Source organism: Pongo abelii, chromosome 9 (genome assembly GCF_028885655.2).
Source record: "Pongo abelii isolate AG06213 chromosome 9, NHGRI_mPonAbe1-v2.0_pri, whole genome shotgun sequence".
Taxonomy (NCBI): domain Eukaryota; kingdom Metazoa; phylum Chordata; class Mammalia; order Primates; family Hominidae; genus Pongo; species Pongo abelii.
This window is the reverse complement of record NC_071994.2, coordinates 17,659,740-17,799,399: the sequence shown is the minus strand read 5'-3', so window position 1 is coordinate 17,799,399 and position 139,660 is coordinate 17,659,740. Positions and strand designations below refer to the sequence as shown.

General features: G+C 46.2%; 8 protein-coding genes and 1 pseudogene across 15 annotated transcripts; 5 read left to right on the top strand and 4 right to left on the bottom strand.

Annotated features, from left to right (window-relative positions):
• Positions 1–15,773: 15,773 nt before the first annotated feature.
• CLP1 (cleavage factor polyribonucleotide kinase subunit 1) lies at positions 15,774–38,745 on the top strand. 3 transcript variants are annotated; one of them, XM_054524354.2, is made up of 5 exons: positions 15,774–16,071; positions 27,768–29,274; positions 34,268–34,763; positions 36,334–36,961; positions 37,644–38,745. In XM_054524354.2, the coding sequence occupies exons 4-5, from the start codon at positions 36,356–36,358 to the stop codon at positions 38,313–38,315; spliced, it is 1,278 nt and encodes a 425-aa protein (XP_054380329.1). In that variant the 5' UTR covers positions 15,774–16,071; positions 27,768–29,274; positions 34,268–34,763; positions 36,334–36,355; the 3' UTR covers positions 38,316–38,745. The 3 variants fall into 3 exon arrangements, with proteins under 3 accessions (XP_054380329.1, XP_054380327.1, XP_024111470.1); XM_054524352.2 differs by lacking the exon at positions 15,774–16,071 and adding an exon at positions 24,748–26,307; XM_024255702.3 differs by lacking the exon at positions 15,774–16,071 and adding an exon at positions 24,748–26,727.
• Positions 21,359–27,386, bottom strand: YPEL4 (yippee like 4). Its single transcript, XM_054524355.2, has 5 exons — positions 27,155–27,386; positions 24,426–24,750; positions 24,210–24,253; positions 23,755–23,863; positions 21,359–23,532 (listed from the first exon to the last, which is right to left on the bottom strand). The coding sequence occupies exons 2-5, from the start codon at positions 24,564–24,566 to the stop codon at positions 23,443–23,445; spliced, it is 384 nt and encodes a 127-aa protein (XP_054380330.1). The 5' UTR covers positions 24,567–24,750; positions 27,155–27,386; the 3' UTR covers positions 21,359–23,442.
• Positions 38,746–42,139: 3,394 nt separating the features above from the next.
• On the top strand, positions 42,140–42,539 carry LOC134762146 (transcription and mRNA export factor ENY2-like; annotated as a pseudogene).
• A 3,367-nt stretch (positions 42,540–45,906) lies between these two features.
• Positions 45,907–79,256, top strand: ZDHHC5 (zinc finger DHHC-type palmitoyltransferase 5). 4 transcript variants are annotated; one of them, XM_054523783.2, is made up of 13 exons: positions 45,907–46,211; positions 49,499–49,678; positions 50,091–51,270; positions 60,483–60,604; positions 66,593–66,750; positions 68,128–68,300; positions 68,432–68,534; positions 70,680–70,771; positions 71,817–71,949; positions 73,965–74,088; positions 74,809–74,921; positions 76,639–77,498; positions 77,939–79,256. In XM_054523783.2, exons 3-13 carry the CDS (start codon positions 51,167–51,169, stop codon positions 78,102–78,104), a joined length of 2,148 nt encoding a protein of 715 aa, XP_054379758.1. In that variant the 5' UTR covers positions 45,907–46,211; positions 49,499–49,678; positions 50,091–51,166; the 3' UTR covers positions 78,105–79,256.
• A 2,569-nt stretch (positions 79,257–81,825) lies between these two features.
• MED19 (mediator complex subunit 19) lies at positions 81,826–90,295 on the bottom strand. The gene is made up of 5 exons (XM_002821777.4): positions 90,028–90,295; positions 83,083–83,339; positions 82,833–82,929; positions 82,419–82,513; positions 81,826–82,220 (listed from the first exon to the last, which is right to left on the bottom strand). Exons 1-5 carry the CDS (start codon positions 90,293–90,295, stop codon positions 82,152–82,154), a joined length of 786 nt encoding a protein of 261 aa, XP_002821823.1. The 3' UTR covers positions 81,826–82,151.
• Positions 90,296–90,618: 323 nt separating this feature from the next.
• On the top strand, positions 90,619–115,998 carry TMX2 (thioredoxin related transmembrane protein 2). 3 transcript variants are annotated; one of them, NM_001133702.2, is given in 8 exon segments: positions 90,647–90,870; positions 112,643–112,703; positions 112,948–113,061; positions 113,393–113,469; positions 113,703–113,809; positions 114,016–114,081; positions 114,172–114,301; positions 115,141–115,996. In NM_001133702.2, coding segments are annotated over 8 exon segments (891 nt in total). In that variant the 5' UTR covers positions 90,647–90,681; the 3' UTR covers positions 115,288–115,996.
• LOC100435188 (peptidyl-prolyl cis-trans isomerase A-like) lies at positions 93,900–94,400 on the bottom strand. The gene has a single exon (XM_054523991.1). The coding sequence runs from the start codon at positions 94,386–94,388 to the stop codon at positions 93,900–93,902; it is 489 nt and encodes a 162-aa protein (XP_054379966.1). The 5' UTR covers positions 94,389–94,400.
• A 276-nt stretch (positions 115,999–116,274) lies between the features above and the next one.
• Positions 116,275–118,440, top strand: SELENOH (selenoprotein H). The gene is given in 4 exon segments (NM_001199985.2): positions 116,275–116,740; positions 116,830–116,975; positions 117,138–117,268; positions 117,891–118,440. Coding segments are annotated over 3 exon segments (369 nt in total). The 5' UTR covers positions 116,275–116,618; the 3' UTR covers positions 117,239–117,268; positions 117,891–118,440.
• A 102-nt stretch (positions 118,441–118,542) lies between these two features.
• Positions 118,543–126,193, bottom strand: BTBD18 (BTB domain containing 18). The gene is made up of 2 exons (XM_002821775.3): positions 126,070–126,193; positions 118,543–121,169 (listed from the first exon to the last, which is right to left on the bottom strand). Exons 1-2 carry the CDS (start codon positions 126,191–126,193, stop codon positions 119,152–119,154), a joined length of 2,142 nt encoding a protein of 713 aa, XP_002821821.2. The 3' UTR covers positions 118,543–119,151.
• Between the last annotated feature and the right edge of the window lie 13,467 nt (positions 126,194–139,660).

The following is a 139,660-nucleotide window of genomic DNA, read 5'->3' as shown; positions in this document are numbered from 1 at the left end:
TCCTTGAGTGACTGCAGATCTGAAAAGTATTTTGGCCAAATATTCAATCCTCTCCAAAAACATAAATATAGGCATGCCCAGGCTCAGCTGGACACCTTCTGCTCATCTCTCTACACACCCTGAGAGCTCCTGTGAAGCTCCCCAATAGCCTCCACCCATGTGTGAGCCCACTTTCAGCTGGTTTTTACATGTGCCCCATTCTAGCCTTTATTTTCAGTATTTCATTGAAACTTTGCAATAATCTCATTATTGATATTGTTTTGCCAGATTCGCAAATGAAGAAAAGGAGCTTCTAAGAAATAATTTGGGCTGGGGACAGTGGCTCATGCCTGTAATCCCAACATTTTTAGAGGCTAAGGCAGAAGGATTGCTCAAGCCCAGGAGTTTGAGACCAGCCTGGGCAACATGACAAAACCCTGTTTCTACCAAAATAATACAAAAATTAGCTGGGTGTAGTGGCACATGCTTGTGGGCCCAACTACTCAGGAGGCTCAGTTGGGAGGATCACCTGAGCCTGGGAGGTCAAGGCTGCAGTTAGCTGTGTTCATACCACTGCACTCCAGCCTGGATGACAAAGAAAGACCCTGTCTCAAAAAAAGAAAGAAAGAGAGAGAGAAAGAGAGAGAGAGAGAAGGAAGGATGGAAGGAACGAAGGAAGGGAGGAAGGAAAGAAGGAAGGAAGGAAAGAAGGAAGGAAGGAAGGAAAGAAGGAAGGAAGGAAGGGAAGAAGGAAGGAAGGAAGGAAAGAAGGAAGGAAGGAAGGAAAGAAGGAAGGAAGGAAAGAATTTGCCCAGGATGACTCAGCTGGGAAGGGCAGAGGTGACATTCAAACCAAGGTCTGCTAATTGCATACACCACCCTGGGTCTTCTCCCGTCCTTCTCCTACCCCAGGATGCCCCAATTCACTATCTTAGGTTTAAAGGGCCTGCTCTGTGACTGGGCATTTCCTCTTGGAAGTCCCACAAGTACCTCTTCCTCATCTTGTCTCCTAAGTCAACTTAAAAGTCAAAGTCTTTCAAAACCTTCTTGCTGATCAGCAGCAGGATTGTGCCTAAGAATAGCTACTGCACTCCAGCCTGGGCAACAAAGGCAGAACACGTCTGCTTATAATAGTAATTTTTTTAAAAGCCAAAGTTGGCCAGGTGTGGTGGCTCACACCTGTAATCCCAGCACTTCAGGAGGCTGAGGTGGGCAGATTGCTTGAGCCCAGGAGTTCGAGACCAGCCTGGGCAACATGGCAAAAACCCATCTCCACAGAAAGTACAAAAATTAGATGGGTGTGGTCGTGCAAGCCTGTGGTACCAGCTACTCTGTGGTCCCAGGTACTCAGGAGGCTGAGGTGGGAGGATCACCTGAGTCTCGGGAGGTGGAGATTGCAGTGAGCCGAGATCACACCACTGCACTCCAGCCTGGGCGACAGAGTGAGACCCTGTTTCCAAAAATAAATAAATAAAAAGAACCAAAGTCTGTATTAGTCCCAGAGTAGACTAATAGTAGACCAAATACCATTCCCAAGGGCTATAGGTCAGGGGATGAGCAGAAAATGCAAGGCAACAGGACTACCAGGGTGAGGATGGTTCCTGTCCATGGACCACGATGGTGTGATCATGGTCACGGTGAGCCTGTCTGCCGGCTGGCTTCAGGGAGCAGCATCAGAGCTGATTCCTACTCTGCTGCTACAGCCAGACTATCAGGCTTGGAACCCCAGTCCCTGGCCATCTAGCTCTGCTTCATCAGAACTGAGTTTCCTGGAGATTCCTCTGGGGCCCAGAGTGAACCTCACTAGAACACTTGCCCTCTTGCTGAAATAATTTTAAAAATCTCCTAGAAGGCAGGGACTGTATCTTTTTGTCATCATCCTCTGTTCTGAGCATGGAGCCTGGAACCTACAGAGTTGGCACTCAGTACATATTAGCTAAAATAAAACGAAGCAAAACAAAACGGAACAAAAATGCATTTCCAGATCTTATTTATTTATTTATTTATTTATTGAGACAGAGTTTTGCTCTGTTGCCCAGACTGGAGTGCAGTGGCACGATCTTAGCTCACTGCAACCTCTGGCCTCCTGGGTTCAAGTGATTCTCTTGCCTCAGCCTCCCAAGTAGCTGGGATTAGAGGCACACGCCACCACGCCCGACTAATTTTTTCATTTTTAGTAGAGACAGGGTTTCACCACGTTGGCCAGGTTGGTCTCGAACTCCCGACCTCAAGTGATCTGCCTGCCTTGGCTTCCCAAAGTGCTGGGATTACAGATGTGAGCCACCAGCCCGGTCTCTATAGATCCTGTTCATTTAAATGCTGCCATTCTTCTAAGTCCAGTGCAATTTTCCAACAGTGTTTTCTGCTTTTCCCAGCCAACAGCACCTCCTCCATCTTTAGACATAGTGCTGAACTTACACTGCCATGTAAAATCAGTAGCATGTACACAAATATTTGGCTTTCCACTCCAACCACTAGGAAACTCCTTGTGAATCTGATTCAGGACATCTCTGGTCCCTCCTATGCCTATAAATGGTCAGCAAACACTTTTGATTCAAAGTGTGCAGTGTCTATATTTGAGCAAAGTTTTGTTTTGTTTTGTTTCATTTTGTTTTGTTTTGTTTAGAGACAAAGTTTTGCACTTGTTGCCCAGGCTGGAGTTGGCACGATCTTGGCTCACTGCAAGCTCCGCCTCCTGGGTTCAAGCAATTCTCCTGCCTCAGCCTCCCAAGTAGCTGGGATTACAGGCACCTGCCACCATGCCCAGCTAACTTTTTGTATTTTTAGTAGAGACGAGGTTTCACTATGTTGGCCAGGCTGCTCTCAAACTCCTGACCTCAGATGATCCACCTGCCTCAGCCTCCCAAAGTGCTGGGATTACAAGCACTTTGTGAGCCACCACACATGGTCAAGCAAAGTTTTTATTTTACAATGATGACATTAATGTTATTCTTATTTTATGCATCTCCTCCGGAGACCGGTGGAGCTAGGAATACCAAAGCATAGCTTCTCATAGTCATTATCAGCTAGGGTTTTGCCTTAGAAATTATCTTTCAACTGGAGGAATTATACCTCTGTGTTTGGATGGTCTTTCTTCCTCCTTGTTGCCCCGTGTCTTTGATTCTTGGGATCAGGACTCCATGGCTTTAGTCAGAAGGGGTAAAGATGATTCTTACCCTTTAAGTAAGCACCTGGAGTCTGGAATTGGTCTAGGATTAAACAATGCCACAGCCCTGTGAATTGCCTTATCTACCCAAATAGGCCGTCTAAAGAGAATTTATACTTTGTTATCGTCCTAGAGGCCTTCTTGCTTTCTGCTAATTTATACATATTATCTACTGGCCAGGTGCGGTGGCTCACGCCTGTAATCCCAGAACTTTGGGAGGCCAAGGCGGGTGGATCATCTGAGATCATGTGTTCAAGACCAGCCTGGCCAACATGGAGAAAGCCCATCCCTACTAAAAATACAAATATTAGCCAGGTGTGGTGGTGCACACCTGTAATCCCAGCTACTCAAGAGGCTGAAGCCGGAGAATCGCTAGAACCTGGGAGGCCAAGGTTGCAGTGAGCCGAGCTTTCCATTGGTTACTTGGTGTACGCCTTATGTAAATGAAGAGGATGAAGGAAAGTTACAAAGTCATTTACTCTGTGTACACCCTATGTAAAGAGGATATTTCCTGTCACAGCTGAAGTGTTTCCATTTGATTTAGTTCTAGAAAGTCCTTAGGTTCTCTGCCTCCAGGCCCTATTCTCCTTCCTCAATCACAGATCACTGCAGCCTTGAGGTCCTGGGCTCAAGCTCAGGTCCCACCTCAGCTTCCTGAGTAGCTGGGACCACAGGCCCGCACCACCATGCCCAGCTATTTTAATTTTTTTTTTTTTTTTGAGCTGGAGTCTTGCTCTGTCACCCAGGTTGGAGTGCAGTGGTGTGATCTCGGCTCACTGCAACCTCTGCCTCCTGGATTCAAGCAATTCTCTTGCCTCAGCCTCCTGAATAGCTGGGACTACAGGCGCCCACCACCACACCCAGCTAATTTTCACATTTTTAGTAGAGACGGGGTTTCACCATATTGGCCAGGCTGGTCTTGAACTCCTAACCTTATGATCCGCATGCCTCAGCCTCCTAAAATCCTATTTTTTTTAAGAGGCCAGGTGTGGTGGCTCACACCTGTAATCCCAGCACTTTGGGAGGCCAAGGCGGGTGGATCCTCTGAGGTCAGGACTTCTCCCATTTTCCCATTCATTTATTCAAGTTTTAATTGAGTATTTACTTGTGCTAGGCACTGTTGTGGCAGTGGACAAACTGTTCAACAAGACAGAGCTCTTGTTCTCCGAACTTTAATGGACTGGTAATGTCTCCCTTCACTTCTCTCCATGTGATATGAAGTGTCCCAGTGTGTGTAGGGGATGTGGGAAAACAATTGAAATGTGGGGAAAATTTTGAAATGTGGCCATGGAAGAGTGATTTTCTCTTGCCTAAGATTCCCTTAGAATGTCCACTTTGGAGTAATGTGGGGGGCAGTCCCGCCCTGGCTTGTCTTGGGGTTTGGGATTAGGTCAGGGCTACATTATGAAATCAGTAAATTCTCCTAAGAATCCACAAACCAGACTAGTTCTTTCAGTTTCTCCAGGGTCCAAAGAGCTGTAGCTACCAAAAAGAGATCCCTGGCCACTAATTAACTGGCAAATGTGGTAAGTTCACCACCGAGGACCTATATTTTCTAAACTAAAATCATGGCACGAGGTCTGAGAAGTCTCCATATTTATGGGATCCACTAAAACTGAGAAGTTTGAATCAAAGCTCTCCCCAAATATATTTGGAGAATAGAACATTGTAGTTATATTCACTAGGCTCACGACCCTAAAACCCTTTGGCTGGCTGGAAATTAGTAATGTCTAGCAGTCAATCAATGATTTTTCTAGCTAGGCCAAGGGTTCAGATTACTCCTCCTGAGAAACTTTCATTCGATCTGGGGAAATGTAAAAAGGAAAAATGAAAGGGCACAATCTCTGCTCCCAGGGAGCATCTTGGTCTGATGAGGAATTAGACATGAAATAACCATAACAGCACAGGTGGTAGGTGCAGCTAGACAGGCAACTTGGAATAAGTTTGGAAGTCCCTGAGTTCCATGCTAAGAAGTTTGGAATGTATCCTCTTGAAGAAGTTCTGACCTGGAGGAGATTAGAGTGTGTGTTGGAGGGAGTGGTATGTGAATGAACTTCAGAGGGTTCACAATCCCCTTGAGATATATACCTGTATTAGTCCATTCTCACATTGCCATAAAGAACTACATAAGACTCGGTAATTTATGAAGAAAAGAGGTTTAATTGACTCACAGTTTCACAGGCTTAACAGGAAGCATGACCATGAGGCCTTAGTTAATGTACAATGATGGCAGAAGTCGCAGGGGAAACAAGCTCCTTCTTCACATGGTGGCAGGAGAGAGAGAGAGAGAGAGCGAGGGGAGAAATGCTACACACGTTTAAACCATCAGATCTTGTGAGAACTCAATCACTATCACTAGAACAGCAAGGGGGAAATCCACCCCCATGATCCAATCGCCTCCCACCAGGTTCCTCCCCCAACACTGGGAATTACAATTCAACATGAGATTTCAGTGGGGACGTGGAGCCAAACCATATCAATACCACAATACAAAAAAACAGATTTTTCTAGAAAGAGTCACCCATAGGTTTCATCAGCTTTTCTTTTTTTTAAGTGTCCGTGGTCCAATAATGTTTAGGAAGCATTATCTAAATACTAGGGGCCAGGCACAGTGGCTCACACCTGTAATCCCAGCACTTTGGGAGGCCGAGGCGGCAGATCACCTGAGGCCAGGAGTTTGAGACCAACCTGGCCAACATGGTGAAACCCCGTCTCTACTAAAAAAAATACAAAAATTAGGCCAGGTGCCGTCGCTCACGCCTGTAATCTCAGCACTTCGGGAGGCCGAAGCGGGCAGATCACTTGAGGTCAGGAGTTGGAGACCAGCCTGGCCAACATGGGGAAATCCCATCTCTACTAAAAATACAAAAATTAGCTGGGTGTGGTGGCAAGCGCCTATAGTCCCAGCTACTCTGGAGGCTGAGGCAGGAGAATCGCTTGAACCCGGGAGGCAGAAGTTGCAGTGAGCCGAGATTGCATCACTGCACTCCAGCCTGGGCAACAGAGTGAGACCCTGTCTCAAAAAATAAAATAAATTAAAATAAATAAATATGAGAGAGCCATCATAATTCGGGACACACGAATGATCTGAGGTTTGTGTTTTAGACTTACACTCTGATGGAATGGGAGTTGAAAGGAAAGTTATTCAGAGGATGACACAAACCCTCAAGGGACAGGAGAATGGAGAGAAAAGAAGTCATCTAACAGGTAGAATGCACAGGATTTAGGGCAATTTGGGTGAAGGTGGCAGAGAGTAAGAAAAGTAAGGATTAGAATTATGATTGCAACCCTAAGATAAAAGATGTAAAAGAAATTATGATTGACTTTGAAACACAAATTCTTTAATTTGCCTGGAGATAGAAAGAATAGTTTCACAAATCAAACCCCAGGTGTCTTCTGATCCACAAGGTCATTAGGCAGTTTGTCAGAATTTCATTTTAGTACATGGTGTGTTCAGATAGGAGAGTCAGATACACTATTATCCTCTAAATCATGTGACTCACAGCCAGAAATTCTGTAAGATTCTAACAGCCTAGAGTAACTTGTTTATCAGTATTTAAGATCATGTTTCATGGGACTCTCCAATCTGCAACCCATGTTGCATGGGCTACTCCTCCTTATTGGCGCAGCCAATGAGGAAGGGTAAAGATGATCCTGTGATGGTTTTCAGCCTAAACAACTGTGTTATGCTTTTAACTGTGAAATAGAATCTAAGAAGAAAAGCAGGTTTGTGGGGAAGGTGAAGGTAAGACAATGAAACTGGGTTTGGGCAAACTGCATCCAAGACATCTCTGTGACATTTTATCAGTCAGGAATTTTTTTGGTTATGAGTGACAGAAGCCAACTGAGACTAACATAAGGAGAAGAGGAAATGTTGTGGCTTACATAATTAAAAACTCAAGAGGGCCGGGCACACTGGCTCATGCCTGTAATCCCAGCACTTTGGGAGGCCGAGGTAGGCGGATCATGAGGTCAGGAGATTGAGACCATCTGGCTAACACAGTGAAACCCTGTCTCTACTAAAAATACAAAAAAAATAGCTGGGGGTGGTGGCGGGCGCCTGTAGTCCCAGCTACTCAGGAGGCTGAGGCAGGAGAATGGCATGAACCCGGGAGGCGGAGCTTGCAGTGAGCCGAGATCACACCACTATACTCCAGCCTGGGCGACAAGAGCAAAACTCTGTCTCAAAAATAAAAAATAAAATAAAATAAATAAAAACTCAAGAGGTTGACCTGTAGACATGGCTCTATCAAGTTCCCAGGCACCTGTCTCTCTCCACCTCTTGCCTCTGCTTTGCTCTGTTATGTTGGCATTTTAGGCAGATCTCCCCCCATTTGGCAGCAGTTATGGCCATCAGCAGTTTCAAGCTTTGTCTACCAGCGTAACAGGGATGGCAATACTAGTTTCCCAAAGATTACAGCAAACATCTTAGGCCTAATTGTGATTGACTCTGATTGGATATCCATCCTTGATCCAATTATTATGACTTAATTGGCTAAGTCTGGTGTGGGTGATAGCCTCTAAGACAGCCCCCAGTGACCCTACCTCCTAGTAATCATGCCTTTGTATAATCCTCTCCTCTTGAGTAACTTACTTCTAACCAGTAGAATATGGCAATGTGGAGAGGTTGTCACTTCTGTGATTAAGTTACAAAATATTGTGACTTCATCCTGCTAGTGGACTCTCTTTCTCTTGCTGGCTTTGACAATGCAAGCTTTCATGTTGGAGAGGCTGACATTGCAAGGAAACTAGCATGGCCTCCAGCCAACAGCAAACAAAGAACCGAGGTCCACAGTCCAACAGCCCTTGAGGAACTGGATCTTCCCAAAAACTATGAAACTGAGCTTGGAAGTAGATCTGATCCCCATTGAACCTTCAGATTAGACCCCAACCCCTGGATGACACTTTGATTGCAGCCTCATGAGAGACCATGATCAGGGGACCCAGCTAACCTCTGCCCAGATTCCTGATCCACAGAAACAGAGAAAATAAATGTGTGTTGTTTTAAGCTACTACGTTTTGGACTAATTTGTTATGCAGCAATAGACAACTAATATATCTGGATTGTATGACTGTCCCTGAAGGGGCAGATGAGGCCAGTCTCATGTGAACCATGTGATCTGAGGTCAGAGAATAGGTGTCTTCCCAAAGGAAAATTAAGGTGTAGTTACCAGAAGCGGGATGGAATATCTGGGCAGGCAAAAGCACCAGCTGCTCACCTCACACATCTATTTGGGAATGTAAGGAGCTGGCAATACAACTAGAGATATAGATTTGGCAGTGATTCATATATGGGTGATTGTTAAAACTGTAAGAATGGATGAAATTTCCCCCAAAGAGAGGAGAGTCAAGGACAGATCTCTCAGGAATGGCAACAATTAAGGGGCAGATGGAAAAAGAGACAAAGGTGATTAGGTGAAGGCAGAGGTGTAGGAAGACAAATGTTTGATGTTGCCCAAATTCAGCTTAGTTGGCTGGTAAGACATACATCTGAGGAATTGCAACCAGACATACATCTGAGGAATTGCAACCTTCTGTTAGAAATCTGGGTCTATGTGAGTGACTGTTGAAATCAGGCATGTGGATGATTTTGTTCACCGAGAGAGTATAGATGGAAAAGAAGACCAAGGACTAATCCACACAGAATCTGTATATTTAGGCAACAAGGGAGTAAAGAGGACTCACAGGAAGGGAGCTGAGAAGGAAGAGTTGGAGAGGTAGGAGGGAATCCAGGAGAGGCCAGTCTGCCAGAAGCCATGGGCATTTCAAGACTGATATAGTCAGTAGTGGCAAGTGCTAAAGAGAGGATGCATGTGATGAGAATTGAGAGGAGAATGGTGGATCAGTAATAAGGAAGTCATTGGCATCCTAGTAGGAACCATTTTGGTGGAAATTGGGGGGCAGAAGTCAGATTGAGCAGATTTAAGAATGAGAGAGACATGGGCTGGATGTGATGGCTCACACCTGTAATCCCAGCACTTTGGGAGGCAGAGGTGGGAGGATCACTTTAGGTCAGGAGTTTAAGAGCAGCCTGGCCAACATGGTGAAACCCCATCTCTACTAAAAATACAAAAATTAGCTGGGCGTAATGGTGGGCACCTATAATCCCAGCTACTCAGGAGGCTGAGGCAGGAGAATCACTTGAATCCAGGAGGCAGAGGTTGCAGTGAGCCGAGATCACACCACTGCACTCCAGCCTGGAGTAAGACTCTGTCTCAAAAAAAAAAAAAAAAAAGAATGAACGAGTGGGCTGTGAAGGAGAGATAGAAAGCTGACTAGCATTTCGAGAAGCTTCACTACAGGTTGAGGGAAGACTTGAGCATATGTATAGACTGAGATGAAAAGTTTGGGCTTCGCCCTTCCACTCCCATCTCGGAGTAATTTCAGTTGCATTTCTTGAGTTCTATTACATCTTTCTGAAATGGCAAGGTCTAAAACTGCCCATAAATTTAGGAGTTGGCAAACGTCTATTGTAAAGAGCTGGGCAGTAAATATGCCAGGCTTTTGTTGGTCGTATGGTATCTGTCGCGACCACTCAACTCTGCCATTGTCGTGGTTGTAGAAAGCAGCCATAGACAATGTGTAAACAAGTGAGCATGGCTGTTTTCCAATAAACTTTATTTACCAAAAAAACAGGCAGAGGCAAGATTTAGCCCTGTGGGCTGTAGTCGGCTGACCCTTGCCCTAGGTTTATGGAAAGGGATTAGAGATGCAATAAATGGGGCAATTGATGGAGTGAAGGATGAGAGCTAGACCTCAAGGAAAGAGGTTGACCTCAGAAAGAAGGTACTTACGTCTACCTGGGCACCTGTTACAGCGTGACTTTCTCTCTCTTTTTTTTTTTTTTCTGAGACAGAGTTTCGTTCTTGTTGCCTAGGCTGGAGAGCAATGGTGCGATCTTGACTCGCCGCAACCTCCACCTCCCAGGTTCAAGCGATTAATTATCAGGAGTAGCTGGGATTATAGGCACGTGCCACCAGGCCCAGCTAATTTTTGTATTTTTAGTAGAGATGGGGTTTCACCATGTTGGTCAGTCTGGTCTTGAACTCCTAACCTCAGGTGATCCTCGGCTTCCCAAAGTGCTGGGATTACAGGCATGAGCCACTGCAGTCGGCCGTGACTTCCTCTTTTATGTGTCTGCCTTGCACTCTCCTCAACTGTGAGCACTTTCTGGGCCGGCAGTGTTTCCCAGCAGTGGTTCCAGAGCCTTCCATACAGGCAGTGCTCAGACACAGCAGCATTTGAGAGAAGCAGGATGGTAAAGGTGAAGAGGCACCTTACTGTGGAAGGAGGGGAAATGAAAGAGGCTCACATGGAAAAGCCTCTATCATTATCTCAAGTGAACTAGGAGCTGTGTTAGCCAGACACGGTGGCTCACACCTATAATCCCAGCACTTTGGGAGCCTGAGGCAGGAGGATGGCTTGAGCCTAGGGGTTTGAGACCAGCCTGGGCAACATAAGGAGACCCTGTCTCTACAAAAACTACAAAAATTAGCTAGGTGTGGTAGCATGTGCCTGTGGTCCCATCTAGTTGGCTGCGGCAGGAGTATGCTTGATCTCTGGAGGTCAAGGCTGCAGTGAGCCATGATGGCACCACTGCACTTCAGCCTGGGTGACAGAGCAGGACTCTGTCTCAAAAAAAAAAAAAAAAAAAGCCATGTGTTATTAGCAATTGAGTTACCTACCTCCACTGATGTTTAAGCAAGGAGGCAACTCTCTCCAGTGTTTCAGATTCAGTCCTTCCAAGAGGCAAAGGTTTAGGGCAGACGGTCTCCCTGTCTCACATTTATAGTATTCTATGTGATACTTTCTATTCTTCAAGACTCAGATGCTGCTTCCTCCAGGAAGCCTTCTTGGATTCCATTCTCCATTGGGAGCAATCCTTTTTTTCTACGCGATTTACCCAAATAGGCATGGAGGGACCCATATCTGTATATGACAATGGAGGTTAGGGAAGAAGGCAAAGGAAGCACCTCCAGAATAGTCTTGGATTGCTGTGCGGGTGGTGGGAAAGGGAGGTTCCTGCAAAGCCCAGGTGCATTCTGAAACTCCCATAAGAGGAGTGAAGAATGTGGAGGTGGGGTAGGGTGGCTAGGAGCCAAGTAGCTCCTGGGTGCATTTTTTACACTCCTGTAACAGGTTGGACCATGTCTAGCTGTTCCTGGCCTCCATTTTTGACTCTCCTGAGAAGGGGTGGGGCCATGCAGGGGTTTGGAAGGTGGTGAGTGAAAAAGGAGGGTCCTTCACGCAGCTCATACTTACACACTGGGAATCCAGAGATAGGAGACTGAACTGAGAGGTACCAATGAGAGTCCATTCTCTACTGAGCAACTGGAGCCCATTTTGCCCAGGGAAGGATGTTTGTGGAACACAGACGGGCCCATAGACTAAGGCAGAAGAGGCAGAGAGCTGAGCGTGGAGGCCCTGGGGCAGCTGAATGAATAGTTGAGGGGTGTGTCTTGGTGAAGAAAAAGATAAAAGTATGTTCAAGGAAAATGATGTCTTTGGAGCAGAGTAGAGGCTGGAGAGATGTGTCCAAGCCCTCCACGATCTGTCCCAGCTGCCTTTTCTTCCTTTCTATTCCCCTTCAGACACCCTAGGTTCCCACTGAATCTCCAGCCAATCGCATCATTTCCCCACCTCTCAGCCTTTGTGTTGTTCTCTCTCCTTGGCATTTCCTTGTCTTCCTTTCTCCCATCTTCTTGTGTCTAAATACTTTCTATTCTTCAAGTCTCAGATGCTGCTTCCTCCAGGAAGACTTCTTGGATTCCATTCCCCATTGGGAGCAATCCTTCTTTTCTCTGAACTCCTTATATCTCTCGCCAGAGCAGTCATTTAGCAATGTCTCCTAGTAGTAAGGAAATATTCAAGATAGCAGTCATTTCCCAGGAAGCTCTGTGTTTCCCCTCATGCACATTACCCAGGCAAAGGCTCTTCAGAAGCAAGATTGGACAAACACTGTATAAGCTCAGGCCAGTGCAGCCATCTCCTTTATCAACTCCCTGCAGCGGTTCTCTCTCTGTTAGGTTAGGGCCCTATATGCACAAGTCATAGCCTGTAGCTACCAAAATCCTGGGCACCCTGCCCTCCTCATCCTCCAAAAACCCCAGCTAATTCTGTTTCTTGGTTAGTCCAAGGATAAAGTCAGAGTCCTTCTTCTCCAGCCCCTCAGCTTCCTCTTCTCATGGTGGCAATGCCACAAGGGGGTCCCTCAACCATATTCAGGGAGTGGGCTCTGGGCTGTCCATCTTCTTGTAATCCTGGCATACCCAGGAGCTCTGGATTTCCACATGCCAGTTGGAGGACCCATCTGGCCCTTAAATCTCGGCTCTCGTCTGGCTAAGGTCAGAGAAGCACATTTCTTGAATGAACTTAATGATGTACATGTATGTGTGTGCTCCCACAGGAGCCCCAAAGAGATGGACTAAGTTTACAGGTGCATGTTAACTCATGAGCGAACACATCAACCTGCTGTCCTGACTGTCCTTGGGCAAGTGACAGCCCCTATCCCCACCCCTGTCAACGTCTTGGTTTCTATTTTTGAAAAAACAAGAAGGTTGGACAAACCTGCGAATTCCCTTTTAGCCACAATCTTTCATTGTGTAGTGGGGTGGGTGTATCTCAGCTCCCTTCTCAGAAAAGTGGTTGACATTCATAAGGAAAGGATTCCTGACAAAGGTGACAGGAATTTGAACCTCATTTCCTGGGAATTGACGCCCTTTATGATTTGTGATTTGGACCTGGAGGAGTTCATGCCTGAAGATGAAAAGAAAGGATTTTTTTTTCCCCAGCAAGAATCATAGAATGAGCCGGGCGCGGTGTCTCATGGCCGGGCGCGGTGGCTCACGCCTGTAATCCCAGCATTTTGGGAGACCAAGGTGGTCAGATCACGAGATCAGTAGTTTAAGACCAGCCTGACCAACATGGTGAAACCCCATCTCTACTAAAAATACAAAAATTAGCCAGGCATGGTGGTGTGCACCTGCAATCCCAGCTACTCAGGAGGCTGAGGCAGGAGAATCACTTGAACCCAGGTGGCGGAGGTTGCAGATCGCGCCACTGCTCTCCAGCCTGGGCAACAAAGCCAGACTCTGTCTCAAAAAAAAAAAAAAAGGATCATAAAATGGGCCAGTAGGTGCGGTGGCTCATGCCTGTAATCCCAGCACTTTGGGAGGCCAAAGTGGGAGGATTGCTTGAGCCCAGGAGTTCAACACCAGCCTGGGCAACATAGCAAGTCTTTCTTAAAAAAAAAAAAAAAAATTAGTTGGATGTGGTGGCACGTACCTGTAGTCTCAGCTACTTGGGAGACTGAGGCAGGAAAAACACTTGAGCCCAAGAGATCTAGACTGCAGTGAGCTGTGATGGCGCCACTGAACTCCAGCTTGGGCAACACATCAAGACCCTGTCTCCAAAAAAAAAAAAGGTCATAGAATTTTATTCTTATTAGCAATACCACAAAGATTTTCTAGACCGTTCAATATAGTAGCCACTAGCCTCATGTGGCTGTATGAAAGTAATTAAAATGAAATAAAATTAAAAAGCCACTTCCTCAGTCACTGTAGCACATTTAAGTGCTCAACAGTCACATGTAGCTAGTGGCTACCATATTGTTTGATGACTGAGAGAAACATGCTCACCCATCTAAACCCAAAGAATGGACCTAGAGGCACGAGGAACAGCAAAAGTGAGACTTTTAATGACAGTCTCGCAAGATCGGTTGTCTGGTAGGCAGGCACACCCAGGACAGTTACAACAAGCAATTTATCCCCTAGTGCACAAGTCCCTCCCCTCGTTCCTCATAGGCTGAGTACTATGGGGGTCACAATCTTCCCCAGCGTCACCTATTGGTCGTTGGGTTGGGGCTTTAGGTGTTTTCTTTAGGGTTGCCCTGTTGCATTTTGTTGCAGCCCATAATGCATTGCAGCCATCTTGGGGGTCCTTCAACTATTTGACTTATGACCCAGGTAGTTAAGGCAAGCTGATAAAGTTAGCTATCTTTCAAGCTAAACTAAACTCTTTGGTTCGGGTGAGGGCAGCTAAGGGGCCCCAACCAGCAGATGCCAGCTATTAAGGTAGGGGCTTAGTGGATCTTGTTCTCCTGTGGTTTGTGGACCCAAGCCTATCTGAGGCATTTTATTTTGAAAAGGGACCACAATACATGTAATTTTCTACAGTGATGCAGATATAGAACATTTCCATCTTCTCACAGAAACGTCTATCACGACTGCGCTGTCGTAGACCAACGTTTTGCAAATGAGGAAACTGAAGCTAAAAAGGAAACATGACCTCCCCAAGCTTTTTTTTTTTTTGAGATAGAGTTTCACTCTTTTCACCCAGACTGGAGTACAATGATTTAATCTCGGTTCACTGTAACTTCTGCCTCCTGGGTTTAAGCGATTCTCCTGCCTCAGCCTCCCACGTAACTGGGATTATAGACAAGCACCACCACGCCCAGATAATTTTGGTATTTTTAGTAGAGACGGGGTTTCACCAAGTTGGCCAGGCTGGTCTTTAACTCCTGAACTCAGGTGATCCACCCGCCTCGGCCTCCCAAAATGCTGGGATTACAGGCATGAGCCACCGAGCCCTATCATAGCTCACTGCAACCTGGAACTCCTAGGCTTCAGCGATCCTCCCATCTCAGCCTCCCTAGCAGCTGGGACCATAGGTCACACCACGACGCCCAGCTAATTTTTTTATTTTTCGTAAAGATAGAGTCTCAGTGTGTTGCCCAGGCTGGTCTGGAACTCCTGGGCTCAAGCAATCCTCCCACCTCAGCCTCTCAAAGTGCTTGGATTATAGGCGTCAGCCACCGCGCCCAGCCTCGCCGAACATCTTAATGGCAGATCTAGGCCTAAAACCCCGGACCTTACTCCAAGGCCTGACATATCGCCCTCGTCCTTGCTGCCGCCTTCCTCTCTGGGCTCCCCCACCTCAGAGCCCCTTGTGGGCGCACAGCACGTTGGCCCAGGCGGGGCAGGGCTGGTCTGAGGGGATGTTTTTGACTGAGCGGAGCTCCAGATGCTGCACATTCCTGATCGGGTCAGGCCTGCCCTGCGGCACTCGGGGAATTAGCTTCGGTGAAGAGCCCCAGATCTTCTTTCTAGAGCTGCCCTCTTCCTGGCCAGCCCAAGAGGCGCGGGCGTTCAGGAACGCTCTCCCACCGCCTTGGGTGAGGCTGAAAGGCTGAGTGGATCCCCTGTTGGAGAAGTACTTCTGGTCAAGGAGGGGTTGGAGACGGGCAGGAAATTGCACTCCTTGTATCTTCCAAGGTCTCCAAATCCGGCACGAGGGGCATCTGGGAACAGGGTTTCTGCCAGCCCCACCTTGGGGCCGCATTTGGCGGGAACTGGATCTGCCTTCACCTGCAGCCCTGTTGGGGGCGTGACGGAAAGAGCGGGGAGAGGGGCGTCCTGGTGCGGGGGTTGTGGAGGTCAGACGCCAGGGGAGGGGGCTCCGGGAGCGCCCTGACCTCGCGGACTGTTGGGAGGCGGAGGGGATGGGGGTTGGGGGAGAAGAGGGGAGCCTGGCAGCCAATGGGAGGGAGGATCTCGTTTCAAAAGGGTTAACCCACAGCCAATGGGAGCCTGGGGGAGCGGATCCTGCTCACTCCATTCAAGAATCCCAAGTATTCAAGATGGACGGCAGGGAGTGTGGAAGGAGAAAGGGGGCGAGGGGGGAAGAGCGAGATCGGCAGAGGAGAGGGTCTCCGCGGCCCACCGTCCTCGCAACCTCGGTCCCGGCCGGCGGGTGGCGGGGCGGCCGCTGGGGATGCAAGCCAGGCCGGAGAGAGGGGCTGGCGGGGTGCGAGAGGGCGTGAGCGAGGGAGAGCGAGGCCGGGGAGGGGAGCCAAGAGGGAGGGAAGGCAGAGAAAGAGCCCGGGAAGAAGGAGGTGGCAGGCAGAGGATCCTATCGAAGAGCAATGTGTAGGTATCGAGAGCTTCCCGAAGGGTAACGACACCGATTTTCGGTTTTATTCTCTCTTGGGGAAGGGAGGGGGGACGGTCTGGGCTCTTTCTCTCGTCTTCCTTTTTCCCTCCTCATTCTCCACTCGTGGGCATCTTTTCTATTTTTTCCTTTGGAAACACTGTAACTGGGAAGCACCAGGCGTGTCTTTCTGAGGTGGCCTCACTGTCATTTTCCAGTGGGGGGCGTGGTGGGGCAGGGATGGGGGGCTCCGCTGGGCACGGCCGAGCTGGGCCATCTGTCTCCACCTGGGCTGTGTGCGAGGGCGTGGAGTGTTCCGAGGGGGACCGGGGGCCGAAGGGCTGGAGCAGGGCAGGGAGTTCTGCACCTCCAGAAGTTGTAGGGTGAGCCAGGGTCGGTGTGGGGGTGTGAGGCTGGTTTTCGAGCTGATAGTTGTGGGGTGTTGAGGGGTACGGGGATGTGTGTGGGGGGGGGCGTGCGCTCACACTCTAGTTCTTGTTTGGGTGTGTAGTGAGGGCTGAGTTGTGCAGCAAGTATGGCTGAGAGTTTGTGTGCGTGTGTGTGTGTGTGGTGTATACGTGTGCCTGTGTGGTCCAGCCTCGAGGTGTGTGTGTTGGGGGGGAGCACAGTTGGGTGTTGAAGGAGAGCGCCCCTCACCCCCCACTTCCCAGCTGCCTCTCTCATCCCATTCACAGAACATGGCTTTCAGGACCCTCCTGGTCTCCTCCTCCCGTCGCCATGGCTGCGAGGAGGGGGTGGGAGGAGACAGTTGGGGCCAGCCCCCTGCCCCTGCTGCTCCAGCTAACCCCCCACCTGCCCTTTCTCTCCCTTCCACAGGCTGGGCCCCATCCCCTGCTGCTCTGGGGGCAGGGGCCGGAAGATGGTGGCCAATGAGGAGGGGGAGAGGAGAGAACTTGAGCCGGGGCCTCCCCTCCCCCATTTCCTCCTCGGTCTCTACACTCGCTTCTGGAAGGAGCTGGGGGCTGGCTCCTGGGCCCAAGGTGGGGGAGGGGTCCTGCTGGCTGGTGAGTCGCTGGGCCTGCTCCTCAGGAATGAGTTGGGTGTGTGAGAGCTGAGGGGCTCTTGGCCCTTTCTCCCTGCACTCCCTAAGGAGAGACCTGGAAACTTCTTGGGGAAGAATCTTCTCCTGGCCTCCCTGAAGCTTGCTGTGCAGCCTTATCTTTGCCCCTCTGCCCCCTGTTGGTGTGATCCAGTTCCCAGCTGGGCCTGGTTTGCCCAACCCCAGAGCAGAGAGGCCTGGTGACTGACCCTCGAGGGGTCTTGGTCTCCGCCCATTAAGACTGTGGGGCAGGGCCCCATGTTTGCAGATTACGGGAACAAACTCTGCCGGGGAGAGCGGGAGGGAACGTCTCCTGCTTCCTGAGGGGGTGGGACTAGGCTAGAGGGGAAGCCCAGAGGAAGAGCTCCCAACTGGAATTCTGTCCTCTCTTCCTTATGGTGGCTGTGGATTAGGGAAGAAGGCATCTCCCAGAGGCCACACCGTCGCCTGGGAGGCCTTTGTTGATCAGGGCACTGGAGGAATCACCCTCCAGCCTCTGTTTCTCTGGGCTGCACAAAGTTCACTGGGTCAGAACTGGAGCTGGGCTCCGGGGCTGTGGCCCTAGCTGGAATGTGCCACAATAGAGCCTGCCTGGGTCTGAGCCTCCAGATATCCAGGTGTCCTTCCAGGGCAGCTTTCTGGCTTTGGGTGTTAATCTTCCAGGGACTGTTTGCCCTGGATTTAAGCCCCCTTAGGGTTGGATAGGATGGGGAAGTGCTAGGATGAGCTTGAAGACTCCCCCAACCAAGGGTCCCTGGATAAGACAGGAAATAACTCAGATTTGAATCCCACTGCCAGTGAAAGCCTATCACGAACTCTCAGTAACTGTGAGCGAATCACCCTCACCATTTTAATGCTGAATCTGCAAAGTGCTTTCGGGACCTCCAAAAGGAGATGCAGGGGTGGGGCTTCACCAGTAGCTTTCACCTCCCCGCCTGGAAGCTTCTCTCTACTGCGTGGGGAGCTGTGACTACAGGCTGCCACCTCTCTGATCCTGGAAGGTCATCTGAGAGTGTTGCCTTGAGGCCTAGAGCTCCGCTTTATCTAAATTTAAAAGGAAATGGAAACTAGAGAAGAGTAGAAGTTTCTGTAGTCTTGGGCAGCAAGCTCCTCTCTAGAAGGGAAGCTAGCAGAAATGCAAATCCAAATGAACACAGCCTCATACGAGTGACCTCCAGACTTTGGGGATTGCTAATAGCCGTTTTCTTTGAGGACTCAGCATCAAGCCCGAAGTATCCCTGCAGCTGCTTTAGTGGGTCCTGTCCTCCCATGCCAGAACCTCCAAGAAAAAGGTGGTCTCTGTGCTGGGGGTCGGGGGGTTGGTGAAGAAGAAGGCAATAGGAAGAGTGGTGAAAAAATAGAATGAACACTAAGAATGGAATAAAAGGGAAAAAAGCTGTATTGAAGCAAAGAAGGGGCAGAGGGAGCCCGTGAGCTGAGTGGGCCAGGGACTGGGAGAAGGAGTGAGGAGGCAGGGCCGGCATGCCTCTGCTGCTGGCCAGAGCTCTTTTCACATTGTGCTACTGTCTGCACCTGTCACTAGCAGTGCAATGTTAAAAGGGCATTGGCCGTGTAGTGCTACCCAGCGCTGGCTGCCTCCTCAGCATTGCAATTTCCTCTCCCATCTGGGCACCAGTCAGCTACCCTGGTGGGAATCTGGGAAGCCTCACTTGGTAGTTACACTAATAGCTCACATTTATGGAACTACTTCTGTATGCAGTGCTTGTGATAGACACTGCCTCCGTTACTGTGAAACCTAATAACTTCTTGGGAGGTAACAGCCCCATTTTATGGATGAAAAAACTGAGGGTCAGAAAGGTTTAAACAGTTTAGCTAAGATTGTGTAGCTCTTAGGTTGCAAAGCCTAGATACAACCCTGTGTTAAGTCTTGACAGCTCACTCATCTTTTTGTAGACCCATCTGGAGAGATCTGAATAGGTTCTTTAAACTGGGAGATTTCCTGAGCTGAGGGGTGGAAGGTTTTGATGCCATCTGCTGGTTGTATGAGGGTATCTTCCAAAGCCTCAAGCCCTTAAGGACCAGAAGTGGTGGCAACTCCTAGGCTAAGAAGGATAAGCATTCCCAGACTCAGCCCGGAATGGAGAATGAGTGGGAAGAGATTAGGAGAATCACTATTAGGTACAGAACAGGCCTCCTTGAGAAAAAAAGGAATGCACCAGAAAGGAAAAGGGGTTAACTCGAGAGGATTGCTCCCCAAGGAAAAGGACCTGTGTGCTCCTGGCATCCCATACCTGCAGCTCCTTCCCTGGCACATGAGGCATGGAAAGACCTCACTCCTTCCCTGAATCCACTTGCCTTTCTCAGCACCACTCCGTCTTCGTCACGGGGTGTTTGATAATAATGCTGCTTGAGGGCACACCTGTCTGGGCATCCAAGATTTGGACAGCATTGCCCATGACTTAATCTTAAAGATTAATAGGATCCCTTGAATCAACCCACAGAATGATTCTTCCAGGACCAATTACAAGGAAATTGAGGCCGGGTGCGTTGGCTCACACCTGTAATCCCAACACTTTGGGAGGCCGAGGCGGGCAGATCACCTGAGGTCAGGGGTTCAAGACCAGCCTGGCCAACATGGTGAAACCTCGTCTCTACTAAAAATACAAAAATTAGCCAGGCGTGGTGATGCACGCCTGTAGTGTAGTCTCAGCTACTTGGGTGGCTGAGGCAGGAGAATCTCCTGAATGAATCTTGGAGGCGGAGGTTGCAGTGAGCTGAGATTGCACCACTGCACTCCAGCCTGGGCAACAGAGCAAGACTCCATCTCAAAAAAAGAAAGAAAGAAAGAAAGAAATTTGAGAGCAACGACTCGGCCATTTATTTCTCTGTCTCCCACAGCGCCTAGTAGGCTTAATTAAAACTTGTTAAAATAAATTGAATGAGAGGAATATTTGGGGAGCTTCTTTAAGAAGGCAGCTAGTATTACTTCCTGGTCTTTTGGCTAAGATCAAGTGAAGAAGGCAGCTAGTTTGTGCCTGGTTTTCAACGGCAGAGTTTGGGACTTGAGAAATCTTCCCTAAATTTTGGTGCAAGAAATGGGTCCAAGAGGAATAGGGTTTTGAGGTCCTCTGCTGGACCCTGAGAGGGATCTTGGCGTCACAAGGCATGTAGAAACTGAAAGATGGGTCAGACTCCCCTGAGGCCTTAGTTGAGGGATGTTGGACATTTCTCTGTGGCTTGCCTTTTTCCCTTGCCCTTTTACTTCTGTGCCTTCCAGTTCTAGTCCTCCTTTCTCCTGCCCAGACAGCCTCTCCGTTCTGATCACAACAACAGTATTTGAGATAGTACAGTTAGCTTTATTTCCCTTACTTTTTTTTTAAGGCAGAATCTCACTCTGTCGCCCAGGCTGGAGTGCAGTCGCGTGATCTCGGCCCACTGCAACGTCTGCCTACCAGGTTCAAGTGATTCTCCTGCCTCAAACTCCTGAGTAGCTGGGATTACAGGCGTGCGCCACCACGCCTGGCTAATTTTTGTTGCCCAAGCTGATCTGAAACTCTTGGCCTCAAGTGATCGCCCACCTCAGCTTCCCAAAGTGCTGGGATTACGGGTGTGAGCCACCGCACTCTGCCGTATGTTCCTTACTTTCTCCAGTCTATTAAAACTTCTATTTGAGCCTCTTGTCTGAGCACAAATAGCCATATGATACTGCCACTCCACTCTAAAACACAATAATTTTTCCATATTTCCCTAATACCATTGGGATTAAATCTAGATTCCCTAAATAGTTTATGGCTCCTGCTTGTCTTTCCTTTAATCTCATCTCTCACCCACTTACTGCCTATACTCCAGCCACAGGAAACTTTTTTTTAAGGAGACAAAGTTTTGCTCTGTAGCCCAGGCTGGAGTGCAGTGGCGTGATCATGGCTCACTGCAAGCTCGGCCTCCTGAGTAGTCGAGACTACAGGTGCAGGTATGGCTTTTTTTTTTTTTTTTTTTTTTTTTGAGACAAAATCTTGCTATATTGCTCAGGCTAACCTCAAACTTTGGCCTCAAGCAAACCTCCAGCCTTGGCTTCCTAAAGTGCTGGAATTAAGGCGTGAGCCACTGCTTTCAGCCCGCAAGCAACTTTTATTTCCTTCAACTAACTAAACTGAAGTTACTTGACACATAGTTTCCTCTGTCTGAAATACTTCCATCACTTTTGCCTTTGCTTACCTAACTTCTTATCTTTCAAATGCCATTGTAGTCATTACTTTTGTGAAGCCTTCCTTGACTCCTTAAATCTAGGCTGAGTTCCTTTCCTATGAGCTCCCAAGCTTCCTCTACGTCCCTGCTTAGATCCCTTATTATCATCTTCTACTGGAATTTCCTGGTTATTGCATCTCCTACTGGACAGAAATCTCCAGGAAGTCAGGCCACAGCTGCCTTGTCTTCACCATGTGCTTAACATCTAGTGCTTAACACAATGCCTGGCAAGTAATAGGTGCTTTATAAATATTTGGAATATTAATGAATGAATCTGGAAAGAATATTATAGCTTACCAAAAAATGATCTTTATGATGTATATGGTTTCCCCATACATCATAACCGTTGGGCACCCAACAACAGTAGGGATTTCATATCACTGCCAATAAAATGTCCCTTGGGCCATATGGTGGCATTGATGTTGCGATTTTGTGTTTTTTTGTTTTTTTGAGACGGAGTCTTGCCCCGTCGCCAGGCTGGAGTGCAGCAGCACGATCTTGGCTCACTGCAACCTCTGCCTCTTGGGTTCAAGCGATTCTCCTGCCTCAGCCTCCCAAGTAGCTGGGATTACAGGCACGTGCCATCATGCCTGGCTAATTTTTGAATTTTTAGTAGAGACGGGGTTTTGCCATGTTGGTCAGGCTGGTCTCAAACTCCTCACGTCAGGTGATCCACCAGCCTCGGCCTCTCAAAGTGCTGGAACTGCAGGCGTGAGCCATCGCCCCCGGCCTAATTTTTGAGCTATTTTTTTTTCACTTCCCATCAACTGCCAGGGCAGCACTTTGGCTGATTGATTTTCCTTTTAGCCTTAAGTGTGCCCATGAACTGACCAGAGCATTACAGAACCAGGCTGAAAAGCCATGGGACTCAAGCAAATCCTTATTCTGAGATGAGCCTCTTTCAGTTGCCCGATCCTGGATCTAGGCAAAATGGACTTACTGTCAGGGGTGCCAGCGGACAAGCGGTTTTGGATGCTCTCGCCGAATAGCTCACAAAACCCACCCCTCTTACTAAGGCAAAACCTCACCTGAACGCTTATTCCCCGGTAAAAGCTCAAGCAGTGGTCTTGCCATAGACAAGGCAACTGCTGCCCCCTAGTGGTCTAAAGGGACAGGCCCGGGTGGGGGGGGGGGCGGGTGTGTGTGACGGGGACGGTTTATGGGTACATGCACAGGGAAAGAAAGTCAGAGGACAGGTTGCCTCAAGTTGCTTTTTCCCTTTTTATTAAAAATAGACTCAAGCACTTTATGTATCATACAAAAGTTTCATTCGCTGGTGGCAGCCACGGGAAAGACTGGCCCCGTAGCACTGATTTTCCACCTCCCCTCCAGGGGACTGGGTCCCAGGAGCAGTGACTGGGCCTCAGAGAAAGCCCATAAAGACTGCTTACTCTGGAAGCAGCCGACTAGGGGTGGGGGCTGTTCCGCGAGCAGCTGTCCCCACCCCACCCAATGGCAAAAGTTAGATACTCGAAAGTGCCTCTTCAGTGCCAAGATAAACTAACAAGTGGAGTGAAATGGAAAACCCTTTGATTATTTTACTATTTCCCAGGGCCTGGGATTTGAGTTTTCCCTGCACCCAAGTCCTTTTCCCTACAAATAGGGGTGGGAAACTTCATCCTCAGAGACTGTGGTCTCTCCTGGTGTCTGAGACCAAAATTTCACTCCAACCCAAGCCTTTTCTCATCTGCTGTTCTGTGGTCCACGATCTACTAGCCCTGTGACCCAAGGTTTGTCCTCTGTTCACTCAAAAAGAGGTGGAGCAAAAACGGATTCCTCCCACAATCCTCTCTGCCTGAGTCTACGCCCTGCCATCGCCTCCATGTTCAGGATCTTGGGAACAGAAAGACCCACAGCCATCCCTTTCCCCCAGTTCTGTGTCTCCCTGACTGCTGCCCACTCCTGAGCCTTAACACCCCTGGGGTACCCCCAGACCCCTGTTCCAAAGGGTGCCTGGTAGTGGATATGGTGGAGGCAGGGGAGGGGTTGGTTGGAGCCAGGTTTCCCCCAGGGGTGGGGCAGTACTCATGCTGGTATAGACTGCTTGGCAGGGCTGTGGGGAGGGAGGGGCATGCGGAGGAAGGGCACAGCCTGCCTGAGCCCCTCAGTCCCAGCCGTTGTCCTTCACCATGTGTGACATTTCAATGATGTATTTCCCTTCCTTGTACTTCTGGCTCGTCTCAAAAGCTTGTTCCTGGTGAAGGAGAAAGCAGTGATTGTAGGACAAAGCAGTTTCCTTCCAGGCCCCACTGTCACCTGTATGGCCCTCACCCCAAGGGTCATCCACCTAGCCCAACCCAGTGACTAGTTCTTTCTTTTCTCTTTAGACCATGCAAGGACCTGATATGGTCACTGGGGCTTGAAGGGCCATGGGGACTGCCACTTTAGAGGGTGACCCTCTTCCTCAGGTACTTACATATTTCCAGCCCAGTGTGGTTTTGCAGCTCTCACAGAAAATGTCAGCTACCGAGTGGAGCCCCGTGAGCAAGAGGCGCTGTTCAGCTGGCCCGCAACCCACGTTGACCCTGTCTCAGGAAACAGGAAGGACCCAGCACCCAGTGGGGTTGCACTGTCAGTCCAATCCCCAGACAGCCCAAGGGAACTTCCATCTGGAGAGAACTGGACAGCCCCTGCCTTTGATAATCCACCCCTTTAAGACTAGAGCCTGGGCCTTCTTTTTCCAACGTTATGATTTCAATTCTCCCCGGGGTTCCCCATGTGAGAACTTCAGACTGAGACCCCCTTTGCAAAAGGGGAGGCAAAGACTGAAGGCACAAGATCACCTGATGGATTCCCCCCTTTCTCCACAGAGGAAAATTACTCACTCACACATAAGCACAAGCACACGCACAAGGAAAGAGGTAGACTCACACGGAGTTAAACAGGTAGGCTCGGCCATGGCTCCCTTGGAAGGACTGTGGAGACATAGGACAGACAGTGACTACCAAGCAGCCCTCAGCCCCACTGCCTGAATCCCCGCAGGGCTGTGTGGGAGAGTGGAAGAACTTTGCTGCCTCACCCCTGGGTGATGTTCAGGCTAGCCTGATGCGCGAGAGGAGGGGAATGGCAGATCCCCGCTTCGCGTACCTTGGAAATAAGCTCATCATGTTTGGCCAGGTGTGCACGGCAGTGGACACAGCTGTAAGTGCGGTGACAGCGGGGCAGGTAGCTGCGGAAAGTCTTGGTGGGGAGGCAGGCAGGGCCCGGACCGGGGTCACAGCTGGGCATGACGGGCTGGAGGACAATGCCCTGGCGGGCTGGCGGGGCTGGCGCCGTGCAGCCCCCGCAGAGACGGTCGCAGGTGAAGCAGCGGAGCAGGTTGGCTAGAGCCGTGTTTCAGGGCAGGAGAAGTGTTGGGGGGCTGCCCGGCCAGGGCCCCCCAAGACGAGAACCAGATAGAAATATAAGTCACCTGGGAAGAGGGGAAAGGACATCAGGGGAGCTGCGACCTCAGGAGGACCCCTCCTGAGGGAATGGAGGAAAAGGGGCTCAGCTCACCCATACCTCTACTTCCCCATCACCATCGACCCCCCCACAGCATCCAGTTGCATTGTCGCCCTGTCCCCTAGATCCCCATTCTGCTCTGGCAAACCTGGCAGCCGATCCAGGCTTCTGGCGCCAAAGCCAGGGAGTCGGTGTTTCTCCCTCCTGGGGCAGAAGCAGCCTCCACCATTTTCCACAGAGAGAAGCCCACGGGCACAGACGCTGCCATGGGAGCAACGTCATCTGCAAGTGCCCTCTCCTTGGTTTTCAGTTCTTCGCGAGGCTCTGCATCGCACAGGCATTGGTAGGCACTGTGTCTCAGGGGATCAGAGCCTTTTAAGAGTTAGGGATGCCTGAAGGCCTTTCTTTTACATGGTCTTTGTTTGCAATACAATTGGTCCTTTATACATTTTGGGGAGGGGGGCAGGAGGTATAAGGGGAGGGGAGGGAGAGCGTGCAGGCAGGTATACAAACCCTGATTCAGTTCTCTCCTGAGGTCAGGGTCCTGCGCTCTGGGACTCTTCACTAGAACTTTATAGATGTTTCCAACAGTGCCAAAGCCCTCACATGTGGCGGCCCATTCCCGCACCTTGGTTCACTCATTCTGGCCCAGAATAAGCACCTGCCTGTCTTCCCAGCCTCTGGGCCCCTTGGTCTTTCTCTCTCCTAGTCTTTACTAACTGTTGCCTTAGCCCTTGGTTAAAGACTTAGTCAGAAAATACATTTTCTTCAGGCAATCTGACAGCTGGAGCCAATGGGAAATGGGTAGCATGTCAGAGGAGACTGATTCCTGGACTGGGCAGGGCTGTGTGGTAGGGTGACAGCAACGGCCACAACGAACAGCAGAAGGGGGACTCTTATTTTTAACAGCTGTGCTTTGGGGCACAAGGCAGAAAATGTTTCTTTCTACCTTCTCCCAGGGGCAGGGACAAACAGCAGTGACTCTGTGGATGACTGAAGATGAAGTAATTGCTGGGTTCTGATTAGGAATAGAGGAAGATTGCCTTCTGCCCACGCGCCAGCCTCCGAGTGGCTGAAGGTGCTGGAGGCAGAGGATAAGAAGGGAGGTGGCCCCTGTGGGCTCCGATAAGCAGGTGAGCTGCTGCTTTCTCCTTCATAGGGCTTCCCAGCCCACTGTGGGTGGTTAGCCTAAGTCTGGTTCAGAGATGCCAGCTGGGCACTCTGGCAATGCTAGAGCACTAAGCAGAGAAGAGGCAGTGTTGGCTCCGGTTAGCCAGAGCATACAGGCTCTCCTCGTCCTGTCCTCCGCAGTGGCCACGAGCACCCAGCTGTTCCACTCTCTCTGAAGGCCGCCAGGCAGTCTCTCCGCAAAACCTCCATAGAGACTATCTTCAGTTTCAGGTCCTCTCCTCCTGGCTGGGCCCCAGGAAGACACCTTGGGCTGAGTTCAGGGTGACATTGGGCTCCGGCTGCAGGAAACGGGCCCTCCTCGCCAAGAGACCACCTTTCAGTCTCTGCTTCACAGGTTTGCCTTCAACTTTGCCTGCGAGTTCCCCTCTGACATGCACCACCTTGAAACATCTTCTTCAAGGGGCATGGGGAATGGGGCAGCTTGGGTCCCCAATCCTGAGCTCCTTCTCCAGCCTCCGGCTGTCACGCCTCCCTCCCTCTTCCCTAATTCCCAGTCAAGCCAAGGAGAGGCTGCACAGAAGGCCAGTGAATCACAAAGGGGAGTAGGGGTCATTTTTTCACCCATCTCGGATCACAGGGAGAAGCAAGTTGGGCAAATGACTGGAGAAAAAACAAAGGCAAGCCGAGTGCTGGGGAGAGATGTTCCCCTGAAGTGAGACGGGGCTGGACCGTAGGAGGAAGGGGAGAGGGAGGGCTGGCGGGGGCAACTGACAGCTGACAGCAGAGGCGCCGAGGCGGAGGCTGGAGGAACCAGGTGCGAATCTCGTGCTTCTCGGGGGAAAAGAAAAGGGAGGGGGACACCTGCTCACAATGGATTTTCTCATCTGCTCTGAGGTTTTGGCACCCCCCCCAGGCTGGTATTCTCAGTATGGTATGGTCCAAATAATTAGCAGCACCGCCAGCTCCCAGGGCAGGCTTTGGGGGTCTGCACCAGCAGCAAAACAATAAACAGTGATGCCTGATGCTGCAGCCAAAGTTGCCGGGAAATAAGTGCGGGAATCGTCAGAGCTTGGAGAGGGATGGAGGAACCGAGAGAGAGGAGCGGAGGCAGCGGGGAGGGGGAAGGGAGGACAAAGGGTGGATGAATAATGCTTTTGCAAAGGGGAGAAAGCAACACGCAGCAGGAGGAGGAAATTTGCAAAGAGAAAAAAAATTCATTTGGAGAAGGGCTGCCCCCTCACCTTGAGGTCTGCTCCAGAGATCTCCGTCTATCTCTCTCTCTCTCTCTCAATCTCTCAATCTCTCTGCTCACTCTTCTCTCTTCTCTTTCCGCTCCTTCAATTGGGAAGGGGATGGGGGTGGGTGGGGGGAGGGTCGTTGGGGGCTCAAGACTGGGGCTGCAAAGCTGGCCAGCTGCTGGGGGGGCAGAGGTTGTCTCTCGTTCTGTACCTCGGTCTGTGGGTGAATGTGGCTGTGTGTTGTGGAACTGCATCATAACACTGTGAGTCATCCATCCCCCCCACCCCCCCTCACCTCCCACGTCAGAGCAGGGCTGGGAGACACAGGAGGCGGGTCGGAAGGAAGGGAGGGGGTAGGCATCAAGGGACGGGGCTAGAGGAGTGGGGGCCGAGGGACAAGGCGGCGATGGTGGGCAAGGGGAGAGGCACGTTGTTAAGGAGGAAGGCAGTGTGGCCAAGGAGATAGGAAGAACCTGGGGGAAGGATAGGGGTGGGCAAGGATGCAGTGAGGGTGGCAGGGCTGGAGGAAAGGAGGTGGCAAGGCTGGTGAAGGAAGAGATGGATGCAGAGTGAGGGAGCACACACACATTTAAGATGATACACTTTCCCATTTCAGCTTGGACACCAGCCCTGAAGCAGGGAAAAGACAGATGTACTAATTGTCATGGATGGCAAACTGTGCCCCCAAACTTGTACCAAGCCTCAAAGACTCGGTTTAATACTCCTGAAGGAGTAATAGACCCAATATGACATTTTGCATGCAGGAACCCCTTAACAGCTACTTCCAAATTATGCGTGCTTCATGAATGGAGACACCTACATTATATGAAGTTCTCTATTGGGCTGTAAACTTCCTGAGACAGGCCTTCTGGGAAGTTCCTCTCTACATCCCAGGACTGCAATGCCCAGTGCAGACCCGTGCATTTAGATGTTTCCAAAATAGCAGTTGTTTCCTCGGCATTATGTTCTGCTGGTCTAGAGGTCTTAGTTCCAGAGGGAGGAACGCTGCCACCAAGAGACACAACAATGATTCCATTAAACTGGAAGTTAAGATTGCCACCCGGCCACTTTGGGCTCTTCTTACCTTTAAGTCAACTGGCTAAGAAGGGAGTTACAGTGTTTGACCCAGACTATCAAGATGAAATCAGTCTACTACTCCATAATGGAGGTAAGGAAGTATGCGTGGAATACAGGAGATCCCGTAGGGTGTCTCTTAATATTACCGTGCCCTGTGATTAAGGTCAATGGGAAACTATAACAGCCCAATCCAGGCAGGATTACAAATGGCCCAGACCCTTCAGGAATGAAGGTTTGGGTCACTCCACCAGGTAAAAAAACATAATCTGCTGAGGTGCTTGCTGAAGGCAAACGGAATACAGAATGGGTAGTCGAAGAAGGTAGTCATCAATACGAACTATGACCATGTGACCAGTTGCAGAAATGAGGACTGTAATTGTCTATTTCCTCCTCCTTTTGTTAGGAACGTATTTGTGCATATATACACTTGTATTAAGAAAATGTCTTCATTTTATTTCCTTTCTTTTGCCTTTATCATGTGACATAAGACTTACTGACTTGATATCAGCATTTAAGTGTTGTTAACTCTATGTAATAGCATTTGGGTTGGGGATTGGTGCGTTTCCGGTTGTATGAAGGATAGCTGTATTATGTTAAGCGTAATTATGACCTTATTGTCTTTATTTGAAGATCATGTATGATTTCAGGAGATGTGTATGGGTTCAAGTTGACAAGGGGTGGACTTGTGATGGTTAATATTGTCAACTAGATTGGACTGAAAGATGCAAAGTATTGTTCCTGGGTGTGTCTGTGAGGGTATTGCCAAAGGCGATTAACATTTGAGTCAATGGACTAGGAAAGGCAGACCCACCCTCAATCTGGATGGGCACAATGTAATCAGCTGTCAGCTAGGCCAGAATAAAAGCAGACAGAAGAACGTGGAAAGACCAGACTGGTTTAGCCTCCGAGCCTACATCTTTCTCCCATGCTGAACGCTTCCTGCCCTCGAATATTGAACTCCAAGGTCTTCAACTTTGGGATTCGGACTGGCTTCCTTGCTCCTCATCTTGCAGACAGCCTATTATGGGACCTCATCTTGTGATCATGTGAGTCAATATTCCTTAATAATTCCGATTTACATATACATCTATCCTATTAGTTCTATCCCGCTAGAGAACCCTGATTAATAGAGCAGTTGACTTGCATCTTCAGACGTGAACCAAGTGTCTGGCTTTGGTCTCAAAGAGACTGAATTAGACTCTTAGCTCTGCTAATTACTCGGCAGGAACCACTAGGCAAATTGCTGATACTCTTTGTGCCTTAGTCTTACTCTTCTGCTAAATGAAACTAATAATATTTATTATTATTAGCTCATGGAGATGCAAAATAAAGTGAGATAACATTTAAATGCCTGAAAAGTGCCTGGCACATGATAGGCAGTAAACAGTAGTGTCATTTCAAAACAACATTCTCGCCAGGTGCGGTGGTTCACGCCTGTAATCCCAGCACTTTGGGAGGCCGAGGCAGGCAGATCACAAGGTCAGGAGATCGAGACCATCCTGGCCAACATGGTGAAACCCCATCCCTAATAAATAACAAAAATTAGCTGGACATGGTGGCACGTGCCTGTAATCCCAGCTACTCGAGAGCCTGAGGCAGGAGAATCGCTTGAACAGGAAGTCAGAGGTTGCAGTAAGCCGAGATCGCGCCACTGTACTCACAGAGGTTGCAGTGAGCTGAGATCACGCCAGCCTGGTGACAGAGTGAGACTCTGTTTCAAAAAAAAAAAAAAAAAGCATTCTTGGCTGGGTGAGGTGGCTCACACCTTGTAATCCCAGCACTTTGGGAGGCCGAGGTAGGCGAATCACCTGAGGTTGGGTGTTTGAGACCAGCCTGGACAACATGGTGAAACCCCCCTCTCTACTAAAAATACAAAAAATTAGCCAGGTGTGGTGGCATGTGCCTGTAATCACAGCTACTTGGGAGGCTGAGGCAGAAGAATCGCTTGAACCCAGGAGGCGGAGGTTGCAGTGAGCCAAGATGGGACCACTGCACTCCAGCCTGGGCAACAAAGGTAGACTCCGTCTCAAAAAAAACAAAACCAAAAAAACAAAAGTGAAACCAAAACAGCATTCTCAATGTATGACCCCCAAAACCCGGGGAGGATTTATTATTCAATTCTGATATCTCAAGAGACATATGCCAAATTTTTGTCTTATGAAGAAATTACATCTTTTGTTGCTATTTTTCTAGCAGCTTCCAGTTAAATTTCATTTGACTCAGAATTCATTTCTCATGGGGTGCTGTCCTGTGCATGTTACTAAAGTATGTGAACACAGAACATATCCACTAAGACAAAAACCCTGATTTCTAACAGAGGCTAGCATTTAGCAAATGAAGTACGACAAAGATAGGGACTTCTAGAAAGCAGTGCTTATGGGTGGTTTGTTTTTCTTCTCACACGTAAAGAGGGAAAAAAAGTTAAGGCAGGGAAATGTGGGTAATGGGAGACATTGCTAGTTGAGCATGAAAATAAAAAGGAATTCTAAATATTTAATCAGGGAAGATTCTGGGGTTTAAAGTAAATTCTGAAAAGACAACGTGGGTGTCTTGAGGGATAGTACTAGAGATTTGGAATTGAGAGAAAAAGCTAGGTAAAGAAGAGAGAAGTGCTCTTGTTTGGGCAGCAGAAGAGAGGGGAAATAAAAAAGTAGTAAAAGAATTTGAAAAGCAATTGTTGAGAACAATGAGAAGTGGGAAAAGGCAGATGATTAGTTTTCAGGTCATGGATCGAAAGTTCTTTTGTTTTGTTTGTTTGTTTGTTTTTTGAAATGGAATCTCGCTCTGTTTCCCAGGCTGGAGAGCAATGCCGTGATCCGAGAATCACTGCAACCTCCGGCTCTCGGGTTCAAGTGATTCTCCCACCTCAGCTTCCTGAGTAGCTGGGATTACAGGCATGTGCCACCATGCCTGGCTAATTTTTGAATTTTTAGTAGAGACGGGATTTCGCCATGTTGGTCATGCCAGTCTCGAACTCCTGACCTCAAGTGATCCACCCACCCTGGCCTCCTGAGGTGCTGGGATTACAGGCGTGAGTCAATGGGCCCAGCTCGGATTGAAAGTTTGGAAGCAGGCCAGGCACAGTGGCTCATGCCTGTAATTCCAGCACTTTGGGAGGCTGAGGCGGGCAGATGACCTAAGGTCAGGGGTTCAAGACCATCCTGGCTAACATGACAAAACTTCTTCTCTACTAAAAATACAAAAATTAGCTGGGCATGGTGGCGGGCGCCTGTAATCTCAGCTACTTGGGAAGCTGAGGTGGGAGAATTGCTTGAACCCGGGAGGTGCAGGCTGCAGTGAGCCGAGATTGTGCCACTTCACTCCAGCCTGGGCAACAAGAGCTAAACTATCTCTCAAGAAAAACAAAGAAAGAAAAAGAGAGAGAGAAAGAAAGAAAGTTTGGAAGCAAAAAGAAAATGATCAAGGATCTAGCTGGAGAGGAGAATAAGAACATATGATGACAGTATTGTTTGGGGGTGGGGTCGAGATGGCAGGAGTGCTTGGTGAAAGATTTAAACTGAGAAAAGAGCCGGGCACCGTGGCTCACACTTGTAATCCCGACACTTTGGGAGACCGAGGCAGGTGGATCACCTGAAGTCAGGAGTTCGAGACCAGCCTGACCAACATGGTGAAACCCTGTCTCTACTAAAAATAGAAAAATTAGCCAGGCGTGGTGGTGGAAACCTGTAATCCCAGCTACTTGGGAGGCTGAGGCAGGAGAACCGCTTGAACCCGGGAGATGGAGGTTGCAGTTAGCTGAGATCGCACCACTGCAATCCAGTCTGGGAGATAGAGTAAGACTCCATCTAAAAAAAAAAAAAAAGTGAGAGAAGAGAGTGTAGTCAAGCACAGATGCTTTAAATGTTGTGTCCTGACTCTTTCTGTATTTTAGAAGCAAAATGGAGACCAGTCCAAAGGAAAGGAGGGGTTCTTTTCCCTAAGTTCAGCTTGAGATGGTTATACAATATCCAAATAAAAATAACTTTCAGGTAACTGGGAGAAACTGCCTCAAGGGAGATAGCAGAGGCGAAGAAACAGTTCTGGGAGATAGACTGCATGGAAAAAGGTGAGGATAAGCCCACTCAGGGAGAAAATTTGCAAATGGAAGACTGGAACAGAATTTTTAAAGAAAAGTAGATTAGGGGACACTCAATAGTTAATTGAAAAACCAATGCATAGGCCGGGCATGGTGGCTCACGCCTGTGTTCTCAGTACTTTGGGAGGCCGAGGCGGGCAGATCACTTGAGGTCAGAAGTTTAAGGTCAGCCTGACCAACATGGTGAAAACCCCATCTCTAAAAAAAATACAAAAATTACCTGGGCGTGGTGACAAGCGCCTGTAATCCAAGCTACTTGGGAGGCTGAGGCAGGAGAATCGCTTGAACCCGGGAGGCAGAGGTTGCAGTGAGCTGAAATTGCACCACTTCACTCCAGCCTGGGCAACAGAGCAAAACCTCATCTCAAAAAAAAAAAAAAAAAAAAAAAGCTAATGCATATATGCTGAATGAATGAAATAATTAAAGCAAACCATCAAAGAAAAACTCAGAAGTGATAAGTGAGGATGGCACTGCTTGAGGAGTGCTGCTAAGTAGGGCCAGCAGGAGAAAATCTTTCTGGCAAACCAGAAAATCTTCCCTGTCTCCTCAATATGAATTAACTACGTGAGCTGGACTGAAAAAAGTACTCACCTGTAAAGTGGAGATGACAATTATAGTACCTACTGCATAGGATTCTAGCTACGATTAAATGAATTTACACCTGAAAAGTCCATAGACCAATATCTGGCATATAACAGTATATAAATGTGTTTTCTTTTTTTTGAGACAGAGTGTCACTCTGTTGCCTAGGCTGGTGTGCAGTGGTGTGATCTCGGCTCACTGCACCCTCCGCCTCCCCGATTCAAGAGATTCTCCTGCCTCAGCCTCCCAAGTAGCCGGGATTACAGGCGCCCGCCACCAAGCCTAGCTAATTTTTGTATTTTTAGTATAGATGGGGTTTCACCATGTTGGTCAGGCTGGTCTCGAACTCCTGACCTCAGGTGATCCGCCCGTCTCGGCCTCCCAAAGTGCTGAGATTGCAGGCGTGAGCCACCGCGCCCGGCCTAAATGTTTACTATTATTATAACTGGACTCAGACTCAGAAACTCTGGGTTTGAGTCCTAGCTCTACCAATGGCTGTTAATGTTTGGGCAAACCTCTGCACCTATCTTAGTCTCCTCCCCCATCTGAAATTGGATATAATAAAGCTGTCTTTACAGGGTGGCTGTGAAAGAAGATGCCTGAAAGGGATCTGAAAAATGTTAAGTATTGCACGAATGAATGGTATTATAGCCCCTTCCCCCCAGCCTATAATAAAAACGTAAAAGCTGACATCAGATTTTTTTCTATATTACAGGCATTGTACTTAGTACTTTACAGGCACATTCCTGCAATCGTCAAAACAACTTTAGGAGGTTGGGCACTGTTATTATCCCCACTTTGCTGACAAAAAACGATGTCACGCTTGAGCCCAGGAGGTCGAGGCTGCAGTGAGCCATGTTCGCGGCACTGTACTCCAACCTGGGCGAGAGAGTGAGACCTTGTCTCAAAAACAAAAAGAAAAAAAACGACCTCAGAGAGATGAAGCCTGTGATTTGCTCAAAGTCACACAGTGATGTAAGCAGTATAGCAAATAATATAAGATTCCAAAGCCCAAGTTAGTAAAAAGAGGATTATAGACGTGGTGGAACCTGTTGGCTGCGGTGCAAATGACTGACCTGTAACTGTCAGGGATTTATGGAGGGAAATGAGTGCCTAACAAAAATCCTCGTTTAGTGGGAGAGAGGTTGTTGGGTAATGACTGACTTGTAGCTGGAAGAAATCATCGGATTTTTATTCTTTTATTAAAGAAAAAAATTTGAAATGCCTTCCATGTGCCAAGCACTGCGTCAGGTGGGAGATGACAGCTCTGTGCAACCTCTCTCGGACTGTCTTCCTCCGCTTTCTCTACCCCTAAGTTTCCCCCTGCCTAAACAGGATTTTATGCTTTGTGGCTTGTCCAGGCAAGCAGGCCGTCGCGGGACTTAGACCGAGACAGGGAGTCTCCTTCTCTTCCGGGCCTCCCTTCTCTTTCCTGGGCTGCAGGGGAGCAGGAAATCTGGGGCGAGATTCCCGCCGCGGACGCGCACGGCCGAAGACTGGTCCCTCGACATGTCCCTGCCCAGCGCGGGGGCGCAACCGCCACGCCTCCTCACCCCTCCCTCCGGCTGCACGAATAATGACAACCGCAGCCCCTCCCACCTTTGGCGTCACGTTCAAAACAATCCTTTGACTACAACTCCCAGAAGGCCGAGCGGCTTAGCGAGTGCACCCGCTCTTGGCTGCTCCGGCAAACTACACATCCCAAAGGGCAGCGCGCGACCGCGTGTCCTTTCACAGCGCAAGTGCGGAACTGCGTTTGTTTCCGGCGTGGGTCCCGGCAAGCACCGCTTGTAGTTTGATTTAAGTTCTGCACGGGAGGACCTTCTGGGTTTACCTGTTGGGCTCCTGGCTACGCAGGTGAGTTAAAAAAGGGCAGGAACGCAACTGTCGCCTCCTTGGGATCTGGGGAGATTTTGGTGTCTGGGGAGGTTGGGACAAATGCTGAACCTAGAGCGGCAGTCCAGGATCAGAAATAATTCATGTCGTTTCCTTGCCATTTTCTAGTTTACGAAGTGCTTTTCTTTCCTCCCACAATTCCTATAAACCCCAAGAACAACACTGTATTTGAGGAAGTGTAAGTGCTTCCAGTCGACAGCTTCAAAGGTTCAGAGAAGTTAAGTGATTGTCTAAAGACACTACTAGTAGTTACAGAGCCGAGGATTAGGCTGTTTTCTGAGTTCAAACCCGGTGTCCTCTGCTTTGCATCCTTATTGCAGACGCCCTTTCCTGTTGACTAAGATGATTGGGGTCTGGGCATCTGTTACCTTCTCAAGTTTGGAGTTTACCAATAGAGTGATGGAGGGTGATATAATTAAATCTTCTGTCAGTCTGTAGGTATGGCTTTTCTTTGATGTCTGAGACATTAATTTACTCAATGTATTGAGGTGCCTACAGTCTGTCAAGCTCTATTCTAAGCAGTATACAGTATCAAACAAAAATGCCTAAGTCTTACATTTTGGGGTGGGGGAGGCGGGGAAGACACAATATATAGTGAGACAGATGGTGATAAGAAATATGGAGAGAATTAAAGCAAGGTAAGGGGAAACATTCATTGTATGTTTTTATTATTTATTTATTTATTTATTTGTTTATTTTATTTTATTTTATTTTGAGACAGAGCCTCGCTCTGTCACCCAGGCAGGAGTACAGTGGCATGATCTCGCCTCACTGCAACCCCGCAACCTCCGCCTCCTGGGTTCAAGCGATTCTCCTGACTCAGTCTCCTGGGTAGCTGGGACTACTGGCGCCCACCAGTATGCCTGGCTAATTTTTGTATTTTTTAGTAAATACAGGATTTCACCATGTTGGCCAAGCTGGTCTTGAACTCCTGACCTCAGGTGATCCGCCCGCCTTGGCCTCCCAAAGTGCTGGGATTACAGGCGTGAGCCACCAGGCCTGGCCAATATTTACATTTTTTGTAAGACAGGGTTTCACCATGTTGCCCAGGCTGGTCTTGTACTCCTGAGCTCAGGGGATCTGCCCAACTCAGCGCCCCAAAGTGCTGGAATTACAGGCCTAAGCCACTGTGCCTGGCCCATTGGATGATTTTTTTTTTTTTTTTTTTTGAGATGGAGTCTTGCTCTGTTGCCCAGGCTGGCATGCAGTGGCGCAATCTCGGGTCACTGCAGCCTCTGCCACCTGGGTTCAAGCGATTCTCCTGCCTTGGCCTCCCAAAGAGCTGGGATTACAGGCACCCTCCACCATGCCCGGCCAATTTTTTTTTTTTTTTTTTTGTATGTTTAGTAGAGATGGGGTTTCACCATGTTGGCCAGGCTAGTCTTGAACTCCCGACCTCAAGTGATCCAGCCACCTCGGCTTCCCAAAGTGCTGGGATTACAGGCGTGAGCCACTATGCCTGGCCCCATTGGATGTTTTTGTAACAGAAGACTGACTTATAATTAGGTCTGATATTTAATTTGTGTTCTAGGCACAGCAGCTACACAGAAGAGATGGGAGAAGAGGCTAATGATGACAAGAAGCCAACCACTAAATTTGAACTAGAGCGAGAAACAGAACTTCGCTTTGAGGTGGAGGCATCTCAGTCAGTTCAGTTGGAGTTGTTGACTGGCATGGCAGAGATCTTTGGCACAGAGCTGACCCGAAACAAGAAATTCACCTTTGATGCTGGTGCCAAGGTGGCTGTTTTCACTTGGCATGGCTGTTCTGTGCAACTGAGTGGCCGCACTGAGGTGGCTTATGTCTCCAAGGACACTCCTATGTTGCTTTACCTCAACACTCACACAGCCTTGGAACAGATGCGGAGGCAAGCGGAAAAGGAAGAAGAGCGAGGTCCCCGAGTGATGGTAGTGGGCCCCACTGATGTGGGCAAGTCTACAGTGTGTCGCCTTCTGCTCAACTATGCAGTGCGTTTGGGCCGCCGTCCCACTTACGTGGAGCTGGATGTGGGCCAGGGTTCTGTGTCCATCCCTGGTACCATGGGGGCCCTCTACATTGAGCGGCCTGCAGACGTCGAAGAGGGTTTCTCTATCCAGGCCCCTCTGGTGTATCATTTTGGTTCCACCACTCCTGGCACTAACATCAAGCTTTATAATAAGGTCAGAGCCAGAGAAAAGTGGGGTGGAGGGAAGGGTTGCTATCAGGGTAGGTAACTGGGGAAGTTTACTAGTTAACACTGCATTTTCTCAGCTGGTATTTCTGCTGCATTACTTTAGAAAGGCAATTCCAAATTAAGTCAGTCTCAGATTGTTAAACATTTCTGTGGATCTGTTCTTAGTAATTTGTTAGATTTTCACTTAGGGCATAAAACAGGAGGCAGAAGCAGCAACATAAAAATGAAATCCATGTTATGGTGTCAAAATTACAGCCATTAAAAATGTCATTTTTTCAGGCTGGGTGCAGTGGCCCATGCCTGTAATCCCACAACTTGGGAGGCTGAGGCAGTTCGATCATCTGAGGTCAGGAGTTGGAGAGCAGCCTGGCCAGCATGGTGAAACCTCGTCTCTACTAAAAATACAAAAATTAGCCAGGCGTGGTGGCTGGTGCCTGTAATCCCAGCTGTTCAGAGACTGAGGCAGGAGAATCACTTGAACCTGGGAGGTGGAGGTTGCAGTGAGCTGAGATTGCGCCACTGCACTCCAGCCTGGGCAACAGAGTAAGACTCCATTTCAAAAAAAAGTCATTTTTCTTATATCTAATAGCACTTATTCTAAAGAGGAACAAAGTAGCCATGGGTTTGTCTGGTTGTTTTTGTTCTTACCTCGATCCTCTCTTTTGCAGATTACATCTCGTTTAGCAGATGTGTTCAACCAAAGGTGTGAGGTGAACCGAAGGGCATCTGTGAGTGGCTGTGTCATTAACACCTGTGGCTGGGTCAAGGGCTCTGGTTACCAGGCTCTGGTGCATGCAGCCTCAGCTTTTGAGGTGGATGTCGTTGTGGTTCTGGATCAAGAACGACTGTACAATGAACTGAAACGGGACCTCCCCCACTTTGTACGCACTGTGCTGCTCCCTAAATCTGGGGGTGTGGTGGAGCGGTCCAAGGACTTCCGGCGGGAATGTAGGGATGAGCGTATCCGTGAGTATTTTTATGGATTCCGAGGCTGTTTCTATCCCCATGCCTTCAATGTCAAATTTTCAGATGTGAAAATCTACAAAGTTGGGGCACCCACCATCCCAGACTCCTGTTTACCTTTGGGCATGTCTCAAGAGGATAATCAGCTCAAGCTAGTACCTGTCACTCCTGGGCGAGATATGGTGCACCACCTACTGAGTGTTAGCACTGCCGAGGGTACAGAGGAGAACCTGTCCGAGACAAGTGTAGCTGGCTTCATTGTAGTGACCAGTGTGGACCTGGAGCATCAGGTGTTTACTGTTCTGTCTCCAGCCCCCCGCCCACTGCCTAAGAACTTCCTTCTCATCATGGATATCCGGTTCATGGATCTGAAGTAGAGATCAGCAGGAAGCCTTGCTGCCTGGGACATAGAGATCTTCTGGCTACCCCTAGAGGCAGATGGGCTGAGATAAGAGACTCTGTTGGGGCCACCTGACCAGTAAACTGTGGACTAGTAGAAAGTTCATATTCTACCTCTAAAAACAGGTAGTGGTAACCTGACTCTTCTAATCTTGAACCAAAAGGAAAACCATGAGACTGTAATTGGTTTCTTAGACCACCTAAGATGCCACTTTGAATTCTCTAAGACCCTGGAGAATTGCATTTCTTTCACTGTGCTACTATGTGGTTTTTAAAAATCAATGCTTTATATTCCATATATGGTTCTTACCCATTTATCTAGGATGAAAGTGTGAATTAGAGGGACTCCTTCCAATAAAGTTTAAACTTAAAAAAAATCATTTTAATAAATATTTTTGCCATATCATAGAAGTTGGTATAATTTATTTTTTTTCCCCTAAGCCTTATAGAAACATCATTGGAATGATTTATTGCTAAAATGCTTAGAGGAGGGGAAAACCAAGAAACCTATCTGTGAGCCATGTGAGGTTTTTTTTTTGGTGGTGGTTGTTTTTTTTTGTAAGAGTCTCACACTGTCATCTGGGCTGGAGTGCAGTGGCGCGATCTTGGCTCACTGCAACCTCTGCCTCCCAGGTTCAAGCGATTCTCCTGCCTCAGCCTCCCAAATAGCTGGGGTTACAGGTGCCCGCCACCACGCCCAGCTAATTTTTTGTATTTTTTTTTAGCAGAGACAGGGTTTCACTATGTTGGCCAGGCTGGTTTCAAACTCCTGACCTCATGATCTGCCTGCCTCGGCCTCCCAAAATGCTGGAATTACAGGTGTGAGACGCTGTGCCCGGCCGTGAGTTCTTATGATAGTTCCCCTTTCCTTTGCACTTAGGTAAATAGATGGTAAATCTGCTGTCAGTGCTGGATTTACTGTGGGGAGTTAGAGGCTGGTGATAATCTTGGAATGAGATTTCATATCTAATCATTTTCCAGAGATAGCTCATTTTCCTTCCAGTACAGCTATCCTTCTTGTCTATTTGATTGGAACTAGGCCCTAAGTCAAAGTGTAACTTGAGCTTTCAGGTGGTAAGAAGCTGGGAAAGCCCATTCTTTTTCATCTCTTGCAAATGACTTTGGTGCTCCAGTTTGTACTTGGATTACTTAAGTATCTGATGCCATTCATCCATTCCTTCTTTCCATAAATGTTTACTGAGGACCGACTGTTTGTCAGGAGCCATTCTAGATAGGGAACAAGATAGACAAAAGTTTTATGGAGTTTACATTATAGAATAAACAGATTTAAAAAGGCAAATGCTATGCAGAGACTTAAATTTGGGGGATATGAGACAGCGTGACTGGAGGCTACTTTCGATTGGGTGGTCATGAAAGGCCCTTCCTGAGCATACATTTTGGGCTAAGACTTGAATGGCTGTGTGAAGTCTGGGGCAAAACCTTCCGGTTGAAAAAAAAACTGCAAAACCCTAATAAAGGAACAAGCTTGATGAATTTGGTGAAGAGAAAAGCCAGTGTGGTTGAAGCCTAGTGAACCAAGAGAGACTGTACAAGATGAGGCTGGAGGGGGCAGCAAAGACCAGATAATGTAGGGCTTTTGTAAACCAGGGTGAATAATGGATTTTTTGGCCCAGGTGCCGTGGGTGGTGGCCATGCCTTTAACCCCAGCCACTCGGGAGGCTGAGAAGCCCTTGAACCCGAGAGGTGGAGGTGCAGGAAGCCGAGATTGCATCACTGCATTCCAGGATTTTTTATTTCTTTTTAAGAGATAGGGATCTCAGCCAGGTGTGGTGGCTCATGCCTGTAATCCCAGCACTTTGGGAGGCTGATGTGGGTGGATCACTTGGGGTCAGGAGTTCGAGACCAGCCTGACCAACATGGTGAAACCCCATCTCTACTAAAAATACAACTAAAAATACAAAAAAAATTTAGCCGAGCATGGTGGCACATGCTTGTAATCCCAGTTACTTGGGAGGTTGAGGCAGGAGAATTGCTTGAACCCGGGAGGTGGAGGTTGCCGTGAGCCAAGATCACGCCACTGCACTCCAGCCTAGGCAATAAGAGCGAAACTCCGACTCAAAAAAAAAAAAGAGATGGGGGGGGTGTCTCACTATGTTGCCCAAGCTGGCTTTGAACTTCTGGGCTTAAGTGATCCGCCCACCTTAGTCTCCTGAGTAGCTGGGACTACAGGCTCGTGCCACAGCGCCTGGTTTAAGAATGGATTTTACTCTTAAGAGCAATGGGAACCAGTGGGGAGGGGTATTTAAATAGAGTAATTATTTGATCTCTTTTTTTTTTTTTGGGGACAGAGTTTCATTCTTGTTGCCCAGGCTGGAGTGCAATGGTGCAATCTGGCTCACTGCAACCTCCGCCTCCCAGGTTCAAGCGAGTCTCCTGCCTCAGCCTCCCGAGTAGCTGGGATTACAGGCATGCGCCACCATGCCTGGCTAATTTTGTGTTTTTAGTATAGATGGGGTTTCTCCGTGTTGGTCAGGCTTGTCTCCAACTCCCGACTTCAGGTGATCCGCCCGCCTCAGCCTCCCAAAGTGTGGGATTACAGGCGTGAGCCAGCACGCCCGGCTGATCTCCTCCCTCCCTTCCCTCTTTCTTTCTTCCTTTCCTTACTTTTCCTTTCCTTTTTCCTTTCCTTTCCTCTTTCTCTCTCCCTCCTTCCTGCTCTCTTTTTCTTCTCTTTCCTTCTTTTTTCTTCTCTTTCTTTTCATTCCTTCCCCTTCCTTCCTATTCCTTCCTTTCCTTTCCTTTCCTCACCTCCTCTCCTCTCTCCTCCCCTTCCCTCCCCTCTTCCTTCCCTCCTTCTGAGTTTTGCTATGTTGCCCAGGCTGGAGTGCTGTGGCATGACCTGGGTGCACTGCAACCTCTGCCTCCCGAGTTCAAGTTATTCTCCTGCCTCAACCTCCTGAGTAGCTGAGTAGCATGCGCCACCATGCCTGGCGAATTTTTGTATTTTTAGTAGAGATGGGGTTTCGCCATGTTGGCCAGGCTGGTCTCGAACTCCTGACCTCAAGTGATCCATCCGCCTCGGCCTCCCAAAGTCCTGGGATTAGCCTGGCTGATTACTTTAAATTTTGAAAAGATCACTGCTTTGCGGAGAGTGGGTTATAGGGCAAGTGTAAAAGCAAGGACAGTAATTAGGAGAGTTTTGTAAGAGTGCGAATGTGAGAACTGGTGGGGGATGAAATACTAGGGCAGCAGAGGTAGAGCTGGTGAGAGGATATTCTTCGTAATGGAGTGGTGAGGAAAACGATGGAATCAAGGATGCATCCTGGATTTTTTTTAACATGACACACTAGGTTAGACATGAGATTGGGAAAACTCAGGAAGTTGTCCCCCTGAGGGACAAGGGAAACTCGAGGTTTTTGGCAGTGTTAAATATGAGCTATTAATTGTCCATGGGTGGCAGAGGTTGCAGTGAGCTGAGATCGCGTCACTGCACTCTAGCCTGGGTGACAGAGCAAGACTCCATCCCCCAGCACCAGACAAAATGCAGGAGCGAAGGAGATGGGATCCACAGCACAAAGGGAAGAACTACCCTTTAACACATACAGAGACATTTCACAAGGACAGGAGGAAAGATAGCAGTATTTAAACACAAAGAGGTTGACCAGGAGCAGTGGCTCAGACCTGTAATCCCAGCACTTTGGGAGGTCGAGGCAGGCGGATCACTTGAGCTCAGCAGTTGGAGACTACCCTGACCAACATGGTGAAACCCTAAAAACACAAAAATTGGGAAATGCATGTTCTAGCTTTCTGTGTGCTTAGGTGCCCATGCTACTGAGGGTCTAAGTCCGGGCAGCCGAAGAGTGTGGTTAGCAAGATGAACAAAGATGCGCAGATGAGAGAAGCCATTAACCAAAAGTTGATAGAAACTGGAGAAAGAGAATGCTTCAAAGAGTTGCTGAGGGCTAAATTAATTGAATGTGGCTGGAAGGATCAGTTGAAGGCACACTGTAAACAGGTAATTAAATAAAAAGGACTAGAACACATTACTGTTGATGACTTGGTGGCTGAAATCACTCCAAAAGGCAGAGCCCTGGTACCTGACAGTGTAAAGAAGGAGCTCCTACAAAGAATAAGAACGTTCCTTGCTCAGCATGCCAGCCTTGAAGATTGAATTAGATTGTGTTGTTCTGTGGTTTTATTTATGAAAGTAAAACTTGCCATAAATTAGAAAACAGTTTCTCCAAATAAAATCTTTTTTGTATGATGGTATACAGTTTTCAGTAATGATGTACACATTGTATTGATTTTTTCCCTAAATGTGTTATTTTAATAAATAGCTCATGAATTTAAAAAAAAAAAAAAAACACAAAAATTAGCTGGGTGAGGCGGCATGTGCCTGCAGTCCCAGCTACTTTGGAGGCTGAGGCAGGAGAATCACTTGAGCCTGGGAGATGGAGGTTGCAGTGATCCTAGATCACACCACTGTACTCCAGCCTGGGTGACAGGAGTGAAACCCTGTCTCAACAAAACAAACAAACAAACATAAAGAGGTTGTTGGTTTGTTTGGTGCTGAAAGGCAGGGCATTCCTCTCTGATTGCTTCTAACCCCCAGGGCAGCATTTTGTTCTTGTTTGCATGTTTATTTACTAGTGAGTTGAACTAAAAATGACCCAGTGGTCTGCCGTCTACAGGCATGAGAAAATGCAACTGAAGACAATTTGAAAAAGTGTAGATAAGCTTACACTAGAAAAACTGTAAAGGACCTGGTGCAGTGGCTCATGCCTGTAATCTCAGCACTTTGGGAGGCTGAGGTAGGAGGATCACTTGAGCCTAGGAGTTCGAGACCAGCCTGGGCAATATATAGTGAGACCTCATCTATACAAATCTTAAAAAATTAGCCAAGCATGGTGGCACACATCTGTAGTCCCAGCTACTCAGGAAGCTGAGGTGGGAGGATTGCTTGAGAATGGAAGGGGGAGGTTGTAGTCAGCTGAGAGCTCCACTGCACTCCAGCTGGGTGACAGAGCCAGACCCTGTCTCAAAAAAGAAAAACAAAAACCTATAGGGTATTAATCGATAAACATATTAAAGTAATTTAAAGTTTGGGTGGGCTGGATATCCCACTGTTTTAGCCTAGATTTTACTTTGGATACTTTTCAGAAGTAGCTGGCACTTTAAACCTTATGTTCTATTAAACGTTCTTTCCAAGAAATACCTTGAGTGATCCCAAGGAAAACTGGACAAGTGGAATCTCTGTCTTTCAACTTTGGGATAGTGATTATACCTCTGTTAGTGCTCATCCGCCTAACAAAGCTTGGCAATCCAAGCTAGTATCCCAGGGGAGTTTAGTTTGGTTGGATGGTGGAAGACTGATTTTTTTTTTTCCATTTAGCACTGCCTACCCAAGAGACACCACTATTTACAAGTTCTTAGCTGAAAGGAAAATAAAAATGCCTAGTTTGTGAAGTGGAGGAAATCAGGAAGTCTAAAAATCCAAGAAAAATACTGCAACAGAAAAATGAAAGCTGACTTCATCTTAAAGAAACATGGCTTACAGGTAGAAAATGCCAATATCAGGCCGGGTGCTGTGGCTCACGCCTGTAATCCCAGCACTTTGGGAGGCCGAGGTGGGAGGATCATTTGAGGTCAGGAGTTCCAGACCAGTGTGGCCAACATGGTGAAACCCCATCTCTACTAAAAATACAAATATTAGCCAGGTGTGGTGGCACATGCCTGTGATCCCAGCTACTCGGGAGGCTGAGGCATGAGAATTGCTTGAACCCGGGAGGTGGAGGTTGCCATGAGCTGAGATCGCGCCACTGCACTCCAGCCTGGGTGACAGTGTGAGACTCCCTCTCAAAAAGTAAAAAATAAAATATCAATATTGTATCTTCAATAATTTACCTTTCATATGGTCTAAACAGGTTTTTGTTTTGTTTTGAGACGGAGTCTTGCTCTGTTGTCCAGGCTGGAGTGAAGCTGTGTGATCTCGGCTCACTGCAACCTCTGCCTCCCGGGTTGAAGCAATTCTCCTGCCTCAGCCTCCCGAGTAGCTGGGATTACAGGCTCCCCCGACCATGCCCGACTAATTTTTGTATTTTTAGTAGAGGGAGTTTCACTATGTTGGCCAGGCTGGTCTCGAGCTGACCAGCGTGATCCGCCTGCCTTGGCCTCCCAAAGTGCTGGGATTACAGGCATGAAACACCACGCCAAGCCAGGTCTAAAGAGTTTTAAAAATATAAAGTCGTTATAAAGAACTCTCAAGTGTGTTGCAATAAATGCTGGATTGACGCTGTTAACAAGAATAAACTAGAACTGATAATATATGCCATGTCAGAGAAGGAACTAGACTCCAGAAAACAGGAGAAGGTAGTTCTCCTTTACCTTGCTGCCTAATGCTAAAGTGTCAGAACCACAGTAAAGCCAGCAACATTTGAGACCAAACCCGAGGACAGTCCTCAGGATTTTACAGGTGAGGGGCCTCGGCTTCAGGGAAGTGGCTTGTGAAACACCTTTTGAGGGGCCATTATGTAATAGCCAGAGTTGCTTTCCAAAAAAGAAATAGCCTCGAGCTGAATGGGGAGAGAACACGGGGCATTGCTATTGGGTTCACAGCTGTCTTGGGCTAATCAGGGCAAAGTGTAGCACTATGACCTATGCAGAGTTAGCTCGCCAGGGACAGCAGCTATTCTAGAGAACCTTTTGCTTTTAGCTTTGTATTCTAGGATTGGGTGAGGTGAGGGATGCGGGCGCCCATCCCACGTGTGGCAGTGGGAAACTAATGGAATTAAGGGAGTTCACTTCCCGGCTCGCACTCCGGGGGCGGGAGGGTGCTGCCACCGCCTCAGGTCGCGCGCTCCTTAGGCTTCCCTCTCACGGTTAGCGCTACGGCTCCAAGGCTGGCGCCTGCTCTTCTTCATCTCCCTCCCCGGCCCTTGGCAGGAGCCTCGCCCTACATTGGCTCTTCAAGTCCGGGCGTCCCCTTCATGTGGGAGACACAGCCCAGACCATTCCATCACCCTGGATTCTGCCCGGACCAGCGACCTCGCCGAAGATTTCTCCAGCAAGATTGTTTTAAATAAAGTTTTTGCCATCAAAAAAAAAAAAAAAAAAAAAAAGGAGGTGGGAAGAAGAGGGAGGCCTAGTCACCAAATGGTTGGCCAATCCACCGCGAAGGGGCTGAAGCAGGAAGCAGCGATAGTCATCGGTAATTGGCTGCGCTGGAAGCCTGTCTGGACTGTACCACCTCAGTAGGAGAGGGGTTGCTGAATTCGAGAAGGTAGCTGTTTGCTTTTGAGTACTTCTAGTACACACACATAATTCTTTTCTTATTTCCGGGGGTTTTTGCTTGGATTCAGTGGGAATACAACAGGACGCAGGAGAAGGGAAGACTCTCCTGGCCATTTCCTCATTCCTGACTCCTGTGCATTAGGCCAATCCTTGTCTCTTAGTTGTCCCCGCAACCCCACGGCCTTACGTGCGCGCTCTCGTTTTCTCGCGTGCGTACGACGCTATGTTGCTGCAGCCAATCAGGCCGCGAGGTCGCCGCGGTCGCCAGGGTTCGCGCGCACGCCCCAGATCGGAGTCGGGGTGGGGGCTATGGGTGAATGGGAGAGTGAGCGGGGGTGGGCGCGGCAGCGCGAGCCGCATGAATGAGACAAACGTGCGCCGCGCGAGACGTCGCGCGAGCCCGGACCAGGGAGCCAATGGGAAAGCTGGAAGGGTTCGAGACCCGGCACTGAGGGCAACGGCCGCGCGCCGGCTCCTAGACGAGCGACGCCTGGCGGGAGCGCGCGGCAGCGGGGCGGGCGTGGAGCGTGCGGGGGCCGCGCGCTGCTTCTCTGAGGCAGGACGGCACTGCCGGGAGGCGGCGGTGACAACGACGGCGGTGGTGACGGGCACCGGGCTCGGGGGTGAGTGCGGAGGACACCGGTCCCTGCGGAACCGGAAGTGCCGGACCAGCGAGGTGGGAGGGGAGGGTGACCTCTAGGGAAGGGGGACCGACGACGGTGAGGGGGTTAAGGCCCCATTTCTCCTCTGGGCTGGGTCTTCCAACCGCGGCGGGACCCGTGGGCCCTGGAAACGGACGACGAGTAGAGGCCGGGGATCCATGACCGCCAGGGTTCGGAACGGGTTAGAGACGGCCACTCAGCTCGAGACCGCGGTCCCCGGTGCCTGGCGCCCAGCCGCCGCCCCTTCCGCCCCCGGCCCTGCGCCCTCGGGCTCTGCGGTCCCCGCAGACCGTCTCTCAACCTCGGTGGGCCTGGCCGCCGTGGATTCCTTCTTCTCGGTTTCAGCGGTCGTCAGCCTTGCCCCAACGGGTGATTCTCCTTGCCCCAGTCCCGTGGTGGGGACCGGGTGCTGTTTCCCTTTTACCGCTCTGCGGTTCGTGTCCCTCACTCCACTCTGCTGATACTTATTTTGGCTCAAGCTTCATCCTGTTACCTGTTCTCTCTCACCCGTCCGCTTCCTCCTCCTACCGCCAGCCAGCCGAATGCTCCATGCGTTTAGTACTTTGTACTTTTTAAAGTGGAGCTCGAATGCGTTTGTCAATATTTTACCTATATAAATTGCTTTTTGGGGCAGGCAGATGGAAAGTGTTTTACCCACTTGGCCAAATGAAACACTGAAATAAGAAGTAAGAAAGTTGCTAAAAGTTATGAAGGCAGTTGTAGGATCACATATACGTTGTACGCTAGACTATTTTTCTGCCTTGGATTCTTCACTTCCTGGTTAATGCCATCTTGACCAAGTGGATCTAACATTTGCATATCATCCTTCCTTCTATCTCAGTATCCCTCTGTCCTGGATCAGATATCTTCGGAATGCTCATTATCACCCATTGTATAAACTTAATGTTTACAAAATTATATTGCCATGTATTTTGCTACCTCGGTATATAATGATAACACCCACATTAAACTTCTTGGCCACCCACATTAAACTTCTTGGCTCTTTCTCCCATACCTTGACATGTGAATTATTCCATGGTACCTCCATTACTGTGCATTTAGATTTACTCTATTGTACTGTTAACACCGCTTATTTCAACAAAAAATAGTTGTGTTGTCCTTGGTACTGCTGGTGTCCACCTATTTAAGGAAATACCTGTATTAAACCTTATTAAAGCCTTCAAACCACATATCCTGTATTGTTTGTTTTACATATACATATTTCCATTTCATAGTTTACTCTGTGCCTCAATATGGCATACATATTACTTTTTTTCTTATTTTTGAGACAGAGTCTGGCTCTGTCGCCCAGGCTGGAGTGCAGTGGCTGCTATCTTGGCTCACTGCAACTTCCACCTCCCGGGTTCAAGCGATTCTCGTGTCTCAGCCTCCCTAGTCGCTGGGATTTCAGGCATGCCCCATCACGCCCTGCTCATTTGTTTGTATTTTTAGTAGAGACAGGGTTTTGGTATGTTGGCCAGGCTGGTCTCGAACTCCTGACCTCAAATGATCCGCCCGCCTCGGCCTCCCAAAGTGCTGGGATTACAGGCGTGAGCCCCCGCGCCCGGCTGGCATACATATTCTTGTATACTTTTTTGATACTAGTATGGATTCAAACTATTGACTCTGATGAACCATACTCACCCTTGTGGTTTCATCCTACTATCTGCAGCACATCCTTCTGCTAAGAATTGGTTCATCTTTATTTACACCCAATAAATTCTTAGGTTTTATGATTTCCCTTCTATTGTGTAGCCCCCAAGCATCTCAGATGCTGATCTCTTTTGTATTCCCAGTATTATACTCCCAAAATTGCATGGCCTTTCATGACTCTGTATTACTATGTCAATATTAGTCCATGTGACTTTTTTCCTGTGGAAAATATATGAAATAATATATAGTATCTAAATGATATTCTACTCTAGATAAAATTTAAGTAGTATGATTTTCCATCTTTTCTAGTCTTTGGGATTTTGAGGGAAAAGTTTGCTTTAATAGTACATATTGGCTGGGCAGGGTGTCTCACACCTGTAATCCCAGCACTTTGGGTGAGGAGGCAGATCACCTGGAGGTCAGGAGTTCGAGACCAGCCTGGGCAACATGGTGAAACCCCATCTCTACTAAAAATACAAAATTAGCTGGGCGTGGTGGTGCCCTCCTGTAATCCCAGCTGCTCGGGAGGTGAGACAGGAGAATTGCTTGAATCCGGGAGGCGGAGGTTGCAGTGAGCTGAGATCACACCATGCACTTCAGCCTGGGTGACAGAGGGAAACTGTGTTTCAAAAAAAAAAAAAAAAAAGTACATATTGTCTACAAATCAAGAATTTGCTTTTGTTAACAAAGTTACTGAGGCCTACATTCCAAATGTTAGGCTTCCATTCCTGTAGGAAACTGAGAGTTAAATAATCATTAAATCAGGGACTAGAGAGGATTTATGTTTTCTAGGACTATAACAGTTTCTTAGAATCTTTGGGCGCTCTCTGTGTTCTAATACTGCTGTTTGGCCCTCTGAAACCCTAATTTTAAAGAGAGAAATGAATCATAAGGGAAGGCACCTTTGCCTTCCATGCCATAGGTGAGAGAGGAAGTGGTACATTATAGGGCACATTTATATTTTGTTATCTGAATCTTCGGATTTTTTTTTTTTTTTTTTTTTTTTGAGACAGAGTCTTGCTCTGTTGCCCAGGCTGGAGTGCAGTGGTTCACTGCAACCTCCGCCTCCTGGGTTCAAGTGATTCTCCTGCCTCAGCCTCCTGAGTAGCTGGGACTACAGGCGCCCACCCGGCTAATTTTTGTATTTTTAGTAGAGAAGGGAATAAAACTACTTTCTTTTAAAATTCTAACTTAAAATTTTTGGCTTGCAGATTCCAAGTTATCATCTCTGGGCAGGTGGTGGATGAAAAGGTAGAAAGGGTTTGTGTCACCAGAGGGGCATGTGACCTCTTGAGTTCTGAACCTGAGGTGATTCAGTGGAATGTCCTCGGGCATTCTGTAGCCTTCAATTTTAAAGAGTGGGATAAGGGACTGCGTCACCAGATAATGTGAGTAAAGTGCTTTTAGATCACCAGATGAAAAGCATCTTATAAAATCCCAAGGTGCTGGTGTTAGTTTGTTACTGTCATCAACAGAAATAATTGTTACTTTTAATCATATTGGGGCAGGTGGGGCTCGGTTACCTTAGGCCAATATAGGAATAATAAACTGTTGAATTGGGAAAAAAGGACCAACCCTATGCTATGCTTATTCAGTTTCTCATAGAGGGCATCATGCCTTTCTCTGCAAGAACATTTCTTACCCAGCGTTCTAATGGGTGATTCCAGAAGACCAAAAATTCAGCTTCTGCCTCTTCAGGATTGTAACTAAAAAGCATAGAGGAGCAAGAGAAACACACAGAGAAAGAAAATGAGACTTGCTGTCCTAATTTTGAGGTTAATTTTTTTCTTTTTTCACTATAACAATAAACACTCTTCTTGTCCAAAGAGAAATCTTTGTTCTAGGACTGCCCTTCACTGCTGTGCCCTTGTTTGTGATTTTGATATTCTTGGTATTTGTTACTACCATCTATGTCAGGTGAGAAGGGCCCCTTACAAGAGCTAGTCCTTTGATGTCCTTTGGCCAGGTGAAGCCATGTTCTGCTTCCAATCTGAACAGAGCAAAGGATTCTCAAATCAGTTTTCCTCTGAATTCAGAGTCCTTTCTTACCTACATACATGTAAGTGAAATGGAAAACAGTCTTTCTTTCAGAAAGTACTTTTTAACAGCAGCCTGTGGAATTTTAGCCTTGGTGTCTAAGAAATACCCTGAAAGAATTCTCTGATAAAGATACTTGTTTTTCTCCAGGTGAGACACAGTAACCCGGTTGAACTCTGCATCTGGAAAGCTGAAGACTGAAGAAAGATAAGAGACATTGACTAGTCTGGAAACAGGGACATCTTTGGAACTTCGTTTTCATCCACAGTAAACTTTTGAAGTGTCATCAATTGGAATTGATTTCTTCATCTTATTCTGCCTATTGGGAAGAACATGGCTTCAAGGATTTTAAGTTTCCCTTTAGTTTTACATGAACTCTATAGGAAACAGAGCCCTTAAAGGGCTTGGGAATAACAAGAAGAGATTGAAGACAGACAAGCTTGCCCTGTTTTCCTTGCCCCTTCAAAGAAAAGGATTTACAGCTCAAACTTACAACAGCTGTTGTCCAGCTTTAGCCATCAAGAGAGAAATAAATTAAACCACCATTGCCAGACTACAAGCCCTGGTGAAGTCAGGGTGTGGGAGTGGTGGCATTGAGAAGACTACCTAAAAGAGACAAAGACTGCAGTAAACACAGCTCCTCTTTAAAGTTGGAAGGGGCCTCAGGTTCTTTCTTGGATTGAAATAGAAATAGAAACACAGGGCACACCTCTTTTAGGTGCAGCTCACATTTTATGGAACTGTAGTCGTGGAGGTACTGTAGTATCTCCTCAGAAGAATTTTTCTTTGCCCAAAGTTTTTTTGCCATACCCTGATATTCTCTCCTTCTTTTGAAGACCTGCCTCCATCCATGAGCTGTATCTTGATCTGTCTGACTGCCCATGTTTTCCGCCTGCAACCACTTGCATGTGTACAGCCTACTGTTTGTCTCCAGTTTTTAAACTGTACAAGTTGTGTTTCTTAATCTTCCCTTCTGCCTTGTTCTGGGGAGGTGGTTATTCATCATTTGGAATCACCTTTCCCCCTCCCATGTGCTTTCCTTCATTTGAGATCTTTTGACCTTTGGCTTTATTTGGGAGGGGGAAGGGTGATAAAGTTTTCTGTTTCCCTGGTTTTCTTTTGTACTCCTCTCTGTTGCTTCCCCCCTCCTCCCATTTTCTTGTCTGTTCTGCCGCTGTGTGGGCCTGGGCTATGCGGCAGGGCAGATTTCCCATCAGAGCTCCAACATGCCCGCAGAGTCTGGAAAGAGATTCAAACCCAGCAAGTATGTCCCGGTCTCTGCAGCCGCCATCTTCCTAGTGGGAGCTACGACACTCTTCTTTGCCTTTACGTGAGTTTTCTCCCATCAGGGATGTTTGGTGGGTGGATACTCCATGGGAAGTGAGGAGATACGCTTTCTCTTGAGTTTTGCAAAGCCCAGTGACTGAGAGGGCTCAGTGTCTGGTACAGGTAAATCCAAATCCCAGAGACATGTAAGAAAAATGAGATCAGGCTTGTTATCAATTTTACTTTGCTGAATCTTCTACCTACCCTTTCCTCCTTTATTTTGGAATCATAGATGTCTTCATATTTTTCTACCCAGCTCCATCATTAGATGATCCTAAACTAGGAAGGAAGTGGGAGGAAACCACCAGAGAGGCTTAAAGCAGTTTAAGCAGTCAATTCTATGAGAAAGAGAACTAGACTAGACTAAAGGCTTTTTTTTTTTTTTTTTGGAAGACAGCATCTTGCTCTGTCACTCAGGCTGGAGTGCAATGTCGCGGTCTTGGCTCACTGCAACCTCCGCCTCCCGAGTTCAAGTGATTCTCCTGCCTCAGCCTCCTTAGTAGCTAGGATTAAAAGTGCCAGCCACCACATCTGGCTAATTTTTTAATTTTCAGTAGAGATGGGGTTTCACCATATTGGCCGGGCTGGTCTCAAACTCCTGACCTCAAGTGATCCATCCACCTTGGCCTCCCAAAGTGCTGGGATTACAGGTGTGAGCCACCATGCTGGGCCGACTAAAGGCTTTTTAAATGCTAATGGCTTTTTTCCAGGATGTCTGAAGCTTAGGTGTGAGATTGTGGAAACTGAGAGTACTGGAAAATTTCAGAATTGATTTATAAGATACACCAATGAGAGAGTTTTGGCTTTTAGTGCTACCCAGATGGTTTTCTTTGTACTCTTAAGAGCAGAAGCCTGGAGAAGTGAAGGCCACTGAGAAAGGAAAGGGTAAGTTGTATTTGGGAAGAGAGTCCTAAAAGAGTCCCTTTATGTTAGTTTCTGCCGAGGGAATGTCAGTAATTTTCCCATTACTTGGTTCTGTTGGGAAAAGCAGTTGGTATGAAAAAATTTCCCATTTGGGATCTAGGATCTGCATCATTCTCACTTTGATCTTCAGACTTTGTTCATTTACTTGTTATTGGAAGAGACTGAGTGATTTAACCCTTCCCTTTTTCCTCAGGTTTTTTTTTTTTTTTTTAAGCTCTTGACCATCTGGAAGGCATCCTTGCTGTCACTTGTTTATAAATTAACATGTACCAGGCTTCTGAGCCTTATACTGTTGAGTCATTGATTTAGCGCTCTAGTTGCAGCTCTTGGAATCATCAGAGCATGCTGGATCTTCTGGGAAGTTACTTTGTCATGGTTCAGGCTCAAACCTAGTTGTGAAGTGTTATTCAGAGCAACATGAGGATGCTGGAAAGAGGAAGAAGTGAATTGAAGTGGTAGGGAATAAAAACACTTGGGCTCATTGAAGTAGAGATTGTTGGGGTGGAGGCAATTATACACAGAAGTTAAATCTGAGGTAGGAGGGAAGGAAAACTCCCCATATTTAGCTTTAGAAGCCAAAAGATATTCTGAAAAATGTGGGTCACATTGTCTAAAGAGTCAGCAAAGTAATACTGATGTATTTCTCTAGTTTTTAAAGAAGAGAAAGAATCACTATCTAAGGCATGAACACCATCCTACTTCTCACCTCCTCTGAAGCAGAGAAGTTGTAGATTTTTTGGCCCCCAGCTCTGAGCTTGAGCATACCTGCTGGAGTCTCTCAAAGATCTAGAGACAGTGCTGCTTTTCTCTGACTTAATATTTTCTTCATAATCTTTTCCTCTTGCTTAAACTCAACATGTTCAGTGTTCTGTCCTTCTTCATGCATTTACTACCAGAAAGAGGGGTGAGTCTTTGGTGTCAGAACTTGTTTTGGTTTTTGCTAATATGGCCAGTAAGTAGAATCAAAATTTTAACCAAGGGACATTTATATTATATCTTAGTATCCTGTAACAATTTTGGTTCTGGGTCAAGAGGGGTATGTGCAAGACCAGTTTGACACCCTTAGCTCTGCTCAATTGGGGAGGGTCTATTTTCCTTTAAGAGGCAAAGCCTTTGGAGAAGGAAATTGAGGGGACTAAGTGATTTCTGTCTTTCAAGCTCCCTCTTCTTGAGATAGGGCAAGCAGAATCCTTGTTTTTAATTTGCTAATCTGGAACCATTGAAGTGTTTGACTGGTTATACCAGTTTGCCTACAAAGAGTTGTCCTGACATAGGCATTTTCTCAACTGATAGTTGAAGCTGTTTAACCTACTTTCTCATTCCCTGGTGCCAGTAAAGTAGGAGCCCTCCTTATTCCATGGTCTCTTAGCTCTAGGAAAAAGGATTTTGGAGGACAATATTGACCCTATTTGGAATTATTGCCTCTCATCCAAAGTTAGAAGAACCCTAAGTCATAGCTGGAGTTCCTTCCCCCTGGTGCTAGTTTCCACAGGACCAATTTCTGGACTCCGTCTTTTCCTAAGCATCTCCCCTATTCACCTTGTGGGGGCATAAACACCTTGTTTATCTTACTCTAGCACCTAGCTTGGGTAATTCTGAAATTCTCATCTCCTCTTCTCCATCTGACTAGAGTATTTCCTCTATAAGCATATATCTGGGCTGAGGCACCACTGTTCTTAAAAACTATCCTCTCATGTATTTTACCTCTTTCGAGGTTCAGTTCCTTGGAGAATCCCCTGTTTAAAACCATACAACCTAAAAAAGAGTTCAGGGTTTCAGATGGAGAGGCAAGAGGAAAGCTCTCTGAACTAGCTCCTATGTGGGGCTGTAAATCTGTAACTACTCTATCATCCTCCTATTCTCTTCACTAGACTACAACTAGCTACATTATTAGAAGCCCCAGGTGAGAATTACTTTGGGATATAGAGGACTGTGAGTAGGAGGGAGAGTCCCTTTCAGGTAACAGACATAATTAGTGGAGGCATGTAGACTTCAACTAATTAGGAACAATTTACCTTCCTTGTTTCTTTGTTAAGCTGGGGAAAGCTATGAGCAGAAATTACTAGTTGAGTTTGCATCAAAGAAATAGTGATCTGCCCCAGAGAATCTTGAACGGAACAGTTGAGGCCTTCCTCCCGGAACCCTAATCCCTCTCATTCCCTGAATTTGTCCAGCACTAAAACTAAGGAATGGTGGGGATCCTGTCTTAATTCTTTTCTGTTTTCACTATTTGGGAGGGAGAGTGTCTGCTGAAGTAACTTCTACCTCCCAGTTAGTAACTAGACTTCATTTAGGATAACTACTTGGATGCTTATCTATCTTAGTTTAATCTTGTTTTTTGACTGGCAGAGGGGCAGTCCTAGGTAAGTGGGATAAGCACTCTTTGGGGGAGGTCAGGAGATTGATTCTGGTGAAGTCTGTTAACCTTTGTGGACCTAAGTTCTTCCTGTCTATAATGAGAACGTTGACCTACAGCAGTTTGTTTAAGCAACATGACCCTTTTTCAAATGAAATCTTATATACGAAAAAAAACAACATAAAAATTAGGGCTGCTCTGGTTCAAGTGAGGCTGGCACGTATAGGCCCAGCCCCTTGGTATTGCCTCTTTACCCTGTAGGATCCCCTGAGACCTTCTAGTGCTCCTGGTAACACATTTCGAATCACTTTGAATTGTATCTTGTTTAAAGTCTCATCAAACTGTGAATTAGTCCAGTTAAGGTCTTATTTTATCCATTTCTAAAGCTGGTAGGAGGGGGCAGGATAAGATCTCTGCTTCACGTGATTTTTTTTTTTTTGGAGATGGAGTCTTACTCTGTCGCCCAGGCTGGAGTACAGTGGCACGATCTTGGCTCGCTGCAAGCTCCGCCTCCTGGGTTCATGCTGTTCTCCTGCCTCAGCCTCCTGAGTAGCTGGGACTACAGGCGTCCGCCACCACACCCGGCTAATTTTTTATATTTTTAGTAGAGAGGGGGGTTTCACCATGTTAGCCAGGATGGTCTTGATCTCCTGGCCTCGTGATCCGCCCGCCTCGGCCTCCCAAAATGCTGGGATTACAGGCGTGAGCCACCACGCCCGGCCCCTATTTTATCCATTTCTAAAGCTGGTGGGGAGGGGGCAGGATAAGATCTCTGCTTCACGTGATTTTTTTTTTTTTTTTTTTTTTTTTTGGGATGGAGTCTTACTCTGTTGCCCAGGCCGGAGTGTGGTGGTGTGATCTCGGCTCACTGCAACCTCCACCTCCTGGGTTTAAACGATTCTCCTGCCTCAGCCTCCTGAGTAGCTGGAATTACAGGTGCCTGCCACTACGCTCAGCTAATTTTTGTATTTTTAGTAGAGATGGGGTTTCACCATAATGGCCAGGCTGGCCTCAAACTCCTGACTTCACGTGATCCACCCACCTCGGCCTCTCAAAGTGCTGGGATTACAGTCGTGAGCCACCGCACCTGCCTACTTCACATGATCTTCTAAGGGAAGGAGAAAGTCAGAGTTGTATGGAAATCCATGATGGTCTTTTCAGGCTCCCATCCATGATATAGTTTGCGGCTTTTCAGTTTCTGCCTCAGTCCTCTTCCAACCCTTTTACCCACAGGAAGTTGGCCAACCTCTGTGGAGTTCTCTCTGGTCCCCCCTCCCCCGTAACTGCAGAGGTATTAGCATCTGATTTGAGTGGGAGCAGCCTTGTGATTTAGCACATTAATGGAGCAGTGGTTGTGCCTTTTCCTTCTCACATTGTTTTCTTATCCAGGAATAAGTGCCCAGGTCCTCCGTCTCACATTCAGCTAGTTGAAAGTCTGGGTACCATAAATCAGGTGTTTTCAGAGAAACTGGGTTGCCCACCTGTAAAGGGAGAAATTGTTTTCTCATGGAATCTTGAGGAAAGCATTTCTAAATGAGGATCCCCATGGACAGGAAGTGGAACATTCATTTCAGCCTTTTCTCATCAACAAGGAACACTAGTCATATGCTCAAGCAATATGCTAGGCATGGGCGGAATGCATAGACCTATTCTTTAGGAGCTTAGTGTCTCTGTTTTAAGTGTCCTTGAATTCCTAGTATTTCAGATAGGGGAAGGTACAGCTGGAATAATTGATGATGATGATAATGATGGTGTTAGTTAATAATGTTTTCTTTTGTCTTCTGTCCATTGAATGCTCAGTATCAAGCCAGCTAGTTTAAAAAGAATTCTAGCACTTTGGGAGGCTGAGACGGGCAGATCAGGAGGTCAGGAGATCGAGACCATCCTGGCTAACACGGTGAAACCCCTTCTCTACTAAAAATACAAAAAAATTAGCCAGGCGTGGTGGCGGGCGCCTGTCGTCCCAGCTACTCGGGAGGCTGAGGCAGGAGAATGGCGTGAACCCGGGAGGCGGAGCTTGCAGTGAGCCGAGATCGTGTCACTGCACTCCAGCCTGGGCGACAGAGCGAAACTCCGTCTCAAAAAAAAAAAAAAGAATTCTAGAGGTTGGGAGCAGTGGCTCACACCTGTACTCCTAGTACTTCGGGAGGCCGAGGCGGGAGGATCGCTGAGCCCAGGAGTTCGAGACCAGCCTGGCCAACATAGTGAGACCTGTCTCTACAAAAAATAAGCAAAGTCAGCTGGTCATGGTGGCATGCACCTGTAGTCCCAGCTACTTGGGAGGGTAAGGCTGAAGGGTTGCTTGAGTCTGGGAGGCAATTTTAGTGAGCCAAGCGTGGGTGACAGAGCGAGACCCTGTCTCAAAAAAAATGAATTCTAATATCTTTTGAATGAAGATCTTTCTCCTTCATTCTCATATTTGTACTATGTAGCTGAAGTAACAAGGTTGGACAGTTTCATGTGGATTACCTAAGGCCTTGCATACAGAAGTATTAATTGAGGCAGGATTAAAATCCAATGATTCTTGACTCCTACTTTGTGTTTCTTTCTAAGAACTTAACCATTTTTTTGTAATAGGATGCATTAGGGAGTGCTCTGAAACAGGGTTTCAGGAGTGTGGATATTGGAATCCATTCTCCCAATTTTATTTATTTTTATTTTTTATTTTATTTTATATGTGTATTTTGAGACGGAGTTTGGCTCTTACGCCCAGGCTGGTGTGAAGTGGCGCGATCTTGGCTCACTGCAACCTCTGCCCCCCGGGTTCAAGTGATTCTCTTGCCTCAGCCTCCCGAGTAGCTGGGATTACTGGTGCCCACCACCACGCCCGGATAATTTTTGTATTTTTAGTAGAGACGGGGTTTCACCGTGTTGGCCAGGCTGGACTCGAACTCCTGACCTCAGGTGATCCACTTACCTTGGTATCCCAAAGTGCTAGGGTTACAGGCGTGAGCCACCATACCTGGCCCCACTCTCGCAATTTTATTTGGCCTTGAAAACAAGAGTGCTGAATGGATGGGCAGAAGAACCCGTTCTACCTGAGATGGTATAGGTCTGGTAGTCCTGTCAATGAGTCAGCCAGCCTTCTGGGCTGTGGCCACTCCCTAGGCTTTTAGAGCTTTATGATTATTGCCATAGTCTAAGGACGAGCCCCAACAACTCCTGTTCTGAGCTCTGGCCTCATCTTTCATCAAAGGCAACAGATTCAGACAGGCCACTTGGAGTGGTCACCTAGGAATCTGGCAAAGTACCATAGCAACAGAAAGCCTCTCCTTAAATCAAGCAGAATTTGGGATATGGCAAGAACAGGCTCTGCTCACACATGCCTCTCCTTGGTGGGGTGTTCCCTTATAGTGCTGATTGGAAGCAATGGTTCTGTGAATCTAGGAGCAAATATTGTCCATGAAGTTGTTATTTGCATCATTTCTAGATTCTGGCACTGTGGGGGCAGACTTTATTTTGGCAACAGATACTGGAATTCCATTCCAGGATTACACACTTTATCTGGACCAAGTTGATATCCAGAAGGTTGTAGGGTAAAGTTCATCATCCAGGGGTAGGTTGGCAGGATCCCCAAGAAATTGAGTTGCTTTGCTTAAAAATGAAACTGGCTGGGCATGGTGGCTCATGTCTGTAATCCCAGCACTTTGGGAGGCTGAGGTGGGCAAATCGCTTTGAGCTCAGAAGTTGAGTGCAGCCTGGGCAACATGGTGAAACCCTGTCTCTACAAAAAATTAGCTGGGCGTGGTGGTGTGCATCTGTAGTCCCAGCTACCCAGGAGGCTGGGGTGGGAGGATCACTTGAGCTCAGGAGTTTGAGGCTGCAGCGAGCTGTGATCTTGCCACTACACTCCAGCCTGGGCAAGAGAGCGAGACCCTGTCTCAAAAAACAAAACTGAAGAAAGAGTCGAGTCAGAAAGATTGACATGGGCCTGCAAGAGGTTTCATATCTTGTTCTTATTCTCATTACTTTCTCTCAGAGATGGAAACTGAGGTGAATATTTCTTTCATAAGCTCAAGAGGCCACAGTGGCCAGTTGTAGGAATGAGACTTTTAAATCATGGGCACCTCAGTGTTCTAAGGATTTAATTTCTTTTTCCCTTCTAATTATCTTCCCAGGCTGTAGGAGTCAAGTGAGTCACCCTTTCTCTTCTTCCCCAGGCAGAAATTGAAGTGACAACTTAGTGCTAGGGAGGGGCTCTGACCTGGATGACTGGTTTTCAGTTTCTCTCCCTCCTTCTTAAGGAACCTAGGAGGTCAGGCTTTGGGGTGAGGTGGTGCAGGAACTCTTCTTTTTGCTTATATTCCACTCCAAACCCTGCCAATGCATGGAGACATCTTTTCTGAACCAAAGAACTCATAGAGGAAGAAGCTTCCATGGGGGGCTTTCTTTGAGGATAGTATAGAACTATGACTGAAGGTCTGTTTAGTCCCTAAAATTGACGCCCTCGCTCCAGCTTCATTATTTTGTCTTCTAATTGTGTACTGACGTATCAAGAGAACCAAACAGCTAATTGATATTTACTATCTAAAAAGCCTGGCATATAATAAATACTAAAAACTTTTCAAAATGAATGGCTGAATGGAATTTGAATAAATAGATGGTGGTAGTAAAGATTTGTGAGATGCTTTGTGACAGTTTTGTCTCTTATCTTGATTTGCTTGCATCTTGTGAAGGAACTGAATTCCTCCAAACTTCTCTGAGTCAGTCTCAGGGCTGTGCTTTTTGTTTTGGTGGGTGCAGATATCTTTTCTTCACAGAATGCTGGACTGCTGTGGTTTAATTCTCTGGAATCATATGCTGTCTTGTTCTGTCCTCTTCTTCCTTTCCTTCAGTGAGTTCTTCCTTTCCTTTGACTGGTCCAGATAAAGGGGACAAGGACAGATGCTGTCCTCATTCTGGAGATTAAGTTCTCAGCCACAAAGTAGATTAGAGTATTTATTCACTGTCTTGGTAGTGGGAAGTTCTCCCTGAGCTGAGACAAGAGTGTTTGATACTACTGACAAAACAAGCAGCACATCAGGTTCTTCCAAAACTTCCAGCTCCCAAAACTTCCAGCTCAGCAGAGAAAGGAAGAGCTCTTGAAGCATTCCTACGTAGATTCAAATCCTTAAAGAAACTGAGTTTAGTTCTGGACTAGAGAATTGTTTTTTTGGTCAAGAAAAGTTACCTTAAAGCATGTCTCTTGAGTTGACTGCTGTGGAATACTGTGTATGTTTGGGTAGTTTCTTTTTCCTACAAAATTGAGGACTTCTTTGGTCTGATAGTCTCTATCCTCCCCCATTCCTGCTTCATTTTTAGACATCAAAGGGTTTACTTCTGTGTCTTGATATCCATTCTCATCTGTGTGTTTTAAAAGAATTTCCCAACCTTAAGAACTGGCCTCTAGTTGAGTAAACTCTCGGGCATATCCAATGCAATGAAGAAACTTTAGGCACTTGAGTGGTTCAGTCCCCTGGCAAGGGGGAGGGGGGGCTAGAAAGGTAGGTGGTATCCCATGCTTTGGGCCAGTGTGCAGGTCAGTGGGACATGGCTGGGATCCAGAAACCTCAGGCTGCTCCAGAGAAGGGAGTGTAGCTGGTATCAGTTACATAGTCAGTACCTGGTTCTCATGTCTGGTTAGAAAGGAGATAAGGACAGATCTGAAAACATGTGGCAAGATCCACAGGGTAAGAATGAATCTGAAGCACAAAGACCTTAGTGCAAGGGGTTAAGATGGGAGAGATTCTGAGTCTTGTACTTTTATCTAAAGTGAGCAGTTTCCATAGGAAACTAGACTCACTTGGTGGGAAAGATAAAGATAATTTGGGATGGCAAAGGTAAACCACACAAGATTTATCTATAGGTAGGGGGCTAAGTCTTTACAGATTTTTGTATGTATGGTTCGTGTCCAAAATATTAGAGGCAACCCCTCATTTTCTTTATTGTCTGTGCAGGTGTCCAGGACTAAGCCTGTATGTGTCACCTGCAGTGCCCATCTACAATGCAATTATGTTTCTCTTTGTGTTGGCCAACTTCAGCATGGCCACCTTCATGGACCCAGGGATTTTCCCTCGAGGTAAGATCTGCTTCTCTCTTAGAAGCACCTCATACTGCCTTTGAAAAATAATGATTTGGCCATACGCGGTTGATCTTGGGCCTTAAGAGTCCTGGGATTTTTGGATATGAAAAATAATGATTTGGGCATATGCAGTTGATCTTGGGCCTTAAAGTCCGGGGATTTTGGGATACTTTTATCATTTTCTGATGATGAAAATCAGGTCAGGGTCTTCAGGAATATATGTCATAACTTCTAGTCCTATGATTCACTTTGGGTCAAATCTTTGAGTTTTAGTTATTTGTTCAGCAGAAATTTATTTAAAGCATACGGGTTGGATGCTATTTTTACGTACAGTAATACCCATAGTGAATTAAGACAGTTATAACAGTGTGATGCAGACTATAATGGAGGCAAGAGCAAGGTTCTGTGAGAATACAAAAAATTGAGAACAAAGAAATATGAGAACATATTTTGCCCAAATAAATTGGGGAAATGCTGCTGAAAATAGGTGGGAAAGACTTTACCAAGTAGAATATAGGAGGGAAGGGCATTTTTAGGCAGAGGAAACAGCACATGCAGAAGCTCGTAGCCATGAAATGGCAGACTTAGTGGGGCTAGAGGATGTTATGCATGGTGTGACCAGAGGGATGGGAGGTAAACCCAGAGCCAAATTGTCAAGGACTTTATATACTAAGTTAAATAGATCATACATTTTCCTTTGGATAGGAAGAGGTCTTTAATTGGAGGACTTAAGATCAGAATTCCTTTTAGAAAAATAATTCTTGTAAGAAGTACAGCTACCTTTTGGGAGGCTGTGGAAATAAACCAGATGAGAACTTGAATTCAAGGCTGGATTTACAGATTTTTTAGTAGTAGACTCAACAATTTTTCATGACTTTTCATGATTTTATTGGGCAAGAGAGAGAGTGGAGGAATTAGCTAGAGTAGTTTCAAAGTTCATAACTGGGAGATAAGTTGGATACTGATTTTTCTAAACCTGAATATGAGATACAAGAATGTCAAACGGGTTTGGAGGGAAGACAGAGAATAAATACTCTTAGACATGTTGAATTTGATATACTTGAATCAGCCAGGTAGAGTTACCCAGTGGGCAATTGAATAGTCAGTGTTGAAGACCTTGATTTAATAATCTTCATCCATGTGGTATTTGAAACAACAGGAGTAAGACTGTCCAGAGAAAATACTGTGAGATTATGAAAGAACTGAGGTTAGACCTGATCAGCACTGACATTTTTGTAACGATCAGAGGAGGAAGAGCCATTGAAGAAGGATTGAGTAAGAAGAGTTAGTAGGAGGAGAAATAGAACAAAGTGGGAACTAAGGAAAATTCATCAAGTAGCCGATGGTTGGCAGTATTAGAAATTAGAGAGCTCCAATAGTATGGAAACTCAAATTTCCCATTTTTTTGGTAACTAAGAAATAATTTTTTTTTTTTTTTTGAGACAGGGTCTCACTCTGTTGCCCAGGCTGGAGTGCAGTGGCGCAATCATGGCTCACTACAGCCTTGACCCCCCTGGGCTCAGGTGATCTCCCACCTCAGCCTCCAGAATTGCTGGGACTACAGGCGCAGGCCGCCACACCCAGCTAATTTTTCTATACCTATTCTTGGTAGAGATGGGGTTTCCGTATTGGCCAGGCTGGTATCGAACTCCTGACCTTGTGATTCGCCTGCCTCAGCTTCCCAATGTGCTGGGATTATAGGCGTGAGCCACCGCGCCTGGCCCAAAATTACTCTTTTAAGAAGCAAGCTGGCTGGGCACAGTGGTTCATGCCTGTAATCCCAGCACTTTGGGAGGCTGAGGTGGGCAGATCACCCGAGGTCGGGAGTTTGAGACCAGCCTGACCAACATGGAGAAAACCCATCTCTACTAAAAATACAAAAAATTAGCCGGGCGTGGTGGCGCATGCCTGTAATCCCAGCTACTCAGGAGGCTGAGGCAGGAGAATTGCTTGATATCTTACGGGAGAAGGAGAGAGTTTTCTAGGATACAGATTTTAGCTTGTTTATAGCGTGAGGAGATGGAACCAGAGGAGAGGGAAGCTGAAGTTGAAGAAAGGTGATAATTGAAATTGGACTTTTAGAGGAAGGAGATGCTTTCCAGTACATATCTGAAGGTTATGCTTGCAGAAGAAGTAGGCTCTTTCTGGAATAGGAGGGGAGAGAACCATCAACAGTGGACTAAAAGGTAGAAAGAAAATAAGTTGACAAAGATTGTCACTGATGCATGTAGTTTTCCTCTCAAATGTGAGGTTATTTTGCAAGATTGAGACAAGTAGTTTCGGGCTAGCAACTCTGGTGAGATGAAGTTTTTCTGAAATTCACTGTAGGCTTGGTGTGGTGGCTCACATCTTAATCCCAGCACTTTGGGAGGCCAAGGTGGGCAGATCACCTGAGGTCAGGAGTTCAAGACCAGCCTGGCCAACATGGTAAAACCCTGTCTTTACTGAAAAATACAAAAATTAGCCCGACATGGTGGTGGGTGCCTGTGATCCCAGCTACTTGGGAGGCTGAGGCAGGAGAATCACTTGAGCCGGGGAGGCAGAGGTTGCAGTGAGCCGAGATTGTGCCATTGCACTCCAGCCTGGGCAACAGCAAGACTCTGTCTCAAAAAGAAAGAAAAAAAGAACTTCATTGTGCTCCCAAAGCCTACATCATTGTGCTTCATTTGTGACTTCCCTTCAAAGATTGGGTGAGGGAAAAGAACTTTGTGTCCCTAAAGCCAAGGAAGGCTATTTTAATGAGCCTTTAATGTTCATTCATCAAATATTTATTGATGTAATATGGAAGGCACTATGATGGTCATTTGGGGTGATGTTTTTAAGAAGGTCATTGCTGGCCAGGCTTGTTGGCTTACGCCTGTAATCCCAGCACTTTGGGAGGCCAGGGCGGATCACTTGAGGTCAGGAGTTCGAGACCAGCCTGGCCAACATGGCGAAACCCCATCTCTACTAAAAATATAAAAATTAGCCAGGCATGGTGGTGCACATGCCTATAACCCCAGCTCCTTGGAAGGCTGAGACAGGAGAATTTGCTTGAACCTGGGAGGTGGAGGTTGCGATGAGCCGAGATTGCCCCATTGCACTCCAGCCTGGGCGACAAGAGCAAAACTCCCATCTGAAGAAAAGTAAATAAAAAATAAAAAGGTAATTCCTTTCAAATAGCTCAGATTAGAAAGGAAGATAGGAAGACACCTCTATAAACAAATACACTGTGGGCCGGGTGCGGTGACTCACGCCTGTAGTCCCAGCTCTTTGGGAGGCCCAAGTGAGTGGATCACCTGAGGTCGGGAGTTCGAGACAAGCCTGACCAACATGGAGAAACCCTGTCTCTACTAAAAATACAAAATTAGCCGGGCGTGGTGGCACATGCCTGTAATCCCAGCTACTTGGGAGGCTGAGGCAGGAGAATCGCTTGAACCTGGGAGGCGGAGGTTACTGTGAGCTGAGATTGCGCCACTGCACTCCAGCGACAGTGCGAGACTACGTCTCAGAACAAACAAACAAAAACCAAATACATTGTGTAAGAGTAATCAAAGAGATCACTTCTGGTAGATGATGATGTAGAAGGATTAGACATTTCAAAATAAGGAGCATTTCAACTGGGCATGCTGGCGCCCACCTGCAGTTCCAGCTACTTGGGAGGCTGAGGTTGGAGGATCAATTGAGCCTAGGAGTTCAGGGCTGCAGTGAGCTGTGGTCACAGCACAGCAGTCCAGCCTGGGTAATAAAGCAAGACTCTCTTAAAAGAAAAATAGCATTTGAATTTTTTCCCTTTAAAAGAAAAAAATCTTTTTTTTGAGACAGAGTCTCATTCTCTGTTGCCCAGGCTGGAGTGCAGTGGCGCCATCTCGGCTCACTGCAACCTCTGCCTTTCGGGTTCAAGCAATTATTCTATCTCAGCCTCCCGAGTCGCTGGAATTACAGGAGCGTGCCACATGCCTGGCTAATTTTTGTATTTTTAGTAGAGATGGGGTCTCACCATATTGGCCAAGCTACTGTGGAACTCCTGACCTCAAATGATCCACCTGCCTCGGCCTCCCAAAGTGCTGGGATTACAGGCATGAGCCACTGTGCCTGACCAAAAGAAAAAATCTTTTATTTAAAGATTTTAATAAGCAGTGCACATTCATTATGTACGAAGTATAAAAAAGGCAAAACATTACCTATAATTTCACAGACCAGAGCTAACTACTGTTATATTGTGGTATATATCCTTGCAGTATTTTGAAGACTTAAAAAATATATATGTATATTTATGTATACCATGTATCTGCAGTATATATTTGTGTGTGTGGTTTTTTTTTTTTTTTTTTTTTTTTTTTTCAGACAGTGTCTTACTCTGTCACCCAGGCTGGAGTGCAGTGGCATAATCTTGGCTTACTGCAATCTTTGCCTCCCAGATTCAAGCCATTCTCCTGCCTCAGCCTCCCAAGTAGCTGGGATTACAGGCGTGTGCCGCCACCCCTGGTTAATTTTTGTATTTTTTGTAGAGATGAGGTTTCGCCATTTTGGCCAGGCTGGTCTTGAACTCCTGGCCTCAAGTGATCTGCCCTCCTTGGCCTCCCAAAGTGCTGAGATTACAGGCATGAGCCACTGTATCCGGCCGTACAGTTCTTTACCTAGCATTTCTTGTGATGTAAATATGAAAAAATGCTAGGTAAAGAAATCAGTAAAATTTGAAAACTTATTTTTAATTCCACACTATCATTTATTTAATTTTTCCTTCCCACATTTTTTTTTTTCCTAGGTTAATAATAAAAATTGCTCTGGGTGCGGTGGCCCATGCCTGTAATCCTAGCACTTTGGGAAGCTGAGGCGGGTGGATTGCCTGAGCTTAGGAGTTTGAGACCAGCCTGGGGAACACGGTAAAACCCCATCTCTACTAAAAATACAAAAAATTAGCCACCGAAGTGGCATGCGCCTGTAATCCCAGCTACTTGGGAGGCTGAGACAGAAGTATCACTTGAACCCGGGAGGCGGAGGTTGCAGTGAGCCAAGATCAGGCCCTTGCACTCCAGCTTGGGCAACAGAGCAAGACTCTGTCTCAAGAAAAAAAAAAAATTGCTAACTGTATATGAGAAGGCAAATAATGTCTTTTAAGTTTTGAAATGGGATGGTGGGTTTCTGATAGCTGAAAATTGAGAGAAAGGGCATTTATGCCTGTGCAACAAATAATACTGAAATATGTATATGTAGAGAAAATTCATAGAGTAGGGGAAGACATTTTGGGAAGGGATTTTTTTTTTTTTTTTTTTTTGTAAGATGAAGATGAAGTCTTGCTGTTGTTGCCCAGGCTTGAGTGCAGTGGCGTGATCTCAGCTCACTGCAACCTCCGCTTCCCAGGTTCAAGCGATTATCTTGCCTCAGCCTCCTGAGTAGCTGGGACTACAGGTGCACGCCACCACACCAGGCTAATTTTTGTATTTTTAGTAGAGACGAGGTTTCACCATGTTGGCTGTGCTGGTTTTGAACTCCTGAGCTCAGGCAATCCGCCCTTCTCGGCCTCCCAAAGTGTTGGGATTACAGGCATGAGCCACCATGGGTGGCTGGGCAAAGGATTCGTGCCTGGAAAAAAAGGTTGATGTTAGTTCCTCTCTTGGATTGCTATAGTTCACTCATATAAATGTAGATACTGAACTCTTATGCAAAATCATTATGTATGTGCTTTGATATGTAAACTGTTTCTTTAAAATATATTCATATACTTAAACCAAATAACACCAGCAGATGCATACAAGAGCTACCTCTTGAGTCATTTTATCTCGAACCTCACTTCCCAATGCAGAATAAATTGCTTCCTCATCCGTGTTCCCATAGTGTTGTATAAAGACCTGACCTCACAGTCTTATAGTTCCTAGTTCCTAGTCTCACTCATTAGACTGTGAATTCCTCAAAGGCAGAAGCTATATTTTAAACATCATTGGATCCCTAGCACTTACTACAGTTCTGGCATAGTTGTTTTTAATTGACTTTTCCTCTCTACAGCTGAGGAGGATGAGGACAAGGAAGATGATTTCCGAGCTCCCCTTTACAAAACAGTGGAGATCAAGGGCATCCAGGTGCGCATGAAATGGTGTGCCACCTGCCGCTTCTACCGTCCCCCTCGATGTTCCCACTGCAGTGTCTGTGACAACTGTGTGGAGGTAAGCACCCTGGGTGGGGTAAGACTTCATGCTTAACCTTCATTGTCTTCATCCTAACCATATAATAGATTCTTAGCTTTGGATGTGGTATAGTCCTGTCTAACTACGTTGGCCACATGGTCCAGCTCTGTCAAGTGGTGTTAATAATGACATAGCATGAGAGGCAGAGCATAAATATTATTGCAGGAGGGAAGCTTTAACTCAATATGGGCATAGGCTTTCTTTTTTATTTATTTTTACTTTTTGTGGTGATGAGGTCTCACTGTGTTGCTTGGACTGTCTCAAATTCCTGGCTTCAAGTGATCCTCATGCCCTGGCCTCCCAGAGTGCTGAGTGCTGGGATTACAGGCATGAGCCATTGCACCAGCAGGGTGTAGGCTTTCTTGACACCAAGATTTATAGTTCTAGCCTTCTATCTATTGGCTCATTTTTGGTTATTTATCCTGGCTTTGCATTTTCTCTTCCAGAAAATCATGCTGTTGTGTTTCAATTTGTTGTAGTTCTTTTCCTGCCTGTCCTTCTGCATCCCTTGTCCTTTTTCCATTCCATTTTCACTTAGCTATAAGCAGTTACCTGCCAAATCCTCCATACAATCCTCTTTTCTCATGAATCTTGATGTTTCTGCAAAACCTCTGACATTCGTCACTTTTAGAGTTCCTTGGTCACGTAGGATAAATGTTGAGAGCCGGCCTTGGTCTTTTTATGTATTGATTTATTTATTTGTCGAGATGGAGTCTCGCTCTGTCGCCCAGGCTGGAGTGCAATGGCGCAATCTTGGCTCACTGCATCCTCCGCCTCCCGGGTTCAACCGATTCTCCTGCCTCAGCCTTCTGAGTAGCTGGGATTATAGGCGTGTGCTACCACGCCTGGCTAATTTTTGTGTTTTCAGTAGAGATGGGGTTTCACCATGTTGGTCAGGCTGGTCTCGAACTCCTGACCTCGTGATCTACCTGCCTTGGCCTCTCAGAGTGCTGAGATTACAGGCGTGAGCCACCGCGCCTGGCCAATTTTTTTTTTTTTTTTTTTTTTAGAGATGGGGTCTTGCTATGTTGCCCAGTACAGTGGCTATTCACAGGCAGTCATCATAGTTCATTACAGCCTTGAACTCCTGGGCTCAAGCCCCAGCCTCCCAGGTAGCTGGGACTACAAGTGTGCACCACTACGCCTGGTTTGGCCTTGGCCTTTGACTAACCTCTGGAAGGTCTCCCTTGCAGATTTATAGAGCAAAATAAACTGGATTTAATTTTGAACTAATCGGTGACCATGATCATAAATTACTAAAACCAAAACTTAGCTGCCATTTGTTTCTCTTCTTGACAGAAGTAATTTAATGCTGTGGTCCAGGGATGCCTCTCATCTGTCTCTCTTTGTCCCTAGGAATTTGATCATCACTGCCCCTGGGTGAACAACTGTATTGGTCGCCGGAACTACCGTTATTTCTTCCTTTTCCTCCTTTCCCTGACAGCCCACATTATGGGTGTGTTTGGCTTTGGCCTCCTTTATGTCCTCTACCACATAGAGGAACTCTCAGGGGTCCGCACGGCTGTCACGTATCCTTCAAGGCCTTTTAGATTGTGGGATTGGAAGGGGGAGGAATGAGGGCTAAAGGGAAAATGGCTGCAGTAGGGGCCAGGGAAAGTGAGGTCATGTTGCTCTGTTCTCCTTGATTGTTTGGCATCAGAATGGCAGTAATGTGTGTGGCTGGCTTATTCTTCATCCCTGTAGCTGGTCTCACGGGATTTCACGTGGTGCTGGTGGCCAGGGGACGCACAACCAATGAACAGGTATGGAGAGAAGTGACGAGAGACCCCTGAAGAGCAGGTCATGTCTCTAGCCTTCTGATTGGTGTGCAGTGTAGTGCTTCCACAAAGAGATGCTTAATGAATACTTTTCATGATTATGTAGAGATTAATGGTAGAGAGTGAGGTAGTCCTAGTTCCTCATGTAAGTGTAGAGGCCATGTAAGAATAGAGGCCATTTCTCACATATACACCATGGAATACTATGCAGCCGTAAAAAAGGATGAGTTCTTGTCCTTTGTAGGGATATGGATGAATCTGGAAACCATCATTCTGAGCAAACTGTCACAAGGACAGAAAACCAAACACCGCGTGTTCTCACTCATAGGTGGGAATTGAACAATGAGAACACTTGGTCACGGGGTGGGGAACATAACACCCTGGGGCCTGTTGTGGGGCAGGGGGAGGGGGAGGGATAGCATTAGGAGATATACCTAATGTAAGTGACGAGTTAATGGGTGCAGCACACCAACATGGCACACGTATACATATGTAACAAACCTGCATGTTGTGCATATGTACCCTAGAGCTGAAAGTATAATAATAATAAAGATACTCTCAAAGAGATGCTAAGACAATAGAGATAAAGGCTGAATTTTGCCCTAAAATATCTTTTTTTTTGAGACAGAGTCTTGATCTGTCACCCAGGCTGGCATCCAGTGGCGTGATCTTGGCTCACTGCAACCTCTGCCTCCTGGGTTCAAGCGATTCTCCTGCCTCAGGCTCCCAAGTAGCTGAGATTACAGATGTGCATCACCATGCCCAACTAATTTTTGTATTTTTAGTAGAGACAGGGTTTCACCATGTTGGCCAGGCTGGTCTCGAACTCCCGACCTCAGGTGATCCATCCACCTCAGCCTCCCAAAGTGCTAAAATATCTTTTATTTATTTATTTTATTTTTATTTATTTATTTATTGTAATTTTAGTAGAGATGGGGTTTCACCATGTTAGCCAGGATGGTGTTGATCTCCTGACCTCGTGATCCACCCACCTCGGCCTCCTAAAGTGCAGGGATTACAGGCGTGAGCTACCCCGCCCGGCCTAAAATATATTTTATAACAAAATAATGTCTATCTCCAAAGAAGGTCTTGGATGGTTTGGTATCATCACCTGAAATATCAATTGAGAGATCCAAACCAAACTGAAACTAGACAATATAGCATGAAGAATAAGATGATAGTTTTTTAAACAATACTCACCATAGAACTTGGTATCCAAATAATAGTATTCTTTCTTTAGTTTGTCAAAAATTATATTAATAGATTTTTAAAGTGTAGCAAGACATATATGTATATGTATATATATGTTCATATGCATATAAATATTTAAGATCTTCCTGAAAAAAAAAAAAAAGAATAGAGGCCATTTCTTAGTTAACAGACATTTACTATATGCCCACTGGATACTGGAGAATTTAGGCTCTGAGTTTATAGAAACAATGAAAGACTTGGGCTAGCCCTCAAGAAGCTTATAGTGCTGCTTACAGGAAAGCAATGATTTTTGTGCATATAATAGTAGCTAACCTTAATTACTTTTTTTTTTCTTTTTTGAGACAGAGTATCGCTTTGTCACCCAGGCTGGAGCCCAGTGGCTGGGGCGCAGTGGCACGATCTCGGCTCACTGCAACCTTTGCCTCCTGGCTTCAAGCAATTCTCCTGCCTCAGCTACCCAAGTAGCTGGGATTGCAGGTGCCTGACACCACGCCTGGCTAGTTTTTATAGTAGAGATGGGGTTTTGCCATGTTGGCCAGGTTGGTCTCGAATTCCTGACCTCAGGTGATCTACCTGCCTCAGCCTCCCAAAGTGCTAGGATTACAGGTGTGAGCTGCCATGCCCAGCCCTTAATTGCTTATTCTTTATCTTAGTTTTCAGTATTTAGAAAGCTATCCCATTTTACCTGAGGAAACTGAGGTTTTGGGTCAGCAACCATGAGGTAGACCTAGGATTTGAACTAAGGACCCTGACTGTAGATTCCCTGCTCTTAACCATAACATATATAAATTTCTTGTGTTTTACTCATTTGCATATCCCTCAGATAGTGAGTGCACAATAACTTGTAATAGATTTGTATTTTGGCCTTTGGAAGTCAAGATCTCACCTTTTAACCTGGTATTTTTTTCCTCCCTCTAGGTTACGGGTAAATTCCGGGGAGGTGTGAATCCCTTCACAAATGGCTGCTGTAACAATGTCAGCCGTGTTCTCTGCAGTTCTCCAGCACCCAGGTACACCTATCCCTTTGGTCTACTGTTTACCATTGGTCAGAACTTTTATCTTCTTTGGGCTTGTTCTGGTAAAGGAGGGGTCTGGTGGGAGTCAGCCTTTAGGAAGGGTTCTCTCTCTTAGAATGGTAAGTACCCACTCTATCTTAGAATGGTAAGTACTCTATCTGAGAATGCTAAGTACCTACATGCCCATCCTTTAGTGCAGTGGTCCCTAACCTTTTTGGCAGCAGGGACCGGTTTTATGGGAGACACTTTTTCCACAGATGGGGGCTGGGGTGGGGTGGTTTCAGGATGAAACTGTTCCACCTCAGATCATGAGGCATTAGATTCTTGTGAATCTAATGCTCACACCCAGCACTTTGGGAGGCTGAATCACTTGAGGTCAGAAGTTCGAGTCCAGCCTGGCCAATATGGTGAAACCCCTTCTCTACTCAAAATACAAAAATTAGCTGGGCAAGGTGTGTAATCCCAGCTACTTGGGAAGCTGAGGCAGGATAATTGCCTGAACCCAGGAGGCAGAGGTTGCAGTGAGCTCAGATCACACATACAACCTAGATCGCTTGCGTGTGTAGTTTACAACAGTGTTCTAGGGTTTGTACTCCTAAGAAAATCTAATGCCTCCGCTGATCTGACAGGAGATGGAGCTCAGGTGGTAATGCTCGCTGGCCCACTGCTTATCTCCTGCTGTGTGGCCCAGTTCCTAACAGGCCACGAACCGGTACTGGTCTGCGGCCCAGGGGTTGGGGACCCCTGCTTTAGTGGACACTGAATTACATTGATACTCTTCAGGTATTAAGGTAAATCTTTGAGAATTGAGGGTGAATAAGATACACTCTAAAGTGCTTTCCTTGAGCTAGGTATCTGCTCACAAAGGCCTAGTCCTGCTGCAGTCCTTCACAGAATCAATTCTGTTTATTGCTAAGTAAGAGATGGTCAAAACTGCAATTACTTTTGTACCAACCCAATAAAAATGCTTTACACAAACAGTAGATACTTTAAAATATAAATGAATGAAAGCTCGCTCTCTCTCTCTCTCAACACTTAGGTATTTGGGGAGACCAAAGAAAGAGAAGACAATTGTAATCAGACCTCCCTTCCTTCGACCAGAAGTTTCAGATGGGCAGATAACTGTGAAGATCATGGATAATGGCATCCAGGGAGAGCTGAGGAGAACAAAGGTGAGGAATTTAGGGAAGTCAAACTAGATAACATGGAAGTCTCACCCAAGGCAAAGAGGCAAAGAGATGGAAGCTTGCTTTAGTTTCCTTTTTTTTTTTGGAGACAGAGTCTTGCTCTGTTGCCCAGGATGGAGTGCAGTGGTGCTCACTGCAAACTCTGCCTCCCGGGTTCAAGCAATTCTCCTGCCTCAGCCTCCTGAGTAGCTGGGATTATAGGTGCCCGCCACCTTGCCTGGCTAATTTTTGTATTTTTAGTAGAGATGGGGTTTTGCCATGTTGGCCAGGCTGGTCTCGAACTTCTGACCTCAGGTGATCTGCCCACCTCGGCCTCCCAAAGTGCTAGGATTACAAGCATGAGCCACCGTGCCTGGCCCATATGTCTTACAGTGTTTATCACTTACTAATTTGTGTTAAAATTACATAAATACAAATCTTGTTTTCTACATTAGATTTTTTTTTTTTTTTTTTTGAGAGGGAGTCTTTCTCTGTTACCTAGGCTGGACTCCAGTGGTACGATCTCAGCTCACTGCAACCTCTGCCTCCCAGTTTCAAGCGATTCTCGTGCCTCAGCCACCCGAGTAGCTGGGACTACAGGCATGCGCCACCACACCCGGCTAATTTTTGTATTTTCAGTAGAGGGAGGGTTTTCCTGTGTTGGCTAGGCTGGTCTCAAACTCCTGACCTGAAGTGATCCAACTCCCTCAGCCTCCCAAAGTGCTAGGATTATAGGTGTGAGCCACCGCACCCGGCCCTACATTAGACTTTAAGTTCATTAACAGTAGAAAATGAATTCATTCATTTCCATGTCTTCATAGGACTTAACAGCTTACAGCTAGATGGTAGGAGCTAAACAAGTAGTTGTTGGTTCAAATTGGGCAAATAAGTGACAGAATTAAAACCTTTTTTAAACCCTTTCTTCTGCCGGGTACAGTAACTCATGCCTATAATCCCAGCACTTAGCGAGGCTGAGGTGGGAAGATTGCTTGAGTTCAGGAGCTCAAGACCAGCCTGGACAACATAGCGAGACTCCATCTCTAAAATAGACTAAAATAAAAAATAGAAAATTTTTCTGGCTGGGTGTAGTGGCCTATGCCTGTAATCCCAACACTTTGGGAGGCTGAGGTGGGTGGATCACCTGAGGTTGGGAGCTCGAGACCAGCCTGACCAACATGGAGAAACCCTGTCTCTATTAAAAATACAAAATTAGCTGGGCATGGTGGCACATGCCTGTAATCCTAGCTACTTGGGAGGCTGAGGCAGGAGAATTGCTTGAACCCGGGAGGCGGAGGTTGCAGTGAGCCAAGATCGTGCCATTGCACTCCAGCCTGGGCAACAAGAGTGAAATTCCATCTCAAAAAAAAAAAAAAAAAAAAAAAATTAGCCAGGCATGGTGGCACATGCCTGTAATCCTAGCTGCTTGGGAGGCTGAGGCATGAGAATCGCTTGAACCTGCGAGCCAGAGGTTGCAATGAGCTGAGATCACGCCACTGCACTCCAGCCTGGGTGACTGAGCAAGACTCCATTTCAAAAAAAAAAAATACTTTTCTTCATCTAATGCTATACCCAAACTGATTCTTGTGCCTTGTCTTCCAGTATAGTTTAGAAATATATGACAGGCAGTGGCTCATGTCTATAATCCCAACACTTAGGGTGGCCAAGGCAGGGTGGTATTGCTTGAGGCCAGGGATTCAAGACCAGCTTGGGCAACATGGCGAGACCCCCCATCTCTACAAAATAAAGTAAATTAACTGGGTGTGATGGCATGTGCCTGTAATCCCAGCTACTTGGGAGGCTGAGGTGGGAGGAGCACTTGAGCCTAGGAGTTGCAGGCTGCAGCGAGCCATGATCGTGCGTGCCACTGTACTCCAGCCTGGGCAACAGAGTGAGACCTTGTCTCAAAAAAAAAATACATGAGAACTGACTCCCAAATACCTCTCTCTTATATCAATTTAATACTTTGAGTTGCCATAATGCTCAATTTCTAAATCTGATTTTCCCTCCCTTCATCAATCCAGTCTAAGGGAAGCCTGGAGATAACAGAGAGCCAGTCTGCAGATGCTGAACCTCCACCTCCTCCTAAGCCAGACCTGAGCCGTTACACAGGGCTGCGAACACACCTCGGCCTGGCTACTAATGAGGGTAAGTAAGGGCTGCCTTGATTTGCAAGATACTAGAACTAGGGGTAGGATTGAGAAGGTTGCTTATGAGCTGTAGAAGACAGGCAAGGGCTGGGAGATACTACTCGTATTGTGACTTTAAACACCCAACAGTTGGTACTTGTGCCACTTTGCAACTGAAAGAGAAGAGATGCCATTTAGCTGTTGGCAGTGAATGGGACTTTTGCCAGGAAAATGGTCAGCCTCTAGGCAGACCAGACAACATCACAGGACTTTTTTGGTGCATTTACCCACCCTGAATTCTGGGCTGGTGTGAGTCTTTAAAAGTCTTGATTTCAGCGAAGGGTATATCTATTCCTACCTTGTCCTCTCCCTGTACTTAAGGAACCCTAGGCAGATAAAGTGAACAACTCATAGACTAGACGCAGTGGCTCACACCTGTGATCCCAGCACTTTGGGAGGCCAACACAGGAGGATTGCTTGAGCCCAGGAGTTCAAGACCACCCTGGCAACATAGCAAGACTCTGTCTCTACAAAAAATTTTAAAAAATTAGCTGGGCATGGTGGCATATGCCTGCAGTCCCAGCTACTCAGGAGGCTGAGGTGGGAGCCCAGGAGTTCAAGGCTCCAGTGAGCTATAATTGTGCCACTGCACTCTAGCTTGGACAATAGAGTGAGACCCTGTCTCTTAAACCAAAAAACCGCTTGTAAAGTAGTGCCCCCTTGGCCTTTTTTCTTGCAGATAGCAGCTTATTGGCCAAGGACAGCCCCCCGACACCTACCATGTACAAGTATCGGCCGGGTTACAGTAGCAGCAGTACGTCAGCTGCCATGCCGCATTCCTCCAGCGCCAAGGTACTGAGTACTCTAAGAGGTGGGGTAATAACATGCCAACTGGCTGGGCACAGTGGCTTATTCCTGTAATCCCAGCACTTTGGGAGGCCAAGGTGGGCGGATCACAAGGTCAAGAGATTGAGACCATCCTGGCCAACATGGTGAAACCCCGTCTCTACTAAAAATACAAAAATTAGGCCAGGCGTGGTGGCTCACGCCTATAATCTCAGCACTTTGGGAGGCCAAGACCGGTGGATCACAAGTTCAGGAGTTCAAGACCAGCCTGGCCAATATGGTGAAACCCCATCTCTACTAAAAATACAAAAATTGCCGGGCACAGTGGCTCACGCCTGTAATCCCAGCACTTTGGGAGGCTGAGGCAGGTGAATCACGCGTTCAGGAGATTGAGACCATCCTGGCTAACATGGTGAAACCCCGTCTCTACTAAAAATACAAAAAAATTAGCCAGGCGTGGTGGCAGGTGCCTGTAGTCCCAGCTACTCAGGAGGCTGAGCCAGGAGAATGGCGTGAACCCAGGAGGCGGAGCTTGCAGTTAGCCGAGATCACGCCACTGCACTCCAGCCTGGGCAACAGAGCGAGACCTCATCTCAAAAAAAATAAATAAATACAAAAATTAGCTGGGCGTGGTAGTGGGGGGGCACCTGTAATCCCAGCTATTTGGGAGGCTGAGGCAGGAGAATCATTTGAATCTGGGAGGTGGAGGTGGCAGTGAGCCGAGATTGCGCCACTGCACTCCAGTCTGGGTGACAGAGTGAGATTCCGTCTCAAAAAAAAAAAAAAATTAGCTGGGCATAGTGGTATGCACCTGTAGTCCCAGCTACTTGGCAGGCTGAGGCAAGGAAAATCGCTTGAACCTGGGAGGAGAATTGCTTGAACCTGGGAGGCGGAGGCTGCAGTGAGCCGAGATCCCACTGCTGTATTCCAGTCTGGCGACAGAGGTGAGACTCCACCTCAAAAAAAATAAAAATTAGAAAAAAAGGCCAAGCACAGTGGCTCAAGCCTGTAATCCCAGCACTTTGGGAGGCCGAGGCAGGCGGACCACCCGAGGTCAGGAGTTTGAGACCAACCTGGCCAACATGGTGAAACCCTGTCTCTACTAAAAATACAAAAATTAGCTGGGTGTGGTGGCAGGGCGCCTGTAATCCCAGCTACTCGGGAAGCTGAGGCAGGAGAATCATTTGAACCTGGGAGGCTGAGGTTGCAGTGAGCCAAGACTGCACCATCACACTCCAGCCTGGGCGACAGGGTGAGACTCTGTCTCAAAATATACACACACACACACACACACACACACACACGCCAACTGTTATGGGAAAAAAAAGAAGATTAGGAGAAGGAAAAGGCAGAAGGGAAGAGAAGAAAACAAAGGACAAGGACATTTCACTAATTGTTGGCATTCATGGAACTGAATCTCCTTGATACTGTGTCCATCAGACTGGGCAATATAGCATAATAGATTAGTGCTTGATCCGCGTTTATAACCTAGTTCTGCCCACGGGCGAGATACTCAACCTTTCTATGCCTTGCTTTCTGTATCTGAAAAAGATGATATTTGCCTGAATTCAGTTTTTCTTGAGGGATTAACCCAGATAATGCATGTAAGAGTTCTAAGCATATTACTGGCACATAATTCTCTTTTTGACCAACTCCTTGAGCTCTGGGGTCTAGCTTCTGTCACAAAAGGAGCACTAAGAGCCTGCTTTACTTTCTTCCTCAGTTGAGTCGTGGGGACAGCTTGAAGGAGCCAACCTCAATTGCAGAGAGCAGCCGTCATCCCAGCTACCGCTCAGAGCCCAGCTTGGAACCAGAGAGCTTCCGTTCTCCTACATTTGGCAAAAGTTTTCACTTCGATCCACTATCCAGTGGCTCACGCTCCTCCAGCCTCAAGTCAGCCCAGGGCACAGGCTTTGAGCTGGGCCAGTTGCAATCCATTCGTTCAGAGGGCACCACCTCCACCTCCTATAAGAGCCTGGCCAACCAGACACGCAATGGAAGCCTATCTTATGACAGCTTGCTCACACCTTCAGACAGCCCTGATTTTGAGTCAGTGCAGGCAGGGCCTGAGCCAGACCCACCTTTAGGCTATACCTCTCCCTTCCTGTCAGCCAGGCTGGCCCAGCAACGGGAAGCCGAGAGGCACCCACGTTTGGTGCCAACTGGCCCAACACACCGAGAGCCCTCACCAGTCCGTTATGACAATCTGTCGCGCCACATTGTGGCCTCTCTCCAGGAACGAGAGAAGTTGCTGCGCCAGTCACCCCCACTCCCAGGCCGTGAGGAAGAACCAGGCTTGGGGGACTCAGGCATTCAGTCAACACCAGGCTCAGGCCATGCCCCTCGTACTAGTTCCTCCTCAGATGATTCAAAGAGATCACCTTTGGGCAAGACTCCACTGGGACGCCCAGCTGTCCCCCGTTTTGGCAAGCCAGATGGGCTAAGGGGCCGGGGAGTAGGGTCCCCTGAACCAGGCCCAACAGCCCCATACCTGGGCCGATCGATGTCTTACAGCAGCCAAAAAGCCCAACCTGGTGTCTCTGAGACAGAAGAAGTGGCCTTGCAGCCATTACTGACGCCCAAGTAAGTATTAGTACTATCCTGACCCTTAGCCAATTTCAAATTAGCATACTGCTCTGCAAAAGCCATCAGGGCTTCTGTTGTACATCCTAATGGTGGACCCAGGAGTATCCTGGTAGCTCTTTATTTTCACTTTGACTCTACCTGCCTTCATGGGCAATTCCTGTTAAGAGACTGAAGATTAATACTTTTCCCATAATGCTATCTTCCTAAAAGTATTTGCTTGGGAGTAAGTACATGTGATAGCTGTTACTAGAGAGTAGCAGTAAATAGGAGAGATTGGGAATCAGGCTTATTTTAAGCAGGGCAATAAAGGGGAACGTTTGGGTAAGAAAGTATGGATATAGAAAAGAACATCATTTTTTTCTCTGAACCTTTGAAACTCTCCCTTTCCGATGTTTTGTGTCCCATTTCCTGACACCTGTGTTTCGTCTCCTTTCCAGAGATGAAGTACAGCTGAAGACCGCCTACAGCAAATCCAACGGGCAGCCCAAGAGCTTAGGCTCAGCCTCCCCTGGCCCAGGCCAGCCACCTCTCAGTAGCCCCACGAGGGGAGGAGTCAAGAAGGTGTCAGGGGTTGGTGGTACCACCTATGAGATTTCGGTGTGAGCCTTCGGCGCCTCCCCTCCCCAACGCCTCTGCGCCTACACCAAAGGGCCCCAGGTGGCCACCTTCCTTCCCTCAAGGGGCTCCCCTCCCGTGCATGGACATTTTTTAAACCACCGATTCCAAGAGGATGAGGAGTGTTTTCTAAAATGCAGTGGGGTTGGGGAGTCGGAGAGTTGGGGCCCTGAGACTGGGGTAGCAACCCCCCCTTTTATCTTTTAAGACCTTCCCTTCCTTGATCCCTGGACCAGACTCAGTGGACATTTGTGCAATTGCTCGCCCTGGAGGGAACCAGATCATTTTTAAACCAGAAATAATTTTTTTTATTATTGTTACGGATTCTATTTTTTTCCTCTTCTGCGTTACCAGGTGTGTGTGTACATATAATATATATATATATATTATAAATATCAAAGAAATTATATATCTATCCTGGGATGGGAAAATGAGGGAGGGATACATATACGGAGGGGGATCTTACTCTTCCCATTCCTCAGACCAGCAGGAAAAGGGGAGATGTCAGTCTTTTCCCTGTGGTTCCCTCTCATTTGTCCCAGTTACTAACTAAGGAAATAGCATCCTCTGCTGGTGCTAAGTGTGATTAGGAAGAAGCCTGGGGAGAGGCGAGTCTGGGATTTTGGTCACAAGAGGGAAGGACTTGGAGAGGAGAATTAGTTTTCTAGGCTCATTGGCATTTAGTTTCCCTAGGAAAGGGGTCAAAACTTCAAGACACTGGTGGTGGTGGAAGATCAGGAAAATAACTTGGCCTAGCTCAAACAATATTGGATAATCCCCTCCTTGGGGGAGAGGGATTAGAGTGGGCTCCTACTGGCCCCTTGGAGCCTCCCCTAGCTTACACAGTTAACTTGATTTTAAAATCCAAGGCCAGGAGAGAAGAATCCAAAAAGCAATATTTTTCATCACATGCCAAAAATGGGGGATAGAGAGGAGGAGTGGCAGGCCTAGGCCCCTCCGATTGTCCCTTGGGGGTTACCCCTCAGCCCACCTCACTATGGTGCTGGGTAGAGGGGATACCTGGGTTCTAACCTCTAAATAGGGGAGATCCCAGCCTCCACAAAGAGGCCCTTTTGTTTTTTATTCTGATTAGCCATTTTAAACCAACGAGGAATAAAAAGAAATCCTGATCTAACCAGCGCCCCCTGACTTGTGTTATTTTGTCTGGTTGAGACAGGGTGAACGACCTCTGGTGGTAAGTTATCAGTGACAACCTCATAAACTCCTCTTGTCCCAGCCCATCTTTAGGCAAGACTATAATGAAATTAGCCACTTAACAACTAAAAAAATAAAAAAGAAAGAGACCCAGTGCGGTGGCTTATACCTGTAATCCCAGTACTGAGGGAGGCTGAGACAAGAGGATCACTTGAGCCCAGGAGTTCCAGACCAACCTGGGCAACATAGTGAGAGCCTCCATTTCTAAAAACAACAGGTCCTGTTTTTATTTGGGTGATTTACTTCAAAAATTCCTGAAAAAAGGACTCTTGAAATCACCAAAACTGCTTGTTATTTGAAAGCTTAGAGAACTCTTAAAAGTTGTTTCTTTCTTCTTTTAAGAGATAGGGCCTCATTCTGGTTGCCTGGGCTGGAGGGCAGTGGCACAATCAGATCACTATACCCTCAAACTCCTGGGCTCAAGGGATCTTCCCACCTCAGCCTTCTGAGAAGCTAGGACTTACAGCTGCATGCCACCATGCTTAGCTAATTATTATTTTTTTTTTGGTAGAGATAGACTCTCAACCAATTTTGCCCAGGCTGATCTCGAACTTCTGGCCTTGACCAATCCTCCTGCCTTGGCCTCCCAAAGCACTGGGATTACAGGCATGAGCCACCATGCCCAGCTACAGTTGTTTTTTAATACAGGATTTAGTCTCTGGAAAGTAAAGCTAATTTTGGAAACAGCCAAAGGTGAGATAGTAACAGGTATGAAAGCCTGTTGAAAGCAGGTTAACTAGATACTGGTGTTAGTTCAATTAGATATATTGCCTTTTATTGGACAAAAGCTGTGCTCTAATTTTAAATAGGTATCCTTAGACGCTAAATCTCAAGCAGTTGACCAGAACCCTTTAAAAATTACTCAAAATTTAAGAATATAAACTCTTAGTCGGGCGTGGTGGCTCACACCTGTAGTCCCAGCACTTTGGGAGGCCGAAGCGGGCGGATCACAAGGTCAGGAGATTGAGACCATCCTGGCTAACACGGTGAAACCCCATCTCTACTAAAAATACAAAAAATTAGCCTGGCGTGGTGTGGGCGCCTGTAGTCCCAGCTACTTGGGAGGCTGAGGCAGGAGAATGGCGTGAACCTGGGAGGCGGAGCTTGCAGTGAGCCGAGATCGCGCCACTGCACTCCAGCCTGGGTGACAGAGCAAGACTCCGTCTCAGGAAAAAAAAAAAACACACACACATATATATATATATATATATATATATATATATATATATATATGTATGTAAACTCTTATTTGGGTGCAGTGGCTCACGCCTGTAATCCCAGCACCTTGGGAGGCTGAGGCGGGTGGATCACCTGAGGTCAGGAGTTCAAGACCAGCCTGGCCAAAATGGTGAAACCCCGTCTGTACTAAAAATGCAAAAATTAGCTGGGCGTTGGTCATGGGTGCCTGTAATCCTGGCTATTTGGGAGGCTGAGGTGGGAGAATCACCTGAACCCAGGAGATGCAGTTTGCAGTGAGCTGAGATTGCACTACTACACTCCAGCGTGGGCGACAGAGCAAGACTCTTTCTCCAAAATTAAAAAAAAAAAAAAAAAAAATATATATATATATATATACACACAAAAATTAGCTAGGTGTGGTGACACGCACTTGTAGTCCCAGCTACTTGGGAGGCTGAGGTACAAGAATCACTTGAACCCAGGAGGCAGAGGTTGCAGTGAGCCGAGATCATGCCACTGCACTCCTGGGCAACAGAGCGAGACTCGGTCTCAAAAAAAACAAAACCAAACCAAACCCAGCAAACTCTTATTCTGAAATCCTGGATTTAAACCAGCTGAATGAGTGGTTTTCCACCCACTGATTCAGGAACAACCTTGGCTTTCACGGCAACAGATTTTAACTGTGTGTTAAATTTAAAGTCAGATTACATTAATTCAGGTTTTCTCATGGATGTTTTCAGTTACCTAACCAGCTGGAAAAACTGAAAGTTTTTTTTTTTTTTTTACATTTTGATGGGTTAGGCTACATTTTGTTGCTGTTTCAGAAATGTTTTCACATCAGCTAAATAACTTTATTGTCTTAACTAAGGACCGAAGCAGGTCAAAAGTTCTTGTAAAGAGAAGAGAAGCATTTACCTTTGCTTGCCAGAAGTTCATCTCAAAAGATCACAGGCTTCTGACCTAAGAACCAACCTTGTTGAAACACATGGGTGACTGTCCATGTGTTTTCAGTTGGCTATTCTGTTTTGACACAAAATTGACCTAGAATACACTGTTGAGCCCTACCTAGATCAGCTCTTCAGATGGAGCCTGAGATCACCGAGGCGCTTGGTTCTCAACATAATGGGCAGAGTGTTACGTGTCTACTGTGGAGTATTAGTAAGCTTGGGTCACTTTTCATTTTGGTTGGTTCCCTGCCTGCTAGTGAGATCATGTAATGACAAGACCCAAATCCCCTCAAGTCTTAGCAATGCCTTGTCTTAAATCCTGATTCACAGAAAGGCACATACCTCTTAACAGGCAGTCACACTTCAGCTGTTTGATAAATGTAATTTTTTTTTTTTTTAAAGAAAAACAGAACAAGTCCTAAATCAGACAAATTGCACAAAAGAGAGAGAAGAAAATTGTAAGCTTCCTGGGAGAGGAAGAGATGTCCATGAGAAAACCAACTGGGATGAGCCTACAAAAGCATGTCCCTCTCTCTCCTAATTTACTCAGTCTCAACTGAGCCCAACAGGAGCTGGCCTCTGTCCCAGCTGCAGGATGCTCCCAAGGCAGTGTCCAAGAGCCTGGAAGGCAGCTTTTATCAGCAGGTTCAGTACAGCAGGAAAAGCCATCCTGGCAAAGAGTCCAGTGGTCCTGTTAGCGTAGGCTGCTGCTGCTGCTGGCCTGGGAGCTGCCCATACCTGGGTGGTCTGGACTATGTCGGTTCTAGGGGAGAAAGAAGGAGGGGTAAGAACAACCAGGAACTAGCCTTGGCTTTGATCAGGCTGTACAGGAGAAACCTGCAACCTGCCTTGGGTTTTCAATCTCGGGTCCAACTTGAGGCAAAGAACTCTTTAGGGTATTTAGGACAGGGGTGAGATCTGGGGAAACTCACTGGGTTGTGGCAATAGGCCTCTACTCTACCTTCTTTTTCTTCTTCTCTTTCTTCTTCCTTTTCCGTTCAGGATCCTCTTCTTTTTTCTTTTTCTTCTTCTTGTGATCTGAGTCGGATGGTGTTTCTGTAGGAGACATTAGGTACCTATCACCTGTAAAGCTCAAAATCCCTTACTGTTATGAACCACTGAAGACTAAAGGAAAATCCCAAGTCGGGGCAACTGCTTTTGTCCAAATGGCCAGAAAGGATACAGAGGTGCTGCTAGAGTCCCTGTCCCAAGTCCCAAGAGACCACAGTACACTGGTTTCTTCTTCAGGGGAATTTAGGAGTCCAGAGCTCCATACGGAACTTAACTGGGTTTACCTATGGAAGTTCAAACCAGATTCAGAAGGTCAGGTTTTTTTTTTTTTTTTTTTTTTGCTTTGAATAGAACTGCTTCTTACCTGGGGGGACAGGATCCTGGGTACGGCTCTGTTTGTGCTTGTGCTTATTCTTCTTCTTGGGAGGCTGAATATGCATCAGACGACACTGCTCCGGCAACTGAAGGAACCAAAGGAAGGTCCGGGTGAGTAGAGGGAGGAAATCTCTCCTGCTCCTATCGTCCATTCTGCTCCATTATGAAGGAACAGACTTGGAGAGAAAAACCATCTCCATGTTTAGGCCTCCCCATTTGCCTTCTTCAACAGGACTCACCGGGCCAGTGTGGAGGCGGAAGCCGGCCAGCATGGTCCCTGTGATAGGATTAAAAGAGCTACTGAGAATAGGGGGCTTCTCAATGAGAGAGCGGAGGCTGCTGTTATCATGGGAACCAGGCAGATCAATCATCCCTGGCAGGTCAGGCAGGAAGTTACTTAGCTTCTCCTTCACCTTCTTCCCACAGAATTTATTATAGGCTTGTTCCAAGTTGTAGTGTGTGATCAGATTCGTGCTGCCTGTCAGCTCTGTGCTACCTAGACAACGCAGAATAAAAATAAAAAAAGATCAGTCTTCAAAGTAGACCCAGGGAGTGAAGGACTATATATTAACCTAAATAAGACATTTTTTAAGTGCAGATTTTAAAATTTATTTTTAAAGAAACAGAGCAGGCCAGGTGCAGTGGCTCATGCCTGTAATCCCAGAACTTTGGGAGGCTGAGGCGGGCGGATCACGAGGTCAGGAGATCGAGACCATCCTGGCTAACATGGTGAAACTCCGTCTCTACTAAAAATACAAAAAATAGCCAGGCGTGGTAGCACGTGCCTGTAGTCCCAGCTACTCAGGAGGCTGGGGCAGGACAATCACTTGAACCCAGGAGGTGGAGGTTGCAGTGAGCTGAGATTGCACCACTGCACTCCAGCCTGGATGACAGACTCTGTCTCAAAAAAAAAAAAAAAAAACAAAACAGCAAAAGTAAATAACATGAAAAATATAATACAACACAATGGTAGGTTCCAATGGGAAGGGGAAAAACAGGCAAAAATCCAATAGGGCAGAGACAGGAACTGCTCTAGCCCAATGAAGGAGACACTCCACTCTCTTAAGATTAACTGGAGTTGATATACATGATGCTTGCTTCGTGGTAAATGCTGTTCTGAGTGCTTCTCATAAAATGTATTAGTGAAAAATTATATTCTCTGACACAGCCAGGAAAATACGACCTCGCAGCTCAGCTACAACCATGCTCAGGGGGCCAAATATGACCCAGTGAGTTAAGGGTCTTGTCAAGGACTTTTTTTTTTTACTAGCAAGAAACACTAATCACCTTTACATAAGAAAAGAACTGGGAGATTTTTCTAGCTACCACTGCCTAACTTGTTACCAACATCTTTATTCTTCCTCATGATACTGAGTATGATGCCTTGCCTAAAAGGAATAAATGTTTTTTGTTTTTGAGACGGGAGTTTTGCTCTGTCGCCTAAGCTGGAGTGCAGCGGGGTACGATCTTGGCTCACTGCAACCTCCGCCTCCCAGGTTCAAGTGATTCTCCCAAGTAGCTGGGATCACACACACACACCACCATGCCTAGCTAATTTTTTTCTAGTAGAGACGGGGTTTCACCATGTTGGGTAGGCTGGTCTTGAACTTCTGACCTCAAGTGATCCGCCCCCCTCGGTTTCCCAAAGTGCTGGGATTACAGGTGTGAGCCACAGCGCGCGTCCAGGAAGAAATGTTTGATTAGAAGTCAGCCAACTAATGGCCAGGCGCAGTGACTCACGCCTGTAATCCCAGCACTTCGGGAGGCCGAGGCGGGCAGCTCATTTGAGGTCAGGAGTTCAAGACCAGCCTGGCCAACATGGTGAAACCCCGTCTCTACTAAAAATACAAAAATTAGCTGGACAGTAGTGGCACACACCTGTAATCCCTGCGAGGCGGAGGTTGCAGTGAGCTGAGATCAGGCCACTGCACTCCAGTCTGGGAGAAAGAGTGAGACCCTGTCTCAAAAAAACAAAACAACAAAAACAAAAAGACAAGTCAGGCAACTAGAATTATTCTGGCTGTCTTCCATGCCTCAGTTTCCTCTTATCTGTGGAATGGAATAATAGTTATCTTACATACGCATAATTTTCTCCCAAGGTTCAAATGAAAATATGCTGAAAAGCATAAAGTATCAGGCCTGGCACAGTGGTTCATGCCTGTAATCCCAGCACTTTGGGAGGCCAAGGCAGGCAGATCACCTGAGGTCAGGAGTTTGAGACCAGCCTGGCCAACATGGTGAAACCCCATCTCTACTAAAAATACAAAAATTAGCTGGGTGTGGTGGCATGCGCCTGTAGTCATAGCTACTCGGGAGGCTGAGGCAGGAGAACTGCTTGAACCCGGGAGGTGGAAGTTGCAGTGAGCTGAGTTTGCACCACTGCACTCCAGCCTGGGTGGGAGAGTCAGATTCCATCTCAAAAAAAAAAAAAAAAGTATTATATATATGCAAGGCACTATCCATATAAATATTGCATGGCTGATTCTTTTTTAAAAAATATACATTTATTAGTAACTATTAATAAGGACCTAGTAGCAAGGGTAGAAATGGCTAACTACAACTTCATTTGTAATTATGATAGACACAGAGGGTACAAATGACAAAAATGGCTTGTTTATAATCATTCACTTGGGAAAACTGAGGTACTGAACTGTAAGCTCCTTGGAAGCACAGACAATGTCTTGTTCATTCATGTATCGCTAGTGCCCAGCACAATACACACATTAGGTGCTTAATAAATATTTATTAAATAAACAAGGCACTTTCCCTCTATACCTCTAGGCCTTACTTCATCCTTTTCCTTCCCTTTACTACCAAACAACTCAGAAGACTGAGTGAGGGTAATGGCAGGAGACCCAATGTCACAGTATCTCCTCATAACTCTGGGCACTGCCTCTTGCCATTACAATCTTCTGAATTTCCCCTGCTCTGCCAGCTGTCCTCTGTCCAGATGGTTATCCTTAAGGCTCAGGTGAGAAGGCAGTCTGTGCTTTTTCTAAACTCTAACTTTAGAGTCCAAATTCCAGTTTTGACTATTCTACAAAGATTACTTTTTATATTTATTTATTTATTTTTTGAGACAGTCTCGCTCTGTCACCCAGGCTGGCGTGTAATGGCACGATCTTAGCTCACTGCAATCTCTGCATCCTGGACTCAAACTGCTTTCCTGCCTCAGCCTCCCAGGTAGCTGGGACTACAGGCATACACTGCCATGCTAGGCTAATTTTTGTATTTTTTGTAGAGACAGGGGTCTCCCTATGTTGCCCAGGCTGGTCTTGAACTCCTGGACTCAAGCTATCTGCCTGCCTCAGCCTCCCAAAGTGCTGTGATTACAGGCATGAACCACCCTGCCCAACAAGATAAAAAAAAAAAAATTTGTTTTGAAATTCCAAATCTTGCCAACATCACTCAAGGCTTCTCTATTTCAATCCATGGCACCCACATGTTCCAGATATTTTTGGAAAGCAGTACTCCTCAGTTCACAAATCTTACTGGTTTCTTTTTGCCCTCAGGAGAAAGCTCAAATTCCTTTGACTGGCACTCAAGGCTAATTACATCTTACTCCAACTTAGCTTTGGGGCATCATCAACCACTACTCTTCTAAGCAAAATTTCTGATCCATCCAAATGGATCTCCTTATTGCCTCAAAAAAAAAACACCCCTCACATTATTTCATCTTAGGAAAATTCTTCCTAATTTTTCTTCACCAACATGAATTATTCAAGGTCTAGCTCAAGTGACATCTTATTCTCACTGTCATTTTGGATAGCAACACACTTTGAAAACCATTAGGTAGTTCTTAATATTGATGGCTAAGATATTGTTAATTGCTGTTGTGAGGCATGAGCACAAAATGAGATGGAGTTGACAGGAAGTATAGTCACTGTCCTTAAACCACAAATTTTACATTCCTAACTAAACTCCTTGAAAAGCAATGACCAGTATTACTAATCTCTCTCTCCATCTCACTCGCCTCATACACCCAGCATTTGCCCAGAACAGATATTCGATATCTGTCAACTGACTGATACAAATAGCTACTACAATCAGAATAGGGAAGGCAAAAGAAAGATTAAAAGAAACCGCTGGTGGACATCAACCACTAACTAATCCAAGGGATGTCAACTTCTCCATGTTTCAGTTTTTTCAATTATAAAATGTAGATAGTAATGCTACCTCAAAGGGCTATTCTAAGTATTAAATACTACTGCATATAAGTGTGTTGTGAACTTCAAAGTACTATACCAATATTTGTTGCTATTTCTCTCAAGTCATGACGTGGAAATAAGACTTGAAACAATGAAAGGCATCTGGGAGGCTGGGCGCGGTGGCTCACGCCTGTAATCCTGGCACTCTGGGAGGCCAAGGTGGGCAGATCACCTGAGGTTGGGAGTTTGAGATCAGCCTGACCAACAGGGAGAAACCCCATCTCTACTAAAAATAAAAAATTAGCTGGGTGTGGTGGCACATGCCTGTAATCCCAACTACTCGGGAGGCTGAGGCAGGAGAATTGCTTGAACCTGGGAGGCGGAGGTTGTGGTGAGCTGAGATTGCGCCATTGCATTCCAGCCTGGGCAACAAGAGGAAATCTCTGTTTAAAAAAAAAAAAAAAGAGGCATCTTGGAGACCAAACATGTCCAAAATAACTCTTGATTTCCACCTCTTCAAACTTGTTCCTTCCTCATCTTCCAAGTCTCCATACCCATACACCCAATTATTCAAGCCGAAAACTTAAAAAGGCATCAATTCCTCTATTTCCTTCACTTCTATATACAATATATATTTTTAATTGAGACAGGGTCTTCCTCTATCATCCAAGCTGGAGTGCAGTGGCGCAATCATGGCTCACTGCAGCCTCAACTTCCCGGGCTCAAGTGATTTCTACCACCTCAGCTTCTTAAGTAGCTGAGACTACAGGGGCATGCTGCTATCCCTAGCTAATTTATTTTTATTTTTTGTAGAGATGGGGTCTCATTATGTTGCCCAGGCTAGTCTCGAACTTTTGGGCTCAAGCAATCCTCACACCTCAGCCTCCCAAAGTGTTGGGATTACTGGCGTGAGCCACAGCACCTGGCCCTATATTCAACTTTTCAACCCTGTCAGCTCTACCTCTAACATCCTGTATCCATTTACTTCTCTATGCCCTGCTATGCCCTGGTTCAAACCATTATCTTCCCTGGACTACTGAGCAGTAACTTCTGACTAATTTCCCCACTTTCTATTTGTCATGTGGCTGCTTAAATGATTATAAATAAGTACATTTGACCAAGTTCCTGTGTTAAAATGGCTTTCCTTGGCTGGGCACAGTGGCTCAGACCTATAATCCTAGCACTTTGGGAGGCCAAAGCGGGAGGACTGCTGTTGGCCAGGAGTTCAAGACCAGCTTGGGCAACACAGTAAGACCCAGTCTCTACAAAAAAATTTTAAGTTAGCCAACTGTGGTGGCGCATGCCTGTAGTCCTAGCTACTTGGAAGGCTGAGGTGGGAGGACAGCATGAGCCTAGGAATTGGAGGTTACAGTGAGCTATGATTATACCACTGCAGTCCAGCCTGGGTGACACAGTGAGACTTTGTGTCTATAAAAAAAAAATTTTAAATGGCTTCCTTTTGTATTTACAATCTAAATGCCTTTATTGCTTTATAAAAGCCTCTGACTAACTCTCCCAGCTTCATGTCTCTCCCTAACACTCTTTCCTTTTGTTCACTTCACTGGAGTCCAACTGATTTTCTGTCCCTCAGATATTCTAAGCTTTTTCTCACATCAGCGTTTCTGACCTCATTTCTTGTATCTAGAATTATCTCTTCCTCCTGTCCATACATGGCTGGCCCTTTGTCTATGCTTACATTTTAGTTCAAATGTTAGCTATGTGCAGAGAGCATCTCTGGCCACTCTAGCTAAAGTAGTTCTGCCCCTCAATTTTTTTTTTTAAGAGACAGGGTCTCATCTGTTGCCCAGGCTGGAGTGCAGTGGCACAATCTTGGTTCACTGCAGCCTCGACCTCCTGTGTTCAAGCGATTCTCCTCCCTTAGCCTCCTGAGTAGCTGGGGCTACAGGCATGCATTACCACGCCCGGTTAATCTTGTATGTTTTGTAGAGACTGGGTCTCGCCATGTTGCCCAGGCTGGTCTCAAACTCCTGGGCTCAAGGGATTCTGCCTCGGCCTCCCAAAGCGCTGGGATTACAGGCGTGAGCAACGCGCCTGGCCACCTTCAATTCTTTATCATGTTTTCTCTTCCTAGCATTAACCACTTTCTGACATTATCTCGTTTACAATGCCTCTTCCACTGAAATGTACATCCCAAAAAAGGCAAGCATCTTGTCAGTCTTGTTCACAACTGTCTTCAGCATTTAGAAAAGTGCTTGGTACATAGGTACTCAACAAAATAATTTTTTGAATGAAAAGAGTTTGGTTCGATTTTTATTCCTTTTTTGATCAGACCAGGAAATGCCGGAACCTTAGAAGGAAGAATGGCAACTTGCCCCAAACCAATAGCAAGTCTGTGGGAGACCTGTAACTAAAACTTTGGGTCCCCAAAGATATTAAATAAGGCCTCTCGAGTTCCAAACTCAGACCTTGGATTTTGTTTGTTTGTTTTGAGACGGAGTCTCGTTCGCCCAGGCTGGAGTGCAGTGGCGCAATCTCGGCTCCCTGCAACCTCCGCCTCCCGGGGTTCAAACGATTCTCCCGCCTCAGCCTCCCGAGTAGCTGGAATTAAAGGTATACGCCACCACGCCCAGGTAATTTTTGTGTTTCTAGTGGAGACAGGGTTTCATCATGTTGGTCAGGCCGGTCTCGAACTCCTGACCTTAGGTGATTCGCCCGCCTCCGCCTCCCAGAGTGTTGGGATTACAGGCGTGAGCCACCGCGCCCAGCCCTAGGTCATTTTTTAGGGAGACACAAACCAGTGTCAGGGACAGAGCCTGGACATGGTGCAAAAGACAGTAACGGAGATGCACCGCGCCCCTGCCCACCATTCATCCCTTTGGTTGAATTCAGCTCATCAGGCTGAATTCAAGTCATCCCTCTGCTTGTGAATCCTAACAGCGCTTCCGACTTTGGGCTCCACAGTCCGGGTATGCGTTGCCTAGGTTACCCCGCACCTCTGCTAGCCGGCTGAGAGCCACGCCCATCACCTCCTCTCTAAGATTTGATTGGCTGGCTTTGGCAAGGCCGAGTACTCACCTGGCAGTTCCCTCATGAGGTAAAAAGGGCCACAGCCAGCTCCAGACTTGTCCGCGCCAGGAGGGGCCGTGGCCGCGGTGGGAGGCGGGGCCGTGCCGGGTCCCCCGCCCGGAGGAGGCGGTGGCGGGGGTGGAGGCTTTCCTGGTCCGAAGCCGAGTGCGGTTGGGGGCGGTGGTGGGTCAGCCTGAGCCCCGAACAGTGCCGTGAAATTCTCCATCGTACCCTCCGCCCCGGCGTTGTCTCGGTGTCTGGCGTTGGTAATTTTCATTGGACAATGCTTTCAAGGAGTACCCCCCCTCTTTCTCAAGGAGCCGCTTGTCATTGGGTGCCTCAGGCACCGCCTACCTTGTTTCAACAACTACTTCCGTCGCCTCATGAGAACGTTCAGGAAGTGCTATTTAACCTTATTAGAGTCTTCTGTTAGCTCCGCTTGCTACAGTCCAATAAAATGACTTAGGGGGATAAAGCGACAACCAGACTAACCAATAAAATATTAAGTTCTTATTTGGGTTCTGACCTACCACAGCGTCCAGAGAACTACATCCGGGTTTAGAGGCCGTACGTTTGCGATATAGCCCAATAGCAGTCGTTATGTTGGGGGAGGCGGGGCGAGACCTACGACGCCGGCGAGCGGTGACCGTTACGGCCGAAAAGATGGCGGTCTTGGCACCTCTGATTGCTCTGGTGTATTCGGTGCCGCGACTTTCACGATGGCTCGCCCAACCTTACTACCTTCTGTCGGCCCTGCTCTCTGCTGCCTTCCTACTCGTGAGGAAACTGCCGCCGCTCTGCCATGGTCTGCCTACCCAACGCGAAGACGGTAACCCGTGTGACTTTGACTGGGTGAGCCTCCCGCGTCTTAGTACCCCGCGACCTTGACTGTCCCTGCCCTTGCAGGTGCATCTGGGAACCCTGGGGTTTACCTCTCTGAGGACACCTGAGGTTCCGAGCCTGCAGCGGACTTAGCAACTATTAAGTGCAGGGTACGAACCATCGTCGAGTCTAAACTTCGTGTTTAAGATGGGAAAACGGAACATGTTAGTCGTAGCCCCTGCACAACGGCCCAACAGCTTTTGACTGTGGAGTCCAGGTTTCTTTCTGTTTCACCATTGAGACTAATAAACAGCCCTATCAAAACTGTACATACACGTGTATAACGTTTTACAGTGCCGCTCATTATGTAAAGCCTCCTGAGGAGCCAGTAAGGTAGACAAGGCAAGTAGTAGTATTCCTGTTTCATTGGTGAAGAAATGGATCTCGGTATATTTAGGCGACTTGCCCCAGGTCATACAACTAATGAGTGCCTGGGACTTGAAACTACTCTTCTGGCCACACTGCCTGCACAACACTGTCAGCCGCTTCTTAATTCAATAAACATTTCTAGACAGTCTAGGCACTCCGCTTGATCCTGAAGATGCGAAAGTGGATAAAACTTGGGGGCTACTGTAAAGGAATTGTAAAAAATACGTTGTAAAGAAATCTTTGGAATTTCTTTGGGAAGTGTCCCAAGCTTCTTGCTGTGCTTCCTTGGTATGGGTGGAGGGACTGCTCGGAACATGAACTTAAAGCACTTTGTCTTCTGCCATATAGCATGTAGGGGCCAAGGAAAAGCTTCCCCTTTGCTCTCTGAGGGTTTGTTGAAAAATCAACCGACAAAGGGCACATTAATAGGAGAAAGGCATAGAAATTTTATTTTAACGTGCATAGCATGAGGGAATTGCAGGAGAATGACCCAGTGGGGTACAGATGCTTATATACCCTTCTTCATAGGAATATGGGAGATGGGAAAATGTGGGTGATTTTAAGGTGGATCGTAAATGATTTTTTAGGGTGATTCAGTGGCCTAGAGAACATACAGTGGCCTGGGACAATGACTGTTGGGCCTGCAGAGCAGACAATGGTTTCTGACAAAAATCTGTCCAGGTGTGTTGACAGGCTTCAGTCTTTCTTCTTGTACTGAGGTAAGTTAATGAAAACTCAGGGAAGAGACCAGAAGTAATTGTTGTCTTCTTTGACAGGTCTGGACTTTAGGCAGATAAGGTAGTTATCAGAGTAAAGCTGCTTCCAGTATCTGCTGGTATCCAGGGACCTTTAATTTAAAATAATTAGCATACAGGATGCCATATTTTGGGGTGTGAGTCCCTGGTCTCCTTTATTTCCTTTGTCTGAAACTTCCTTAGAAGTTTCACTATAAGCTGAGTTGGTGTCTGTGGAGAGAGGAATCGGGCTAGTAATTGAGCGGCAAAGGATCCCATTAAACCAGTCTCTCATTTTGGGGGATAGGCCAGTTCAGTTAAATTGTTGTGTCTCATTTCAGGAGATGGCATTGTAGATGAGTTCTCAAAGCTAGGCCTCTGTATATGATGTAGGCAAACAGGTATTTAATAAGAGAGACATTTCTATGGAACAAGACAAACAAAGCTTAGTATCTGGTATAGTCTATAAACTAGTTTCTTTAGAGTCTGGAGGGCAGTCAGTTGGGAAGATTAATAGCAATCTATTTTCCTAGATTGTAGGTTGTGTGTAAAGTTTGTCCAAATATAAGCTGTTGTGGTGATTTTTTTTTTTTTTTCAAAGTCAGGTTGACTAGCTTTAGCTGGTAAGGCCTTAGGAAAAAGGCAGGGTTTTTAGGTTTTTGGATTTTTTTGAGACAAGGTCTTGCTCTGTCATCCAAGCTAGAGTGCAGGGCTGTGATCATGGCTCACCGTAGTCTTAACCTCCTGGGCAAAGCCATCCTGCCACCTCAGCTTTCCAGGCAGCTGGAACCAAAGGCATGCACTACACACCTGGCTAATTAAAAAAATTTTTTTTTCAAGGTGGGGGGGTCTCTTGATGTTGCCCAGGCTGGTCTTGAACTCCTGAGCTCAAGGGATCCTCCTGACTTGGCTTCCTAAGGAGCTGGGATTTACAGGTGTGAGTCACTGCGCCAAGCCAAAAAAGGCCGTTTTAATTTTTAGTGATTGTAAGTCAGAAGAGTGGGTGAAAAATGGAAAACATTAGTCTGGAGGTTAGCAATTTTATGAGTCCAGTTTTATTTTCATCAGACTTTGGAAATTTTTAGCCAGTCCAGTGATACAGTTTCAAAGTTATCAGAAACCTGTATTTGTCAGAATTCTTCCCATGCTTTCCATGAGCCTCCTTGAAAATAAGACACTTGGCCAGGCATGGTGGCTCACATCTGTAATCCCAGCACTTTGGGAGGCTGAGGCAGGTAGATTTCCTGAGCTCAGGAGTTCAAGACCAGCCTGGCCAACATGGTGTAACCCCGTCTCTACTAAAAATACAAAAAATTAGCTGGGTGTGTTGGTGGGTGCCTGTAATCCCAGCTACTCTGGAGGCTGAGGCAGGAGAATCACTTGAACCTGAGAGGCAGAGGTTGCAGTGAGCCAGGATCGTGCCATTGCACTCCAGCCTGGGCAACAAGAGCAAAGTTCTGTCTCAAAATAAATAAAATAAAAAAAATATATTTTATATATATAATATATATGTATTAATGTGCTTTTAATACTAAAGCTGATTTTAATAAACTTTACAAACAAATCTATCTAATCTTGATCAGCTTTGACTAGACAAGATAAAATTTCCATAAACCTTTTATAACCTCTTAGAATTTGTTTTCATTCTTTATTTTCTTTCCCCAGCTTTTTTATTGTTGTTGTTATTTAGTTTTTATTTCATAATCATAAACTTAACTGCAATCCAGCTAGGCATGGAAGGGAACAAGGAAAACATGGAACCCAAAGGGAACTGCAGTGAGAGCACAAAGATTCTAGGATACTGCGAGCAAATGGGGTGGAGGGGTGCTCTCAGGAGAGGAGAGCACAGAAGGAATGGTCTGGTGGTTAAGACGAAACAAGTCAAACTTACTAGATTTATCCATAGTCAGCAATGGTGATCTTCTTACTGGTCTTGCCATTCCTGGACCCAAAGCGCTCCATGGCCTCTACAATATTCATGCCTTCTTTCACCTTGCCAAAGACCACATGCTTGCCATCCAACCACTCACTCTTGGCAGTGTAGATGAAAAGCTGGGAACCTTTTGTGTTGGGTCCAGCATTTGCCATGGACAAGGTGCCAGGACCTGTATGCTTTAGGATGAAGTTCTCATCATCAAATTTCTCCCCATAGATGGACTTGCCACCAGTGCCATTATGGCGTGTGAAGTCACCACCCTGATACATAAACCCTGGAATAATTCTGTGAAAGCAGGAACTCTTATAACCAAATCCTTTTTGTCCAGTGCTCAGAGCACGAAAGTTTTCTGTTGTCTTTGGAACTTTGTCTGCAAACAGCTCGAAGGAGATGCGGCCCAGGGGCTCACCATCCACGGTGATGTCGAAGAACACGGTGGGATTGACCATGGCTGATAGTACAGGGCTCCTGGTGGTGGCAGCAAAGCCTCTTTGCCCAACTTTTTATATCTGTTTAGTTTTATCTATATCATTGTTTTCCTCCATTCATTTATTCTGAAACAACCCCCCCTCTTTTTTTTTTTTTTTGAGATGGAGTCTCACTCTGTTGCCCAGGCTGGAGTTCAGTGGTGTGATCTTGGCTCACTGCAACCTCCGTCTCCTGGGTTCAACTAATTCTCCTGCCTCAGCTTCCCAAGAAGCTGGGACTACAGGTGCCTGCCACCACGTCTGGCTAAATTTTGTATTTTTAGTAGAGACGGGGTTTCACCATGTTGGCCAGGCTGGTCTCTAACTCCTGACCTCGTGATCCGCCTGCCTTGGCCTCCCAAAGTGCTGGGATTACAGGTGTGAGCCACTGCGCCTGGCCACAAAGGATTTTTAAAAAGAGCTTTGTGGTCAGAAGTTGGCTTAACTAAAAGCTGATATTCAGGCTATAATTTTTTTTTTTTTTTTTGAGACAGAGTCTCGCTCTGTCACCCAGGCTGGAGTGCAGTGGTGCAATCTTGGCTCACTGCAACCTCCATCTCCTGGGTTCAAGCGATTTTCCTGCCTCAGCCTCCTGAGTAGCTGGGACTACAGGTGCACGCCACCACGCCCGGCTAATTTTTTGTATTTTTAGTAGAGACGGGTTCTCACCATGTTGCCCAGGGTGGTCTCGATCTCCTGAACTTGTGATCCAGCTGCCTCGGCCTCCCAAAGTGCTGGGATTACAGGCGTGAGCTACCACGCCTGGCCAATTTTTTTATTTTTTAAAGGCTTTCTGCTTTTTCTCTTTTGGATCTTTTGGATCTCATGCCCTGGGAATTTTTTTCAGTTGACTGAAACCCCCTTTAAAAAAAAATTATGTTTAGTCCTTGTGTTCACTTCCTTTCTTGTTGGCATGATCTTTGCTGAGAAAAATGTAAAATTTCTTTTTTCTTTGTCTTTTTTTTTTTTTTTTGAGATAGGGTCTCACTCTGTTGCCCAGGCTGGAGTGCAATGGTGAGATGTCACCTTACTGCAACCTTGACCTCCCGAGCTCAAGCGTTCCACCTCAGCCTTCTGAGTAGCTGGGATTACAGGTGCACACAACCAGTCCCGGCTAATTTTTGTATTTTTTGTAGAGATGGGGTTTCACCATGTTGCACAGGCTGATCTTGAACTCCTGGGCTCAAATGGTACATTTTCCCTCAGCCTCCCAAAGTGCTGGGACTACAGGCATGAACTACTGCATCCTGCCTCGAAAATGTAAAATTTCATTAGCCTTTTTGGGAAGCTTAAAATCTCTCCAAATTGGCTTCTCCAAAACTTGTTCTTCCATGTACTTCTACTTCTTCCTTTTGCCACCTTTGATAACCCTTAAAGGGTTCTAGATGGGACTTCTGACAACCCTGAGACCCCTTGAGGAAGACAAAAAAAAAAAGGTGCCACTGGCCAGGCGCGGTGGCTTACACCTATAATCCCAGCACTTTGGGAGGCTGAAGCGGGTGGATTACCTGAGGTCAGAAGTTTAACACCAGCCTGGCCAACATGGTGAAACCCCGTCTCTACTAAAAATACAAAAAAAAAAAAAAGGTGCCACTGACCCTCTCTTTTGGGGCCTCTCGTTTTCCTTATAGAGCCCCAAAAGTCACTAATGGGTTCATGTCAGGTTTAAAACTCTTCTCTCTTTTGAATTAAACTCTCTAGTCTTTGGCTTTTGTATCGATACATGTGTCTATATATGTATGTATATGTCTATACATGTGTTTATCTGTTGTGTATATGGTACCAATAACGAATGAGTACCCCCAAAAGTCAGGAGTCACAAATGGAAATTCAAAACAAATAAAACTTTTTTTTTTTTGAAACAGAGTCTTGCTCTATTGTCCAGGCTGGAGTGCTTTAGCATGATCTCCACTCACTGCAACCTCTGCCTCCAGATTAAGCGATTCTCATACCTCAGCCTCCTGAGTAGCTGGGATCAAAGGCATGTGCCATCACACACGGCTAATTTTTGTATTTTAGTGGAGACATTTTCGCCATGTAAGTGTTTCTTTTTTTTGCTCTGATTTAAAAGACTTGGATCTGCAATGGACTGTTACCTTACAAGGAATCGAACCCACGCTGCAGCAGTGAACCAGTTTATTGCCAGCCACTAGACCACAGATCATAGTGCCTTTTTGCAGGCCCTTCAGGGGATCCAAAACAAGCAGTTTGAGTGTACAAAGAATTTTAACTTGTGTTTTGAATCTGATTTCTGTCTTTTAAAAATCTTGCCAAGGGAGTTTCTAAGGCTGTGTTCTTTCTGTATCTTTTTATGGGTACTAGAAAGATAGCTGTCTGTGTTTTTTTTTTTTTTTTTTTTCAGGCCGGGTACGGTGGCTCATGCCTGTAATCCTAGCACTTTGGGAGGCCAAGGCGTGTGGATTGCCTGAGCTCAGGAGTTCAAGACCAGCCTGGGCAATACGGTGAAACCTCATCTCTACTAAAATACAAAATATTAGCCGGGTGTGGTGGTGTGTGCCTGCAATCCAAGCTACCCGGGAAGTTGAGGCAGGAGAATTGCTTGAACTGGGAGGCAGAGGTTGCAGTGAGCCGAGATCGCGCCACCGCACTCCAGACAGAGTGAGACTCCATCTCCAATCAATCAATCAATCAATCAATCAATGTTTTATAAAGTTTTTTTTTTTTTTTGAGATGGAGTTTTGCTCTTGTTGCCTAGGCTGGAGTGCAATGGCTCAGTCTCGGCTCACCACAACCTCAGCCTCTTGAGTAGCTGGGATTACAGGCATGTGCCACCATGCCCAGCTAATTTTGTATTTTTAGTAGACATGGGGTTTTTCCATGTTGGTCAGGCTGTTCTCAAGCTCCCAGTCTCAGGTGATCCACCAGCCTCGGCCTACCAAAGTGCTGGGATTACAGGCATAAGCCACTGTGCCTGGCCTAAAATGTTTTTTAAATAAAGCCAATTTACTTAGCGACTTAAGCCAATAAGCCTTTTTCATGGAAAGTCTCAGAGGTAATTTTCTAGGTTCAGAATACCAGATGATATAACCCTCACATTCCCCCGAAATACTCACTTTCAAAAATAGGCTAAGATAGCGAAAGACTCTTGTTTTCATAGACAGTTAAGGATGGTGTTTATGTGTGTGGTTCCTGTAGTATCCCACCAATACATGGGGGACTGCTAATCATAGACCTATTAATTTGAGACACCAGCTAGGCCCTCCCTGGATTGGACTTGCCCAGGACTAACCAGTCAATAAGAGTTGAGACTTCTTCCTTCTCACTGAAGTAATTTTATTTATTTATTTTTTAAATTGATTTTAAAAAATGAGGGGAGAGACAGGGTCTTGTTCTCTTACCCACGCTACAGTGCAGTGGCATGGTCGCAGCTCACTACAGCTTCAACCTGCTGCACTTAAGCCATCCTCCCACCTGAGCCTGTCAAGCAGATGGGAGTACAGGCACGTGCCAACATACATGCCCAGCTAATTTTTAAAAATCATTTGTGGAGAGGAGGTCTCACTGTGTTGCCCAGGCTGGTCTCAAACTCCTGAGCTCAAGCGATCCTCCCACCACAGCCTCCCAAAGTGCTAGGATTACAGGTGTGAGCCACCGTGCCCAGCTTCAGTGAAGGAATTTTTTAAAAAGGAGAAGAAAAAGATGAAAGAGTTGAGATAATAAAATCAGACGTGAGTCACTGCACCCGGCCCTCTTTCTCTTTTGAAAAGGCCTTGAAAGGTGGCTCTCTCCTTCACCTTTTGTTGTGTCCTGTAACTTTTACTAATTATCTAAAGTAAGGGAGAAAAATTGTTTTTGAAAACAGGCAAATAAAGTATCTTTTGAACATTGCTTTTATTCTGCATGCCTGTTATATCTGTATCTTTATATGTGTCATATAGAAGTGATACTTCACTACCAAACTACATGAAAGAGCTCTAATCAAGTAATTTAAAAAATGTAAGTGCTTATCACATTGGTAAAAGCTACCTCAGATGCCTTTTAATTTACATAACCTTGGTAAAACTCTCCAGTGATTTAAAAATCTTAAAGTCATGTTTAAACCCTCAAGTTTTTTTTTTCCCCACTGGAAATTTGGATTACTAGAAGTTAAGATAGTAGAAACATAAAATATGCTTTTATTAAAATTTTATTGGCTGGGGTGCAGTGGCTCAAGCCTGTAATCCCAGCACTTTGGGAGGCTGAGGCGGGTGGATCACCTGAAGTCAGGAGTTCGGGACCAGCCTGATCAACGTGGCAAAACCCCATCTGTACAAAAATACAAAATTAGCTGGGTGTGGTGGCGTGTTCCTGTAATCACAGCTACTTGGGAGGCTGAGGCAGGAGAATCTCTTGAACCCGGAAAGCAGAGGTTGCAGTGAGCTGAGATTGTGCCAATGCACTCCACCCTGGAGGATAGAGCAAGACTCCGTCTCAAAGAAAAAAAATAAATAAATAAACACACGGATGTCAATTCTCAAAAAAATGTAAGTTTCTTTTTTGTTAAGAAACTAAGTGCCTTGGGCTGGGTACAGTGGCTCACACCTGTAATCCCAGCACTTTGGGAGGCCAGGGCAGATGGATCACCTGAGGTCAGGAGTTCGAGACCAGCCTGACCAGTGTGATGAAACCCCATCTCTACTAAAAATACAAAAAAAATTAGCCGGGTATGGTGGCATGCACCTGTAATCCCACCTACTTGGGAGGCTGAGACAGGAGAATTGCTTGAACCCAGGAGGTGGAGGTTGCAGTGAGCTGGGATTGTGCTATTGTACTCCAGCCTGGGCAACAAGAGCGAAACTCCATCGCAAAAAAAAAAAAAAAAAAATCCGTCGCAAAAAAAAATAAAAGAAAAAAGAAAGAAACTAAGTGGCTCACGCCTATAATCCCAGCACTTTGGGAGACTGAGGCAGGCGGATCACAAGGTCAGGAGTTCGAGACCAGCCTGGCCAACATGGTGAAACCCTGTCCTACTAAAAAAATACAAAAATTAGCCGGGCATGGTGGCGAGTGCCTGTAATCCCAGCTACTCGGGAGGCTGAGATGGGAGAATTGCTTGAACCCAGCAGGCGGAGGTTGCATTAAGCTGTGATCACACCACTGCACTCCAGCCTGGGTGACAGAGCAAAACTCTGTCTCAAAAAAAAAAAATAATAAGCTAAGAGTTGCTTTATAATGAAGAAAATTACACAGATAAAACTAAATGGATTTTTTTTTTTAAAAAAAAAAAGGAAAACAAAACAAGCCAGGGCAACAAAACTCTGAGCCCTATGGTTACCAAGAAAATAGTCAATATAGGGAAAGGGCAAAACCAAGTAACTATTTAAAACCAAAGGGTGTAATGTAAAGGAATTGTTCCATTTTGTAGATTGGTATCATTCAGCTTTTTTTGAAAAAAACTTTACTATAGTGGATTGTAAAAATAACTGCTTTAAGGACAAAATTCTTAATTTTAAGTGCTACAGAATTTAAGAGCTTGTTTGAATTAATGCAGGACCCAGAACTCATTACTGAACAGTCACTGAGTATATATGATCCAAACACACAGGGGGTTTATTCCTGAAAAAGCAATCAGCCTAGTGGGCCAGATAATGCCATTATAAGGTCTCTTTGCCCTGAGAAGGGAACTGCCCAACTCTCCCTTTAAAATACCAAATGAAGTACCCCAGATGAAGCAGTTAGTATGTGTCATATACAAGCCATGTTGCACTAGCTTTATGATAACTGGGATATCCTCCCACCAAATACGTCTATTACCCAGGTCATGGTAAATTTGGAGGGTAAGAGGGCCTGTTTTACATGGGTGCCCCTCCCACAGAATCATAGGTCTGTTTAAGAAGCCTTATCAAATATCCTATCCCTCATAGGTCTTACAGATGCAACCCCATGCTGGGAACCCAAACCCTTTGCACCAGAAAAGGTAAAATGGTCTGAGGATTAAAAAAAAAAGGCTTCCTGGGACCAGAACATAAAAACATACAGGTTAATAGAACTGTAAAATGTAAGATGTTTAAACAAGCTTTATCTAAGGTAGTTGTAACCCCTTTTACCTAAATGTCTTATGAAAAATGGGTACTATAAGGACGGGTGTGGTGACTCACACCTGTAATCCCAGCACTTTGGGAGGCTGAGGCGAGTGGATCACAAGGTCAAGAGTTCAAGATTAGCCTGGCCAAGATGGTGAAACCGTGTCTCTGCTAAAAATACAAAAATTAGCTGGGTGCGGTGGCAGGCGCCTGTAATCCCAGCTACTCGGGAGGCTGGGGCAGGAGAATCACTTTGAACTTGGGTGGCAGAGGTTGCAGTGAGCTGAGATTGCGCCACTGCACTCCAGCCTGGGCAATAGAGTGAGACTGTGTCTCAAAAAAAAAAAAAAAAAAAAATGGGTTCTACATCTAATTGTAGTAGATGTAAATCTACTACAGTAGTAGTACTGTACTAGTACTGTAAAACTGAAGATGTAAATCTGCTCATGTAAATCCTCCATTGCATAGCCTTTTGTGTGGATCATTTATCGGGGCTGATGGCAAAAACTAAGCCCTGACTTTTTAAGTGCAGATTAAGCCATTATTTATCTCTCCCTGTTTTACTTCCAGGGAAACCGAAATCATGGTATTCTGAAGACTAGAAACATGAATCTCCCTCATTTGGTATCCCACTGACCCTGGATCTGTTTCACTGCTAATGCTCTGCTGCTAAAACTATACCAGCTGCCTCCCTCTAGGCCAGGGCACATGAGGTTATAAGGGCTGGTTTTGAGGGATAAAATTAGGTCAAGATTGGCTGGTCAAGGTGGCTCACGCTTGTAATCCCACCACTTTGGGAGACCGAGGCGGGTGGATCACTTGCCCTCAGGAGTTTGAGACCAGCCTGGCTAACAGAATGAAACCCTGTCTCTACTAAAAATACAAAAATTAGCCGGGTGTGGTGGCGCATACCTGTAATCCCAGCTAATTGGGAGGCTGAGGCAGGAGAATCGCTTGAACCCAGGAGGTGGAGGTTGCAGTGAACTGAGATTGTGCCACTGCACTCCAGCTTGGGCGACAGAGCGAGACTCTATCTCGAAGAAAAAAAAAAAAAGGTCAAGATTAAGCCCTCCAAATCAAGAAGGGGGTAATAAAAATGCCCAAACAGCTGGTAAAACAAAATTGGTTGCCTTCTAAACTATTATGTCTCACTTCTGCATCCACCCCAACCATAAAAATTTTCTGCTTACTATAAAATTAAGGAAAAATATTTACTAACATTATAAAATACCATGGAACAAAGCCTCCTGGGTATAATACTCCAAATTATAAGTTGTGAAGATAAAAATGTATCTACAGATATAGATATATATATATACACATATTTTTAATTATTTTTCAGAATGATGCTTATGTTTTGTATAGCTAATTGCTGTAAGTCTGTAACAGAAACCAAGCTTACAGTAGCTCAACACATAAAAGTTAAAAATAAGTCAGTCTGCCGGGCGTGGTGGCTCACTCCTGTAATCCTAGCACTTTGGTAGGCCGGGGTGGGCGGATTGCCTGAGGTCAGGAGTTTGAGACCACCCTGGGCAACATGGTAAAACCCCATCTCTACTAAAATACAAAAAATTAGCCAGGCGTGGTGGCATGTGCCTGTAGTTCCAGCTACTCAGGAGGCTGAGGTAGGAGAATTGCTTGAACCCGGGAGGCGGAGGTTGCAGTGAGCCGAGATCACGCCACTGCACTCTGGCCTGGGTGACAGAGCCAGACTCCGTCTCCATAAAAAATAAGATTAAAAAAAAAAAAGAAGTCAGTCTCATAACTTTGTTTTTTGGGTTTATTGTCGGCTTTTTTTTTTTTACTTAATAATTTTAAGAAGTAATGAATGCCTGTCCACATCCATTCCTATATGGCCTAAAACAATTAATTGACTGTAAGTCTTTTGACTCTTAAGTCCCTCAGCCATAGGGAGTCCTGCCGAGGAAAAAACACTAGAATTATATGACTTCTCCTGCGACAAAACCTTTTCTCCCAAATACCAGTATATGGTGCAATACAAAAGTTGTGGGAAAAATAGGTTTCTACTTTTAATAAGTCTGTAACAATTTAAACACCAAGGACCAGGCATTTCTCCCATTTAATTTATATCCTCCCTCAGGATGCTATACCTATGGAGATAAATTGGCGGGAAGAGAGATTAAATTTATTACATTCTAATTTAATGTTGGTATCACAATTTTCAAATAAGATTTATCACAGGGTTCAAATAACCCTTATTAAGGAGTACAAACACACTGTAAGTCTATTCAAAGAATATGATGATGCATGCAGGGTTTTTCCTGGCTGATTGGGTTGTTTACTGCCCTCAGATTCTACCTATAACCCTGAACGCCCAAATCTTCACTGTCTTTATGATATTTGTTATTATATTAGTAGTAGGCATTTCTTGTAAATATTATGCCAGATACAGCAAAAGGCAAAGGCACAGTTAAAGACCCAGATCATAATAGTTCAGAAAATAGATCTGATCCGGGATTTTTTTCAGACTAAGCCTGACTCCATTTCACCCCTTAAACAATTGGCTATTACATCAGGTCAGACCATGTCCTCCCCCCATTATCCAAATCGCTAATATTTAAAACTATTACCATCAAATCAAAGGACTCTAGAAATAAGCCTTCCTAGTCCTGTGGGACCCTGCCAGATGGCCAAATCAGACAACTCTAGGAATGAGGTTTCCTAGCATGTTGGGACCTGATGGTGGTTGTTGGCCTACACATACATTCTATGGAATGCTTTTTGGGCAAGAGAGAGGACTGAAGACTAAGCTGTGATTTTTTTTTATCTTGCCCAAATTCCTTTCTAAGGGGTCTGGGTAATCATGCCCTAAAAACCATAAATTCTCATCAGATGGGTTTTATTTAACCCTGGATATCTATTGTGACTTACTTTCCAATCTGACTCTGGCATAACAAGGAAGAAACTAAAAATGTTTTACCTCAAAATCTGTTTCCTTCCCATACCTTGAAATTGCCCTGCAAAGTCTCTTCTGGGAAAAATCCACATTCTATAGAGAATCCCCTCTCCCCTTTGTTTTCCTTCCTTCTTTCCTTCCCAGATCCAGGAAATAATCAGCTAAGAGCTAGGCACCCTTTTAAGTCCAATAAGAAATGATTTACAACCTGCTCTGTCTGAAGTCTGCTGAGAGCTTCCTCTGCACAATAAAACTTGGCCTCCTCAATCCTTTATCATAACCTGAACATTCCTTTCTGTGAATCCCAGGTCTTTAGACAAACTCAACCAATTGTCTGCCAGAAAATGTTTAAATTTACCTATAGCCCCGCTTTGAGTTGTCCTGCGCTTCTGAACGAAACCAATGTATTTCTTAAATGTATTTGATTGATGTCTCATGCCTCCCTAAAATATTAAGCTGTACCCAGACCACCTTGGGCACATGTTCTCAGTACCTGAGGGCTGTGTCATGGGCCATGGTCACTCATATTTGGCTCAGAATAAATCTCTGAAAATATTTTACAGAGTTTCACTCTTTTTTTTTTTTTTTTGAGACGCAGTCTCGCTCTGTTGCCCGGGCTGGAGTGCAGTGGTGCCATCTTGGCTCACTGCAAGCTCTGCCTCCCGGGTTCACGCCATTCTCCTGCCTCAGCCTCCCGAGTAGCTGGGACTACAGGCGCCCGCCACCACGCCTGGCTAATTTTTTGTATTTTTAGTAGAGATGGGGTTTCACTGTGAGTTTGACCCTTTTTGGCAACAATAATATGGTGCCCAACGTTGGCCTCAGAAAAGACTCGGAACCCCAAAGGAATTGCCCGAAACCGGAGGTAAGATACTAGCAGGGGCCCATTGAAGCCCCACTGAGTTCGAGCTTCTCTGGTGGAATTGTTAAGTCGTCTTGAGCCCTGGACCTCCCTTCAAGGGCTGATGGTTCTTGATTTTTTCTGAGCTGGTTTTTTGCTAGGAAGTTGTTTAAGGATCCTGATTGTAGTTTGGATATGCATTCTGAAGGGAATTCTCTATTGCTTTTTCTCCTAAAATTTATCTTGATTTGGTTCATCTGTGTGCATTTGTGTGAGGAATGTTGTTTTCATAGAGACTGAGTTGTTCAGCTCTGAAGAGAAAGGGTGTTTGCTCTTCCCTGCTGAAAGTTGCCCCTGGGTGACTGGGGGCCTCGTGGGAGTGTCCAGGGGTTGACCCCCAAGACGTACAGTGGCCCTAAAGGGAAATCCCCCAAAACCAATTAATTTAAAAAATGGCTTATCCAGGAAATGCATATAAGGGCTGATCACCCAGCGTTTTGAGCCCTCTCAGAGGTCACAGACCTCTGGAGAGAGACAAGAGGGCAGAAACGACTCAGTGGTGACACTGGAGTCCTGCCGGCAAGCAGCACGCATCAATCCACCACACAAGAACCCTAGGCTACAGCTCAGCTCCTCTAAGGAGAAAAAAAAAAAAGGCGAGAAACAAATCTAAGACTAAGGAGAAAATGAGGAGAATGTCCCCTTTTCGGGTCCTTCATAGGTTTTACGGCACCTCTACTTGCCAGAGTTGATATAAAATGGAAGTAATATGGTCTTTGTGCACATTAAGAAAAAAGAGTCCTAAGGTCGAACTGAAAACTATAGAGTTCTAGGTTCTGTTTTTTTTTTGCCTGCTTTAAATCGGCTGTTACTTTTTGACTGAGATAAAAACCACTGTTCTCTGTTTTTTTGCAAGTCGGTGAAGTTGTATTTGTCTCATGGCGAAAGTATTGAATTAATAGCTATGGGAAGTGTGTGTGTGTGTGTGTGTGTGTATGGGAAGTGTGTGTGTGTGTATTTAAAGGCCTTTATAATAGACTTATACAATTTTACGTTCAATTGGCAATTGAAACCCTTTTAATTTCCCTCTAGCACACCAGACTTTCTCTTCTCACCTTATGATGTAAATTTTGCTATCTGATTTTCACCTGAGTTGCCTTTAATATGCAAATTTAAGGCTGTTTAGCTGACAGCTACCTAGGATAGGATTTTTTTTTTTTTAATGGAAAAAAAAGGAGGTCGTTAAGAGTCTATGCCTTGTGCTTCTATCGGCATACCTAATAAGTCTGTTTATTTATGTGTGTGTATACAATATTTTCACTACTGAAAATATATAAAGAGCTCTAATTAATTGGCTTAAAAATATATAAAAGCGGGTAGGGCGCAGTGGCTCATGCCTGTAATCCCAGCACTTTTGGGAGGCTGAGACAGGTTGGATCACGAGGTCAGGAGTTCGAGACCAGCCTGGCCAACATGGTGAAACCCCGTCTCTACTAAAAATACAAAAATTAGCCAGGCATTGGTGGTGGGCACCTGTAATCCCAACTACTCAGGAGGCTGACGCAGGAGAATCGCTTGAACCCAGGAGGCGGAGGTTGCGGTGAGCCAAGATCGCACCATTGCACTCCAGCCTGGGCAACGAGTGAAACTGCGTCTCAAAGAAAAACAAAAACAAAAAAACCAAGTATCTTGTAGAGTGAATTTTTGCCCTCAAATAAAATAACTGGGTTGCTTGAGAGGAGATATTTGGGTAAAACAGCCTAACCATTGTGAATGATCTATGTAAGTCATAATAAGGTTAGTAAGAAGGAATTTTTAAAGGGGTTGTATAATTTGGTTGGCTATGATTAAAGGAAATCATATCTTTCTAGAGATTAGTCTTTAATATTTTAAAAAATGCACTAACACAAAACTTAAATTAGTTAAAACAAGATTTTATTACAAATATTGAGTTATTTTTAATTCAATAAATTTTTAAATTCTGTAATGTGTTTCCTTTAACATTCTTCAGATTGATATCTTAAAAGTGCCACTCTTTCCGGTTTGTTTTTTTTTTTTTTGGAGATCGAGTTTCGCTCTGTCGCTCAGGCTGGAGTGGAGTGGTGCAATTTCCACTCACTGCAACATCTGCCTCCCTGGTTCAAGCGATTCTCCTGTCTCAGCTTCCCGAGTAGCTGGGATTACAAGCACACACCACTGCGCCCGGCTAATTTTTGTATTTTTAGTAGAGACGGAGTTTTGCCATGTTGGCCAGGCTGGTCTTGAACTCCTGATATCAGGTGATCTGCCCACCTCAGCCTCCCAAAGTGCTGGGATTGCAAGGGTGAGCCACTGCACCCAGCCTTTTTTTTTTTTTTTTTTTTTGAGACCAAAAAAATCAAATCAATGTATTTGATGTCTTATGCTTCCCTAAAATATATAAAACCAAGCTGTAGAGCACCTTGGGCACATATTCTCAGGACCTCCAGAGGGCTGTGTCACAGGCCATGGTCACTCATATTTGCCTCAGAATAAATCTCTTAAAATATTTTACAGAGTTTGACTCTCTTCGTCAACACTGGCCACTGGACTTCACCCAAAAATAAGGCCTCCAAGTGGTGGAGACCAAGAAGCTCCCACTTGGTCACAAGTCAAGCTTCCAAAGACATAAGATGAGAAGGAAACCTCATTTGGTTTTTATTTTGGGGACCCACAGCACAATTTGTATGCCATTCTGATAAGAATTTTAAAACTCACCCACCAGTCTGGAGGGCCAGCTTGACCAATAGGCTTACAGGGGCTTTATTCTGATGTTGTACTTTATGGTACCCTACTCTATGACAAAATAACACAGGAAGATATAACAAGAGAAAAAGACTATTTTGGGGAGAAAAAGAATCAGACAATGTGAATATTCATACCAAAAACATCAAAGTTGCTACACCTAAGACTAATCATACAAATGTTCTTTTCCCATTAATCTTAAATTTGGAAAGGAAAAGGAGACCAAAAGTGGTTTTTGTCTCTTTATTCATGTGTCTTTTTCTTTTTACTAGTGTTTCCATGTGCGTTGATAAATTTTTCCTTTTCTCCTGTCAATCTGCCTTTTGTCAGCTCATTTTCAGCAAACCTTTAGAAGGTGGAGGGGAGGCTACCTTTGTTCCTATAAGCAACATCTGTGCTCAGATGAAGGTGCATCATCCAGAATTTTTGTACTTTTTCCAGCCCCCAAAATGAGTCATTACCTTTACCACAACCCACTCCCTTATTTTTTTCCTCCTTCCCTTTCCTGCTTCCTCTTTTTCCCAAACTGTATAATTAATTAGCTCAAATGTAGCCTTGCTATTTCAAAGGATCTTTCATTTGATATTTGATGCCACTTCAATGAAAATGGGACCCCAAAATATAAGTGGATAGTAATAAAGATTTTTAATAAGTATAGGAGACCTTTTATAAAGTTCATTTATCTGTATACTCTAATCTAATATGCAAAATGCTGGAAGTTTTATATTTTATTCTTACTCTGATAGAATTTTTAAAAAATGCTTAGGGTTAATAGCCAATTTTTGTTTTTCTGGAAAATTCATGGTGCATCTATTTACTTTGCTGATTGGGACTAGGTTCTCAGAGCTTCTAGATAGCTAAACACAGGAAGGTTCCTGGAACATGTCCTTTTGGGTTTTTATGGAACTTCATTACATAGGTGTGACTAATTAAATCACTGGCCATTGGTGATCAGCTGAACTTTCAGCCTGGTGTGGGGGGGGGGAGCTGAAAGTCCTAACCTGCTAATCATGCGGTCTCCTTAGGCCATATGGTCCTTGTGGGAGCATCATAGAGTGTACTTACACAAACTTAGATGGCCTACTACACACCTAGGCTTTATGGCACAGCCTTTTGCTCCCAGGCACAAACCTAGACAACATGTTACTGTACTAATAAGCAATTTAACACAATGGTAAGTATTTATGTATCTAAATATATCTAAACACAGAAAAGGTACAATAAAAATATGGTATTATAATCTTATGGGACCACTGTTGTATATGTGGTCTATTGCTGACCAAAATGTCATGATACGGCACATGACTATATATTTCACAGCATAACAGTGTATCAGTGATAACTGTGGTTGTGTTTTTTAAGTCCTCATGTGTAAGACACAGTGAGGAATTTTTTTTTTTTTTTTTTTTGAGACGGAGTTTCACTCTTGTCGCCCAGGCTGGAGTGCAGTAGCGCTTTCTCGGCTCACTGCAACCTCCGCCTCTTGGGTTCAAGCGATTCTCCTGCCTTAGCCTCCCAGTAGCTGGAACTACAGGTGCCCGCCATCACGCCTGGCTGACTTTTTGTGTGTTTTTAGTAGAGACGGGTTTCACCACGTAGGCCAGGCTGGTCTCGAATTCCTGACCTCAGGTGATCCACCCGCCTCGGCCTCCCAAAGTGCTGGGATTACAGGCGTGAGTCACCGCGCCCAGCCGATAGTGAAGAATGTACAGATGAAACGATATAGCTGGAATTTGCTTTAAGTTTCTCCAAGAAAAAAAAAATGGGTAACATATATGAATTGGAAATCACAGTGGCAAAATGTTGGTTACTGTTGAAGCTGGGTAATAGGGGTTTATTCAATTATCCTCTCTTCTGTATGCTTCAAATTATCCATAATAATAAGTTTTAAAACAATTAAATAGAACAACCAAGGGCTCTGCATTATAGAGTCATCCTAGAACCCAAGGCTCATTCTGTCTTCAACCTGTGGCCTTGGGTCATCCCAGCATCATCCAGCCAGCAAATGAAAAAAAGCTGGAATGCGGGCCGGGTGCGGTGGCTCACGCCTGTAATCCCAGCACTTTGGGAAGTGGAAGCGGGCGGATCACAAGTTCAGGAGATCGAGACCATCCTGGCTAAAATAGTAGAAACCTGGTCTCTACTAAAAAATACAAAAAATTAGCCGGGCGTGGTGGTGGGTGCCTGTACTCCCAGCTACTCGGAAAGCTGAGGCAGGAGAATGGCATGAACCTGGGAGGCGGAGGAGACCGCGCCACTGTACTCCAGCCTGGGTGACAGAGAGACTCTGTCTCAAAAAAAAAAAAAAAAAAAAGGAATGCAAGGGCACACCCTTTCTTAACTGCCTGAACCCAGAAGTGGGAAATCACTTTCATTCACATTCCATTCTCAAGTACTAGTCACACAGTTCTACCTGGATGCAAAGAGATAGGGAGAGAGTCTAGCTGCAGCATGCCTGGGAAGAAAAGAAATGAAGTTTGCAGTAGCAATAGCTAGTGCTTCCATAGACCATTTTCTGTCCTTAGAGAATTTCTTTTGGTCCTACCTTTGGTCTCCTGGTTAACTACAACTGTCTTTTAAAATTCATCTTTCAGCCAGGCACAGTGGCTCACACCTATAATCTCAGCACTTTGGGAGGCCGAGGCAGGTGGATCACTTGAGGCCAGGAGTTCAAGACCAGCCTGGCCAACATGGTGAAACCCCATCTCTACTAAAAATACAAAAGTTCACCGGGCGTGGGGGCAGGTGCCTGTAATCCCAGCTACTCTGGAGGCTGAGGCAGGAGAATTGCTTGAATCCAGGAGGCAAAGGTTGCAGTGAGCTGAGGTTGTGCCATTGCACTCCAGCCTGGGCGACAGAGCAAGACTCCTCCATCTCAAAAAAAATAAAAAATAAAAATAAATAAAATTAATTTTTCCGCAACTTTAATTCCCAATTCTAACCCACCTAGTTTCATTCATGAAAATCTTTCCTGGCAGGGCAGGGTGGCTCATGCCTGTAATCCCAGCACTTTGGGAGGCCGAGGCGGGCAGATCACAAGGCCGAGAGATCAAGACCATCCTGGCCAACGTGGTGAAACCCCATCTCTACTAAAAATACAAAAGCCGGGCGTGGTGGTGGGCGCCTGTAGTCCCAGCTACTTGGGAGGCTGAGGCAGGAGAATCGGTTGAACCTGGGAGGCGGAGGTTGCAGTGAGCCGAGATCATGCCACTGCATTCCAGCCTGGACAACAGAGCAAGAGTCCGTCTCAAAAAAAAGAAAAAATCTTTCTTAATTTCTGCCTCAGGTATAATATTTACTAAAGTCTGTCATACTCCCTCACCCCTACCCCTATTTTCCTTTTTTTTTTTCTCGGCTCACTGCAACCTCTGCCTCCCGGGTTCAAGCGATTCTTCTGCCTCAGCCTCCCGAGTAGCTAGGATTACAGGCGTACGCCACCGTACCTGGCCAATTTTTTTGTATCTTTAGTAGAGACGGGGTTTTGCCATGTTGACCAGGCTGGTCTTGAACTTCTAATCTCAGGTGATCCACCCACCTCAGCCTCCCAAAGTGCTGGGATTACAGGCTTGAGCCACAGCACCCGGCCAGGAGAGCTTTATTTCTCATAAACAGTTGCAGCCTGCTGGCTATCCTGTCAGGCAGGGAAGCATAGCCTCCGCTCAGAAGCTAAAAACAGACACTTGGAGTGAGGGGTAAAGGAAACAGGAATTTATGCTAAGCAGGGTGGCCAAATATACATGTTTAATAAGCTATCGGCAGAGTCATGAATATTTATGAAAGGAGAAACACGTGCATGCTCAGTTGAGCTTCATATCTGTCCATAAGATCCATGTTCAAAAGTGGTAATGTTACCATGATCTGAGGTGGAGTTTTTGGCCCTCTCAAGTCAAAAGGTGAAGCAGAGGACACAGAAACTATCTATGCATTCTCCTTAGCCTGGCCAAATCCACTGCATGGTCACTGGTCTCTTATCAGGAAGCAATGCTGGTTAGTTGTTTTGTCCTAACTGCAAAAGGGGGGGGCAGTGTCAGGCAGTTGGTTGATGTCAGGTGGAGCAAGTCTTTTCAGAGGGCTGGTTTCTGTTTAACTTTCTGTTTAAGAAAGCCTAATGTTGGTAAGTGAAGGAGGGGGTATAAAGAGGTGTGTCTGACCTCACACCCTGTCATGGCCGAGAACTCAGTTTTCAAGGTTTCTCTGGGGTCCCCTTAGCCAAGAGGGAGTCTGTTCAGTCACTTCAGGGCTTAGAATTTTATTACTTCTCAGTGTCTTTGTCATGTTTATTGTCTGTCTCACTTGCTCACTTGGTGGTTACATTCTACAACAGGGGTATCTAATCTTTTGGCTTCCCTGGGCCACATTGGAAGAATTGTCTTGGGGCACACATAAAATACACTAACACCTAATGATAGCTGATGAGCTAAAAAAAAAAAATCAAAAATATCTCATAATGTTTTAAGAAAGTCTATGAATTTGTGTTGGATCCCATTCAAAGCCATCCTGGGCTGCATGTGAGCCACAGGTTGGACAAGAAGGTTGTCTAGAAGGTGAGAAAACTGTAAGACAGGAGTATTGAAGAGGGCTTTTGAGAGCTCTGAAAGCCCCTTTCAGCTTTCAAATTATATCAAAAGTACATGGATTATCACGATGAATATTGGGTGGGGAGGAATGATTAAGTAATGGGGGCTGGGCTCGGTGGCTCACACCTGTAATCCCAGCACTTTAGGAGGCCGAGGCGGGCAGATCATCTGAGCTCAGGAGTTCCATACCAGCCTGGGCAACATGGGGAGACCCGGTCTCTACAAAAAATACAAAAATTAGCCAGGTACATTAGTGTGTGCCTGTAGTCCCAGCTACTTGGGAGGCTGAGTCAGGAGAAACATAAGCCCAGGTGGCAGAGGTTTCAGTGAGCCGAGATCACACCATTGCACTCTAGCCTGGGCGACGGAGCAAGACTGTCTCAAAAAAAAAAAAAATTAAACATATGGAATAGTTAGATATTATATTAATGGGCTATTATCAAGAAAACTTACCTGGAAAAGTTTTATTCTACCAGCGTCACACTGAGTTGATTTTAATAATCTTACGATTTTATACCGTATCATGCTTTATAGAACTCTTTTTAATCTATTATCTCATTTAATCCCCCAGTAGCATTTTGAAATAGATACTGTTCAGTTGAGGAAACCAAAGCTAAGGGATTAAGTGCTTTGTTGAAAAGCACCGCAGGCCTGGCGCAGTGGCTCACGCCTGTAATCTCAGCACTTTGGGAGGCCGAGGCGGGTGGATCACCTGAGGTCAGGAGTTCGAGACCAGCCTGGCCAACATGGTGAAACCCTGTCTCTACTAAAAATACAAAAAATTAGCTGGGTGTGGTGGCGCGTGTCTGTAATCCCAGCTACTCGGGAGGCTGAGACAGGAGAAACACTTGAACCCGGGAGGCAGAGGTTGCAGTGAGCCAAGATCGCGCCATTGCACTCTAGCCTGGGCAACAAGAGTGAAACTCCATCTCAAAAAGAAAAGCACCAGCAAGTTTGTGGCAGGAGTCGAATCCAGGTCTTCTGACTGATGTTTATCCCCGTACCCATTCCCAGTTTGGATTGCTATTGGTTTTTATTACATATTTAGTTCCCTTTCCCACCTAAATTAGCTCTAGTCACTGCATTCCTGTTATAATACTTCGATTCTGTTCCAGAGAGAAGTGGAGATCCTGATGTTTCTCAGTGCCATTGTGATGATGAAGAACCGCAGATCCAGTAAGTTTAGCTCACTTCTCAGACTCAAGGTTAGATCTAATGCCCTTTGGAGGTACTTTCCTTCATGTTAAGAGAGTGGCAATCATTTGGTAAATTTGTCCTACGTTTAATTCCAAGGCTGAATTTGAACTTGGACTTCTATCCGCTCCCTGTCTCCTATTTCAAAGTGCCCCATGAAGAGGGACAAAGAATGGGATATAGGAGTGCACAGCCCAGCCTGACCTGTGACATCTCTGTGTTTCAGTCACTGTGGAGCAACATATAGGCAACATTTTCATGTTTAGTAAAGTGGCCAACGCAATTCTTTTCTTCCGCTTGGATATTCGCATGGGCCTACTTTACATCACACTCTGCATAGGTGAGGAGACTGCCTTTCTTTTTTTTTTTTTTTTTTTTTTGTAAGACTGTGTTGATAGACTTGATTGTGGAAACCACAGTCCCAACAGTTGCAATCCCAAACATGTTTCTCCATACCCTTCTTCCATATCTCATACCTAATTAATTATATATGTAGCTCAGATGATAACAGTTTACAGAGACTGTATTTGTAGAGTAGGGAATGTGTTGGTGGTCTACATATATCCACAAGTGTGTATTATTTGGGGGCTGAAATCCTTGGGTTGGTTTGGAAGTAAATTCCCTGTGTAAGGCTTTTTATGTTTCCTTCGACATCTTCTTTCTGTGTTTAGTGTTCCTGATGACGTGCAAACCCCCTCTGTATATGGGCCCTGAGTATATCAAGTACTTCAATGATAAAACCATTGATGTGAGTGCTCTTTCCCCTTTCTGTTTCTTGGGTCCCTTGTGGGTGATTTTGTAGTTGTGCTTTCCATTCACTAGGAGGAACAACAGTGCTTCAAAATGGATGTCAAGGGCACTGTGGTTCATTATGAGAGCTGGGAGAGAGGGAACGCCAGGATGAGGAATTAGATGCTAAAGTCTGAACCTTCCCAGCAGGCTATGTGGATCCAGCTGACTTTTCTTCCCCGTATTTGGCAGGAGGAACTAGAACGGGACAAGAAGGTCACTTGGATTGTGGAGTTCTTTGCCAATTGGTCTAATGACTGCCAATCATTTGCCCCTATCTATGCTGACCTCTCCCTTAAGTGAGTAGTGCAAAGGGAGGGATGGTGGAAATGGAGATGCTGTGCCTTCCCTCTCACTGTTTTTGGCTTTTTTTTTTTTTCTTTTGGCCTTGATTTTCACACATGGTAACCAAAGGCATCTCCCTCTCCCCTCTTAAATATCTGTACTTCCACTTTCCTTGATCCATTATTTTTTTTCAGTATATTAAATAATATATTCTTTTCAGGTACAACTGTACAGGGCTAAATTTTGGGAAGGTGGATGTTGGACGCTATACTGATGTTAGTATGCGGTATGTAAAGACCTGGGCAGAGGGTCTGAGCAGGGAATCACTTTGAGTGATACATATAGGGACATTTAGAGAACTTTCTGGGCCCTGCAGGTACAAAGTGAGCACATCACCCCTCACCAAGCAACTCCCTACCCTGATCCTGTTCCAAGGTGGCAAGGAGGTAATGCGGCGGCCACAGATTGACAAGAAAGGACGGGCTGTCTCATGGACCTTCTCTGAGGTACCTAAAAGGAAGGGCAGGTGCATGAAGGGTGTAGAACAGTAGGTGGGCTTTCAAGCCCTACCCGGGTTTGATTCACAGCTCTGCCACTTGCCCATTAGCTTTGAGGGTGTGGACTAGTTACTAGACCTCATGTATTAATTCATTTAGCAAATATATATTATGTGCCAGACCTGCTAGTACTGGGTAACAATCATTAGTTAAGATTTGGTCTCAGGCCAGGCACGGTGGCTCACGCCTGTAATCCCAGCACTTTGGGAGGCCAAGGCTGGTAGATCACCTGAGGTCAGGAGTTTGAGACCAGCCTGACCAACATGGAGAAACCCCGTGTCTACTAAAAATACAAAATTAGCCGAGTGTGGTGGCACATGCCTATAATGCCAGTTATTTGGGAGGCTGAGGCAGGAGAATCGCTTGAACCCGGGAGGTGGAGGTTGCAGTGAGCTGAGATTGCGCCATTGCGCTCCAGCCTGGGCAACAAGAGACTCCATCAGAAAAAAAAAAACAGATTCTGTCTTGAAGGCCGCTGCACATATTGTCTGTAGGTGTTAGGTTCCCTGTCAGTTAATTGGAGGTAATAACCCCTGGCTTACAGGGTTGTTTTGCAGATTACATTAAATAATTTAGGTATAATTCTTGGCGCGGTGATTGGCACATAATGGGTATTTAACTATTAGTTGACTTTTCTGGGTACCTAAAAAAGAGGAAGGTTAGGGAAGATTTTTGTCCTTTGCTTACTCCTTCCCTTTCCCAGACTTTGTGTAAAATACCTCTTACTTCCCAGGCTCTTTACTCTCCCTTCCAACCCAGATCCTGATGTGTGCATCTCTTTTGTGCAGGAGAATGTGATCCGAGAATTTAACTTAAATGAGCTATACCAGCGGGCCAAGAAGCCATCAAAGGCTGGAGACAATATCCCTGAGGAGCAGCCTGTGGCTTCAGCCCCCACCACAGTGTCAGATGGGGAAAACAAGAAGGATAAATAAGATCCTCACTTCCTCTCCTGTCAATTCCAGGCTCTTTCCATAACCACAAGCCTGAGGCTACAGCCTTTTATTTATGTTTTCCCTCTGGCTGTGACTGGGTGGGGCAGTGTGTGGCTTCTGATTTTAAAGAGGCATCTAGGGAATTGTCAGGCACCCTACAGGAAGGCCTGCCATGCTGTGGCCAACTGTTTCACTGGAGCAAGAAAGAGATCTCATAGGATGGAGGGGGAAATGGTTTCCCTCCAAGCTTGGGTCAGTGTGTTAACTGCTTATCAGCTATTCAGACATCTCCATGGTTTCTCCATGAAACTCTGTGGTTTCATTATTCCTTCTTAGTCGACCTGCTGGTTAGACCTAGATTTAACCCTAAGGTAAGATGCTGGGGTATAGAACGCTAAGAATATTCCCCCAAGGACTCTTGCTTCCTTAAGCCCTTCTGGCTTCGTTTATGGTCTTCATTAAAAGTATAAGCCTAACTTTGTCGCTAGTCCTAAGGAGAAAACTTTAACCACAAAGTTTTTATCATTGAAGACAATACTGAACAACCCCCTATTTTGTGGGGATTGAGAAGGGGTGAATAGAGGCTTGAGACTTTCCTTTGTGTGGTAGGACTTGGAGGAGAAATCCCCTGGACTTTCACTAACCCTCTGACCTACTCCCCACACCCAGTTGATGGCTTTCCATAATAAAAATATTGGGATTTCCTTTTGATTGCGCGTTTGTGTGTTTCTGTATTAGAAAAGCCTGGCAACTGCAGAGGAATTGCCCATCTTAAGGGCAAAGGCCATCCTATTTGGTTTCACCAAATGCCGGGCATTGATCCCCAGGACTGGCAAGAGTTGGAGAAGGCTAGTTTCCATAAGTCTAGAATAGCGGCCACATGTTGTTAGGTGGTGGGTTTAGTTTGGGATTGGCCTGCGGTTGCCAGGGAGGAGAGTTTGGCGGCGGAGGGTGGCACACAACATTTAGCGCGACGCAAAGGTACAGAAAAGACTGCGCGAAGCGAGGCTAGCAGTCGGACCTAGTCTCCGCCCCTTCCTGCTGTGTTCACCATTCCAGCGTCCTCTGTCCCCGCGACCCGAAGCGATGGGTGGTTCCGTCAGGCGTTTCCCGCACCTCCCCGCTCCCTGCTTGCAAAGTGGTTGTGCCCCAAGGTCCGCCTCCAGGCCACGTGGGTGCTGCGGGCCACGCTTTCCGTTCCTTGGAGAGGTTTCCGCTGTAGGAGCGGAGCTTCCGGGCTGCGCTCTTCGCTGCCCAGTTCCCGCTCAGTGGTCACGTCTCCGCCCCCCACCCACCAGTCCCGCTGCATTCTCGGCCGGGCTCTAGGCGCCATGGCTCCCCGCGGGAGGAAGCGTAAGGCTGAGGCCGCGGTGGTCGCCGTAGCCGAGAAGCGAGAGAAGCTGACGAACGGCGGGGAGGGAATGGAGGAGGCGACCGTTGTTATCGAGCATTGGTGAGGGACCTGGAGAGTAACGGGGGTGAGGGAACAGTGGCGCCGCGGAGCCAGGGGCCCCGGTTTCTAACCTCTCCGTCTCTCCCTAGCACTAGCTGACGCGTCTATGGGCGCAACGCCGCGGCCCTGAGCCAGGCGCTGCGCCTGGAGGCCCCAGAGCTTCCAGTAAAGGTGAACCCGACGAAGCCCCGGAGGGGCAGCTTCGAGGTGACGCTGCTGCGCCCGGACGGCAGCAGTGAGTGGGGACCTGGGTGTGGGGAAGAGGGACGTGGGGGAAAGGGACGTGGGTTCCGAAGAGAGGAGGCGCTATTCTTAGAAACTGCGGGAGTCTCATGGCTTCAGAGACGTGCTCGTGGGTTCCGAAGTATTGTAACTTCGCTTTATTCTGTCCTTTCAGGTGCGGAGCTCTGGACTGGCATTAAAAAGGGGCCCCCACGCAAACTCAAATTCCCTGAGCCTCAAGAGGTGGTGGAAGAGTTGAAGAAGTACCTGTCGTAGGGAGATTTGGGTAGAAGTCCTCATGCTGAGGTTTGAAATGGGAAGTGGGGGGCGCGACCGCTGTTGAGGAAGAGAAGGCATTGATCTTGGTGTGGCTACAAGTACCCACCTGGCGTGGGTAGCTCACGCCTGCAATCCCAGCACTCTGGGAGGTCGAGGCAGGAGTGGATGGCCAACATAGGGAGACCCCGTCTATTTGAAAACAAAAAACAAAAAAAAGACACAATATTGTTTTCTGTCTAGTGTGCCCTAAATGCAATTTATGTCCTTTGGGACACCGTAGTTGACTGTTGCCCTGGGGGTATGGACCAGTTTTCCATTTGGAAGTTTATTTCATGTTACTTCATTTATGCTTATCCCTACACTTTTGTTTGGTTCTTGGGTGTTCTGTTACTGTTCCCTGTGTTAACACTGCACTACAATACCATCACATTTGGTTACAAGGATTTTGACCTTGTCTTTGTCCCTAGTGCTTCATACAGTGCTTTGGCATGTTGTTCTGCACTTATTATGTTGAGTGAGATTTGGAGGAAGGATGCAATCCTTGAGCTTCAGGGTTTGTGAGTTCAAGGGTTGGGGAACATGTCTTCCTCAGTCCTTATGATTGCCTGGATCCTTTCTCTAACCTTATTTCCCTTCTCATTTTTTGCAGCTTTGTGTCCCTGGTGATGTTGGAACATTAATGATGGAACATGGCCAAACTTCAGTCATGTGCCTGAAGCCATGGTTTCTTCCCCGCCAGAAATGAAGGTTCAGTTATGAGGCAACCCTCTAGTAAGGCATTGTAAAAGTTACTGGATTTGGTTTAATAAAAGTTGAAATAAAGTATTTGAGTAATAGAGTAAAACTTAATCTTAAGGGATGGACAAAGCCAGCCTTGTGGAGTTGGTAGTCCTTGTGTTTTTCATAGCCCAAGATAGCCATGTGACCTGGAACTTTTAAAGAAAAAAATTTTTTTTAAGAGCCAGAGTCTCACTTCGTCACCCACGCTGGAGTATAGCGGTGCTATCTCGGCTCACTGCAACCTTTGTCTCCCAGGTTCAAGCGATACTCCTGCCTCAGTCTCCTGAGTAGCTGGGATCACAGGTGCACACCACCACGCCTGGCTAATTTTTTTATTTTTATTTTTAGTAAAGGCGGGGTTTCACCATGTTGGCCAGGCTAGTCTCAAACTCCTGACCTCAAGTGATACGCCTGCCTTGACCTCCCATAGTGCTGGGGTTACAGGCATGATGAGCCACTGCACCTGGCCTGACCTGCAACTTTTAGGATCTCTGGTAAAACATGAGAAATACTTGTAAAAATTATGGGAGCAAAGTAAATAATTTATTTTTTAAAAAAGCAACTGTATCTTTTTCAACTTACTTTTTGGAAGTAATGATGGAAGTACATCTTCTTGGCCCCTGCAGAGGTTTTAGCTAGACTTCCTAATACTGGCAGTGAATAAGCCCCACGTTAGGTGCTGGACAGCATCCATCACTCCCACCCACTTAGTATTCCTCCCAACACTGCTTCACACCTTCCTCTGGAACATTTTCTTAAACAATACCCCACCACAGAGAAGGGTGTTCTTTCTCAGCTTTTCCTAAATTACCAGTGACTGGATGCCTTATGACCCGAGAGACCTGGCCTTGGCTGTTACCTATGACCCACCAGAATTGGGGAGCACACAGTTTGTTTCAGTTGTCGCTAACCGGAAAATAGATTACAAATAAGATGGTACAAGTTCATAATTTTCTATCTGTGGTACCCTTGGCTTCTGAGGCTTAGGGAAGGGAGGAAGGGACCTACAAAGAGCCAGGGTACACCTGCCTCTTGTGCCAAGGGCACGTGCCAGCTTCTCTGCCAGTAAGCCTTTTGCTAGCTAACACTTCTCACCCTCCCAAGGCCCCTAACCTGCCCTCCCCCCTCCACTATGTTAGTATATCTACCTCTGTTTCTGACTCTGAGGAAGGGTCAGGCCACACGGAGGGAACACTAGTGGGTACCAGCCTCCCCTCTGCTGTCCAGTCTACCACATCAATCTCTTCCTCTTCAGAGCTGGCAGGAAGTGAGCCTAGTAGTTCAGAGTGACCAGATACCTCCTTGCCTGCCTTGGGAGAAGGGTATAATAACTCATCTGTAGTCAAGGAGACTTCCAGCCCAGTCTCCACCCAGTTTGAGCAGGGAGGTGAGAGGTCCCCATAAGACCTCTGGGGAGTATTAAGGGAGCTGACATGGAGAAGTTTGTCTTCTTGACCATCCAGTGGCTGGGAGCTGGTAATTTCAAGGTCTGGTGTCCAACGGCCTCCTACTGAAAGCACTTCTCCACTCACCTCAGAGGGCATGACAAGGGGGCTAAGGAGCTCAGTTGGCTCTCTGTTCTCATCAGCAGGTTCCTTTTCCAATTCTGTGAGCTCCCTGGGCCAGAGTTCCATGTCTGGTAGACACCATTCTTCCCCTTCAATCCAGTTCTTTCCTGTTTCTGTCAGATGATAGGTAGGTGTTCTGCAGCCCTCAGCCCCTGGACTCTCCAGAGACCCTATAGGTGGTTCAATGTCTGAGCCACAGAGCATGAAGTCCAGGATCTCCTCCAGCTCACTGGTGGCAGCAGCACTTGTGATTCGGTACTCCTCAGCCTCACAGGGCTGCTCCAGCAGAGCTGTGTCAAATGCATAGGGTTCTCTGCAGTCAGTAGCCAACACAGGTTCCTTCTCTACCAGTTCTGGACCGGACTCAAACTCTGACTTCACCACTGGGTGGTCTGGGGAGTGGCTAGCAGAGACCAGAATGTCTTGTAGCCTAGTGCACACGGGGGAGTCCTGACACAGTTCTGTTCTAGTAGGTGACATTTCCTGCTCATTACCAGAGAATGGCTGAGTTCCTGAAGGCACTTGGAAGTCTCCTCCGGGATCTGGGATCTGGGGGCTATCTTGAGAGTTTTTGAGGGGAGTCTCTTGTACCACTTCCCAGCAAGTCCCATTGACAATCTTCCTAAGTTTAACTCTCCCAACCTGCCCCTCCTCTGCAGAGTCTGAGTTAGGTGCCCTGACTTCAGGGCTCCGCTTCCTGCCCCCACCTGTCTTTCCCAGACCAGATGGGCTTGGGGTGCTCTGTAGAGGACTAGCTCTGCCTGGTTTTGGCTTGTCCTCTGGTGCTTCTTTATTTACACTCCTCTGCCGCCAAAGACGCCGGCCAGGGGTTGCAGGCACTGAGCTAGATCCACTTAAAATGCTGGAAGGCTTTGATGTACAGATATCAGGAGATGGCTTTGAGCGACTGAGCCTGATCTTTCTGGGCAACAGGTGTTTGTCCACAGAGGGGTACAAGCTGGGTGGGGAGAGCACTGTAGGATCAAGGGCAGTGTCATTCTTGTTCTCTCTAGGCTCTTGACTATGGCTTGATGGTGAAGAGCTTTTTTCTTGTGGAGTTGGGCAGGCTCTGGCCTTCCTCTTGAGCAGAAGAGTGCCAGACAAATTGTCTGCATTCTGTCGGTTGTTCTCCTGGGGCCCCTCTTTCTTCCCCAAGGACTTCAATCTTATTGCCCCAAGAGGACAAGGAGTTTGAGTAGCGGGCAGTGGGGTGTGAGGGTGGTGGCTGGGTGTCACCACTCTGGCAGAGATTGGTGCAGCACTTGTTGGTTGTAAGCACTCTCGGTTCAGCCTTCGGCCCTGTGGGGCCTTCACCAACTTTCCACCCTCAAGCTGAAGGGATTCCAGCTCAGACACACGGAGCTGACGGGCAGCAGATAGCACATCCTGGGCTTCTTCTTGAGATACTTCCATTTCTGAGGTATACAAGAAGTCCACCAGCTTCCTAAGTGTGCTGATCTTCAGGCCACCCAGCTCCAGCACCACCTTCCGACCCTGAGCTGGCCTCTCCTGCTCCAGGCGCTCTGTGAAGAAGGGGCTGCAAGCTGACAGGATGCAGCAGTGAGCTGGAACTGCCTCACCTGAAGGGAAACCCAAATACTTTTGTTATCAGGTAGACTGGCAAGTTCATGGGCTAAGCATAGACATTACTACCCAAATGTACTGCCCCTTCTTTTATATTCCTTCCATGGGACTTCAAGTAAAAGAAAAAAATTATTCTTTTGCCTGCCTGGAACCTTCTGCCATTACCTTTTGCCTAGCTTTTTTTTTTTTTTTTTTGAGACAGTCTCGCTCGGTTGCCCAGACTGGAGTTCAGTGGTGCAATCTCAGCTCACTGCAACCTCTGCCTCCCGGGTTCAAGCAGTTCTCCTGTCTTAGCCTCCCGAGTAGCTGGGATTACAGGCGCACACCACCACGCCCGGCTAATTTTTGTATTTTTAGTAGAGACGGGGTTTCACCTTGTTGGTCAGGCCGGTCTCCTGATCTCAGGTGATCCACCTGCCTCGGCCTCCCAGAGTGCTGAGATTACAGGCGTGAGCCACCGTGTCCAGCCCGTTAACTTGTTTCTTTATTCTCAAAATCTACCTTTGTCATCACTTCCTTCAGAAAGCCTCCTGGGGCTGAGTGCAGTGCCACATGCTTGAAATCCCAACTGCTAGGTAGGCTGAGGCAGGAGGATTGCTTGAGTCCAGGACTTTGAGACTAGCCTGAGCAACACAGTTATACCTTGTCTCCAAAAAAAAAAAAAAAAAAAAAAGCCTTCCTCCACCCCACCACAAGTCTGAGTTAGGTGTTCCTGGGCAGAGGTACTCTGTAGCTATCATGGCACTTAGCTATCTGTATTGTAATTATCCATCTCCTTCACTAGGCTGTAACTCTGTGAGGACACGGACCACATCTGTCTTTCTCACTGAGATATATTCAGTGCCTGACACAAAATAGAGGATCATCATTCTTGCTGAATTTAATTTTATTGACTCAAACAAGAGTTCAAAAACTTTTATAGAAGCAAATTGTGGTCTAACAGAAAGAGCTATGGAGGTGGACGATCTGCTGTGCTGTAGCCACTGCCTACTAGGCAGTGGTCTGTTCTGAGCCACCTCATTTAATGGGTACTTCCCAGGCAATCTCACTTCGTTTCTTCCATGGCTTTAATTACAAAAGGCTTGCTGATGATTCCCAGATCCATACCTCTGCCTAGATCTCTTTCCTGAGGGAGTAAACATACCACAGCTGGCATGTCTACATATATGCCTCACAAGCACCTTCAATGCAACTTTTCCAGAAAATGAACTTATTCCCCACCCCAAAAAACCTCTCTGATTTTCTACTTCAAAGTAAGGCATCATATTCACCCAGTTGCCTGAGCTTGAAAACCAGAAGTCATTTTTAATTTTCCCTCCTTTACCCATCACATCTAATTAAGTATCAGGGTTTTTTGTTTTTGTTTTTGTTTTTTTTTGAGGCAGAGTCTCACTCTTTGGCCCAGGCTGGAGTGCAATGGTGCGATCTCGGCTTACTGCAACATCCGCCTCCTGGGTTCATGCGATTCTCCTGCCTCAGCCTCCCAGGCGCCTGCCACCGTGCCTGGCTAATTTTTGTATTTTTAGTAGAGACAGGGTTTCACCATGTTGGCCAGACTGATCTTGAACTCCTGACCTCAGGTGATCCACCCGCCTCGGCCTCCAAAAGTGCTGGGATTACAGGCGTGAGCCACCACACCAGCCAGGGTTGTTTTGTTTTTTGAGACAGGGTCTTGCTCTGCCAACCAGGCTGGAGCACAGTGACACAATCATAGCTCACTGCAACCTCAACCTCCCAGGCTCTGGTGATTATCTTACCTCAGCCTCTTGAGTAGCTGGGACTACAGGCATATACCACCTTAGCCAGCTAATTGTTTGTATTTTTTAATAGAAACAGGGTTTTACCATATTGCCTAGGCTGGTCTCAAACTCCTGGGCTAAAGCAATCTGTCTGCCTTGGCCTCCCAAAGTGCTGGGATTGCAACTGCAGCTGGCTATTTTTATTTTTTAGAGACAAGGTCTCAGTACATTGCCTAGGCTGGTCTTGAACTCCTTGCCTCAAGTGATCCTCCTTCCTTGGCTTCCCAAAGTGCTGAGATTATAGGCATGAGCAACTGTGCCCAGCCTCTAATTAAATATCAGGTTTTTTTAAAGCTAATATTTGTTGAGTCATTATGTGCCATCAGGCATTGTTCTAAGTGTTTTACCAATATTAATTTATTTAATCTTCACTGTAACTCTAAAGTAGCTACTGTTATTATAAATGAGTAAACTGAGGCATAGTTAAGTAACATTCTTACAACTGCAAAGTAGCAGGGACAAGATTTGAATTCAAGGCCGGGCACAGTGGCTCACACCTGTAATCCTAGCACTTCAGGAGACTGAGGCGGGAGGATCACTTGAGTACAAGAGTTTGAGACTAACCTGGGCAAAACAGTGAGACCTTGTCTCTAAAAAGAAAAAAAAAAGAATTTGAGCCAGAAAGTCTGGCTACAGAGTCTATGCCCTTAACCACTTCAGCAACTTTTGTAAACTCTCTTTAATAGCTCACATTTTTATCTTCTCAATGCCTTAATTCAGGCCATCATCCCCTCTCTCCTGGATTATGAAACAGCTGCCTATCTAGGCTCAGTAACCAATAATGACTGAATGTTGTTTCTAAACAACAAGCTGAATGTTGTTTCTAAAGCAGGTATCAGATTATAACCTCCTGCATAAAACTGTTCAGTATGTTTCCCAGTGTCCTGAAATACCTACTTCCTTTGCATGACACTTCAGAACTCACATGTTTACTAATTTCTCTTTTCCTCTCCGGTCAATACACGTTTTATAGTCTGCTCTAATAATAACGAACAAATCCGTGGTCACATCTCTGAACCTGTATACATGCTGCTGTCTGCCAGGAAAAATCTTTCCCTGCTTCCTCCCACTTGTCTTTCAGATCTCACCTAAGGGGTTATTCCAAGAAAAGTTCCCTAACCCTTGTCTCCCAGTCTCCTCAAGTCTGTGAAGGATGTTCCTTTTTTATCCTCCTAAGTCTGCCTATACTTACTCAATTATATTTTTAATATATTGCACAGTTACTTGAATGCATTGGATTTTTGAATGTCTTCTTCCCCTTATAAGATTTCCTTAAGAAGAGGAACTTTTGTATGACCACGGTAGCAGTGTTTAGCATACAACAGGCAACTGATACTTTTTTTCTTTATTTGGAATTAAATAGTCAATCTCAACTCTGCACTTACTAAGAGAAGCAGCAGGCAAATCACTTAACTGTAGTCCTCAACTCATTCATATGTAGAATTGGAACCATATAGCTAAGGCTTCTCTTACAAGACTGTTAGAATCAGATGAGACATGGCTGGGTGCTGTGGCTCACACCTGTAATCCCAGCATTTTGAGAGGCCGAGGCAGGTGGATCATTTGAGGTCAGGAGTTCAAGACCAGCCTGGCCAACATGGTGAAACCCGGTCTCTACTAAAAAATACAAAAATTAGCCGGGTGTGGTGGCATATCCCTGTAATCCCAGCTACTCAGGAGACTGAGGGAGGAGAATCGCTTGAACCCAGAAGAAGGCGGAGACAGCAGTGAGCTGAGACCGCGCAATTGCACTCCAGCCTGGGCAACAGTGCAAGAGTCTCAAAAAAAAAAAAAAAAAAAAAAAATCAAAAGAGACACTATACTGTATGTACTCCACAAACAAACTGTAGAGTGGTATACAATATTGGTTATCATAATTCTTCTTTATAAATGAAGAAATTGAGCCCCAGAGAGATGAAGTTACCTGCCCATTTCTTGGGCCTTTATATATCAGGATCTACTTAGTAACTCTGACTCCTAATCTTGGGCCTTGTACATTATATATCAGGGTCTACTTTATGCTGAATTAACATTTCCAGTGTGAAGTGAAGGGGTGGAAATAACCTATACATTTTTAGTTCTAGCAACAAACAACAAGTCATCAATTTGAAGATTAAAGAAATTAAGCAGGCTGGGCGATGTGGCTCACGCCTGTAATCCCAGCACTTTGGGAGGCTGAGACAGGCGAATCATGAGGTCAGGAGTTCGAGACCAGCCTGGCCAACATAGTGAAACCCCATCTCTACTAAAAATACAAAAAATTTGCCGGGTGTGATGGCACGCACCTGTAGTCCCAGCTACTCGGGAGGCGGAGGCGGCAGAATCGCTTGAACGCAGGAGGTGGAGGTTGCAGTGAGCCGAGACCCTGCCATTGCACTCCAGCCTGGATGACAGAGTGAGACTCTGTCTCAAAAACAAAACAACAACAACAACAAAAAAGAAAATGGGAAAAAGGTCGGACGTGGTGGCTCACGCCTATAATCCCAGCACTTTGGCAAGCCGAGGCGGGTGGATCACTTGAGGCCAGGAGTTTGAGACCAGCCTGGCCATCGTGGCAAAACCTCATCTCTACTAAAAATACAAAAATTAGCTGGGCGTAGTGGCGCATGCCTGTAATCTCAGCTACTTGAGAAGGCTAAGGCATGAGAATCACTTGAACCCAGGAGGCGGAGGTTGCAGGGAGCTGTGATTGTGCCACCACACTCCTGCCTGGGCAAGAGAGTGAGACTCTCAAAAAAAGGAAAACATAATAGTATCATCTAACACATATTGTGGTTAGTATATTAAAAGCACTATTCTAAGTGCTTACCCACATTAACTCTTAATCTTCACAACCATCCCATTGGAATATTATCCATGTTATATAGAATGTATCTGCTTATAAAACTTTACAATTAGATTTATTATTTAAGAGAAAGAAGCAAAGTCACAATTTCACTCTTGAAAACAGTAGTAATTGTCCTAGAAACAAAGAGCCCTTTACCAAATAGTTTGGTCATAGGCAGTAACATTTTGCTGATTTTATCCTTTACCCTCTGGCCCTGAACTCATCTTATTCTATGGTGAGTTTTCAGTTGAATTCCCACCACTCTCTTACCTTCTGCCTGCAGAAGGACATCACAGAACACATCACTCTGCTGCTGGTGATGAAGCTGCAGAAAAGCTAACCTGAGGAACCGGGGGTTCCTGTATAGGATTTTGGGACTGGCAGGAGAGCACATGTTGGCAAGAGTCTTAACAAACCTAGGTTTTCACAGATCAGACTCCTGTAGGTGAGATAATACATTTCAGAGGCATGGTTATATCTAATTTGTTTTTTGTCTTGAAATGGCAGGGGAATTTTGAAAGTGAGAGATAATAGTATGAGTTGAGGAAACATCAGCCCAGAAATTGTGCCAAGGATATCTCAAGAAAGAAAATTATCATAGTGGTTACATGTGGGAGCTCAGAGATAAGCCTAGGTTTGGGTCTTGGCTCTATTTATTAGCCTGGCTGTATAATCTCACACAGGTGACCTAACTTCTCTGAGTCTCACTTTCCTATCCATGAAATGGAATAATAGTACTTACCTTGTAGGGTTGTTTTAAAGATTAAATGAGTCAGTGAAGGTAAAGTTGCTTAGCACAGTGAGTGCCTGGCACAAAATAACTACCATGCCCCAAATGTTAACTATTATTATCCTTCAACCTTCCCCATTTCCATTACCACTGAGACTCAACTGCTACAATGCTGACTACTTATATTCTTCCTGAACACCACATCCCAGCTCCATAGGTATAATCTTAAATTTAACACTTTTAAGGAAACATTACTGGGTATAAAATTATCTCTAGTAAGTCGTATGCGCCTTCTTTTCTCTGAGTTCACTGTATCACACTAACCAGCAGAGGGTGCACAATAAAGAAGAGAAGCCTCTGACTGTGGGAAGGTCTCTCACAGAACCAAGGACATTGCCACCCTTTGCTGGTGTACTTGACCAAAGCGAGCCTGACTGACCCTGGCAGTAAGGAAATAATTTGGCCTTTACGTTTGTATAGTTAATTACCAGGCTAACAATGCAGCAAGGATAGTTAAGCATTTTACCCCTCCCAAAACAAATTGAGTATTCTGACTTCAGGCTTATGTCCAGCTTTTTAGCTCCGAAACCCCCCCACTCACTGCACAGCTGTGTTCCTTTCCTGGAATGCAGTTTTCTATCAGCACTGAGGGTCCGAACAGTTCACGTCAAAACTATCAGGAAAGAAGAGTGAAAAGGTAAATTAAGAGAAGGCAGGCTTGGCCGGGTGGGGTGGCTCACGCCTGTAATCTCAGCACTTTGGGAGGCCGAGGGGGGTGGATCACCTGAGGTTAGGAGTTTGAGACCAGCCTGGCCAACATGGTGACTCCCCGTCTCTACAAAAATACGAAAATTAGCCGGGCGTGGTGGCAGGCGCCAGTAATCCCAGCTTCTCGGGAGGCTGAGGTGGGAGAATCGCTTGAACCTGGGAGGCAGAGGTTGCAGATAGAGCCACTGCACTCCAGCCTGGGCGACAGAGCGAGACTCCGTCTCAAAAAAAAAAAAAAAAAAAATTCCCATCCCAGTAAGAGAGATGTGGATGGAGGATGGCAGCTGTTGCAAGGGCCCTGGGGAAGCTTCTCAATCCACGAGCGCCTTGTCTTGCCCCCAGACCCAACCTGAAATAGCTTTTTGGTAGACTTTGCTCCTGTTGCTTTCTCTGTGCTTGTCCTCTGTCCAGCCTGCCTTGCTTCCTCTCAATGTCCAGCGTTGAGTCGGGAGGCTGAGCAAAGAAGCGCAGGTGGGCCAACGGCTGAGTGCTTCACCTCCCCGTCCAGAAGCCAGGGAATCGGTGTTGGCGGAGAAAGCAGGGCGTCAGGGAGAGCCCTGCAAAGCGGGGTGCCCCGCACGCTTGGGCGCCCTGGCCCAACTCCTTTGAAGAAAGACTTCTAGGCGCGAGGGTTTCTGGGAATGGAGCGTGGGGATCCGGGAGGCCCAAAGTCAGGACTTCCCGTCACGACCACCTCCGCCAGCATAGACTTTGCAGACAGCCCCTGGCGCCCTTGTATCCCTGCGGGCCTCAGCACCCACATGCACTGGGTGGTAGTGATAGCGAGGGTTGTAAGGCTAGGCGGCCAGCGCCACACTCCTCGTGCCACCGTCCTAGCTCGCTGCGCGTCGCAGAGCCCTACGCCCCTCCTCCTCCCGAGTCCTCGGGCCTCCGTCGTCCGGCATACGTCATCCCCATTGGCCGAAGGCTCCTGGGAGAACCAATCAGAGCACGAGGAGCCCTTTGGGCGGGAAGCCCTCGACTGGCTAAGTCTCGAGGGACTTGAGGGCTGAGGGAAGATGGCTGGGCTGCAAGAGGCAAGGGGATGGGCCCGTCGGGGAGGAATTCTTGTGAAAGCCGTCGTCTCCCTCAGCACTCGATGAAAACACAGCGAAAAAGAGGGTAGGGATGCTGTAGTAGAGCAGGTGCCAAGGCGGTTAAGGGTCATGTCCGTCTTCCCCTTGAAGAGGCAGTAGATGCCCTTGGCTCTGCCTGGAGCGCTCCAGGCTTCGTGGAGGAAGTCCCTGGATGGCTCTGGTAACACCAGGTCCCCCATATGGCTAATTTAGAAATCTCCTAAGACCGGAGATGTTATGGAATAAGGTCCTTGGGCAGTTTCTGAATTCAGTTTCTTCACTGATTCCACTCCAACCCCAAATCTTGGAGAACTAATGACCCAGGGGTTTTGCAGAAATTCCCTCCCTCCCACCCCCGCGAACTGTCTCCATTATCGTTACAGAGATGATTTTAAAAAAATGTTAATTAGGCCTGGCGCGGTGGTTCACGCCTGTAATCCCAGGACTTTGGGAGGCTGAGGGGGACGGATCACGAGGTCAGGAGTTAGAGACCAGCCTGGCCAACATGGTGAAACCCCGTCTCTACAAAAATACAAAAAATTAGCCGGGCCTGGTGGCGCGTGCTGTAATCCCAGCAACTCGGGAGGCTGAGGCAGGAGAATCGTTTGAACTCGGGAGGCAGAGGTTGCAGTGAGCCAAGATGACGCCACTGCACTCCAGCCTGGGTGACAGAGCAAGACTCAGTCTCAGAAAAAAAAAAAAAAAAAGGTAATTAATGTTGCCCAGGATGTGACGCTATCCCGGCTCACTGCAGCCTCGACCTCTGGAGCTCCAGCAATCCTTCCACCTCAGCCTCCCAAGTAGCTGGGGCTATAGGCGAGTGCCACCATGCCCGGCTGATTTAATTGTTTTTCTTTTCTTTCTTTTTGGAAACAGAGTTCTGCTCTTCTTGTCCAGGCTGGAGTGCAAGGCATGATCTTGGTTCAATGCAACCTCCACCTCCGGGTTCAAGCAATTCTCCTGCCTCAGCCTCCTGAGTAGCTGGGATTACAGGCATGTGCCACCATGCCCAGCTAAGTTTTGTATTTTTAGTAGAGACAGGGTTACCCCATGTTGGCCAGGCTGGTCTCGAACTCCTGACCTCAGGTGATCCACCCACTTCGGCTTCCCAAAGTGCTGGGATTACAGGCGTCAGCTACCGCACTTGGACTGATTTTCTTTTTCTTCTTCTCTTTCTTTTTCCCCTTCCCTCCCTCCCTCCCTTGTTTCCTTCCTCCTGTCTTTCTCTTGTTCTCTTCTCTTTCTTTTCTTTTCCCTTCCCTCCTTCCCTCCCTCCCTCTCTTCCTTCTTTCTGTCTTTCTCTTGTTTGCTTTCTTTTCTTTTCCCTCCCTCCCTTCCCCTCCCCTCTCCCTCCCTCCCTCCCTTCCTTCCTTCTTTCTCTTGTTCGCTTTCTTTCCTTTTTTTCTTTTCCCTCCCTCCCTTCCCCTCCCCTCCCCCTCCCTCCCTTCCTTCCTTTCTGTCTTTCTCTTGTTCACTTTCTTTCCTTTCTTCTTTTCCCTCCCTCCCCTCCCTTCCTCTGCCCCCTCCCTCTCTCCCTTCCTTCCTTCTTTTTTTTTCTTTTTTCTTCTGTGTGTTCTTTCTTTCATTCATTCTTTCTTTCATTCTTTCGCTGTTTTTGTTCTTTTTTTTCTTTTTTAAAAGAGAGACAGGGTCAGCCGGGCGTGGTGGCTCACGCCTGTAATCCCAGCACTTTGGGAGGCTGAGGCAGGTGGATCACGAGGTCAGGGGTTTGAGACCAGCCTGGCCAACATGATGAAACCCTGTCTCTACTAAAAATAAAAAAATTAGCTGGGCATGGTGGCACACATTGGGGTGGCTACTGGGGCGGCTGAGCCAGGAGAATGGCTTGAACCCAGGAGGCAGAGGTTGGAATGAGCTGAGATCATGCCACTGCACTCCAGCCTGGGTGACAGAGCAAGACTCTGTCTCAAAAAAGAAAAAAAATAGAGACAGGGTCTCTCTACGTTGCCCGGGCTGGTCTCAAACTCCTGGGCTCACTCGATCCTCCCACCTTGGCCTCCCAAAGTGCTGGCATTACAGGCGTGAGCCACCGAGCCCAGACCAGAGACAATTTATTTAGCCCAGTTCCTGACTGGAATCAGCTGTTTTCAGGGATGATACTAAAAATTAAATTATCTCAAGATTTTTTTTTTTTTTTTTTTTTTTGAGACAGAGTCTCCCTCTGTTGGAGTGCAGTGGCACCATCTTGGCTTACTGCAACTTCCGCCTCCTGGGTTCAAGCGATTCTCCAGCCTCAGCCTCCCAAGTAGCTGGGATTACAGGCACTCACCACCATGCCCAGCTAATTTTTGTATTTTTAGTAGAGATAGGGTTTCACCATGTTGGCCAGGCTGGTCTCAAACTCCTGACATCAGGTGATCCGTCCGCCTCAGCTTCCCAAAGTGCCGGGATTACAGGCGTGAGCTACTGTGCCTGGCCTAATTATCTCAAGATTAAATATTTACAGAGAATGCCAACCCATGGTATAATTCTGGACAGCAGTTCTTTCCCCTGTGTATGTTAGGACCTGGGCCGTGGCTTCAGTTATTGCCCCTCAGTAGTTGCTCTGTGATGTCCAGCTCTGGGTGAGAATGGCTGAATCCAAAGCCGCTGGTGACACAGTGGGGTGAATTGAAATGAACCAGCTCCCACTGAGGCCAACTGGAGGTAGAAAGGAAGAAAAATGCCTAAGACAAGGGGAACATGCAAAGGGACAAAACATAGAGGGGTGAGGGTACAGTGTGCCCAAATGTCTTTATTGATATCTAACACCTTTTCAAAAAGGATTTGAGGTTGTTGGTTGAAATGGTGGTGTGGGGAGTGCATTTCCAAGTCAGGTACTATTTCCCCTAGGCTGAGGCCTCTGATGTTGAGATGGAGAAAGAAACAAAGAACAGAAAACATTTTTGGTTGCTGTTGTCTTACTTTGAAGAAGAAGCAATTAGTGAAAGACGTAAAACTTAGCAGGAGGACAGATTTTAGATGTTGTCAGTAGCAGCAACAACAGCACCACACACACACACACACACACACACACACACACACACACGCACACACGTAAATAAGCAAGGAAAACAGAAGGCAGAACAACCCTTGTTTATGGCATCTGTTACTATAGAATCAGGACTTGATTGGGCAGGTAGAGTACCACTATAGATGATTCTGTGGAGGTGTAAGGAAATTATAAATGTATGTCTTCTCATTAATATATTGCCATGATGATTAATTTTCAAGAAGTGGAGAGGACTTCTTATTTTTTTAATCTAACATCATTTTAGTTAAATCTTGTGTTGGTAGAATTTCTTAAGGCGGTTAAGGTGGCTCAGGCTGGTAATCCCAGCACTTTGGGAGGCTGAGGCAGGCAGATCACTTGAGGTCAGGAGTTTGAGACCAGCCTGGCCAACATGGCGAAACCCTGTCTCTACTAAAAATACAAAAATTAGCCAGACATGGTGGTGGGCACCTATAATCCCAGCTACTCGGGAGGCTGAGGCAGGAGAATTGGCATGAGCCCAGTAGGCGGAGGTTGCAGTGAGCTGACATCACACCACTGCACTCCAGCCTAGGCAACAGAGCAAAAAAAAAAAAAAAAAAAAAAAAAAGAAAGATGAAAAGAACTTCTAAAGGGATTGATAAATGGCCATCCTATCCAGGGCTTCAAAAATGACAAACTTTGATTGTAATGTGTAACCACCAGAGGGTAGAAAGGAGTAAAAATATTTTGTTTTTCTTTGTATGCATAACCAGTGGGGTTTTTGGAGTTGAATTTTTAAAATTTCTTCTTGGCATTTATAGTTTTAGCCTATTTTATTTTATTATTTATTATTTTATTTATTTTTGAGACAGAGCCTCACTCTGTCGCCCAGGCTGGAGTGCAGGCGCAATCTTGGCTCACTGCAACCTCCACCTCCTGGGTTCAAGCAATTCTGCTGTCTCAGCCTCTCGAGTAGCTGAGACTACAGGTGCATGACACCACACCTGGCTAATTTTTGTTTTTTTAGTAGAGATGAGGTTTCAGCATATTGGTCAGGCTGGTCGGGAACTCCTGACCTCTGGTGATCCACCTGCCTTGACCTTCCAAAGTGCTGGATTAGAGATGTGAGCTACTGCACCCAGCCTTATTTTATTTTTGAGACAGGGTCTCACTTTGTCACCTAGGCTGGAGTGCAGTGGCACAAACACAGCTCACTGCAGCCTTGAACTCCTGGGCTTAAGCAATCCTCCTACCTCAGCCTCCCAAATTAGCTGGGACCACAGGTATGCACCACCATGCCCCGCTAATTGTTTTTTTTTAAAGTTTTTTTTGTAGAGGTAAGGGTCTTGCAGTGTTTCCTAGGCTGGTCTTGAACTCCTGGGCTTAAACAGTCCTCCTGCCTTGGCCTCCAAAATGCAGGGATTACAGGCATTAGCCACTGTACCTGGCTGTTTTAGTCTATTTTAGAACTAGAATCATCACAGCACAACACTCTGCCCTATATAATAATTTTAATATTTCTTTTTTAAACACACTTTTTTTTTCCTCTGTTGGCTTTTTCCTAATCTTTCACCATTTTATGGTATCTTGTTTTTCTGGTTTTGTTTGTGGTAATGATTGTAGATGGGGACATTAAACTTTGAGGTTGTAAAACTGAGCACGGAGTGTAATATTCCATGCATCAAAACAAAAGAAAAAAAGAAAGAAAAAAAAATAAAACAATCCTATATGTCTAAAACGTATCTTATGTCTATTTCTCTCCATTTTTACTGCTGCCCTAATCCAAGTCCCTATCACTGCAGCTTGACCAGTACAATGGCCTTTAAACTCCTCTTGGGCCAGGCGTAGTAGCTCACATCTGTAATTATGGCACTTTGGGAGGCCAAGGCAAGCAGATCACTTGAGGTCAGGAGTTTGAGAGTAGCCTGGCCAACATGGCAAAACCCAGTCACTACTAAAAATACAGAAATTAGCTGGGTGTGGTGGTTCATGCCTGTAATCCCAGCTACTGAGGAGGCTGAGGCAGAAGAATCGCTTGCACCCAGGAAGTGGAGGTTATAGTCAGCTGAGATGGCACTACTGCACTCTAGCCTGGGCAACAGAGTGAGACTGTCTCAAAAAAATTAAAAATAAATAAATAAATAAATAAATTAACTTGTCTTGCTTTCACTCTTATCCCTCCTTAATCTATTTTTGCATAAATCTATCAGACCATTTCTTTCTTTTTTTTTTTTTTTTTTTTTGAGACGGAGTCTCGCTGTGTTACCCAGGCTGGAGTGCAGTGGTGTGATCTCGGCTCACTGCAACCTCCACTTCCCAGGTTCAAACAATTCTCTGCCTCAGCCTCTTGAGTAGCTGGGATTACAGGTTCCTGCCACCACGCCCAGGTAACTTTTTTGTATTTTTAATAGAGACGAGGTTTCGCCATCTTGGCCAGGCTGGTCTTGAACTCCTGATCTCGTGATTCACTTGCCTCAGCCTCCCAAAGTGCTGCGATTACAGGCGTGAGCCATGGTGCCTGGCCGCTCAATTCTTTCTTTTTTTATTTTGGAGATAGGGTTGCGCTCTGTCACCCAGGCTGGAGTGCAGTGGCCTGATCACAGCTCATTACAGTCTGGAACTCCTGGATTCAAGTGATCCTCCCGCCTCAGCCTTCCGAGGACCTGGATCCACAGGCTCATGCCGCCACACCTGGCTAATTATTTTTATTTTTATTTTATTTTATAGAGATGAGGTCTTGCTATGTTGCCCAGGCTGTCTTGAACTCCTGAACTCCCGCCTCAGCCTCTTAAAGTGCTTGGATTACTGGCATGAGCTATTGCACCCACCCAGATCTTTTAAAAATGTGATCATGTCACTCTGTTTAAAACCCCCTGGCCGGGCACGGTGGCTCATGCCTATAATCCCAGCACTTTGGGAAGCCAAGGCAGGTGGATCACAAGGTCAGGAGTTCAAGACCAGCCTGGCCAAGATGGTGAAACCCCGTCTCTACTAAAAATACAAAAATTAGCTGGGCGTGGTGGCAGGCGCCTGTAATCCCAGCTACTCGGGAAGCTGAGGCAGGAGAATTGCTTGAACCCGGGAGGCGGAGGTTGCAGTGAGCTGAGATCATGCCACTGCACTCCAGCCTGGGCGACAGATGGAGACTCCGTCTCAAAAACAACAACAACAGCAAAAAACAAAAAAAAACCAAAATTCCCATAGGTTTTCCTCTACTTAAGAATAAAAATACAAACTTTATTCTCTGAGCTATAGAAACCTTCACAGTCTGATTCTCATCTGTTCCTCCATCCTCCTCATTTCCAGTGCTCTCTGCTGGGTCCAGTATGTTTCAGCTCCATACCTCAGGGCTTATATCTTCTTACTTACTTGGCTGCTCCTTATTTAGATTTCAACATTTTCTTTTCTTTTCTTTTTTTTTTTTTTTGAGATGGAGTTTCGCTCTTGTTACCCAGGCTGGAGTGCAATAGCACGGTCTCTGCTCACTGCAACTTCTGCCTCCCTGGTTCGAGCGATTCTCGCGCCTCAGCCTCCCAAGTAGCTGGGAATACAGGCATGCACCACAATGCCCAGCTAATTTTGTATTTGTAGTAGAGACGGGGTTTCTCCATGTTGGTCAGGCTGGTCTCGAACTCCTGATTTCATGTGATCTGCTCACCTTGGCCTTCCACAGTGCTGTGATTACAGGCATGAGCCACCGTGCCTGGCAAATTTCAACATTTTCTTTCTTTTTTTTTTTTTTTTTCTGGAAACAAGGTCTCCCCTGTTGCCCAGGCTGGAGTGCAGTGGTGCAGTCATGGCTCACTGCAGCCTTAACTTCTCAGGGTCAAGTGATCCTCCCACTTCAGCCTCCTGAGTAGCTGGGACTACAGGCACATGCCACCACATGTGGCTAAAGATGTCAATTTAAATGTCACCTCTTCAGAGAGTTTGCACCTGACATCCAGTCTGGGGCAAGCCACAAGTCATTCCCATCAATCTGTTTCAAATCTACATAGTGGTCCATCTGACTTTTATTAATCCTCTCATTCTTTCCTAGAGAAAGAATTCTTTCGTATTCTCTATGAGAACAGGAAACCTGTCTAATCTTGTTATCTTTGACTTCTGGTGGAGTACCTGGCTCACAGTAGGTGCTCAAAATTACCCAAGTGGAACTAGTCTTTTTATTTTCTATTAATTGAGTGTGAACAGTTTTTCCCTCAGTCAGTGTGTATTAATGCTTATTATACTTTATTTTGAGATAGCCATTTTGGATTATTTATTGATTTATTGAGGGAGACAGGGTCTTGCTCTGTCATCCAGGCTGGAATGCAATGGCGTGATCACAGCTCACCATAGCCTCAACCTCCCAGGCTCAAGTGATCCTCCCACTTCAGCCTCCCAAGTAGCTGGAACCACAGGCTTGCGCCACCACACCTGGCTAATTTTTAATTTTTTGTAGAGACAGTTTTCCTGTTTCAGATAAATTTAAATTTTAACATCTTTTTCACCACTGTTATCTTTTTTGATTTGTATATAATTCTATTTTATTTTATTATTTATTTTTTGAGATGGAGTCTCTGTCACCCAGGCTGGAGTGCAGTGGTGCAATCTTGGCCCACTGCAACCTCTACCTCCTGGATTCAAGAGATTCTCCTGCCTCAGCCTCCCAAGTAGATGGGATTACAGGCGCGTGCCACCACACTCAGCTAATTTTTGTATTTTTAGTAGAGAAGGGGTTTCACCATGTTGGCCATGTTGGTCTCGAACTCCTGACCTCAAGTGATCCACCTGCCTTGGCCTCCCAAAGTGCTGGGATTACAGGCATGAGCCATCACACCCGGCCTATTTTAAATGTTCATTAATTTTAAACACCTTGACCAGGAATATATAACTAGCAAGCTAAGAGACTTTATTCACTCATTTAGTTGTTGCTAAATATGAGTTACAAGGTTGAGCTCTGGGGATAGACCATGAACAAAAAAGACACTATTCATGGAGCTTATCTTTTTTTTGTTTTTTTGTTTTTTTTTGAGACAGAGTCTCACCCTGTCACCCAGGCTGGAGTGCAATGGCACAATCTTGGCCCACTGCAACCTCTGCCTCCTGGGTTCAAGCAATTCTCCTGCCTCAGGCTCCCGAGTAGCTGGGATTACAGGTGGTGTGCCACCACGCCTGGCTAATTTTTTGTATTTTTAGTAGAGACGGGGTTTCACCATGTTGACCAGGCTGGTCTTGAACTTCTGAACTCATGATCTGCCTGCCTCGGCCTCCCAAAGTGCTGGGATTACAGGCGTGAGCCACTGCGCCCGGCCCATGGAGCTTATCTTCTGATGGGGGAGACAGAAGTATACATACACACAAATGAAAACAAAAGAAAAAGGAAGACAAAATACTTACAAGTAGTGAGCAGTGATGTGACGGAAACAAACGAGACCAATCTGTCTGTAGAAAATCATGTAACATTCTAGTATGTGGCTCTGATCTCGGAACCGATGAATCAACAAACATTTTTGGGCTGGTTGTTTTCCTTTGGTGATTATCTTTGGCTTTTGAACTTGCTATGGAGGACTAAGAATTGATGGGGAATAGAGGTAGAAAATGTGATAAAATAAAAGGAGAAGATTTTTAGGTAATGAGGCTTAAAGGCTGTTCATATCTTTGTTATAATGTATTCATTTTCAGCTGTAGTTTGTTTAAAGCCCATCAAACAAGTGCTGTAATGCATGTTTGATTTTTCAACACTTCTGAGGAAAGTCCTTTTTGGCCACTATAGACCAAAATATAGGTCTATGAGACTATAGACCATATATAAGGGAGTGGATAATGACTATGTCAGCATGATTAAAAGCACGTTCATGCTGAGGAGTTGAATTCCAGTTTATCTAGGTAAAGAAAGGTCAGATTATGGTTGATAATGTGTTACTTTAATGTACTGAATGAATAAATGTGGTGCCTTCAAAGCAGATGATAGTCCCCTACCATCCCAGTCAACATACAGTAGTCCTGTTTCTAGGATTTCTCTTGACCTTTATCTTGACCATAGTGTAACGTAATAGAAAGAGCATGGGCTGTGGAGTGAGACTGGTGAGGGTTCACTTAGCCAGATGAGATCAGGCAAATTTCTTCACCTTGTTGGACCTTGATTTCCTCATCTGTAGAATGGTTGTAGTACTATTTCTGTGGTCATGTTTTAGAAGTTTGAAGTCATGAGCTCAAAATACCTCTTACATGGTAGACACTTCATCATTGGTTGATATTATTGGGCAGTGGCTCACCACTGCAGGTTTTTGGGCAGGGTAGTTACTGAATAATAAAAATAACGATAATGCATTCTTAGTGAGTTTATACTATATGCCATACATTAAGAACTTTTGTTTTGAACCGGAGTCTCGCTCTGTTGCCCAGGCTGTAGTGCAGTGACACGAGCTCAGCTCACTGCCTCCTGGGTTCAAGCGATTTTCCCACCTCAGCATCCTGGGTAGCTGGCACTACAGGTGTGTGCCACCACACCTGGCTAATTTTTGTATTTTTAATAGAGACGGGATTTTGCCCTGCTGGCTAGGCTGGTCTGGAACTCCGGAGCTCAGGTGATCCGCTTGCCTTGGCCTCCCAAAGTGCTGGGATTACAGGCTTAAACTATGGTGCCTGGCCCAAAGAACTTTTTGTGTATTTTAATTCTCACAACAGTCTTGTGAGAGAGATATAGTTATCTCCATTTTATAGTTAAGGAAACTGAGGTTCAGATTATTTAATTTGGGTCAAGGTCACATAATAGCACATATATTTGAGTAAGTGTACTTACAGAGGTGGAGTTTGAAGCTAGGCAGTTTGTGAAAACCTATACTCTTAAAGTTTCATTTTTTTTTTTTTTTTTTTTGAGACGGAGTTTTGCTTTGTCACCTACACTAGAGTGCAATGTCATGATCTCGGCTCACTGCAACCTCCACCTCCTGGGTTCAAGTGATTCTCCTGCCTCAGCCTCCCGAGTAGTTGGGATTACAGGCACCCACCACCATACCCGGCTAATTTTTGTATTTTTCGTAGAGATGGGGTTTCACCATGTTGGGTCAGGCTGGTCTCGAACTTTTGACCTCAGGTGATCCACCCACCTTGGCCTCCCAAAGCTCTGGGATTACAGGTGTGAGACACTGTGCCCAGCCGAGGTTTCATATTTCTATTCTAGATTATGAAAACTTCATGGAGACTCATTTGGCAGCAGTCTATAGGATAAGTTTTAGATTAGTAAGAAAGAAGGAAATCTTTGATTCATCATTGTCTTTGTTTCAGTAATCAGGAAATAACCATAAAATGCTAATCTTTATCAAGCATGTTAAAAAAAAAACCCAGCCTCTGTCCATCATGGTCTAACAGTTTAAAAATATGTCCTAACTCAGAAAAATAATACCCCAATAATCCTTTATTTAGGTCAAATGTAAAAAGAGAATGTATGAACTAGATCATCTTAAGCTTGAAGTTCACAAAGAAATAAAATGTTCTTTTTTTTTTTTTTTTGAGACAGAGTTTCGCTCTTGTTGCCCAGGCTGTAGTGCAATGGCACAATCTCAGCTCACCGCAACCTCTGCCTCCCGGGTTCAAGCAATTCTCCTGCCTCAGCCTCCCGAGTAGCTGGGATTACAGGCATGCACCACCATGCCCAGCTAATTTTGTATTTTTAGTAGAGACAGGGTTTCTCCATGTTGATCAGGCTGGTCTCGAACTCCCGACCTCAGGTGATCCGCCCACGTTGGCCTCCCAAAGTGCTGGGATTACAGGGGTGAGCCACTGCGCCAGGCATAAAATGTTCTTGACATGAGATTTACTCTCTTTACCTATGCTGTTATTCCCTCTAAATATATTGCTTGTTTATTGGATTTCATTTCCTCTTCCTAACAAACCCACATTATTTTGATTTGGGGACAAATTGGGAAGACAGTGATTTTCTTTAACAGCCCAGTGGATTCTGCTTCCTTCTAATTCAAAGTATAGAGACTAAAAACTGTTAACAAGTCTAGACATTAAAAAAAAATAGCTCTAGACGGGGCGTGGTGGCTCACGCCTGTAATCCCAGCACTTTGGGAGGCCGAAGCGGGTGGATCACCTGAGGTCGGGAGTTCGAGACCAGCCTGACCAACATAGAGAAACCCCGTCTCTACTAAAAATACAAAATTAGCTGGGCATGGTGGCACATGCCTGTAATCCCAGCTACTCGGGAGGCTGAGGCAGAAGAATCGCTTGAACCTGGGAGGCGGAGGTTGCGGTGAGCTGAGTTCACGCCATTGTACTCCAGCCTGGGCTCCAAACTCCATCTCAAAAAAAAAAAAAAAAAAAAAA

Bases quoted from the DNA above. Each gene is read 5' to 3' on its own strand.
- YPEL4 (XM_054524355.2), bottom strand. From the start codon at position 24,566: ATGCCCAGCTGTGACCCCGGTCCGGGCCCTGCCTGCCTCCCCACCAAG. The intron at 24,254-24,425 runs GTACGCGAAGCG...ATGTCTCCACAG, and splicing joins ATGATGAGCTTATTTCCAAG to TCCTTCCAAGGGAGCCATGG. The intron at 23,864-24,209 runs GTGAGTCTACCT...TTCCTGAGACAG, and splicing joins GCCTACCTGTTTAACTCCGT to GGTCAACGTGGGTTGCGGGC.
- CLP1 (XM_054524354.2), top strand. From the start codon at position 36,356: ATGGGAGAAGAGGCTAATGATGACAAGAAGCCAACCACTAAATTTGAA. The intron at 36,962-37,643 runs GTCAGAGCCAGA...TCTCTTTTGCAG, and splicing joins ACATCAAGCTTTATAATAAG to ATTACATCTCGTTTAGCAGA.
- ZDHHC5 (XM_054523783.2), top strand. From the start codon at position 51,167: ATGCCCGCAGAGTCTGGAAAGAGATTCAAACCCAGCAAGTATGTCCCG. The intron at 60,605-66,592 runs GTAAGATCTGCT...TCCTCTCTACAG, and splicing joins CCCAGGGATTTTCCCTCGAG to CTGAGGAGGATGAGGACAAG. The intron at 70,772-71,816 runs GTACACCTATCC...CTCAACACTTAG, and splicing joins TGCAGTTCTCCAGCACCCAG to GTATTTGGGGAGACCAAAGA.
- MED19 (XM_002821777.4), bottom strand. From the start codon at position 90,295: ATGAAAATTACCAACGCCAGACACCGAGACAACGCCGGGGCGGAGGGT. The intron at 83,340-90,027 runs GTGAGTACTCGG...TGCGTTGTCTAG, and splicing joins CCTCATGAGGGAACTGCCAG to GTAGCACAGAGCTGACAGGC. The intron at 82,514-82,832 runs GTAAGAAGCAGT...TGTCTCCTACAG, and splicing joins CCAGGATCCTGTCCCCCCAG to AAACACCATCCGACTCAGAT.
- TMX2 (XM_024254634.2), top strand. From the start codon at position 90,619: ATGTTGGGGGAGGCGGGGCGAGACCTACGACGCCGGCGAGCGGTGACC. The intron at 112,704-113,392 runs GTAAGTTTAGCT...TTCTGTGTTTAG, and splicing joins GATGAAGAACCGCAGATCCA to TGTTCCTGATGACGTGCAAA. The intron at 114,302-115,140 runs GTACCTAAAAGG...TCTTTTGTGCAG, and splicing joins TCTCATGGACCTTCTCTGAG to GAGAATGTGATCCGAGAATT.
- LOC100435188 (XM_054523991.1), bottom strand. From the start codon at position 94,388: ATGGTCAATCCCACCGTGTTCTTCGACATCACCGTGGATGGTGAGCCC.
- BTBD18 (XM_002821775.3), bottom strand. From the start codon at position 126,193: ATGTGCTCTCCTGCCAGTCCCAAAATCCTATACAGGAACCCCCGGTTC. The intron at 121,170-126,069 runs GTAAGAGAGTGG...GTTTCCCTTCAG, and splicing joins TGTCCTTCTGCAGGCAGAAG to GTGAGGCAGTTCCAGCTCAC.